Below are 144,179 nucleotides of genomic sequence, written 5' to 3' on the forward strand. Positions count from 1 at the left end.
AAGAGAGAGAGAGAGAGAGAGCGAGAGAGGCAAGAGAGAGAGAGAAAGAGAGAGGCAAGAGAGATAGAGAGAGAGAGAGAGAGAGAGAGAGAGAGAGAGGGAGAGGGAGAGAGAGGGGGGAGGGAGAGGGAGAGAGAGAGAGAGAGAGAGAGAGAGAGAGAGAGAGAGAGAGAGAGAGAGAGCGAGACAAGGCATTGCTTTACTGAGCTGGTAAATGGGGTGGATAAAACAGCCATTAAGCCAAACATTTTTGGAAAATAAACCCACTATCAACACTACTGACTTCACACTATCAACACTACTGACTTCACACTATCAACACTACTGACTTCATGACTGAGAATTTACACCATCAAATATCATGACATGTTTCAGAACTGTGAAATGAACATGGTCTTCAGTCCAGCTCTTACGTGTTCCTGTTTTGTTTGGTATGGTGGGATGGGTATTATTAATAAGAATTACAGAAGAACAGAGAGGAGAACAGAGGACAGGACAGTTCAGTGAGTCACACTTTATTTGGATAGTCCATCTGTAGATGTTCTACAGATGGTCATACTATCAACAATCTATCTGTTGATAAGCACCAGTGTGCTAAGGTTACGTTTAGGGTTAGAGTAAGGGTAAAGGTTAGGGTTAGGGTTTGGGCTAGGGTTAGGGTAAGGGTTAAGTTTATGGGTTAGGATAAGGGTTAAGGTTGGGGTTAGAGCTAGGGCTAGAGCTAGGATAAGGGTTAAGGTTGGGGTTAGAGCTAGGGCTAGACCTAGGATAAGGGTTAAGGTTGGGGTTAGAGCTAGGGCTAGACCTAGGGTAAGGGTTAAGGTTAGGGTTAGAGCTAGGGTTAGCAGAGAGTTGAAATGTTATTGATAATCAGTATAGCATCTACAGACGGACTATCCAAATAAAGGGTTACCGTTCAATGTACAGTACATCACCTTCTGTTTTTCTCTGCACCTGGTTAGAGTGAGTGAGGTTTAGAGTGATAGCAGGAAACCATGGATAAGATGAAGGATGGAGGAGAGGCTTTGATCTCTGGTGGTGGAAGGTGAGGGAGGTGAGGGTGAGGGAAGCGAGGGAGAGGAAGGGCCGGCAGGTATATGAACATGACTGGGTGTCGACAGAAGGAGATGTTTGGTAATAACGATGGAAGAAAAATGTCAGAGGTCACACACACACACACACACACACACACACACACACACACACACACACACACACACACACACACACACACACACACACACACACACACACACACACACACACACACACACACAGAGAGAGAGAGAGACCAGACGCTTGAAATGTAGTACCTGTCTGCTTAACAAGTATATGAAAAGACAGATACGTAGACAGATGTAGCATACCTCAATATACTTTAACAAATCAACTTCACAACCATGTCCCAGCTGCTCCTTGGTTCCATCAGATACTAGTGGCAAAGCACCTCGGATTTTGGAAGACAACATCTATATAAAGAAATGCATTCAGTGCTGGCTGGTGGCACTTTAAATTAGAGGAAGGGCTCATTGTAATGGCTGGAAATTAATACATTGAATTATTTAAATACATGGTTTCTATGTGTTTGATGCCGTTCCATTCATTCCATTTCGGCCATTATTATGAGCTGTCCTTCCCTCACCAGCCTCCAGTGATTGCGTCACACCTCCTCTCTTCAGGCTCAACCACAACCTAATCCCAAATGGCAAGACATCACTTGAAATGCTCCTTACACTGCTTAACTTTTTATACCAATGGATTTATGAAGAATTGTGTGAACTAGTCAGAGACACATGGCAATGTGAAATGACACTCTATTCCCTATATAGTGCACAGAGCTCTGGGCAAAAGTACTGCACTATACAGGGGATAGGGAGACATTTTAGAAAAGAAAGATTAAAGTCAACTAGGTCACAAGTAGTGTACACTACACACTCACTAGTGTACTGACCTGACCTGGCTTGGCTCCTCTTAGTGCTGCTGGGTCACAGCAGATATGTAGTACATTATGTACTGTAGTAGGACAGATAGCCTTAACATCAGATATGTAGTACATTATGTACTGTAGTAGGACAGATAGCCTTAACATCAGATATGTAGTACATTATGTACTGTAGTAGGACAGATAGCCTTAACATCAGATATGTAGTACATTATGTACTGTAGTAGGACAGATAGCCTTAACATCAGATATGTAGTACATTATGTACTGTAGTAGGACAGATAGCCTTAACATCAGATATGTAGTACATTATGTACTGTAGTAGGACAGATAGCCTTAACATCATATATGTAGTATAGTATGTACTGTAGTAGGACAGATAGCCTTAACATCAGATATGTAGTACATTATGTACTGTAGTAGGACAGATAGCCTTAACATCAGATATGTAGTACAGTATGTACTGTAGTAGGACAGATAGCCTTAACATCAGATATGTAGTACAGTATGTACTGTAGTAGGACAGATAGCCTTAACATCAGATATGTAGTACATTATGTACTGTAGTAGGACAGATAGCCTTAACATCAGATATGTAGTACATTATGTACTGTAGTAGGACAGATAGCCTTAACATCATATATGTAGTACAGTATGTACTGTAGTAGGACAGATAGCCTTAACATCAGATATGTAGTACATTATGTACTGTAGTAGGACAGATAGCCTTAACATCAGATATGTAGTACATTATGTACTGTAGTAGGACAGATAGCCTTAACATCAGATATGTAGTACATTATGTACTGTAGTAGGACAGATAGCCTTAACATCATATATGTAGTACAATATGTACTGTAGTAGGACAGATAACCTACTACATATCTGATGTTAAGGCTATGTACTGTAGTAGGACAGATAGTCTTAACATCAGATATGTAGTAGGTTAAGTACTGTAGTAGGACAGATAGCCTTAACATCAGATATGCAGTACATTATGTACTGTAGAAAGACAGATAGCCTACTACATATCTGATGTTAAGGCTATGTACTGTAGTAAGACAGATAGCCTTAACAACAGCTATGTGGGCTATGTACTGTAGCAGGACCGATAACCTAACAGCTGAGATCTGAATAAGGTGGAACAGACCCACTGGTTGCCCCAGGTGCATTTATTATTGTTTTGGTTTGGTTTTTGAAACGGGGCAGAGGAGCATCCTGCATCGTGGTAAAAAAAAAAAATCATAGAACAGCAGAATATGTACTATCACGCATGCAATGATGTGCAATGATGTCCACTATATAAAGAATAGGGTGTTATTTGTGACAAAAATCACAAGAAAAGCTGTAATGTACAGCACTGTAAGTTATGAAAATGTGATGATTCTGTTTCATGTTTTATATAACACTAGATAGCTATGTAGGACCTGTACAGTTTTGGAGTGTTCAACCAACTCTCCCATGCTATCTGCCAAACAACTCTGCCAAATTACTCCCCTCCAGAACCACTAGTCCATGTGCTGAAACTATGTCAAATAACTCCCCTCCAGAACCACTAGTCCATGTGTTGAAACTATGTCATATTGTGGCGTGCAAGTTATGCCCACAATAGTTTTTTTGTCTTTTCTTGCAGGCATTTGCTCCATCCTTGCCTATAAAGTGAAGCCAAAACACTTTATAATGTGTTATACTGTATATTTTAGAGAGACATTATGAAGAGTCTCTAGCTGAGATGAAGAACTTTAACCTGTAGTCATACCGAGGAGAAAAATAATCAAAGCTGTGTTTTCCGCTGGATTTACAGAGAAAATTGTTTTCATCATAAGCACTTTAGAAACGGTACACCTGAAGAGAATGAGGGAAGGAGGAGGGAGGGCAGACATGTAAGACATCCAATCACAAATGGACCCCTAAACCCTGTGCACTTGTGGAGATCCAAGAGGATTTTATTGGTAGAAGCAATATGGGAAACGTCCAGCTAGCCTATTAAAGGGAAGGTGGAACTACTACCATATTGCTTACGCCTGTCAAATTCTCTCAAATCTCCACAAGTGTAGGACTTTAAATCAAATCAAATGTTATTTGTCGCATGCTTTGTAGACAAGAGATGTAAACTAACAGTGAAATGCTTACTTGCGGGTCCTTTTCCAACAATGCAGTTTTAAAATAAGATACTTTTTAAAATACAAAATAGACATATTGTCACAATGAATAAAGAATCAAAATAAAGAGTAACAATAACATGGCTATACACATATAGGGAGTAGAAAATAACATGGCTATACATATATAGGGAGAAGAAAATAACATGCTATACATATATAGGGAGTAGAAAATAACATGGCTATACATATATAGGGAGTAGAAAATAACATGGCTATACATATATAGGGAGTAGAAAATAACATGGCTATACATATATAGGGAGTAGAAAATAACATGGCTATACATATATAGGGAGTAGAAAATAACATGGCTATACATATATAGGGAGTAGAAAATAACATGGCTATACATATATAGGGAGTAGAAAATAACATGGCTATACATATATAGGGAGTAGAAAATAACATGGCTATACATATATAGGGAGTAGAAAATAACATGGCTATACATATATAGGGAGTAGAAAATAACATGGCTATACATATATAGGGAGTAGAAAATAACATGGCTATACATATATAGGGAGTAGAAAATAACATGGCTATACATATATAGGGAGTAGAAAATAACATGGCTATACATATATAGGGAGTAGAAAATAACATGGCTATACATATATAGGGAGTAGAAAATAACATGGCTATACATATATAGGGAGTAGAAAATAACATGGCTATACATATATAGGGAGTAGAAAATAACATGGCTATACATATATAGGGAGTAGAAAATAACATGGCTATACATATATAGGGAGTAGAAAATAACATGGCTATACATATATAGGGAGTAGAAAATAACATGGCTATACATATATAGGGAGTAGAAAATAACATGGCTATACATATATAGGGAGTAGAAAATAACATGGCTATACATATATAGGGAGTAGAAAATAACATGGCTATACATATATAGGGAGTAGAAAATAACATGGCTATACATATATAGGGAGTAGAAAATAACATGGCTATACATATATAGGGAGTAGAAAATAACATGGCTATACATATATAGGGAGTAGAAAATAACATGGCTATACATATATAGGGAGTAGAAAATAACATGGCTATACATATATAGGGAGTAGGAAATAACATGGCTATATACAGGGAGTAGGAAATAACATGGCTATATACAGGGAGTAGAAAATAACATGGCTATATACAGGGAGTAGAAAATAACATGGCTATATACAGGGAGTAGAAAATAACATGGCTATATACAGGGAGTAGAAAATAACATGGCTATATACAGGGAGTAGAAAATAACATGGCTATATACAGGGAGTAGAAAATAACATGGCTATATACAGGGAGTAGGAAATAGCATGGCTATATACAGGGAGTAGAAAATAACATGGCTATATACAGGGAGTAGAAAATAACAAGTCTTTATACAGATATAGGGAGTAGAAAATAACATGGCTATATACAGATATAGGGAGTAGGAAATAACATGGCTATATACAGGGAGTAGAATAACATGGCTATATACAGGGAGTAGAAAATAACATGGCTATATACAGATATAGGAAGTAGAAAATAACATGGCTATATACAGATATAGGGAGTAGAAAATAACATGGATGTGTATAGGGAGTAGAAAATAACATGGCTATATACAGATATAGGGAGTAGAAAATAACATGGCTATATACAGATATAGGGAGTAGAAAATAACATGGATGTGTATAGGGAGTAGAAAATAACATGGCTATATACAGGGAGTAGAATTAACATGGCTATATACAGGGAGTAGAAAATAACATGGCTATATACAGATATAGGGAGTAGAAAATAACATGGATGTGTATAGGGAGTAGAAAATAACATGGCTATATACAGATATAGGAAGTAGAAAATAACATGGCTATATACAGATATAGGGAGTAGAAAATAACATGGCAATATACAGTTGGAAGAACGACAGGAGGATATGTGGAGAGGAGGAGAGGAGGAGTGGAGGACAGGAGGAGAGGTGGAAAGAGGTCTGGATTCTGGAGAAAAATAACTCAAATTGTCTAAATGTCCAACCTCTGATGTTGGGAGGTTTAGAAGGATTGCATGGGTCTTTTAGTGTGACATATTTACTTCTCTAATAGCAGCTTAGACAACCGTCTAACAAGTCAAGGAGGCTGAGGTATGCAAACAGCTCTCATAGCAGAAGGTAGCAGACCTAGGTTTAAATACTATTCAAAATCTCCGTAGTTACTTTTAGTGTTTTTGCACTTTTGGTACTTTTTCAACAGACAAGCTCAAACAAGCACAAATAAAGTATTTTGATATGATTTCGCACAGTATTTGAACCCATGTCTTCTACCATGCACCTGGTAGTGGACGGGAGACAAGAACTATCGTTTATCATAAGGCATTTCATCAACTTCCCCAGGACATGTGTCGTGTTGTTTCGGAAGTAAAACTAATGTCAAAAAGGCTGAAGCTGGGGTTCCTATGTTGGAATGGAAGCCACCACGACATAAAGCTCCTGTTATGCAGGTTGTCATGATCTCTGTGTGCATTTCTAGACGTAATGCAGCTTTGGCACTGCCCCCTGGACACAGCTAAGAACTCAGGGGATAGAACACTTCAGAGTGGGGTTAGGGTTAGAGCGAGAGGGGGGGGGAGAGATGGAGTGGTGGGTGGAGGAAAAGAGAGGGAGAAGAAGAGGGAGAGAGACAGAGAGGGAAACAAGGAAAGATGGCACAGCGGGTCCAAATAAAAAAAACATCCCATCAATATTCAATCAATCACCCATGCTTCCTTTCATCTCTCTTCTTCTCCTCTCTCTCCCCCTCCATGTCTCCCCCCTTCTCTCGCTCTCTCCCACTGCCCCTCCCATGCTCCTCTCGCTCTCTCCGTCTGCCCCTTCCATCTCTCCATCCTCCTCTCGCTCTCTCCGTCTGCCCCTTCCATCTCCCTCCCCCCGTCTCTCTCTCTTTACTCTGTCTCTACATCCTGCCAATGATTACAGCAGTTTCAGTTTGACCCCTGCTGAGGAGCAGCTGCATAGTTCCGTGGTCCTCAGTGGTCCTTCCCTTCTTAAGGAAAACAACTCCACCAATTTGTCATAAAACCAAACAGAAATAGCACGTAGTTCGTCTAATGCAGCTCTCCCACCGGCTCCCAACCTCCCAACCGGGCCCCGCCAGGAGGCTTTCAGACAGCCTTAAAAGCCCAGAGTGAGAGCGTCGACTTTGGGGGGGGGGGGGGGCACTCTCTGTAGACGTGATGCAATAACACCCCCCAACTGCCCCAGCCGTCCCCCGGTTGGCTTAATCTGTTCCCCCAACACTATAAATGATCACAGAAGCCCTCTGACAGCTCTGAATACCAGTGCCGGGGTTAGAGAGGTCAGATAGCAGTGCTCGGTGTAAGATATACACACGTGGGATCCATTTCCGTGTGTGTGTTTGCACAGTGTGTGTGTGTGTCTGTGTGTGTGTCCGCTGCAGGCTGAGAGCTGAGGGGGTTGAGGACAGGGGACACTTAAAGCCTAGGGACTAATCTCCACATCCCAGAGGATCAGATGGAAGCTGAATGTGCACTTGAAAGGCAAGTGATCATGCAGTGTGTGTGTGTGTGTGTGTGGTGTGTGGTGTGTGGTGTGTGTGTGTGTGTCATCACGACACTGACATGATGGGCTTAAGTTACAGTATGTGGGGACACGTACAGATGTAGGATCTTAATTTGATTACTAATTTGTTTCTGAGAATTGTCCTGCACAGCAGGAAATGCAAACTTGTAGTGATTTCAACATTTAAAATACAATTCTAAAGTTTGTAATTTCCACTTTAAAATGATTTACCCTAACGAAATATGAATCAACCCCTACCAAAAAATGTCCATTAATAATTAAAACTTCTGGTTACTGCAGGATTATTTTCCTGCTGTAGCAAACTGGCTCAAATTAAGATCCCAAATCTGTAGACACACGCAATAGGCATGTAAGGTCATGTATGTAGATAATGACCGTATTTTGATAGTGTATGATATGAGTGAGGTTGGGTGGGGGAACACAAACACAGGATTAAATGGAACATGAGTTATAGATATGTATGGGGGGAACTGACCAGTTAAATCACCAGCCTCTATCTCTGCTACTCTCTCTCTCTCAATTCAATTTCAATTTAAGGGGCTGTATTGACATGGGAAACATATGTGAAACATACATTGCCAAAGCAAGTGAAAAAGATAATAAACAAAAATGAAATAAACAATAAAAAATTAACAGTAAACATTACAAAATATTGAAGACAGTTAAAATGTTATATTATGTCAACATACAGCATTGTATTGATGTGCAAATAGTTAAAGTACAAAAGGGAAAATAAATAAACATAAATATGGGTTGTATTTACAATGGTTTTTGTTCTTCACTCGTTATCCTTTTGTTGTGGCAACAGGTCACAAATCTTGCTGCTGTGATGGCACACTGTGGTATTTCACCCAATAGATATGGGAGTTGATCAAAATGGGATTTGTTTTCTAATTCTTTGTGGGTCTGTATAATCTGAGGGAAATATGTGTCTCTAATATGGTCATACATTAGGCAGGAGGTCAGGAAGTGCAGCTCAGTTTCTACCTCATTTTGTGGGCAGTGTGCCCATAGCGTATCTTCTCTCAATAGCAAGGCTATGCTCACTGAGTCTGTACATAGTCAATTCTTTCTTTCATTTTGGGTCAGTCACAGTGGTCAGGTATTCTTCCACTGTGTACTCTGTTTAGGGCCAAATAGCATTCTAGTTTGCTCTGTTTTTTTGTTAATTCTTTCCAGTGTGTCAAGTAATTATCTTTTTTTCCCCTCATGATTTGGTTGGGTCTAATTGTGTTGCTGTCCTGAGGCTCTGTGGGGTGTGTTTGTGTTTGTGAACAGAGCCCCAGCACCAGCTTGCTTAGGGGACTCTTCTCCAGGTTCATCTCTCTGTAGGTGATGGCTTTGTTATAGAAGGTTTGGGAATCGCTTGGTTGTAGAATTGAATGGCTCTTTTAATAATTTTGATAATTAGTGGGTATCGGCCTAATTCTGCTCTGCATGCATTATTTGGTGTTTTACGTTGTACACAGAGGATATTTTTGCAGAATCTCAATTTGGTGTTTGTCCCATTTTGTGAATTCTTGGTTAGTGAGCGGACCCCAGACCTCAACGATAAAGGGCAATGGGTTCTATAACTGATTCAAGTATTTTTTGCCAGATCCTAATTGGTATGTCAAATTTTATGTTCCTTTTGATAGCATAAAAGGCCCTTCTTGCCTTGTCTCTCAGATCGTTCACAGCCTTGTGGAAGTTACCTGTGGCGCTGATGTTTAGGCCGAGGTATGTATAGTTTTTTGTGCGCTCTAGGGCAACGGTGTCTAGATGGAATTTGTTGTCCTGGCAACTGGACCTTTTTTGTAACACCATTATTTTTGTCTTAATGAGATTTATAGTCAGGGCCCAGGTCTGACAGAATCTGTGCAGAAGATCTAGGTGCTGCTGCAGGCCCTCCTTGGTTGGGGACAGAAGCACCAGATCATCAGCAAACAGTAGACATTTTACTTCAGATTCTAGTAGGGTGAGGCTGGGTGCTGCAGACTGTTCTAGTGCCATCGCCAATTCATTGATATACAGTATATGTTGAAGAGGGTGGGGCTTAAGCTGCATCCCTGTCTCACCCGACGGCTCTGTGGGAAGAAATGTGTGTGTTTTTTGCCAATTTTAACTGCACACTTGTTGTTTGTGTACACGGATTTTAGAATGTCGTATGTTTTTCCCCCAACACCACTTTCCATCAATTTGTATAGCAGACCCTCATGCCAAATTGAGTCGAAAGCTTTTTTGAAATCAACAAAGCATGAGAAGACTGCCTTATTTTTGTTTGGTTTGTTTGTCAATTATGCAGAGTGAATACGTGGTGTGTTGTACGGTAACTTGGAAAAAAGCCAATTTGACATTTGCTCAGTACATTGTTTTCAATGAGGAAATGTATGAGTCTGCTGTTAATGATAATGCAGAGGATTTTCCCAACGTTGCTGTTGACGCATATCCCACAGTAGTTATTGGGGTCAAATTTGTCTCCACTTTTGTGGATTGGGGTGATCAGTCCTTGGTTCCAAACATTGGGGAAGATGCCAGAGCTGAGGATGATGTTAAAGAGTTTAAGTATAGCCAATTTAAATTTGTGGTCTTTATATTTTATTATTTAATATAGGATACCATCAATACCACAGCCCTTTTTGGGGTTTTATTTTGTCCTGTAGTTCATTCAATGAATTGGAGAATCCAATGGGATCTCGTAGTCTTTAATAGTTGATTTTAAGATTTGTATTTGATCATGTATATGTTTTTACTGTTTGTTATTTGTTACAGGGCCAAAAAGATTGGAGAGGTGGTTTATCCATACATCTCCATTTTGGATAGATAACTCTTCATGTTGCTGTTGTTTGGTGTTTTCCAATTTTCCCAGAAGTGGTTAGATTCTATGGATTCTTCAGCTACATTGAGCTGATTTCTAACGTGCTGTTCCTTCTTTTTCCGTAGTGTATTTCTGTATTGTTTTAGTGATTCACCATAGTGAAGGCATAGGCTCAGGTTTTCTGGTTCTCTATGTTTTTGGTTGGATAGGATTCTCAATTTCTTAGGTTTTCGCATTCTTTATCAAACCATTTGTCATTGTTGTTCATTTTCTTAGGTTGTCTACTTGAAATTGTTGGATTTGATAGGGAAGCTGAGAGGTCAAATACAGTGCCTTGCAAAAGTATTCACCCCCTTGGCGTTTTTCCTATTTTGTTGCATTACAACCTGTAATTTAAATGGATTCTTATTTCAATTTCATGTAATGGACACACACAAAATAGTTCAAATTGGTGAAGTGAAATGTTTTTTGTTTTTTAAAATTAAAACGGAAAAGTGGTGCGTGCATATGTATTCACCCCCTTTGCTATGAAGCCCCCAAATAAGATCTGGTGCAACCAATTACCGTCACATAATTATTTAAATAATGTCCACATGTGTGCAATCTAAGTGTCACATGATCTGTCACATGATGTCAGTATGTATACACCTGTTCTGAAAGGCCCCAGAGTCTGCAACACCACTAAGTGGCCCTATGAAGACCAAGGAGCTCTCCAAACAGGTCAGGGACAAAGTTGTGGAGAAGTACAGATCAGAGTTGGGTTATAAAAAAATATCAGAAACTTTGAACATCCCATGGAGCACCATTAAATCCATTATTCAAAAATTTAAAGAATATGGCACCACAACTAACCTGCCAAGAGAGGGCCGCCCACCAAAACTCACGGACTAGGCAAGGAGGGCATTAATCAGAGAGGCAACAAAGAGACCAAAGATAACCCTGAAGGAGCTGCAAAACTCCACAGCGGAGATTGGAGTATCTGTCCATAGGACCACTTTAAGCCTTACACTCCACAGAACTGGGATTTACAGAAGAATGGCCAGAAAAAAAGCCATTGCTTAAAGAAAAAAATAAGCAACATGTTTGGTGTTCGCCAAAAGGCATGTGGGAGACTCCCCAAACATATGGAAGAAGGTACTCTGGTCAGATGAGACTAAAATTGATATTTTTGGCCATCAAGGAAAACGCTATGTCTGGCGCAAACCCAACACCTCTCATCACCCCGAGAACACCACATGGGAATGTTTTTCATCAGCAGGGACTGGGAAACTGGTCAGAATTGAAGGAATGATGGATGGATCTAAATACAGGGAAATTATTGAGGGAAACCTGTTTCAGTCTTCCAGAGATTTGAGACTGGGACAGAGGTTCACCTTCCAGCAAGACAATGACCCTAAGCATACTGCTAAAGCAACACTCGAGTGGTTTAAGGGGAAACATTTAAATGTCTTGGAATGGCCTAGTCAAAGCCCAGACCTCAATCCAATTGAGAATCTGTGGTATGACTTAAAGATTGCTGTACACCAGTGGAACCCATCCAACTTGAAGGAGCTGGAGCAGTTTTGCCTTGAAGAATGGGCAAAAATCCCAGTGGCAAGATGTGCCAAGAGACTTGCGGCTGTAATTGCTGCAAACGGTGGCTCTACAAAGTATTGACTTTGGGGGTGAATAGTTATGCACGCTCAAGTTCATTTTTTTTTTATTATTTCTTGTTTGTGTCACAAGAAAAATATTTGGCATCTTCAAAGTGGTAGGCATGTTGTGTAAATCAAATGATAAACCCCCCCCAAAATCTATTTTAATTCCAGGTTGTAAGGCAACAAAATAGGAAAAATGCCAAGGGGGGTGAATACTTTCGCAAGCCACTGTATACTCTTTAGGTTTTCTACTACCAAGTTTACACCTCCACTATTACGGTGAACATTTTTTCCAGGAAGTTGTCTAAAAGGGATTGCATTTGCTGTTGCCTAATAGTTTTTTTGGTAGGTTTCCACCCTACTTTCCTTCCATCTACAGCATTTCTTAATATTATTCAGTTCCTTTGGCTTTGATGCCTCATGATTGAGTATTGCTCTGTTCAAGTAGACTGTGATTTTGTTGTGATCTGATAGGGGTGTCAGTGGGCTGACTGAACGCTCTGAGAGACTCTGGGTTGAGATCAGTGATAAAGTAGTCTACAGGACTACTGCCAAGAGATGAGCTATAGGTGTACCTACCATAGGAGTCCACTTGAAGCCTACCATAGACTATGTACATACCCAGCATGCGACAGAGCTGCAGGAGTTGTGACCCGTTTTTGTTTGTTATGTCGTAGTTGTGCCTAGGTGGGCATATGGGGGAGGGAATGTTGTCACCTCCAGGTAGGTGTTTGTCCCCCTGTGTGCTGAGGGTGTCAGGTTCTTGTCCAGTTCTGGCATTTAGGTCGCCACAGACTAGTACATGTCCCTTGGCCTGGAAATTATTAATTTCCCCCTCCAGGATGGAGAAGCTGCCTTCATTAAAGTATGGGGATTCTAGTGGGGGGATATAGGTAGCACACAGGAGGACATTTTTCTCTGTTGAGATAAAAAATGTAAATGTTCCTGTTTTCATTAAGTTAATAGAGTGAGTCTGCTCTTTATCAAATTAGCATATCCCCTGACTCTCTTCCCTATTTCACACTTGGTAGTTTGGTGGATGGGACTACCAGCTCTCTGTAACCTAGAGGGCAACTAGTGGGTCCATCTCCTCTATACCACCCACCTGGTAGTGTGGTGGATGGGACTACCAGCTCTCTGTAACCTAGAGGGCAACCAGTGGGTCCATCTCCTCTATACCACCCACCTGGTAGTGTGGTGGATGGGACTACCAGCTCTCTGTAACCTAGAGGGCAACCAGTGGGTCCATCTCCACTATACCATGTTTCTTGTAGGATGACAATGTCAATATTTCTGATTTCTTTGAAATCCAGTTTCCTGCTCTTTAGGCCAAAGGCAAAAGGCAGAGGACCTGAAGCCTTGGATATTCATTCTCTCTTTCTCTCTCGCTCTCACTCTGTCACTGTTGAGTAGAAATGGATATAATGAAAACCTAAAACTATCTCGTAGCACTGAGAGAAGATACTTTGAGTTAATTGATGGAGGCAATAGCTGTACCCTGACATATTGTAATGTAGCTTAGCCATGTGGCTCTGAAATGGTCTACTAACAGAGTGATTGGAGCCAGCTGTGGTGGGCAGAGGCCTGATCAGACAGCCTGATTGATTACTATCACCTGGAGATACACACATGAAGGGAAGGAACACATGCACACGCATGCACACACAAGCAGCCACGTGCACACACACAAAGACACACACGCAAGCACACAACCACACACACACATTAACTTATGGCCTGAATAAAAGGGACATGACTTATAAGAACTTGGAGAGAGAAATAAATATTGGTGGAGAGAGAAATTAGGAAATTGAGCCAGAGGCAGCCACAAGAAAGCAAGAGTTATGGCAACTCACATTATCGTGTTGAATATCCTGTCCATATCTCACTGTTAGGGTCAACCTCTAAAACCTACAATTTTTCATGGTAGAAAGGAGTCAGTTTTCAAACACAGGAGGACGGGATTGAGAGATATGAGGAGGAAAGAGAACTAAGAGAGAGAGAGAGAGAGAGATGTGAGGAGGAGAGCGAGAGGGAGAGAGATAGAGACAGTGGAGGCTGCTGAAGGGAGGACGGCTCATAATAATGGCTGGAACGGAGCGACTGGAATGGCATCAAACACATGGAAACCTATTGTGTTGTGTTGTGGAAACCATGTGTTTGATGTATTTGATACCATTCCACCCATTCTGCTCCAGCCATTACCACGAGCCCGTCCTCCCCAATTAAGGTGCCACCAACCTCCTGTGGAGAGAGAGATAGAGGATATAAAGTTGCCACAGGGGTGGGAGAGGACAACGAAGGACATCTGGGCATCTGGTCAGACCAAGGAGATGAGTAATGTGAGAGAGCAACAGAAGAGAGAGTAAGAGTATGAGAGAGAACGAGAGAGAGAGATGGAGGGCAGAGAGAGATAAAGAGAGAGAGTGACGGAGAGTCTGTTTGTGATTAATAAAATGGCTGAAATGAAATCCACACTAACCTGTTTGATTTGGTTTCCAGGCAACTCCAGTGGCTATGCTGCAGTGGTTATGGGTCCAATCCCTGATGGCCTATTGGATGATCACATAATAATATGGAGAGGTCGGAACCTTTCCATCGGGTGTATGTTCTCTTTTAAAGCTCTTTCTCCCCACAGATAATCCAGTATGTTATGTGATCGAGGCTCTTTCTCTCCACAGATCATCCAGTATGTTATGTGATCGAGGCTCTTTCTCTCCACAGATCATCCAGTATGTTATGTGATCGAGGCTCTTTCTCTCCACAGATCATCCAGTATGTTATGTGATCAACGCTCTTTCTCTTCCTAGATAATTATATGATCGAGGCTCTTTCTCTTCCTAGATCTTACAGTATGTTATGTGATCAAGGCTCTTTCTCTCCACAGATAATCCAGTATGTTATGTGATCGAGGCTCTTTCTCTCCACAGATCATCCAGTATGTTATGTGATCGAGGCTCTTTCTCTCCACAGATAATCCAGTATGTTATGTGATCAAGGCTCTTTCTCTCCACAGATCATCCAGTATGTTATGTGATCAATGCTCTTTCTCTTCCTAGATAATTATATGATCGAGGCTCTTTCTCTTCCTAGATCTTACAGTATGTTATGTGATCAAGCCTCTTTTCTTCCTAGATAATCCAGTATGTTAGGTGATCATAGAACTTTCTCTTCCTAGATAATCCAGTATGTTATGTGATCATAGCTCTTTCTCTTCCTAGATAATCCAGTATGTTATGTGATCAAAGCTCTTTCTCTTCCTAGATAATCCAGTATATTATGTAAATCGAGGCTCTTTCTCTTCCTAGATCAGCCCGTATGTGATGTGATCGAGTTCCCACCCCATGTGTCTCATACTGGCTCCAGCTGACCCACAGGGAGAGAGAGTTAGGGGGAGAGAGAGGGTTAGGGGGAGAGAGATATGGGGGACAGAGGGTTAGGGGGATAGATATGGGGAGAGCGGGTTAGGGGGAGGGAGAGGGTTAGAGGGAGAGAAAGGTATAGGGGAGAGAGAGGTGAGAGAGGGGACCGGGGAAAAGAGCTCAGCGTGGGGAGCACGGACAGCATTAGGGAAGAGAACAAGTGAGGTATGGAGGAGAGGTGAAGGACGTGGAGGAGGTATGGAGAGAGGTGGGGGGAGGTGAAGGGGGTATGGGAGAAAGCGGGAGGAGATATGATGGACCGGGGGAAAGAGCTCAGCGAGGTATGGGGGAGATGGAGGGGAGATGTGGTGGAGGTATGGGAGGGAGAAAGAGGGGGCCGGGGGAAAGAGCTTAGAGCAGGGAGCACGGACCAGCATTAGGGGAGATGATGAGAGAGGTATGGAGGAGAGAAAGATGGAGGAGAGATGAAGGAGAGAGGGGACGGGGGAAAGAGCTCGGGAAGCACAAGGCATGTATTAAGAGCTTGATGGAGAACATGAGAAACATGTTGGTGTGAACAGTCAGATGGGGTGAGAGAGAGAGAGAATTGAGCACACATACACACTCATACATAAGCAAATTGAGTGTGGTAAGAGTGTTTGAGCAAATTGGCCTAGAGAGGGTGTACTCAGAAACATTGATTTTAAACAATACACAAACAAAAGAGAGAAAGAGATGTGTACACGCCAACTTCAGGGTCTCTGCGGACCAAACAACTGATGGAGACAGAGGGAGTCAGAGAGACAGAAAGACAAAATAGTCCGAAGCCAAAATACACTGGAGGGTAATTCCCAGCACTCTTCACACACCATACATCATTCATCAAGCTTATTTGTCGCTCCACTCCCTACGTACATTCAATTCTTACATGAAATCTCTTTATAAACACATTGTTTGATATTCAGTATATAAATGATAAATCACAGGGAACAACTCATCACTTTCCCACAGAATGTAAACAGTTGGGGAATGAACCAACAGTGAGTGACATTGTGATTATTAAATGGACAGCAGAGGTCAGTGGTCTCTGTCCGTTCTGACCGTAGGGGATAGAAAGACCAAAGGGTTTGGTCAGTATCTCTGGCCTAGTACACATTCTGGTTGTACAACTGATGTAGCCTACAGCACATTTCACATAACCGTTGTGATACAGCTGATGTTTTTGTGATACAACGAAGAGTTTGCCTGCGCAAACAGTTCTGTAATAATTTTTGTGCAGAAAAACTTAGTTGAATCACAACCGTTTTCAAATTTGTTGTACATCAGTTGTACAATCTGAGTTATATTGGCTAGGGGTATCAGTCCTCTCAGATTGAGGAGATGTGGGAACCAGAGGGGCAGAGTGACCGTGATGGTTTAGACAGTACCTTAGTGTAGGGGTGAGGGGTCACTATGATTTCATTTCTTTGAAATGCACATTGATCAATATGTCTGTTAATGTGCAAGATGTAGCAAGCCTGAAAACTGTCACCTGTAATCCCTGATGCAGTGTGACGTCTATTACTTGTTTCCCAATCCCAATTCGACCCCTAGACCCTATGAACTTGGGTCGACCCCTAGACCCTATGCCTTATCCTCCCGTTGACCTATGCCCTTTGGTCGACCCCTAGACCCTACAGTACGTCCTATCCCTTTGGTTGTCCCCTAGACCCTACAGTACGTCCTATCCCTTTGGTTGACCCCTAGACCCTACAGTACGTCCTATCCCTTTGGTTGACCCCTAGACCCTACAGTACGTCCTATCCCTTTGGTTGACCCCTAGACCCTATAGTACGTCCTATCCCTTTGGTTGACCCCTAGACCCTACAGTACGTCCTATCCCTTTGGTTGTCCCCTAGACCCTACAGTATGTCCTATCCCTTTGGTTGACCCCTAGACCCTACAGTACATCCTATCCCTTTGGTTGTCCCCTAGACCCTACAGTACGTCCTATGCCCTACAGTACGTCCTATGCCCTTTGGTTGACCCCTAGACCCTACAGTACGTCCTATCCCTTTGGTTGACCCCTAGACCCTACAGTACGTCCTATCCCTTTGGTTGACCCCTAGACCTTACAGTACGTCCTATCCCTTTGGTTGACACCTAGACCCTACAGTACGTCCTATCCCTTTGGTTGACCCCTAGACCCTACAGTACGTCCTATCCCTTTGGTTGACCCCTAGACCTTACAGTACGTCCTATCCCTTTGGTTGACCCCTAGACCCTACAGTACGTCCTATCCCTTTGGTTGACCCCTAGACCCTATAGTACGTCCTATGCCCTTTGGTTGACCCCTAGACCCTACAGTACGTCCTATCCCTTTGGTTGTCCCCTAGACCCTACAGTATGTCCTATCCCTTTGGTTGACCCCTAGACCCTACAGTACATCCTATCCCTTTGGTTGTCCCCTAGACCCTACAGTACGTCCTATGCCCTACAGTACGTCCTATGCCCTTTGGTTGACCCCTAGACCCTACAGTACGTCCTATCCCTTTGGTTGTCCCCTAGACCCTACAGTACGTCCTATCCCTTTGGTTGTCCCCTAGACCCTACAGTACATCCTATCCCTTTGGTTGTCCCCTAGACCCTACAGTACGTCCTATCCCTTTGGTTGACCCCTAGACCCTACAGTACGTCCTATCCCTTTGGTTGACCCCTAGACCCTACAGTACGTCCTATCCCTTTGGTTGTCCCCTAGACCCTACAGTACGTCCTATCCCTTTGGTTGACCCCTAGACCCTACAGTACGTCCTATCCCTTTGGTTGTCCCCTAGACCCTACAGTACGTCCTATGCCCTACAGTACGTCCTATGCCCTTTGGTTGACCCCTAGACCCTACAGTACGTCCTATCCCTTTGGTTGTCCCCTAGACCCTACAGTACGTCCTATCCCTTTGGTTGACCCCTAGACCCTACAGTACGTCCTATCCCTTTGGTTGACCCCTAGACCCTACAGTACGTCCTATCCCTTTGGTTGACCCCTAGACCCTACAGTACGTCCTATCCCTTTGGTTGACCCCTAGACCCTACAGTACGTCCTATCCCTTTGGTTGTCCCCTAGACCCTACGGTACGTCCTATCCCTTTGGTTGTCCCCTAGACCCTACGGTACGTCCTATCCCTTTGGTTGTCCCCTAGACCCTACAGTACGTCCTATCCCTTTGGTTGACCTCTAGACCCTACAGTACGTCCTATCCCTTTGGTTGACCCCTAGACCCTACAGTACGTCCTATCCCTTTGGTTGTCCCCTAGACCCTACAGTACGTCCTATCCCTTTGGTTGTCCCCTAGACCCTACAGTACGTCCTATGCATTTTTCTATTATTTATATTTTTCTTTCAGCATTGTTGGGAAGGATACGTAAGCAAACATTTCACTGTTAGTCTACACCTGTTGTTTTTACGAAGCATGTGACGAACACAATTTGATCTGAGAGGACATGACAAATCCATATTGTCATGTTGATACCTATCCTCTCAGACCTCCACAAGGGCATAGGGCGAAGGGGATAGGGGTTGATTTGAGACAGAGCAACATTTATCAATGCCTTGTCTGCTTCTTCGTGTGTGTGCGCGCGCACATGCGTGTATGTATTTTTGTGTGTGCATGCGCGTGCTTGTCTTTGTGTGTGTATCCTGAACGATTAGCGAACTAGAACATAATGTTCTGAAGGTTTACCCCATGCCTCGTCTTGACGAAGACTTCCTTTTCATACTTTTTCTGCACTTCAAAGTGTTTCAAGCCTGTTCCGTTTCCTAAGCCCAAACAGCTAACTACAGTGTAACAGTCACAGTGATTACACTATGTAATTTTCCTCGTCAAAGAGTTAATAATGGGATGCATATGTTGTTGGAGCAGTGTACTAAAGACATTTCAAGAACGGAAGAGACTAAACTGACTTTTCTGACCAGAATCCCATTGCCAGCCTGACCAGCCCAAATCTAAAAACCCAATCTTCCCTAACGTTAACCAAAACCCTTTCCATAATCTCATTTTAACCAACTAAGAAATGAAATATCGGTTTGCACATCAGCCACCACCCTTTATCTCATTAGAACATACATTATCCAAGAACATATGACATGCGTACAACATCCTGTGTGTTGATGCTGCCATCTAGTGAGACAATGTCTAACTGCAACAGGCTTCTCCTTTTCCTGTAACATGTAAAACACATACCTACAGTAATAATATACATTTCAAACTAATTCTAAATACAAGTCTATTAAAACAATGGTTAGATCCTTAAAACTATATAAAGTATAATAGAACTATCTCGAAACGGTTTATCCCTGAGAGAATGAAACTAATCCGAGTTAGAATTCACAGTTGATTGTTATCAGTTTCTTAGAGACTCAATAACAGACGAGACATCTCACTGGCACAGGTAGAATGGGCTTTTCATATGTTAATAAAGAATTAGCGTTTGCATGCGACCATAAATATAGACAGACGCATGGTTTTTGAAAGTTCAACATTTATGGAAAGCACTTTCTTGGAGCATATAGTTTATCCTCGCACACATTTTTGGCAAGTACTTGATGTATATCACTGATTCTATAAAAATAACAGTAGTATGGTTTATCCATCCACATGCATGAGGATACAGCAGTGCACATTCCAAGTTATTGTGGGTAAAATACCTTATGATAAATCTACTCATGCTGTTGATTAGTTAACAGTGTCCTGGGTCCTGATTCTCAACATGTGTCCTAGTGTGCCCTTGTACACACACCAGCTAATGCGTCCAACAATCCAATGCTTTTAAATTCATGGGTGGGCATGTGGAGAATAGAGATACAGCCGTCGAGTGAAAAATCAGAGTGGGGGTTAGGGTTGTGTTGTATCAAACACACTAACAAAAGGCTTCACAGTACAATTCAAACGTTGTCTGTCTGACTGTCTATTCTCCACAATGGAGGCTGCTGTCTGAGCAGCTCAGCAGACACGTACAGTACAGTGAACTGACTGTGGTTCATTTAATCCAGCCATCTGTAAATCACACTAAGGCTGCTGTCACAACCTGTCATCCCACACCTACAATCATTCAATCAGCCCGAGTCACTCTCCATCGCCCCCCTCTGTGTGTCTTCTGAGTCGCTCTTCTTCGCCCCCCCCCTCTGTGTGTCTTCTCGTCCGAGTCTCGTCTCTGCCCCGTTCATTTCCGCAATAATATATTCATTCATCCATCCATCTATCCTGGTCCCCTCTCACTTTCTGTCAGTCCAATTGGCCTGATCTAAACAGGCTTTTCCCTTCTCCATCCAATCCCTCCTTTCTTCTGCTGTGGCGGAGGGTGGGAAGAGGGGGATGAGGTGACCGAGGAGGTGGAGGAGTAGGGAGGGAGGGATTGTCGAGAGAGAAGCTCCTTGAAGACAGAGTTCATCTGGCGGCAGACCTCCTATGAAATGAATAGAGGCAGGAGGGGGACAATGATGAATGGAAGAGTAGAGGGAATGAGGGAAGAGGGGACAACAATGAAGGGAAGAGAAGAGGGAATGAGGGCGGGGACAATGATGAAGGGAAGAGAAGAGGGAATGAGGGCGGGGACAATGATGAAGGGAAGAGAAGACAGATGTTTTTGAGTTGACTCCCTCTAGCGTGGCAGCTTACATCTTATTAGTGTACGCTTAGTGAGTTCAATAGTGAGAACAGTAATTGCTACAGCTCCTGCTGGTAAATTAGAGAAATTATTTAAATATGAGCTTAATGAAAAACATGTCAGACCTCGTCAACCTGAACTGTTATGTCTTCACTGGACGACTGGTCCTGGGCTCTGTGAAAAACAGAGATTTCAGGTAAAACGCTTTGGTTTATTTAGATCACTACAACTTATGACAATGAATGCTAAAAAACTACTAGCATAACAAGTCAATATACCCTGTGAATAGCAGAGTAGATGTTCCTATCTAAGTTACAGTACGGGTTAAAGACTCGGTGGTACATGTTACTTCAGTAATAGGTGAAGTGTGTCATTATTACAGTGTATTACCCTAAGTAGTATTGTAGTTTACTGTAATAACTCATGGTTAAACTGTAATAACACACAACTGGTGGTCATTTCAGTCTGTAATTACAGAGGTGAAACAAATGCTTGTAACCATGCTTGTTAGAAATGGGCAGGTTTTCCACTAAATGCAACAATTTAGTGTTTCGTTTCTTCTCATCCGATTCAGTAACAACTGTCACAAGGTTGTAATCTCTCCTGGCCAGATCTAATCTGGGTGTCCGAGATTAGAAAGGTTGGAGGCTCAATAGGCTCTAATTACCTACCTGTGAATGCACACTCTTCAAAATGACTGTGTATGTTGCCTATTATGACAACCTGAACCTCCTTATCATCCAAGTGGGAGGATAAACCCACCAGACCACCAGAGTGCAATGAAATTACTTGGTGTTAAAACGAATGAAGTGTATAGTGAGGGTTACTCAAATGAAGTGTATAGTGAGGGTTACTCAAATGAAGTGTATAGTGAGGGTTACTCAAATGAAGTATATAGTGAGGGGTACTCAAATGAAGTATATAGTGAGGGGTACTCAAATGAAGTATATAGTGAGGGGTACTTACTTGTAATGAATGTGTACCTACATACGTTACCATATACTTACTTCTACTCATTACCAAATGACAACAAACAAAAGATGGGCTTCTACTTTAGTTCACTTTATGCTTTACATTTCTTACAAAATAAGGACTTTTATTGTTGGATTAATAATTTGATTAATTACAGTAAAGATACGGGCCTACTCAATAAATGAAATCTAATTTTATTGGTCACGTACACATATTTTGCAGATGTTATTTCGGGTGTAGTGAAATGCTCCTAGCTCCAACAGTGCAGTAACACATAACAATACATGCAAATCCAAAAATGTTAAAGATAAGAAGAAATATTACAAAGAGTAATGTCAGGAGTATAAATATACATGTACTGTATATGATGGTGTGCATAGACATTATGGACAGTGTATGAATATAAAAAAGGTGTGTACAGCAGTAGTTAAGATAAAATAACAATTTTAATAGTGGTGACTTATCTGAATGGTAAGTAGCCTAGCTACAGTAGCTAGCTAATTCAGAGAGAACAGGATTGTCTTTTTCTCCTTTTTAACATTACAAGTAACAATGGAAATCGACAACGTGTATGTCTTGATTCTTTCTTGTGAGTATTTTCCCATCCTGGAGTCTGCGATCTTGTGGGAATCTGTGGTAGAGAAGTAACTCTAGATTGGTTATATCACATTATCAGGTGAACAAAGATTTTCGATGTCCATTGCTGAGCGTTGCAGGAATGCCCCATACAAACCGTCACAATAGATTTTTCAACTAACCTGTATTTGGAGATACTTTCTTCGTTGTCGATTTGGTGAAAAGAGTGTCTTAGAAATGTATTATTCCAGTTACAGGTGGTTCTACAAAAAACAGCGAAAACTCAGAAACATTAAATCCATGTTTTGTGCCATTCCAGGAGGTTCCTCGCCATCTTAGCTGCCGCACATCTAGGATTTCCCTGCATCTTTGTAGGAACTAGTCGTTTCTATGCGACGCGGCCACGTGTAGAAGTCACACGGTGCAACCAAAACAAAGATCTACACACATGCAAGAGTCATATCTCACTCGATACAAAACATGGATTTATCTTTCTGAATTTATATTTTTTGTAGAACCACCTGCAACTGGAAACAGATATTTATTTCTAAGAAAACTTAGTTCACAAAATCAAGAATGAAGACAGTATCACCAAGAACAGGTTAGTTGAAGAAAAATAATCAATGGTGGTGGTTTGTATGGGGCTTCCCTGTAACGCCCAGTAATGGACACCAATATATTTGGGTTACAGAGCATTCGGGAAGTATTTAGACATCTTGACATTGTCCAACATTTGTTACAATACAGCCTTATTCTAAAATTGATTAAATCGTTTTTTCCCCCCTCATCAATCTACAAACAATACCCCATAATGACAAAGCAAACATGTAAACTTTTGCAGCGATTTCAGCCTCGAGTCTTCTTGGGTAGGACGCTACAAGCTTGGCACACCTGTATTTGGGGAGTTTCTCCCATTATTCTCTGCAGATCCTCTCAAGGTCTTTTCAGGTTGGATGGGGAGCATCGCTACACAGCTATTTTCATGTGTCTCCAGAGATGTTCAACGGGGTTCGAGTCCTGGCTCTGGCTGGGCCACTGAAGGACATTCAGAAACTTGTCCCGAAGCCACTCCTGCATTGTCCTGGCTGGTTGCTTAGGGTTGTTGTCCTGTTGGAAGGTGAACCTTTGCCCCAGTCTGAGGTCCTGAGTGCTTGGAGCAGGTTTTTCTCTGCCGCTGAAAAACATCCCCACAGCATGACGCTGCCACCACCATGCTTCACCGTAGGGATGGTGCCAGGTTTCCTCCAGACGTGACACTTGGCATTCAAGCCAAAGAGTTCAACCCTGGTTTCATCAGACCAGAGAATCTTGTATTGTAAGGTCAGAGTCCTTTAGGTGCCTTTTGGCAAACTCCAAGCGGGCTGTCATGTGCCTTTTACTGAGGAGTGGCTTCCGTCTGGCCACTCTACCATAAAGGCCTGATTGGTGGAGTGCTGCAGAGATGGTTGTCCTTCTGGAAGGTTCTCCACTCTCCACAGAGGAACTCTGGAGCTCTGTCAGAGTGACCATCGGGTTCTTGGTCACCTCCCTGACCAAGCCCCTTCTCCCCTGATTGCTCAGTTTGGCAGGGCGGCCAGCTCCAGGAAGAGTCTTGGTGGTTCCAAAATTATTCAATTTAAGAATGATGGAGGCCACTGTGTTCCTGAGGACCTTCAATGCTGCAGAAATGCTTGGGTACCCTTCCCCAGATCTGTGCCTCGACACAATCCTGTCTCGGAGCTCTACGGACAATTCCTTCAACCTCATAGCTTGGTTTTAGCTCTGACATGCACTGTCAACTGTGGGACCTGATATAGACAGGTGTGTGCTTTTCCAAATCATGTCCAATCAATTGAATTTACCACAGGTGAACTCCAATCAAGTTGTAGAAACATCAAGGATGGATCAATGGAAACAGGATGCACCTGAGCTCAATTTTGAGTCTCATAAAAAAGGCTCTGAATACTTATGTAAATAACGTATCCATTTTTATTTTTTAATAAATTAACAAACATTTCTAAAAACCTGTTTTTGCTTTGTCATTATGGGGTAGTGTGTGTAGATTGATGGGGGAAAATAATTATTTAATCAATTTTAAAATAAGGCTGCAAAGTAACAACATTTTGAAAAAGTCAAGGGGTCTGAATACTTTCCAAATGCACTGTATAGCACATTAGCTGGCCTACAATCTGTAGCTAGTAGAGAGGAAGAATGTATGACAATTTAGCAAAGACACTGTACAATTAGCCTGCTAGCTAGCTAGCTATCATCACAGACCTTCCTCCAATATCTCTGCTGTCATCAGCACCATGTTTCTATCAATTAGGATTTAGGCCTATAGGTAGGCATGGCTACCTAGTTGTGTTATCCAGCTAGTATTATACTAATAATGGTGCTTGCTAACACTAATAAGCTAGCTAGTGTTTACATTGAAAAGCAGCTACTAATAGGTGTGTTGACACAAGTAACTAATGTTAATATGCTGGGTGTGTCTCACGTAATACCCTTTCTTTGGGTAACGTACGGATACCCTGAGAACAAGGTTCAGGGAAGATAAGACCATTGAGCTCAGCAAACTAGCTAGCTAGATAAAGTTATCTGTCAAGGCATGGAAAGTCTATTCTGTATGTTAACTAGCAAGCCAGCATATTTATTTTACCTTCATTTAACTAGGCAAGTCAGTTAAGAACAAATTCTTATTTTCAATGACGGCCTAGGAACAGTGGGTTAACTGCCTTGGTCAGGGGCAGAACGACAGATTTTTACCTTGTGAGCTCGGGGATTCGATCTTGCAACCTTTCGGTTACTAGTCCAACGCTCTAAAGCCACTAGGCTACCTGCCGCCCGAGTTGGTAGGCCTACCAAAAATGGCTGCTAATGTTTGCCAGCTAGCTAGCCAACAATAGGCTAGCTAGCTAACTACCTATGCTAAACTGTCCAGCACACAATTTCTGTATCCAAAAAGCAAAACCAATTGCATTGAAAACCTACCTTATCTCTCCTCTGTGGACATTTTTGTCTCCTCCACAACACTTTGTTTCTTTTGCGGCAATCATCTTATGTCTGGATTTTGCACATAACCTTCTACTTGATCCGGGTTCTTTGCGCACTGTCAGTATGAGTTTGAGGTCGTTATTTCGAGCACGTTGTGCATATCTTGATGTGACGCCTTAATTCCTAGAATAAATAAAGTGCTCCAATGCATCCCATCCAAAAGTGAGAATATTCTTCAACCATAAAAAACCCTTGCTAGGTTACATGATGAGATAAGAGGTTGACCATTTTAAGTGAATTTATAAACCATTACTCAACCAAGAACGCTCACAATTTGGCAAGCACTGAATGACCATCTCACAATTTTTGCCTTAACTATTTATTAATGTGTTAAAGATGTTTGATTGACGCTTAATAAATGAATTCACCCATTGTCAAGCCCTGTCGTCCTTAGCTACTGTTGCTATCCAGGTCAAATGCACAGATAAACGTTTTAACAATTTAAACCAATTTTGGATATAAACCCCTTGTTTTTGCCATAACGCTGATAAGCTTCCATGCATTTCAAACAAAAGCTGGACCTGGGCATCAGACTCCAGAGCCCTTTACAGCAAAGTGGTTTGTTTTCAATTGGCTACCACTTATAACATGGTTAACACAGGCTGAAAAATGGTGCGTTGGGATGCTATCGGAAACTTTAACATTTGTAACAAGCATGGTAACAAGAATTCGTTGTTACAATTACCACCAGTTGCATGTTGTTAGTACAGGGTACTATGAATTATTACGATAAATTACAATACTTGTTACAGTGTAATTACTTATTTAATAAGGACCATTTAAAATGAAGTGTTACCGAAGTATCTTTGATGGTACTTACTCTTTGCTTATGTATCCAGGGGAGAGGGGCCATCCCTGTGGGGTTATGGGGAACTGTGAGGTAATCTTTCCTCCAGGTGTCCCAGTGCCCCCTACTGGGGACTGTCTTGAACTGCAGCTGCTGTTGGCTCGAGATCGCTCCCCCTTTGACTCAGACTCTGGATCAAGAGTTATTACATTTATTTGACTGGGACAATGCACATCAATCAACATTTCTGTAAATGTGTCAGATTTAGCCAGCTGGATAGTTTCCATCCATAGTTGAGAAATGTTTCTAATAAAGCATAGATGGGACAAACAATATCTCAGAGTCAAATTATTGATTCTCAAAACACACAACCATGAAGATAGCAGCTGGCCCCCTTTTACCTTCTTTACTGTGGTGTTCTGAATCCCCTTCTCCCTCCTCACTGCAAAATAAACACAGACCATCACCATCATGTGTGTGTGTCTAGGTCGCTGTCCATTTGTCCGTGTGTTGTCTCTCACCAGTCGTCTTGCTGCAGCGTCATGCATTTCTCATACACTGGTCCCTGTAGCTCGGCCAGGCTGGGGAAGATGCTCTCGTGCTGCAAGATGATGCTCTTCACCAGGGAGTTGATCTGAGGCTGCAAGGTAACGACATCATCATCCTGCGCCCCTCGTAGCAGACTGGGGCCGAAGCACACAGCCAGGTTATAGGGCTGCATCATGTTCTCATCGCTGTACTGAGACACACTGGGGGGGGGGGGAAGAATAAAAACAAACTAATCAGAGCTGAAATTTGACAGTTTAAGTTCATACTGAAGAACTCAGACACGGCCTGGTCAAAAGTAGTGCACTATATCGGGAACAGGGTGCTATTTGGGACGCAACCTAACTTTGTTTTAGGAAAAAAAACATCTGGTTCTCTCTGAGGTTCCTTGACTTCCTCTTCTCTGAACAGACAGCTTTCTGGTAAGTTTATAGTTACTTCCCCTTGACAATGACATGGACAAAGCACTAGACTTGGACATACCGTACAGTAGCCTGGTTCCTCTCTAGGTTTCTTCCTAGGTTTTGGCCTTTCTAGGGAGTTTTTCCTAGCCACCGTGCTTCTACACCTGCATTGCTTGCTGTTTGGGGTTTTAGGCTGGGTTTCTGTACAGCACTTTGAGATATCAGCTGATGTAAGAAGGGCTATATAAATACATTTGATTTGATATGATATTTGTGCCCGAAACCAACGTGTTTGAGCAGGCATACTCACTGATGGAGGAATGCAAAGAGGTATCTCATGACGGTGCTGACAGGTGGTGGATAGGAGGAGATGACTGATTTGAGTTTAGCTGCTCTCTCCGTCTCGTTGTCAATCTCTGGAAGGTTACAACAAAGAAAGAGATGAACAGGAAAAGCATATGAAAACCTACACAATAAACACATACACATGCACAGACTTACGTGCGTACTCCAGGAGCTGAGTGGTGCTGTCCTGAGGAAAGAGAGGGTTCTCCAGGGTTCTAAAGTAGAGTTTCAGTACTCCTGCTACCGAGTCCAAGTCACACCTGTTGTCTGCCACAGGGTCCTCTCCTACAGGGAACGCCCAGGGCACACTGCCCACCATTATTAATGATCAACACTACAGCACAGGACTATGGCTTCACTAGAGAGATACCAGACCAGGGTTCAAATAGTACTTGATTTGTTTTCTTTCAAATACTTTGTGTGTTCAATTGAGCCTGCCTGGGTTTGCATTTTTGGGACTATAACATTGGTTCCATTGTGCCAGGCCAGCTAAATAAAAAGAACGTTTATTCATCCCATACACAGGATACAGCAGGTATAAATGGTGCAGAGAAACACTTACTTGCAAGTTCTCCTCAACAGTTCAGTATTAATATCAATAATAATCAAACGTCAAATCAAAAATATAAGTGAGTTAAAAAAATATATGCATAGTAATAACTGGTTGTGATAGAATATGTACACAATATGATATAATAAAGTATTTGAAAGAGAAGAGCGACTTGTTGAACCCAGGTCTGCACTAGATGAAGCTAGAGCAGCAGACAGGAGACAGGAAACAGCAGACAGGAGACAGGAAACAGCAGACAGGAGACAGCAGGCAGGGACAGCAGGCAGGAGACAGGGACAGCAGAAGCAGACAGGAGAAGCAGACAGGAGATAAAAACAGCAGGCAGGGACAGCAGGCAGGAGACAGGGACAACAGGCAGGAGACAGGGACAGCAGAAGCAGACAGGAGAAGCAGACAGGAGATAAAAACAGCAGGCAGGGACAGCAGGCAGGAGACAGGGACAGCAGAAGCAGACAGGAGAAGCAGACAGGAGATAAAAACAGCAGGCAGGGACAGCAGGCAGGAGACAGGGACAGCAGAAGCAGACAGGAGAAGCAGACAGGAGATAAAAACAGCAGGCAGGGACAGCAGGCAGGAGACAGGGACAGCAGAAGCAGACAGGAGAAGCAGACAGGAGATAAAAACAGCAGGCAGGGACAGCAGGCAGGAGACAGGGACAGCAGAAGCAGACAGGAGAAGCAGACAGGAGATAAAAACAGGAAACAGGGACAGCAGACAAGGAGAGCAGACAGGGACAGCAGACAGGAGACAGGGACAACAGGCAGGAGACAGGGACAGCACACCGGGACAGCAGACAAGAGACAGGGACAGCAGAAGCAGACAGGAGAAGCAGACAGGGACAGCGGGCAGGAGACAGGGACAGCGGGCAGGAGACAGGGACAGCGGGCAGGAGACAGGGACAGCGGGCAGGAGACAGGGACAGCGGGCAAGGGACAGCGGGCAAGGGACAGCGGGCAGGAGACAGGGACAGCGGGCAGGAGACAGGGACAGCGGGCAGGAGACAGGGACAGCGGGCAGGAGCAGGGACAACAGGCAGGAGACAGGGACAACAGGCAGGAGACAGGGACAACAGGCAGGAGACAGGGACAACAGGCAGGAGACAGGGACAACAGGCAGGAGACAGGGACAACAGGCAGGCAGGAGACAGGGACAACAGACCAGGACAGCAGTCTGGACAGCACACCGGGACAGCAGACCGGAGACAGGGACAGTAGACCGGGACAGCAGACAGGGGACAGCAGACAGGGGATAAAAAGAGGAGACAGGGAGAGCAGACAGGGACAGCAGACAGGAGATACTGACAGGAGACAGCAGACAGCAGACAGGAAACAGGGAGAGCAGACAGGAGACAGCAGACAGGGCCTGCAGACAGGAGACAGGAGACAGCAGACAGGAAACAGGGAGAGCAGACAGGAGACAGCAGACAGGAAACAGGGAGAGCAGACAGGAGACAGCAGACAGGAAACAGGGACAGCAGACAGGAGATACTGACAGGAGACAGCAGACAGGGGACAGCAGACAGGAGACAGCAGACAGGGGACAGCAGACAGGAGATAAAGAGGAGACAGGGACAGCAGACAGGGGACAGCAGACAGGAGACAGGGGACAGCAGACAGGAGATAAAGAGGAGACAGGGGACAGCAGACAGGAGATAAAGAGGAGACAGGGACAGCAGACAGGGGACAGCAGACAGGGGACAGCAGACAGGGGACAGCAGAGGGGATGGGGACAGCAGACCGGGACAGAAGACAAGAGACACGGGACAGCAGACAGGCGATAAAAAGAGGAGACAGGGACAGCAGATGGGGACAGCGGACAGGAGATACTGACAGGAAACAGCAGACTGGGACAGCAGACTGGGACAGCAGACTGGGACAGCAGACTGGGACAGCAGACAGGGCCTGCAGACAGGGCCTGCAGACAGGGCCTGCAGACAGGAGACAGGAGACAGCAGACAGGCCTACCTCGCTCAAAGGCATCTCTCAGACTGTTGACCTTCCCCTGAGACCCTGGTACTCTGAAGATACCCTCATGGTGGAGACCTACAGTATGGGATGGATTGACAGACAGACAGACATGAAGACATTGACAAATACACAGTAAATGTGTTGTTTGTACAGTACAGTGAAACAGCAGAGCATCTTGTTCCAGATGCATGTTCTGGCAGGAACATGTTCCACACAATATCAGGATGGATATGTACCAAGGTAAGATAAGGTATGTTCTGCTGGGCTGTTTCAATGGCTCACCGTTAAGGTTGATGAAGCGAATGCAGCTTTCCACCACTACAGGTATCTCCTGTCCTGATGCCTGTATGAAGGAGAGCATGTCTCCTGTGAAGAGTTTGTGGGTGTACTGGACGCTGGGTTGACTCCTCACACGCAGTAACTTCCTGGACGGGGTGGAGACAGCTCTAGTCAGTTGAGTATAGCAGAGTGCACTAAACTGTTATGTCACTCTTATGAGGCAGTTATAAAGGCCTTACAGAGGAATGGAACTCTACCTGGTCTGATGACCATTGGTTGGTTCAGCTAGGAAGGGAAGAAAAAGCAATGATTAAGATAATAACAGCTAGATTTTACATTTTAAATAACAACAATGACAGTTGGGATGTAATCGAGCCTGCCTCTGTGTGAACGAGTGGAATCATGAACAGTGGTTTGTTCGTTATGTTCCCCTGCCTCCCCTCTCAAACGGCCATCTCCACCCTCTCGGTGCACAGGGCCTGAGACGTGACACGGACTAGCCCAGCTCCGAGTCGGCTCCGGACTCAACTAGTCTACTAGAAACGCTGCTGACAGTGTGTTTGCAAAAGGCAATTTTAAAACATCCCACGACGCCTGCCGCGTCTACAGACATCACCCAAACAAACAAACAAACGACTCGGAGAATGACTGCACAGCTACCCCCTTCCAGACCTTACTAAAACTCCACGCCTGGGTACTGCCCTGATGGGGCTAGAAGTCATGTTGAACAGTTGTGTTTATTACAGAAGTAGTTAGTGCTGTACCTTTCTCAACCGCCACTTTAAGCAGATCATGTTTCGCCTGTAGTTTAGATACCAGAGAGCTTTTACAGAGATACTCCTTCACATTCTGAGGGAAGATATAAAACACAACTCTTCATGATGATGAAAATGTTCATCATCATCATCTACTTGCATTTCATTCTCATCATTAATATAGCCATCATCACCACAACCACCACTATTACAGTGAACTACTGTTGGCCTGCGTAGATCAGTGTAATAATGACTCACAGCACAGTAGAGTGCCTCAGTCTCCTGCAGGTTGGCTCTCCGTCTGGCCAGACTGGGTCTGCTACTGCTGCTGGCCAGGCTCTCACTGCTTCCCCCCTGACCTTGGCTCTGAGATGGGATCTGGAGATGGACCTGGGAGCCCTGGGTCTGGTTGCTGGAGGGTGGAGGATCCAGGTCATCATCACTGATAGCTTCTAGCAGGGCCGAGCGGGCCGCCTGGAGCTTCTTACCTGCCTGGGTGGATGGAGTGTCAACATAATCTAATTAATTTTGTTCCAATATAAAATGACTGTTGATGAAAAAAGGCTTTATAAATGTGATTGATTGATTGGACTGTACCTCCTCTGTTTCCTGAGTGAACCCGGTGAGCTTTGACTGCAGCTGTTGGAACCTGGTCTCCATCTCACACCTAATCTCCTGTTCTGCACTCACCTCACACACCTAACAGGGACAGGCACAGGGACAGACAGAGGGACAGAGACAGACAGACAGAGGGACAGAGACAGGCACAGACACAGACAGAGGGACAGGCACAGGGACAGAGACAGACAGGCACAGGGACAGAGACAGACAGAGGGACAGGCACAGGGACAGAGACAGGGACAGGCACAGAAACAGGGACAGACAGACAGAGGGACAGGCACAGGGACAGAGAGAGGGACAGAGAGAGGCACAGAGACAGACAGAGGGACAGGCACAGACAGAGGGACAGGCACAGACAGAGGGACAGACAGAGGGACAGGCACAGACAGAGGGACAGGGACAGGCGAGAATCAGGTGATTTCAGACAGGTGGGAGCAAAGACACATGACATCCAGATACACAACCCACACATTCTTAAACATAGTTACAGAAAATAAAAGCACACGCACACAGACACTCCCCACCCCACCCACTCTACCTGGTCACCCTCGTGTGGCTGGTAGTGGAAGCGGAGGGGTAGACAGAAGGTGTTGGTGTGAGTCTGTAGCAGGTTGTCTCTGTCCTGAATCTGGTCCAGTCCAGACACAGCAGTGTGGAGCTGCTGCAGCCCTCCACTCAGGTTCTGCTGGGCCCGGAAGTGGCTGGACAGGTAGGAGCGTAGCACACGGGATAGAGAAAGGTGGTAGCCAATGTCTGAACACTGAGGGAGAGATGGGACTGTTGCAGGTGTTGTACTGTATTGGTTCGGTTCCAACCATGTTATGTGTACACTGTAAAGGGGTTGCCGGCGACAGGTAGCCTGGCGGTTAAGAGCGTTGGGCCAGTAACAGTAAAGGTTGCTGGTTTGAATCCTCGAGCAGTCTAGGTGAAACATTTGTCAATGTGCCCTTGAGCAAGGCACTTAACCCTTATTGCTCCTGTAAGTTGCTCTGGATCAGAGCATCTGCTAAATGACTATGTCAAATGTAATGTTGCCATGAATTTGACAATAATTTACAGGCAGCTCAGTGGCAAGTAAAAGGCTGTATTTCATATTACGGTAGACCTACTGTAATATACAGTATCAAAGCAAGTACTGGCTAATAATCACACAGTACAATGCTGTAAAATGTACTGTATTATACTGTAAAAAAAAGGAAATGCTTCCATAACCGGAATGAAGAGAGTGAAAAACAGCTTCTATCTCAAGGCCATCAGAATGTTAAACAGCCATCACTAGCACAGAGGCTGCTGCCTCTAGGCATAGACTAGAAATCACTGGCCACTTTAATAATGGAACACTAGTCACTTTAATAATGTTTACATATCTGGCATTAGTCATCTTATATGTATATTCTGTATTCTATACTATTCTACTGTATCTTAGTCCGTTCCGCTCTGACATCGATCGTCCGTATATGTATATAGTCTTAATTAATACCTACTTAGATTTGTGTGTATTGGGTATATGTTGTGTAATTGTTAGATATTACTTGTTAGATTTACTGCACTGTCGGAGCTAGAAGCACAAGCATTTTTCTACACCTGCAATAACATCTGCTAATCACGCGTATGTGACCAATAAAATTTGATTAGATTTGGATGAAGGAGGGAGGGGTGTGTATTTCACAGTATTTTACTGTAATTACAAGGGATTGGTGCAAGCAGGTTGGCTGCTAGGTGACATGTTAACACATTACAGCATATTAATGAATATTTGGTGTTTTATATCACTTTAACTTCTAGAGGGCTTAACAAAGGCTTCAGCACAGGCAGCGACAACAGGGCAAAACAGACCAAAAGAACATGGTAAAATGATCAACCATTAGGTTTAAGACTTGTTGCCATTCCAATCTGCCCCCTATACATTTTAAATTGATGGGGCTCTATAACCACTTAGGACTTAAATTGGTACAGCATTCTGACTCAGGGAGTAAGAATTGGCACTACAAAGATACAGTAAGTACGGTACTGTATTCTATAAGGTGGAATTACAGTACCATTCTAAATACAGCAATTCTTTCCCCGACCACAACCTTTTCCCACAATGCACCAAAATGTACAGTATGCTGCAGTAAAATGTTACTGTATTTTACTGTTGATAATACTCCAAATTACTGTATAATTTACAGTTTTCCGTTACAGTGTATAGTTGTGAGTTCCCTGTAATTAAATGTTTGGCTTTAGTTTTAAGTGTCTTCCTTATTCTACCAATGTTAAGTTCAGTTACACCGGTTATGACAATAGACAATTTACACAGGGTAGTACTCTTGTCAGGGACGTGACCAAGAATCCAATGGTCACTCTAACAGAGCTCCAAAGTTCCTCTGTGAGATGGGAGAACCTTCCAGAAGGACAACCATCTCTGCAGCACTCCACCAATCAGGCCTTTATGGTAGAGTGGCCAGACGGAAGCCACTCCTCAGTAAAAGGCACATGACAGCCCGCTTGGAGTTTGCCAAAAGACACCTAAAGACTCTTGACCATGAGAAACAAGATTCTCTGGTCTGATGAAACCAAGTTTGAACTCTTTGACCTGAATGCCAAGCGTCACATCTTGAAGAAACCTGGCACCATCCCTACGGTGAAGCATGGTGGTGGCCGCATCTTGCAGTTGGGATGTTTTTCAGCGGCAGGGACTAGGAGACTAGTCAGGATCGATGTAAAGATGAACGGAGCAAAGTACAGAGAGTTCCTTGATCCCTGCTCCAGAGAGCTCAGAACCTCAGACTGGGGCGAAGGTTCACCTTCCAACAGGACAACGACCATAAGCACAGAGCAAAGACAATGCAGGATTGGCTTCAGGACAAGTCTCTAAATGTACTTGAGAACTTTCTCTGAATAAAGAACCAACCTTTTGCAGATATCTGGGACTTTGCCTAATTCTTATTAACCCTAGCTTTACAACCTAGGGGGAATTGGTCAAAGCTATAGGGATTGTTAACATCATTGGGATTGAAAATTCTCGTGACAGTGGCCCAGCCAGAGCCCGGACTTGAACCCGATCGAACATCTCTGGAGAGACATGAAAATATCTGTGCAGCAACGCTCCCCATCCAACCTGACAGAGCTTGAGAGGATCTGCAGAGAAGAATGGGAGGAACTCCCCAAATACAGGTGTGCCAAGCTTGTAGTGTCATACCCAAGAAGACTCAAGGCTGTAATCACTGCCAAAGGCGCTTCAACAAAGTACTGAGTAAAGGGTCTGAATACTTATGTAAATGTGATATTTCAGTTTTTTAATACATTTTTGTAAAATGTCTAAAAACATGCGTTTGCTTTGTCATCATGTGGTATTGTGTGTAGATTGATGAGGAAAAAACCCAATTGAATCAATTTTAGAATAAGGCTGTAACGTAACAAAATGTGGAAAAAGGTCAAGGGGTCTGAATACTTTCCAAATTTACTGTGTATATAAAGTGTAATAATGGGATGCAAACTCTAAATGTAATACATTTCAGCTCTATATCTGACATGGTACAGGTGTGTTAATTTTTTAAAGCCATAACCATGTGTGTGAGGTGTATACTTTTGTTTAAGAAACACTCTGTGACCATGATTTAGCCCACTGCAGTAAAAGGTTATTAAAACAATAGACAATGGTGACTGTCAGTGGCTGTGAAGCAGCACTTACGTCCATGAGTGAGGAGAGGTCTTGGAGATAGTACTTGTTCATGGAAGCGTTGGCTGCAGCCAGATTGAGAAGGTAGTCATTACGAGCCTTAGTGCACTTCAGCTGGATCTCCTGCACTTTACACTGTCTCTGTAAACACATGGGAATGAGGTAGGACACATACAGTAAACACATGTACACATAAACACACACATCTCCATACTTGAACTCATTTAGACTAGAAAAAGGGATGCGAGGAGTGTTTTTCAGAGAAGAAGAGTTTACTTTCTCAATCTTTTTAGAAGCTCCTTGCTTCTGTTTCTCTGCTTCCTTCAGCTTTCCCTCTGCAGACTCATACTCTGAGTGGTACTGGTAGTAGGTCCGCCACGCCTTTAGACAAACAAACACACACACACACACACACAGAGAGAACATCCATCAACACGCCACATCACGCAAATACCAAGACGACTATTTTACATCCCACCATATCCTTTTTTTTTTTTAATATGCCATATTTCGTTTTCTAGAATGGTGTCTGTTTCCTGAACTTGTCAAACATTTTGGACTTACTGTCTGTAGCTCTGTGTTGACCTTCAACAGCCCATCCTGTAACTGGCTACAGACATCTTTAGTCTGGAAATACAGAAACCAACCAATAAGTTAGATAGATATAATAGAGACAGAGAACAGCGACAACAGATATAGAATAGAAACAGGGACAGAATAGAGACAGAATAGCAACAAGAGACATATAGAATAGAGACTGAGATAGAATAGAGACAATAGATATAGAATAGAGACAATAGATATAGAATAGAGACAAGAGACAAAAATATAATAGAGAGAGAGAGAATAGCGACCGAATCAAGACAGATATTGAAAAGAGAGATAGAAAAGAGGCAATATATACAGAATAGAGAAAATAGAGACAGAGTTGAGACAATAGATATAGAATAGAGACAGAAATAGAATAGAGACAGGGATAGAATAGATACAGAATAGAGACATATACAGAACAGAGACAGATACGGAATAGAGACAGCTATAGAATAGAGACAATAGAGTGATATAATAGACAGAATAAAGACAGAGACAGAATAGAGACAAAGAATAGAAACAAAGAATAGCGACAACAGATATAGAATAGAAACAGGGACAGAATAGAGACAGAATAGCAACAAGAGACATATAGAATAGAGACTGAGATAGAATAGAGAGAATAGAGACAATAGATATAGAATAGAGACAATAGATATAGAATAGAGACAATAGAGACAAAGATATAATAGAGACAGAACAGCGACAACAGATATAGAATAGAAACAGGGACAGAATAGAGACAGAAGAGCAACAAGAGACATATAGAATAGAGAGTGAGATAGAATAGAGACAATAGATATAGAATAGAGACAATAGATATAGAATAGAGACAAGAGACAAAAATATAATAGAGAGAGAGAGAATAGCGACCGAATCAAGACAGATATTGAAAAGAGAGATAGAAAAGAGGCAATATATACAGAATAGAGAAAATAGAGACAGAGTTGAGACAATAGATATAGAATAAAGACAGAAATAGAATAGAGACCATAGAGACAGGGATAGAATAGATACAGAATAGAGACATATACAGAACAGAGACAGATACGGAATAGAGAGCTATAGAATAGAGACAATAGAGTGATATAGACAGAATAAAGACAGAGACAGAATAGAGACAAAGAATAGAAACAAAGAATAGAGACAGAGATAGAATAAAGACCGAGATAGAATAGAGACAATAGCGACATAGAATGGAGACAGACAGAAATAGAATAGAGACAGAATTGAGACAATACATATAGAATAGAGACAATAGATATAGAATAGAGACAAGAGACAAAAATATAATAGAGAGAGAGAGAATAGCGACCGAATCAAGACAGATATTGAAAAGAGAGATAGAAAAGAGGCAATATATACAGAATAGAGAAAATAGAGACAGAGTTGAGACAATAGATATAGAATAAAGACAGAAATAGAATAGAGACCATAGAGACAGGGATAGAATAGATACAGAATAGAGACATATACAGAACAGAGACAGATACGGAATAGAGAGCTATAGAATAGAGACAATAGAGTGATATAGACAGAATAAAGACAGAGACAGAATAGAGACAAAGAATAGAAACAAAGAATAGAGACAGAGATAGAATAAAGACCGAGATAGAATAGAGACAATAGCGACATAGAATGGAGACAGACAGAAATAGAATAGAGACAGAATTGAGACAATACATATAGAATAGAGACAGAAAAGAGAGAAATATAATAGACAGAGAATAGAGACATGAATAGAATAAAGACAATATATAATAGAGACAGATATAGAATAGAGACAGATACGGAATAGAGACAATACAGACAGAATTGAGACAATACAGACAGAATTGAGACAATACAGACAGAATTGAGACAATACAGACAGAATTGAGACAATACAGACAGAATTGAGACAATAGATATAGAATAGACAGAATAGAGACAGAGATATAATAGAGACAGAAATATAATAGAGACAGATGAGACATATATATAAAAGTGACAATAGAGATATAGAAATAGAGATATAGAATAGAGACAACAGAGACAGATATAGAATAGAGACATATAGAATAGAGACAGATATAGAATAGAGACAATAGAGACAGACATAGATAGAATAGAGAGATATATATAATAGAGACAGAATTGAGAAAGAGAGAACAGAGATCAAATAGAGACAAAATAGAGGCAATAGATACAGAATAGAGACAGATGTAGAATATAGACAGCGATAGCGACAGAAAAGACAATAGAGATAGAGAGAAATATAGCGACAGAAAGAATAGAGACAAAGAATAGAGACAATAAAGACAGACAGAATAGAGAGATAGAAGAGACAGAGACAGATAGAATAGAGACCGAGAGAATAGAGACATATAATAGAGATAGAGAAATAGAATAGAGACAGATATAGAATATAGACAATAGATATAATAGAGACAGAATAAAGACAAGAGCTATAGAATAGAGACAGATATAGAATATAGACAATAGAGACATATAATAGAGACAATACAGACAGAATTGAGACAATAGATATAGAATAGACAGAATAGAGACAGATATAATAGAGAGAAATATAATAGAGACAGATAGAGACAACTATATAATAGAGACAGAGAGTAGAGACATATATATAAAAGCGACAATAGAGATATAGAAATAGAGATATAGAATAAAGACAACAGAGACAGATATAGAACAGAGACAATAGAGACAGACAGAGAGAATAGAGATATATATATAGAGACAGACAGAGAGAATAGAGATATATATATAATAGAGACAGAATTGAGAAAGAGAGAACAGAGATCAAATAGAGACAAAATAGAGGCAATAGATAGAGAAAGAATAGAGAGATGTAGAATATAGACAGCGATAGCGACAGAAGAGACAATAGAGATAGAGAAATATAATAGAGACAGTAAAGACAGAAAGAATAGAGACAAAGAATAGAGACAATAAAGAGAGGCAGAATAGAGAGAGATAGAAGAGACAGAGAGATAGAATAGAGAATAGAGACCGAGAGAATAGAGACATATAATAGAGATAGAGAAATAGAATAGAGACAGATATAGAATATAGACAGAGACATAGATATAATAGAGACAGAATAAAGACAGAATTGAGACAATAGATATAGAGACAGAGAATAGATATAATAGAGACAGAATAAAGACAAAATTGAGACAATAGATATAGAATAGAGACAGAGAATAGAGACATATAGAATAGAGACAGACAGAGATAGAATAGAGAAAGAGAGAACAGATATCAAATAGAGACAGAATAGAGGCAATATATATATAGAATAGAGACAATAGAAACAGACATAGAATAGAGAATATAGACAGAGAGAATAGAGACAATAAAGACAGACAGAGATAGAATAGAGAGAAAAATAATAGAGGCAACAGAGAGACAGAATAGAGACAAAATAGAGACAGGCAGAGAGAATAGAGACAGAGATATAATAGAGATAAGAGAAACAGAGAGAAGAGACAGACAGAATAGAGATAGAATAGAGACAACAGAGAGAGATAGAATAGAGAAGAGACAGAGATAGAATAGAGGCATAGAAGAATAGAGACATAGAAGAGACAGCAATAGAAGAGAGAGAAAAAATAGAGAAAGAATAGAGGCATAGATAGAAGAGACATACAGTTGAAGTTGGAAGTTTACATACACTTAGGTTGGAGTCATTAAAACTCGTTTTTAAAACTCTCCACAAATCTCTTGTTAACAAACTACAGTTTTGGCATGTCAGTTAGGACATCTACTTTGTGCATGACACAAGTAATTTTTCCAACAATTGTTTACAGACAGATGATTTCACTTATAATTCACTGTATCACAATTCCAGTGGGTCAGAAGTTTACACTAAGTTGACTGTGCCTTTAAACAGCTTGGAAAATTCCAGAAAATTATGTCATGGCATTAGAAGCTTCTGATAGGCTAATTGACATCATTTGAGTCAATTGGAGGTGTACCTGTGGATGTATTTCAAGGCCTACCTTCAAACTCAGTGCCTCTTTGCATGACATCATGGGAAAATCAAAAGAAATCAGCCAAGACCGCAGAAAAACAATTGTAGACCTCCACAAGTCTGGTTCATCCTTGGGAGCAATTTCCAAACGCCTGAAGGTACCACGTTCATATGTACAAACAATAGTACGGAAGTATAAACACCATGGGATCACGCAACCATCATACCGCTCAGGAAGGAGATGCATTCTGTCTCCTAGAGATGAACGTACTTTGGTGCGAAAAGTGCAAATCAATCCCAGAACAACAGCAAAGGACCTTATGAAGATGCTGGAGGAAACAGGTACAAAAGTATCTATATCCCCAGTAAAACGAGTCCTATATCAGCATAACCTGAAAGGCCGCTCAGCAAGGAAGAAGCCACTGCTCCAAAACCGCCATAAAAAAGCCAGACTACGGTTTGCAACTGTACATGGGGACAAAGATCCTACTTTTTAGAGAAATGTCCTCTGGTCTGATGAAACAAAAATAGAACTGTTTGGCCATAACGGCCATCGTTATGTTTGGAGGAAAAAGGGGGAGGCTTGCAAGCCGAAGAACACCATCCCAACCGTGAAGCATCATGTTGTGTGGGTGCTTTGCTGCAGGAGGGACTGGTGCACTTCACAAAATAGATGACATCATGAGGAAGGGAAATTATGTGGATATATTGAAGCAACATCTCAAGACATCAGTCAGGAAGTTAAAGCTTGGTCGCAAACGGGTCTTCCAAATGGACAATGACCCCAAGCATACTTCCAAAGTTGTGACAAAATGGCTTAAGGACAACAAAGTCAAGGTATTGGAGTGTCCATCACAAAGCTCTGACCTCAATCCCATAGAAAATTTGTGTGCAGAACTGAAAAAAGTGTGTGCGAGCAAGGAGCCCAACAAACCTGACTCAGTTACACCAGCTCTGTCAGGAGGAATGGGCCAAAATTCACCCAACTTATTGTGGGAAGCTTGTGGAAGGCTACCTGAAATGTTTGACCCAAGTTAAACAATTTAAAGGCAATGCTACCAAATACTAATTGAGTGTATGTAAACTTCTGACCCACTGGGAATGTGATGAAAGAAATAAAAGCTGAAATAAATATTTCTCTCTACTATTATTCTGACATTTCACATTCTTAAAATGAAGTGGTGATCCTAACTGTCCTAAAACAGGGATTTTTTACAAGGATTAAATGTCAGGAATTGTGAAAAACTGAGTTTAAATGTATTTGGCTAAGGTGTATGTAAACTTCTGACTTCAACTGTAGATAGAAGAGAGAGATAGAATAGAGGTAGAGATAATAGAGACAGATAGGGACAGATAGAATAGAGACAGATAGAAGATACATACAGAATAGAGATAATAGAGACAGAGATATAATAGAGACAGAGACAGAATAGAAAGAGATAGGATTCCCCAGGACTCCCTGGAAAACAGTTGCAAGTGTAACTGAGTGGACTATCCTGGCTAAATGAATCAAATGAAGATAGAGCAGTACCCTCTTGGCCAGGCGCTGTGTGATCTCCAGACAGTGTGTGAGGGGCTGGGTGAGGGTGGTGCTACAGCTGTCACTCACACCACTGTGGTCTTTGCTCTCCTGTCTGGTCTGAGCCAGCAGGACCAGCCAACACTGGGCCACAGACTGACCACTACCAGGCTCCTTCCTGAAAGATAGAGGCACAGGGAAGGGACATGTTTTAACCATAGAAATTAACCACTCTAGTTACTAGAACGGAAAATAATAGAATGGGAAATGTAAAAACACTTTTTTTTAGTTCAAGAATAGGCTTAATCTGTGTCTGGGAAACCAGCCCTATGTAAATGGTAGCATGCATGAGAGTAGATTCAGAGACACAAAGCCATCTCAACTCTAGCCTGGTCCCATATACGTTTGTGCTGTCCTGCCAACTCAACAAGTAACAGAAATAGCACAAACATATCTGTGAGCAACTTACCTTTTGATTTTGGAGGTAAACCTCTCTGCCAATTTGTCCAGCGAGCGTGCGTACTCTCCTTCTATCTCACTGCGTCTACGCAGGTAGTCTGTCAGATCCTGAAGCTGCTGAGATTTCTGCTCCAGCTGCAGATCCAAAACCTTCAACTGGTCCACCAACTGACAACGCACCTCTGGGGGTGGGAGCACAGAGAGAGCGAGAGAGAGGAAAGAGGGGGGAGGAAGAGAGAGAGAAGGAAAGAGAGGGGGAGGGAGAGAAAGGAAAAGAAACATTTGTAAGGAGAGAGATGTATACAGTTGCAGCCAAATATATTGGCACCCTTGCACTTTTCGTGAATCATTCACTATTTCTTCTAAAATAAGTTAAAATAACCTTGTTATTGAATTTTCAACATTGCAGAACCAATTTTATAAGTAATTTAGAAAATAAAAGACAAATGCCATGGACAAAATTATTGCAACCCCAGAGCTAGTACTTGGTTGCATGGCCTTTGGCCAAGATAACTGCAGATAAACTCTTCTTGTAGCCATCAATGAGCTTGCTGCACCTTTCTACTGGCAATTTTGGCACCTCTTCAGCAGCAAACCACTCTAATTATTCAATGTTTGAGAGGTGTCCTCCACCAACTGCTGTTTTCAGATCTTTTTTTGTTCGACCTGACGAAGATCCGTTTGGGATGGAAACGTTGTCAATAAAGCGGTGAATTGGGCGCTTTAACAGTGCGCGCGCGGGCCTTCTTGTTTTCAGATCTTGCCATAGGTTTTGGATGTGGTTCAGATCTTGACTCTTCGCTAGCCACTCCAGCATTTCTTCTTGGATCTACACTAAGCGTAAAAAACATGAGGAACACCTTACTAATATTGAGTTGCACAAAAAATGCCTGAAGGCAAACATGGCATGGACTCTACAAGGTGTTGAAAGTGTTCCACGGGGATGCTGGCCCATGTTGATTCCAATGCTTCCCACAGTTGTGTCAAGTTGGCTGGATATCCTTTGGGTGGTGGACCATTCTTGATAAACACAAGAAACTGTTGAGCGTGAAAACCCCAGCAGTGTTGCAGTTCTTGACACACTCAAACCAGTGCGCCTGGCACCTATTACCATATCCCGTTCAAAGGCACTTCAATATTTTGTCTTGCCCATTCACTCTCTGAATGACACACATAATACAATTGGGACATGGATTGTGTAAGGTTTAAAAATCCTTCTTTAACCCATCTTCTCTCCTTCATCTGCACTGATTGAAGTGGATTTTGGTTACCATGATGACATAATTCTGTGGTTGAAATTTCACCCTCAAAACAACAATTACTTTTTTCAAATCTGATGTATTTTCCATGTAGATTCCACATTCACAATACGTTGAAACAACATTGATTCAACCAGTCTGTGCCCAGTGGGATGAGACTAATGAACATGCGTTGATCTAGAACTATGTTGTACGAACCAGCAGGTAGTGAGAAGGGGAACATGAAACATGAGCTGTGCACAGTGGCGACCCGTCATTCAGGGCTTTTGAGCCCCACATTTTTAGCAAATATATATTTTTTTTATTTAACCTTTATTTAACTAGTCAAGTCAGTTTAAGAACAAATTCTTATTTACAATGGCGGCCTACCAAAAGGCCTCCTGTGGGGACGGGGCTGGGATTACCGTAATTTCCGGACTATTAAGCGCACCTGAATATAAGCCACACCCACTGAATTAAAAAAAATCATATATTTTGAACATAAATAAGCAGCACATGTCTATAAGCCGCAGGTGCCTACCGGTACATTGAAACAAATCAACTTTACACATGCTTTAACGAAACACGGCTTGTAAACAAAAATAAATAGGCTTTAACGAAACACAGCTTGTAACAAAATTAAAAACATTTGCAGTAAGCTTTAGTTGTCTTTTTGCACTGAGTCAATTCCTCACGCTGCGGTTTCCAACGTCTTATCATCGACTCATTAAGACCAAGCTCCCGTGTAGCAACTCTATTTCCTTTTCCAACAGCCAGATCAATCGCCTTCAACTTCAAAGCTGCATCATATGCATTTCTCCATGTCTTTGCCATGATGAGGGTGACAAAATGACTACCGTAATCAGAATGATGGGAAGTTTGAGAGCGCTCGATTTAATCTAAACAGTAAACAAAAAAGTAGTTTGACCTTAACCCGTTCGGCAATTTCATTGGTCTAATGAAAGCTTCATGCTGCCAAAAAACTGAGCACGTCACAGAAATGTGTTTTTTTGGAGGGAAAAAAATTGAAAGCGGGAAAAATCCATATATTAGCCGCGTCATTGTTTAAGCCGCGAGGTTCAAAGCCTGGGAAAAAAGTTGCGGCTTATAGTCCGGAATTTACGGTAAAATTTAATTAAATAAAAATATAGGATAAACACACACATCACGACAAGAGAGACAACACTACATAAAGAGAGACCTAAGAGAACATATATATTTATAAATAAATAAAAATGGGGGGGGAGGGGCTTGCCTGTTTTGCATGTTATTTTGGCATTAATACATCTCACATTTCAGTTTGCAAACAATGTAAAAAAATTATTATATATCATTGAGTTAATAAAGCTGCATACAGTAAGGCAGCTCCAAAATGCAGGTCTTTCAGCCTAGCTCAGTGCTTTCTGTGGTGGAGCGAGCCAGAAAAAAATAGGAGCATTGCGCCATGATTGGCTTAGTGACTCATGGGGATACTACGTCATCACCAAGTTTATGTCCTTATTAAGGGTAGACGTCCAAAATTTCAGCCCTTTAGGTCCTGCCATAGAGTTATATTACAAGTACCCTTCTAATAAGGCTCAAGGTCATTGGCCACAGATGAAATGACGTCAAATCACGTTATATGTACAGTAGCTTTGATTGGACTGATCATGTCATCATCTTACTTTCAAAGTCTTAGCTAGCAGTCATCATCATGAATCAAGTCGACAATCTACTGGCAAATCCTTTTTAATCCTTGATCATATGAAGATAAATAATGAAGAGAAATTGTAGATAAAACGTATCGATACTCATCGGCCATAAAGATTACACAACAAGTTGGAAATCGCAAACTCAACAATGAGTCGTTTGGAAGGAATCAGTGGCTAACTGCAAGCATTGCAAAGCAAACACTAGCTTGCTATTCAATGGAGTGGCTGTGTGTGTTTTTTTCTTCCAGAGTTCCCACCATAAATCCAGAGAATGCCAGACTTTGAAGACAAAGTGTGATGGCAAAATTTGCCCACAATGGACCGCCACGCCACCTTCCTGTTTAAGTGAGCACATCATAATGTGAGTCAAAAAATGTCTTGTATGCTGCTGCATAAATGATGTAATATGCAAGGGAGATATGTATACTGTAGCTAAGAAAGTAATACTAAGTGTATGTTGTGTAGTAAGCTGTTAATAGCCCATGTGCCTCACCCTAATAGTTTGGTCTATTTTCACCTCACGTTACTTTTCTGACTTGGTGATGCACATTTTTATTTTTTTATTTCACCTTTATTTAACTAGGTAGGCTAGTTGAGAACAAGTTATCATTTGCAACTGTGACCTGGCCAAGATAAAGCAAAGCAGTTCAACACATACAACACAGAGTTACACACGGAATAAACAAACATACAATCAATAATACAGTAGAAAAATCTATATACAGCATGTGCAAATGAGGTAGGATAGGAGAGGTAAGGCAATAAATAGGCCATGGTGGAAAAGTAATTACAATATAGCAATTAAACACTGGAATGGTAGGATGTGCAGAAGATGAATGTGCAAGTTGAGATACTGGGGTGCAAAGGAGCAAGATAAATAAATAAATACAGTATGGAGATGAGGTAGATTGGATGGGCTATTTACAGATGAGCTATGTACAGGTGCAGTGATCTGTGAGCTGCTCTGACAGCTGGTGCTTAAAGCTAGTGAGGGAGGTAAGAGTCTCCAGCTTCAGAGATTTTTGCAGTTCATTCCAGTCATTGGCAGCAGAGAACTGGAAGGAGAGGTGGCCAAAGGAAGAATTGGCTTTGGGGGTGACCAGTGAGATATACCTGCTGGAGCGCGTGCTACGAGTGGGTGCTGCTATAGTGACCAGTGAGCTGAGATAAGGCGGGGCTTTACCTAGCAGAGACTTGTAGATGACCTGGAGCCAGTGGGTTTGGTGACGAGTATGAAGCGAGGGCCAGCCAACGAGATCATACAGGTCACAGTGGTGGGTAGTACATGGGGCTTTGGTGACAAAACGGATGGCACTGTGATAGACTGCATCCAATTTGCTGAGTAGGGTGTTGGAGGCTATTTTGTAAATGACGTCGCCGAAGTCGAGGATCGGTAGGATGGTCAGTTTTACGAGGGTATGTTTGGCAGCATGAGTGAAGGATGCTTTGTTGCGAAATAGGAAGCCGATTGTAGATTTCATTTTGGATTGGAGATGTTTAATGTGAGTCTGGAAGGAGTTTACAGTCTAACCAGACACCTAGGTATTTGTAGTTGTCCACATATTCTAAGTCAGAACCATCCAGAGTAGTGATGCTGGACGGGCGGGCAGGTGCGGGCAGCTATCACGTGAAGAGCATGCATTTAGTTTTACTTGCATTTAAGAGCAGTTGGAGGCCATGGAAGGAGAGTTGTATGGAATTGAAGCTCATCTGGAGGTTAGTTTACACAGTGTCCAACGAAGGGCCAGAGGTATACAGAATGGTGTCGTCTGCGTAGGTGGATCAAAGAATCACCAGCAGCGAGAGCGACATCATTGATGCATACAGAAAAGAGAGTAGGCCCGAGATTTGAACCCTGTGGCACCCCCACAGAGACTGCCAGAGGTCCAGACAACAGGCCCTCCGATTTGACATACTGAACTCTATCGGAGAAGTAGTTGGTGAACCTAGCAAGGCAATCATTTGAGAAACCAAGGCTGTTGAGTCTGCCAAAAAGAATGTTGTGATTGACAGAGTCGAAAGCCTTAGCCAGGTCGATGAATACGGCTGCACAGTAATGTCTCTTATCGATGGCGGTTATGATATCGTTTAGGACCTTGAGCATGGCTGAGGTGCACCCATGACCAGCTCTGAAACCAGATTGCATAGCGGAGAAGGTACGGTGAGATTCAAAATGGTCAGTAATCTGTTTGTTAACTTGGTTTTCAAAGACCTTAGAAAGGCAGGGTAGAATACATATAGGTCTGTAGCAGTTTGGGTCTAGAGTGTCTCCCCCCTTTGAAGAGGGGGATGACCCCGGCAGCTTTCCAATCTATGGGAATTTCAGACTATACAAAAGAGCGGTTGAACAGGGTAGTAATAGCGGTTGCAATAATTTCGGCAGATCATTTTAGAGAGGGTCCAGATTGTCTAGCTCAGCTGATTTGTAGGGGTCCAGATTTTGCAGCTCTTTCAGAACATCAGCTATCTGGATTTGGGTGAAGGAGAAGTGGGGGAGGTTTGGGCGAGTTGCTGTGGGGAGTACAGGGCTGTTGACCGGGGTAGGGGTAGCCAGGTGGAAAGCATGGCCAGCCATAGAAAAATGCATCTTGAAATTCTAGATTATTGTGGATTTATCGGTAGTGACAGTGTTTCCTAGCCTCGGTGCAGTGGGCAGCTGGGAGGAGGTGCTCTTATTCTCCATGGAATTTACAGTGTCCCAGAACTTTGAGTTTGTATTACAGGATGCAAATTTCTGTTTGAAAAAGCTAGCCTTAGCAATCCTAACTGCCTGTGTATATTGGTTCCTAACTTCCCTAAAATGTTGCATATCACGGGGGCTATTCGATGCTAGTGCAGAACGCCACAGGATGTTTTTGTGCTGGTCAAGGGTAGACAGGTCTGGAGTGAACCAAGAGCTATATCTATTCCTAGTTCCATTTTTTTTAATGGAGCATGCTTATTTAAGATAGTGAGGAAGGCACTTTTAAAGAATAACCAGGCATCCTCTACTGACGGGATGAGGTCAATGTCATTCCAGGATACCCCGGCCAGGTCAATTAGAAAGGCCTGTTCGCAGAAGTGTTTTAGGGAGCGTTTGACAGTGATGAGGGAGGGTCGTTTGACCGCAGACCCATTACAGATGCAGGCAATGAGGCAGTGATCGCTGAGATCTTGGTTGAAAACAGCAGAGGTGTATTTGGAGGGCGAGTTAGTTAGGATGATATCTATGAGGGTGCCCGTGTTTACGGATTTGGGGTTGTACCTGGTAGGTTCATTGATAATTTGTGTGAGATTGAGGGCATCAAGCTTAGATTGTAGGATGGCTGGGGTGTTAAGCATGTCCCAGTTTAGGTCACCTAGCAGCACAAGCTCAGAAGATAGATGGGGGGCTATCAATTCACATATGGTGTCCAGAGGGTGGTCTATAGCAAGCAGCAACAGTGAGAGACTTATTTCTGGAAAGGTGAATTTTTAGAAGTAGAAGCTCGAATTGTTTTGGTACAGACCTGGATAGTAAGACACAACTCTGCAGGCTATGTCTGCAGTAGATTGCAACACCGCCCCCTTCGGCAGTTCTATCTAGGCGGAAAATGTTGTAGTTAGGGATGGAAATTTCAGGGTTTTTGGTGGTTTTCCTAAACCAGGATTCAGACACGGCTAAGTCATCCGGGTTGGCAGAATGTGCTAAAGCAGTGAATAAAGCAAACTTAGGGAGTAGGCTTCTAATGTTAACATGCATGAAACCAAGGCTTTTACGGTTACAGAAGTCAACAAATGAGAGCACCTGGGGAGTAGGCACAGCAGGTCCTGGATTAACCTCTACATCACCAGAGGAACCAAGAAGAAGTAGAGTAAGGGTACGGCTAAAGGCTATACGAACTGGCCGTCTAGCACGTTCGGAACAGAGAGTAAAGGGAGCAGGTTTCTGGGCACGATAGCATAGTTTCAAGGCATAATGTACAGACAAAAGGTATGGTAGGAAGAGAGAACATTGGAGGTAAACCTAGGCATTGAGTAATGAAGAGAGAGATATTGTCTCTAGAGACATTTTAACCAGGTGATGTCATCGCATATGTGGGAGGTGGAACAACATGGTTGGTTAAGGCATATTGAGCAGGGCTATAGGCTCTACAGTGAAATAAGACAGTAATCACTAACCAGGACAGTAATGGACAAGACATATTGATATTAGGGAGAGGCATGCGTAGCCAAGTGATCCTATGGATCCAGTGAGTGGTTGGGCTGGCTGGGGACACAGCGATTCAGACAGTTAGCAGGCCGGGGCTAGCAAGCTAGCATAAGGGCCTTAGAGGGACGTCACGATGGGGGGGAAGTCTGTTTTTGCCTCCTCGTGAGGTGACGTCGATAGACCAGTCGTGGAATTAATAGGGTTCCAAGTAGCAGAGGGGTCCAAGTCCAATTGGCAAAATGGGTATAGTGGTCCAAGAAACTGGCCGGTGGATCAGCTAACAGTCCAATATGCTATAGCTAGCTAGCAGGCCACGGTTAGCAGAATGGGCCTTCAGGGGACGTCATGCCTGAGGGGCCTGTTGGGATCCTCGGGCAGATTATGTCGGTATTCCAGTCGTGAAGGATCGGCGGGGTTCCGTGTCCCGTACCGGCAGTAGAAGGGGTCCGGATATTGTAGCCGAGGAGTGGGCTTCAGGAGTAGCCCAGGAGCCCTAGCCGGGAGATGGGTCTAGCATGGGCTAGCCCCAGGCTAGTTGGTGCTTGCTCCGGGACGGAAACGTTAGCCAGGAGTAGTCAACCCGGGTTGCGGTTAGCTAGCTGCCATGATCCAGATGAAAGGGTTCGGAGATTGCGTTAGGAATCCGGGGATATGGAGAGAAAAATAGGTCCGGTATGCTCTGGTTTGAAACGCATTGTACAAACTGGCGAGAGCTTTCCGAGCTAAAGGTTAGTAGACTGATGCTGATAGCTGGTAGCTAGTTAGCTTCAGTTGAGGTATTCCAGTATGGAGGTAAATAGAAATACTTTACAAAAAAAACAGATCCACACCACATTGGGTGAGGCGAGTTGCAGGAGAGTATTTTGAAGTTGAGGTTTAGGAAAAATATTTTTAAAAATGCAAAGAAAAAGATAAAAGATATATACACATGGGACGAGACAAGATGTCTGACTGCTACGCCACCTTGGAATCATGTAGCTTATAACCTGTTTTTGAGAAATGTCATCATCTAATATTGTAAGAGGTTTCATTGTCCCCTTTATTTATCCTACAGTTCTGACTTGGTGTACAGGGAAAATACTGTAAGAGCAGCCAATGTTCTGCATTCTGTCACTGTACATTTCAAAACTGCTGAACACATAGTTATATTGACTACGTCCGAATTAGCTCGCTCATTAATGTCTTCATCGAAATTACGGAATGCCTCTTATCCGCTCATCGTTCCCTCAATTGTCAGTAGAAACCACATTTGTTTAAGTACAATTAATGTATTGTTTAGTGTTCTGTTGTGTAGTGGCATTGCTGGCATGCATCAACAACCCAAAAATTGGGGAGTTTGCCCCACCAAGATTTACATGCTAAAATCTTCGCTGGCTGTGCAGTAAAGTAACGTAAGAGGGTAAAAACAACAAGGACTTCCCCTACCTTTGATTTGTATGTCATAGTCCACAGCTCCAACTCTCTCTTTTCTCAGCTTCACATGTGATGTCATTCTTGCTCCGACAGGGTGAAACTCTGTTGCAAAGAAGAGATATCAATAATTCCACAAGGTTTTCTACAATAGTTTGACCTGAAACGTTACTACAGCTTATCACCTAGTTCCTGACAAAAGCCTTATTCACTGTACCCATGCTTATTGGAGTACACAGTAAAAAAAAAAAAATTAGAGATCCAGTCAAAATTACTTGTTGTATCTAGTCAAGTCAACTAAATGTGCTAAATAAATGTTATGTTTTGTATTTATTAGGTATCCCCATTAGCTGCTGCCAAGGCAGCAGATACTCTTGTTGGGGTCCAAACACACCAAAGGACCCACATTACATATAAAACAACAGATAAAGCAGTGAACTATGTTTGTACTGAATGAGCTAAAGATAAAACAGTACATCATACACCACCAAATATCCACAACACAAAATGTTCAATCCCGCCATACAACAATATCCCAATGTGTGCGTATGCATGTGTCTGTACCTTTGTCTGTGTCTCTTCACAGTCCCCGTTGTTCCATAAGGTGCATTTTTACCTGCTTTTTACTGCTTGCATCAGTTACCTGATGTGGAATAGAGTTCCATGTAGTCATGGGTCTATGTAGTACTGTGCGTCTCCCATAGTCTGTTCTGGACTTGGGGACTGTGAAGAGACCTCTGGTGGCATGTCATGTGGGGTATGCATGGGTGTCCGAGCTGTGCGCTAGTATTTTAAACGGACAGCTCGGTACATTCAGCTTGTCAACACCTCTTACAAAAACAAGTAATGATGAAGTCAATCTCTCTTCCACTTTGAGCCATGAGAGATTGACATGCATGTCATTAATCTTAGCTCTCCGTGTACTTTTAAGGGCCAGCCGTGCTGCCCTGTTCTGAACCAACTGCAATTTTCCCAGGTCCCTCTTTGTGGCACCTGACCAGACTACTGAACAGTAGTCTAGGTCCGACAAAACCAGGGCTTGTAGGACCTGCCTTGTTAATAGTGTTGTTAAGAATGCAGAGCAGTGCTTTATTATGGACAGACTTCTCCCCATCTTAGCAACTGTTGTATCAAAATGTTTTGACCATGACAGTTTACAATACAGGGTTACTCCAAGCAGTTTAGTCACCTCAACCTGCTCAATTTCCACATTATTCATTACGAGATGTAATTGAGGTTTAGTGAATGATTTGTCCCAAATAGAATGCTTTTAGTTCTGGAAATATTCAGGACTAACTTACTCCTTGCTACCTATTCTGAAACGAACTGCAGCAAGTGTTGCAGTCATTTCAGTCGTTGTAGTAGCTGACATGTATAGCGTTGAGTCATCCACATACATAGACACACTGGCCTTACTCAAAGCCAGTGGCATGTCGTTAGTAAAGATGGAAAATAGCAATGGGCCTAAACAGCTACCCTGGGGAATTCCTGATTCTACCTGGATTATGTTTGAGGCTTCCATTAAAGAACACCCTCTGTGTTCTGTTAGACAAGTAACTCTTTATCCACATTATAGCAGGGGGTGTAAAGCCATAACACATACGTTTTTCCAGCAGCAGACTATGATCGATAATGTCAAAAGCTGCATTGAAGCCTAACAAGACAGGCCCCACAATCATTTTAGCATCAATTTCTCCCAGCCAATCATCAGTCATTTGTGTAAGTGCTGTGCTTGTTGAGTGTCCTTCCCTATATGCGTGAGTTGACTTCAACTCACTCAAAAATTCAAAAGATATTAATTCAAATTGAGTTAGCAAAAACAATGTGCTTACTCAACTTAGAAATTCACAACCATGAAGTCAAATCAATTGAACCAACATAACAGTTGTGTTGACAAAAATATAAAGTTAAGATAACTACAACGTATCAAATTCTCTTAAGTTATGAAATTAAATCAACTAAGAACGACATGTTTACTCAAGTCAAATCAACTGAAGCAACATAACAGTAGTGTTAACTGAAAATATCAAAATGACTTCATCTTATTTTTTGGGGGGTGGAGCTCATTAGAATAATACTCAGTATTTGCAACAGTTCATTTTGACATTTACATTTTGGTCAGACACTTTTATCCAGAGCGACTTTAGCTAGTGCATTTAAAGAAGGACGATAAATAACTACATGTAAAAAGTAACAAATAAAAAGCTAATGTAACCATGACTGAGAATGTCATTGTAGCTAAAGTGGTCTGTTAATGGGTTGAAATTACAGAGTGTGCTGCCGGTTTTGAAACTGGCAAAAAAGCTCACACAAGAGCAAGAGACAGATGGGAGGATAATGTTCCCCACTTAAATTTCTATTATATAATTTCAAAAGCTTTGTCAGTTCTGAAATGTGTTCTTTTCAAAGTAGTTGTTTCAACTGTATAACTTTGTTCAATTGAAACAACAAATAGTTTAGTTTTTCTGACTAGCAAATATGTGTCCTCTCCACTTAAAAACGTGTCAAAACAACTTGAGTAGCTTTGTTAGCATAACTAAAACAATCAGTTTAAGCACATTGATTTCAATTTTAACAAAGAAAATTTGAGGAAAAGGCTAGCTGAATTCTATCAGCATATTGACTGTAGCACTCGCGCTGGAAAAACTCTCGACCATTGCAACTCAAATTTCCGGGATGAATGTAAGGCCCTCTCCCGCCCTCCTTTCGGCAAATCTGACCATGACTCAATTTTGCTCCTCCCTTCCTATAGGCATAAACTCAAACAGGAAGTACCCGTGCTGAGGAATATTCAACGCTGGTCTGACCAATTGGAATCCACGCTTCAACATTGTTTTGATCACGCGGACTGGGATGTGTTCCGGGAAGCTTCAGAGAATAATATTGATGTGTACACCGAGACGGTTACTGAGTTCATCAAGAAGTCTATAGGAGATGCTGTACCCACTGTGACTATTAAAACCTACCCTAACCAGAAACCGTGGATAGATGGCAGCATTCGCATTAAACTGAAAGCGCGGACCACCACATTTAACCATGGCAAGGTGACTGGGAATATGGCAGAATACAACCAGAGTTGTCATTCTCTCCGTAAGACAAACAGGTGAAACATCAGTATAGAGACAAAGTGGAGTCAAGACGGACAGCTGATCGTCCTCATAGTGGCAGACCACGTGTAACAACACCTGCACAGGATCGGAACATCCGAACATCACACCTGCGGGACAGGTACAGAATGGCAACAACAACTGCCCGAGTTAGACCAGGAACGCACAATTCCTGCTCAGTTCTCAGACTGTTAGCAATAGGCTGAGAGAGGCTGGACTGAGGGCTTGTAGGCCTGTTGTAAGGCAGGTCCTCACCAGACATCACCGGCAACAACGTTGCCTATGGGCACAAACCCACCGTCACTGGACCAGACAGGACTGGCAAAAAGTGCTCTTCACTGACGAGTCGCAGTTTTGTCTCACCAGGGGTGATGGTCAGATTTGCGTTTATCATCGAAGGAATGAGCATTACACCGAGGCCTGTACTCTGGAGCGGGATTGATTTGGAGTGTCCGTCATGGTCTGGAGCGGTGTGTCACAGCATCATCGGACAGAGCTTGTTGTCATTGCAGGCAATCTCAACACTGTGCGTTACAGGGAAGACATCCTCCTCCCTCATGTGGTACCCTTCCTGCAGGCTCATCCTGACATGACCCTCCAGCATGACAATGCCACTAGCCATACTGCTCATTCTGTGTGTGATTTCCTGCAAGACAGGAATGTCAGTGTTCTGCCATGGCCAGCGAAGAGCCCGGATCTCAATCTCATTGAGCACGTCTGGGACCTGTTGGATCGGAGGGTGAGGGCTAGGGCCATTCCCCCCAGAAATATCCGGGAACTTGCAGGTGCCATGGTGGAAGAGTGCGGTAACATCTCACAGCAACAACTGGCAAATCTGGTGCAGTCCATGAGGAGGAGATGCACTGCAGTCCTTAATGCAGCTGGTGGCCACACCAGATACTGTTACTTTTGATTTTGACCCCCCTTTGTTCAGGGACACAGTTTTCCATTTCTGTTAGTCACATGTCTGTGGAATTTGTTCAGTTTATGTCTCAGTTGTTGAATCTTGTTATGTTCATACAAATATTTACACATGTTAAGTTTGCTGAAAATAAACGCAGTTGACAGTAAAAGGACGTTTCTTTTTTTGCTGAGTGTATGTGGCAGGGTCTACAGACAATCACGAACTACAAAAGGAAAACCAGCCATGATACCTTTCTCCCAGACAAGCTAAACATGTTCTTTGCCCACTTTGATGATAACACAGTGCCACCGACGCGGCCAACTACCAAGGACTGTGGGCTCTCCTTCTCCGTGGCCAACGTGAGTAAGACATTTAAATGTGTTAACACTCGCTAGGCTGCCAGCCCAGACAGCATCCCTAGCCGCGTCCTTAGAGCATGCGCAGACCAGCTTTCTGATGTGTTAATGGACATATTCAATTTCTCCCTATCCCAGTCTGCTGTCCCCACATGCTTCAAGATGGCCACCATTGTCCCTGTTCCCAAGAATGCAAAGGTAACTGAACTAAATGACAATCGCCCCGTAGCACTCACTTATGTCATCATGAAGTACTTTTGAGAGACTAGTCAAGGATCATATCACCTCCACCCTACCCGTCACCCAAGACCTACTCCAATTTGCTTACTGCTCCAATAGGTCCACAGACGATGCAATCGCACCCACACTGCATACTGCCCTATCCCATCTGGACAAAACGAATACCTATGTAAGAATGCTTGCTGTTCATTGACTATAGGTCAGCATTCAACACCATAGTACCCTCCAAGCTCATCATTAAGCTCGAGGACCTGGGTCTAAATCTTGCCCTGTGCATTTGGGTCCTGGACTTCCTGACGGGCCGCCCCCAGGTGGTGAAGGTAGGAATCAACACCTCCCCTTCGCTGATCCTCAACACTGGGGCCTCAGAAGGTTGCGTGCTCAGTCCCCTCCTGTCTCCCTGTTCACCCATGACTGCGTGGCCATGCACGCCTCCAACTCAATCATCAAGTTTGCAGACGACACAACAGTAGTAGGCTTGATTACCAACAACGATGAGTAAGCCTCCAGGGGGGAGGTGAGGGCTCTGGGAGTGTGGTGTCAGGAAAATAACCTCTCACTCAATGTCAACAAAACAAAGGAGATGATCGTGGACTTCAGGAAACAGCAAGGGGAGCACCCCCCCATCCACATCGACAGGACAGTAGTGGAGAAGGTGGAAAGTTTTAAGTTCCTTGGCGTACACATCACAGACAAACTGAAATGGTCCACCCACACAGACAGCGTGGTGAAGAAGGCGCAACAGCACCTCTTCAACCTCAGGAGGCTGAAGAAAATTGGATTGTCACCAAAAACCCTCAAACTTTTACAGATGCACAATCGAGAGCATCCTGTCGAGCTGTATCACCGCCTGGTACGGCAACTGCACCGCCCACAACCGCAGGGCTCTCCAGAGGGTGGTGCGGTCTACACAACACTGGGGGGCAAACTACCTGCCTTCCAGGACACCTACAGCACCACCCTTAAACAGCCATCACTAGCACAGAGAGGCTGCTGCCTACATAGACAGACTTGAAATAATTGGCCACTTTAATAAATGGAACACTAGTGACTTGAATAATGTCACTTTAATAATGTTTACACATTTTGCATTACTCATCTCATATGTATATACTGTATTCTATACTATCTACTGTATCTCAGGCTATGCTGCTCTGACATTGCTCATCCATATATTCTTAATTCCATTCCTTTACTTAGATTTGTGTGTATTAGGTATTTGTGAAATTGTTAGATATTACTTGTTAGATATTGCTGCACTGTCGGGAACTAGAGGCACAAACATTTCGCTACACCCGCAATAATATCTGCTAAACACGTGTATGCGACAAATACAATTTGATTTGAGTTCCATGTACGTTACTAGGTTGAAGTAATTTGAGATGAAATTAACCACACGAAATCCGGATTGGATTTGACATAAAAATGTTAAGGAATCTTGGTAATAGACTTTTGTAATATGAATCAAACAAACTTGTTTTACAGTGTAACGTTATAGTCTAAATCAGGGGTCTCCAACAGGTTGATAGCGAGCTCGCAGCCCACCTAGGAGTAGCTCGACAAACGATTCTGAAAGTACAATTTTCACTTGTTCGATCGCAAACTGTCATAAACACATCTCACAACTATGAGATACCGTAAACTCCCAGCTACTATCTAATCAACACAACAACATTGACATTATCCCACAATATCTGCCAATTAATTTCCAGCAATATTATACCCGTCTGTCTTTGTGATGCGCGCGTTTGTTTATCACTCCGTGTGTAGCCAGTTGATGTGATAACCAACTTGTGGGTTGACAGAAGTACTTTCCGCAAAACCTTCTCAATTAAATGTTAACTGTAAAGTAGTCTTACCTGGCAGAAGTATATCATGAGTAAGTATATAATTTGTATCTATTATTTGCACACTTTTCCATGAAATGAGCAGCAGCAGTACAGAACCATCGCTAGACCAGCACATTAGATGGTACATTCCTCACTCACTAGATGCACAATTAAAGGGCCAGATGCACAATTAAAGGGGAATACACAAAGAAAATCACAATTTTTCCAGACCTGAAAAAACATGTATTTTGATGTGATTTAAGCGTTGACATCGACTCAGAACATCCAATTTCATTGTTTTTCCATTAACAATTTTAATTTTAAGAGTGAAAAATAAGTGCAAACATAATTTGGGAAAATATCAACAACAAAAAATTGGGGAAAAATCACAGATGTTATAGGGCCCCTCTTAGTTTATGAAACATTATTTTACCAGGTATATTCACAGAACACATAGTGCACTACTTTCTCTTGTACACTAAGGACCCGGGAAAGAGTTGCAGGGTAGAGGAGAAGAGAATAATGTGCTATTTGAAAACTAGAAGAAAAATAGTAGCTTGCGACATGTTAAAAAAAATTTTAAATAGCTAGAAAACGTTGGAGACCGCTGGTCTAAGTGAATCCTTACTCACTCTACCCATGCTTATTGGAGTATAGTCTAAGTGTGTGAAGTTAATGACCCTACATCGAGGTCCAAGTTCAATTGATTTCTAACATTTGAAAACCAATTTGTCATGTACTGTATGCTACACTTGCTGGTCCCTTCAATGACTTTGTCAACAATGCTCTATGAGACTCACTACTTCCCTCTCTCTGTGACACTCTCCCTGCATTCACTACTGAACTCCTATCCATAGTATCAGTTAGAGTCTGTGATCCACACCTGCTGTCTCTAACTCTGAATGATCGGCTATGAAAAGCCAACTGACATTTACTCCTGAGGTGCTGACCTGTTGCACCCTCTTCAACCACTGTGATTATTATTATCTGACCCTGCTGGTCTTCTATGAACGTTTGAACATCTTGGCCATGTTCTGTTATAATCTCCACCCGGCACAGCCAGAAGAGGACTGGCCACCCCTCAGAGCCTAGTTCCTGTCTAGGTTTCTTCCTAGGTTCTGGCCTTTCTAGGGAGTTTTTCCTAGCCACCGTGCTTCTACATCTGCATTGCTTGCTGTTTGAGGCTTTAGGCTGGGTTTTCTGTACAGCACTTTGTGACATCGGCTGATGTGAAAATGGCTTTATAAATAAATTTTATTGATAGACTGAAAACAGTATTGTCTGTAACACATTTCCTAGTTCAACCCAGCCTGCCTCTGAGAAAGCCAGCTGGTATGTAACGCACCACTCTGCTCGTGCTGCTGCACACCTGTAGCATGCAGAAATAGCAGCAGCAACATTTCAGCCGCCTTATAAATAGTACTGTACCACCGCCACAAGGCACACAGCACTGTCACAGAGCGAATGTTTGTGTTACACGCTCACTAATAGAGTAACTTTGCGTGACAATATGTAACTTATGTATGTGTTGGGAGAGAATCAACAGTACTGTCAGCTCACACAATCCTTCAATTGTAGTTTACATGTTTTGTAGATTATATTGATTAATAGAAACTAAACTCAACTTAAATCAGAAGTTTGAATATATTGGTTATGACTGAGCAAGCCAGTAAATATTTATTTTGTTTCAATAGCCTAGGCCTGGTTTAGTTGAGCACAATATGGTGATGGGACATCATGTCTCTTTCTTCCTCTCTCTAGGTTGGATCTGGAGTGGTTAACATGCCAAATAAATGAGAGAAAATATGTCTTTATGGATTTGCTGCATTGCTGTTGACTGGTTACCAATGTAAATAGAGCACTAAAAATAAACGTTTTGTCAGACCTGTGGTATACAGTCTGATATACCACGGCTGTCAGCCAATCAGCATTCAGGGCTTGAACTAGCCAGTTTATAATGTTCCTAGATACTGACTGCTAAAGGCCTGAGGGGTTGATAACCCCCTTGACCATTTAAATGCAGTTTAACTCCTTTATGCTTGCGCAGTTAGAATTGCTGTCTTTCCTCCTTCTCTGTTGGTATTTAACAATACAATATGACAAAGCTTTATTCATACCCTTATTTATTAACTGAGAGCTCAAGCAGTCACTATAGGATTAGTGCATGAGATGTTGGTTCTGAACTGCATTTGAATTGCCTTTCATGAAATTAGTAGTTCATATTATTGGAGTCTCTCTCTTTCTATGCTGTCACTAATCCTCCCACAGAGACCTCTAGTGATCTTTAAAAAGAGGAAGACAGGTGTGGTGCTTCCTGTGTCGGAGGCGAGGGCACACACTAGTGGTGCGCAGGTCAGCTGTTTGTTCAACCGTACCCGCCTGCAATTGCTAGTAACCTATCAGAAACCACCTGACTATACACTGGGTATACCAAACCTTAGTAACCCCTTCCTAATATTGAAGGTCTACAGTAGCCTCAACAGCACTCTGTAGGGTAGCACCATGATGTAGCTGGAGGACAGCTAGCTTCTGTCTTCCTCTGGGTACATTGACTTCAATACAAAACCTAGGAGGCTCATGGTTCTCACCTCCTTCCATAGACTTACACAGTAGTTATGACAACTTCAGGAGGATGTCCTCCAACCTATCAGAGCTCTTGCAGCATGAACTGATATGTTGTCCTCCCAGTCAAAGGATCAGAGAATGACTCTAGTCCTGAAAGCATAAGCTACAGCTAGCTAACACCGCAGTGCATAACATGTGGTGAGTAGTTGACTCAGAGAGATAGAAAGACAATAGTTGAACAGTTTTGATCAAATATATTTATTCAAAAATAAAAAAGCAACATTTTGTTTCATTTTCACTTAGTAGCTAGCAAATGCAGCTAGCTAGCAAGTTTAGCCTACTCAAACACCCTGCTCAATTATTTTATTTTACCTTTATTTAACTAGGCAAGTCAATTATGAACAAATTCTTATTTTCTATGACAGCCTAGGAACAGTGGGTTAACTGCCTTGACCAGGGGCTGAACGACAGATTTTTTACCTTGTCAGCTCAGGGATTCAATCTTGCAACCTTTCGGTTACTAGTCCAACGCTCTAAAGCCACTTGGCTACCTGCCGCCCCGCCTCAAACAGAGGGATGCTATGTTAGCTAGCTGCAATTGCTAGTAACCCATCCGCAACCCCCTTCTATACACCTTGAGTATACCAAAACGTAGTAACCCTGGCTGTTCAAATAATGACCATATCATAGCTGACACTGTCTTAACTTTAGATACTTTTTATTCATTATTAAAGGAAAATAAACTCACAACAATATCATTATGTACATGTTAATGGTGAGCTCATTACAGATAATAGCTTACGGTTGTGAGTGTGACAAAATAAAAGCAGCACATTATACCAGAGAATTTTAGAACTTTCATTGCAAGCTGTCAGGTAACCATGACAACGGACGCAGCGACAGGGTCAAAGTTGAACTTTTTTCATCCGTCTGAGAGAAGGAAACAGACGGTTGAAGCGAAGGTCTACATTCCACCGAATATAAATTAAATGTCGTTTTGACCAGCTACACTTGTCGCATTCTAATTGTCTACAGACATGTCGATAGACAAAGTATAAACCAGCCTAAGGTATTGTTTTATCTGTATTTAACCCGCCCGCCCTTCATCCACACAATATTTAATGATCCTAACCCCGCCTGCCCCGCGGTTCGGCGGGTTATGATGAGTCAACTCGCGCATCACAAACACACACACACACTCATGCATTCACGCACACACACACCCGAACACTTAAGCACGCACACACATACACACGCACTGAAGAGCAAAGCAGGACTCACTAACCATGAGTCACGAACTCACTTTCCTTCCTTCGCCCCTCTCTTTCTCCATCGCTCGCTCACTCTTCACTTCCAACTAACTTCCCCTTTTCTTTTCAAAAACCAAACTTCACTCATCAAAACTCAATTTCACACAGCTGTTTTAAACTGTTCCCAATTTCAGTTCCTTTTATTTATTTTTCAAAAGATAAACGTTCCCTGTGATTTCGTCTATCCATCTATAGATAGGTTTACGTATAGGTATATCTGTATATCTGCTTATAGTTTACGTTTAGATCCATTGCATTTCCCTTTGAAATGTGTAACAAATCTCATGTAACTTTATAATATGCGTTGTAGAACGTAGCTGTTGTACAGCATCTTGTTTTTACACGATTCGTCATCCTTTCCATCTCCCCTTCTCCATTCCTTCACTGCGTGATCATCATTGAATCATGCAACAGGAATTGGAGTTTCTTGCCATCATCATCAGGATACAGGGCACTACCAGTATATCTCAACTGATATCCACTGGTCAGTTTGAACTAGTGTAAGGTACTGTACATGTCTTTCCTATACAGCTGTACTAATGTGGTGTATTTCGGTTTATCGTCCAGCCACAACCACATACTTCACAGTGGGGTGAGTCTGAGATAGACATTAAAATATACTGTAGTTATAGCTGTCAAACAGCAGATAAACTACATTCACAGCAAGTAGAGAAAGCAGGATCTCTGTCTAACATCCAGATAATTACAGTACTCCTACACATGTACAGCAACACACAGCAGACATTGTCTATTTCAAACAAGACATAACATGCCACACAACATTCTTAAATATTGTGAAATTAATGTCCTAGTTATTCTGTTATGAAAATCAGATTCATACCTGACTGAGATTGTTTTTAATCGTCTTCTTTCCACACTGAGTAACGTTTATCTCCCAAAGATGACTTATTCCTTCCTCCTTTTTACATTAAACACATAAACCTGTGTGAATGTCACGACCCTCCTCTCTCCGTTCTGTCGCTCCCTGACACACTTTCTAAAACACCCAGTGCCGGGTTGTGCAAGAGTGGTGGAGAGTCATTCTTCTAATTCAAGACACACCCCCCCTCCTCATCCACCCTCCTCCTCATCGCTCTCTCCCCTATGACTTCATGTGTGTAGTAACACTAAAGCTGAGTAAGGGCTGTCTGCATCTGTAATACACTTATTGAGTAACGAATAGATATTATGGGAGCATTGCACTTGTGTAACACACCCAAAAGTGGTGGTCATTAATCAGAACAAGTCATGACATTAATCAGAACAAGTCATTCTGTAGAAGCTATGAGAATAGAAAGGGTCAGTACTTTTGTGAAGCATCACAGCAAAGTTGAAAAATATATGGCAAATAGAAATCCAAAATGGATGGGGTTAAGCGATAGATGGGAGTGGTTGAATGGAGCTGAAGGGTGGGACTAATAACAAGATAACCAATGTAAAACATGTGGGGTCTGTAAAATGTATATAGATTCAGAAAAGTTGTGAAATTGCACAGTTACAAAAATAAATCAAACTGGATGGACATCAGAAATTGAGGAAGGACTAAAAACAAACAAAATATTACAATTGTAAAATAGATTGTGTCTGTAAAATGTGTATAATATGTATAAACTGAAGGTAGAAGCCTAAGTGTTATTGTTTATTGGTTTACTCCAATTGGGGGAAGGGTGGTATGGTTTGCGGGGAATAATAAAGGTATATTCTTAAAAAAGTATGTATATCTATGTAGGTATGTGTATGTATGTACAGTTGAAGTCGGAAGTTTACATACACTTAGGTTGGAGTCATTAAAACTTGTTTTTCAACCACTCCACAAATTTCTTGTTAACAAACTATAGTTTTGGCAAGTCAGTTCGGACATCTACTTTGTGCATGACATGTAATTTTTCCAACAATTGTTTACAGACAGATTATTTCACTTAAAATTCACTGTATCACAATTTCAGTGGGTCAGAAGTTTACATATATCCATTATGTGGATATATTGAAGCAACATCTCAAGACATCAGTCAGGAAGTTAAAGCTTGGTTGCAAATGGGTCTTCCAAATGATCAATGACCCCAAGCATACTTACAAAGTTGTGGCAAAATGGCTTAAGGACAACAAGGTCAAGGTATTGGAGTGTCCATCACAAAGCCCTGACCTCAATCCTATTGAAAATCTGTGGGAAGAACTGAAAAGCGTGTGCGAGCAAGGAGGCCTACAAACCTGACTCAGTTATACCAGCTCTGTCTGGAGGAATGGGGCAAAAATCACCCAACTTATTGTGGGAAGCTTGTGGAAGGCTACCTGAAACATTTGACCCAAGTTAAACAATTTAAAGGCAATCGTGTCAAATACCAATTGAGTGTATGTAAACTTCTGACCCACTGGGAATGTGATTAAATAAATAAAACCTGAAATAAATAATTCTCTCTACTATTATTCTAACATTTCACATTCTTAAAATAAAGTGGTGATCCTAACTGACCTAAGACAGGTATTTTTACAATAATTAAATGTCAGGAATTGTGAAAAACTGAGTTTAAATGTATTTGGCTCAGTGTATGTAAACTTCTGACTTCATCTGTATGTGTCTATGTATGAATATTTATGTATGCATATGTATGGGTATGTACGTGTATGTATATGGATATATATATATATTTACCAAAAAAAGATATGGGGGATTAGTAATGATGCAGACAATTACATTGATGGAAGCAACAATCTTTCTGCAATATTAAGCTGATCCACCCCCCCAAAAAATACATGTAAAATGTTTTTAAAAAATGGAACAAGTCATGACATTAATCAGAACAAGTCATGACAAAATAGTTAGATCATCTCACTGACAGAGCAAGTTCTCCACATATAACATAATATAATCCTGTTACTATGCAGGACTAGAGAGCAGTAGCTTGTTTGCTCTTGTAGCTAATGTTGTTTACCAGAAACATTGGTGTAGAATACTGTGAGTGAAGTGATAGTGTTGTCATGCCCTTGCAAGGTGTGATGAAGCTGGAGAAGTTGTGAAAACAGCACTGCTTCTGGCTAACAGAGATTTCCACTTTCTAAAAATATATTTCCATTCCTCTTTGCAATACCAGCAAACTCTCAAAAACTCTTGTCTCACTTCTAACTTCCCCTGTGTTTCCTTCCTCTTCATCTGAAGGACCTTAAATAACTGACTCTAAACATAAGTTAAGTGGCTTAACTGATCTATATCATAAAAGACTGAGTGATTTACTCAACTGGTGTTGAAAGCATGCATGTGAGCCCTATTGACACTGTAAATAAAATGCAAACTAATTTCATGAAGTTACTTGATAATTAAAGGCTTGCCTTGTATTCTGGAAAGTCCTTAGCTTTTGACTTTTTAATTGATGGTTTAGATAAATGTCAGAGTTTGTTTCTTCAACATTCTGGAGAAGTGCTTTCTTTTGTGTTTAATTCTGACACCGTAAGCTCTGCAAAATGAAACCACTTTATACTTAATGTGCTAACAATCAGTAAATGCATTTTACTGATCATTTATATATACTTCAATCATTTAAGAGAAAATAAAATGTTCAGTTTTAAATCTGGACGTCCTGCTAAAGACAGCATTATATGTACTTCAACACCTCTTAAAATGTGTGTGAGAAAGATAGCGCCACAAGGCAGGCTACATACACATGTGTGAAGGTGATAGATACAATAGGAACAAACCCAGAGCATCTCTGTCTGTCTGGTCAGTTCTACTGAAGAAAGAAACAGACCTGCATGCTTAAGTTTGTTCTGTGCAACACATGCTTCTCAGTCAAGTAAAATATGGACTTTGTCAGCTCTATTCATTACATTTCTACCAGCAGCAATCAAAATGTAAGACTCGTTTATAAGTGCTGGTTGCAAAAACGCAAAAGTGACCTATTGGTCACTGAGAATTTCTCAAAATATTTTGTTACATTTTACTGGCCATCTAGTACACAAAGAAATACACTACAAAATGTATTACTTAAAACTTTTATTTTGAAGAATACTTAACAGACCTGATTTAGACACATCCAAAAACACTGGTTATGTTTTCAAAATGTGTAGATTATGGGTGGGGTGGCCGACGGTGAAGTGCTAGTGACAACATCAAATATAATAAAAAAAACTTGTGGAACCAGTCGTGAATTTTAGCTCAAAATCCACTTTCATTCCAGTTCCAAAAACATTCCTTTCAACCAGTTCTCAATTCGCTTTGTTTGTCACTAATGACAACAGAGAAAGTTATGGGAAAAAAAACTATTACTGTACGGTGTATGCTCTAAAGGTAAAATATATTACTGTACGGTGTAAAGTAAAATATATTACTGTGCAGTGTACACTGTAAAGATAAAATATATTACTGTAGGGTGTACACTGTAAAGGTAAAATATATTACTGTAGGGTGAACACAGTAATAGTAAAATATACTACTGTATGGTGTAAAGGTAAAATATGTTACTGTACGGTGTATGTTGTAAAGGTAAAATATACAAAGTAACTGAGGTGAATAGTTGAAGACAAACACTGGGTGAAGACTGAAGCCAAATCTGTTTTTTCCTATTTGGAAAGAGATAAAAAGTGTAGTAAGTAACTTTCATGGTGAAATTTAAAAATGGCTACTAAAGATGTCAGAGTCATTGTGAATCGGAGGATGAATCTTTGACGTCTGTGCTCTCTGTTGCTTCGCTAACTTCACTGAGCTCTTTGCTCTCTCCGCCACTGTCCCTCTCTCCCTCTTTCTCCTGGTCACCGAGTGTGGTCGTAGCCGTAAGGGTCTCCTGACCCAGTGCCTTCACTCCTGGCTTCCTCAACTGTGGGACCTATAGACAGAAACAGACACACTTGGTCAGAATGCAGCTTTGACCAGGTTCTGGATATCCACATATGTTCCCGCCGATGATAAAAAGAGACACTAATCTATGCTCCCATGTAGAGTATTGGTAAACAAAGACTGCAGTGTGTGGAGGTGTCTCTCTTAATGGTTTGGTGAAAGGTTGACCTTACCCTCACGGCAGAGAGGAGCCACTGTATACAAAACACTATCAAGCCATGCTGCTGGAAAGAAGGATAGGAGTTAAAACTCACCTCATCAGCCATATGAGCTAAGTCTCTCTTCATGGCATAGGCATCCTCCCCATCTGCATAGTACTTGGGCTCTATTTCACTAATCCTATGGAGATTAATGAAAATGATTAGTATGTGAGTGGGGAATAGGATAAACACATTACACATGGACATTGATCGTGATTGTAGCACTGCAAACAATCCTTGGTTAAAGAAGGGAAAAATAAATTAAATAAACAACGCCTGGATACATTTGAATTCTGCAGCAGAGACCATCATTTGGATGTATCAGTAGGGAATATGACTCCACAGTTCCCGAGACAACCTCACTTTGACTAGGAGGCTGACATGCAACGTCTACCTTCACAAAAGCACTTGCTTTAGGAGGGTTTGTTTAAACAAGTTAGGAGGAGCTCCATGTTACTTACTGGAATTTCAGTGTGTTGGAGTACAGGTGCAAGGCCGCTCGGTTACTGCAGTAGGAGAACATGAAATGGATGCAATTCAAGTGCTTTGTGAACCAAAAAACTACAGATAGAGATCAACAGGATAAAACCAGACAAGTCACATTAAGAATGGTCTGAAAAACAATGTCTCACTGTATTCAAATGATCTTTCGTCTATACTTCTCTAGACAACAGGAGAGTGATATGTATTTAGCATTCCATTACAACTACTAATCTGGAAATTCTTATCAAAGAGCAATATACAAATGACTAGAAATGGAACCATCTTATTGAAGTCCAACACAGACATCCAGCACACTGCACTACCTTTTCCGGACATGAAGTGAGACATATTTGGCGTTGAAGTTTTCAATCATAGCTCGGCTGGCTTGGTCCATCAGCTTCTGAGCCAGACCCAGACGTCTGTGAGAGCGCTTGACAGCCTGAGAGACAGACAGACACAATCCATACATTTGTTAACAATCCTTCCTGTCACTCAACAACCGCAACTAAACAACCTGACAAGTGCTGCAGATGAGAGGTCCCCTCCTCCTTCTCCAAGCTCCTCCATAGCCTACTGCCTATCCCATGTTGAAGCTATAAAGTACTACAATGAACAGTACAGAACCAAGACTCACCAGGGATGTGATGTGACCATGGGGGACATCATCTGGATCCTCCTCCCTATATGCCACACAAAGAGTGAGAGCTTGATAGACACTGACAAACAATGGCATGAGATAAGCTCTGTAGTTCAGGTATACTCACATTTTGGCCAAAACATATCCCACTATTTTGCCATTCTCATCCTCAGCGATGTAGGAGAGCTGAAAGATGAACAAAGAGGTGATGTTAGATGCACAGGCATCTATTAACAACTAGCTAGACCTAAATCAAATGTTTCTCATTCCTCTTGATGAGTTAGATTACTTTTTGCCTGATTGAATGCAAGAACAATGACTTGACTCAAGTGATATGAATGAAGTGGTGATGGAGATGTCTGATGATGAAGAGGATGCCATATTAACCTGTGGCCAGGACAGTCCATGGTAGAAGTAGTATTTCATCTGGTAGTTCTCTGGGAGACACAGCAGGTTGCAGTGCTGCATGTTCATAAGGTCCTCCGGCTGAGAAAACAGAACAAGACATGTCAATGGTTTGGACACTGATTGAAACAATGGCACTAATACACGTGAGAAAAGGTACAACCAGAGAGATGTCATGTCTGGACACTGATTCAATCCAAATGTCACTAACTTCACTAGCTAGCTAACGTAACTACACTTGAAGTTGAACTGGCTACTCTTGTTCACTGTGTATCCAGCTAGCTACCATAGTAGCAATCAATTTACGTAGTAGCTAAATAAGCTAGCAGCAGTTTGACTTGACAAGCAAACGTGGAGCTATCACAAAGCCTTGCATTGTTATTATTAGGGATGGGTGGCTAGGTAGCTAGCTAACGTTTGTTAGCAAGCTAATACAGTATTGCATGGTCGACTCGGCGGCTCACTTACCCTCGCGTTGCGAATATTCATGTTTTCTTCGACCGACACAATGTATAAATGAAATGTATAAATTATGGAACCAAAGTGTGTTATGAACTCCTAACGTTGTCTATATATTATGTTTCAGATATGTTAGCTAGCTAAATTGAAGGGGAAGCATGCGATAAACCGGAAGGGGTTCAGAGGTGAGTCCCGCCTCTAGTTGCGTGGGATTGGACTGGCTACAGCAGAAATAATGAAATAGAACCTCCAACACCCAATGTGGACAGGAAAGCATTTTGATGGACATATTTTACATTTTAGTAATTTAGCAGACGTTCTTATCCAGAGCGACTAACAGTAGTATCAGTGAAGGCACACTTGATTAGTTTGCCTGGTGCGCCGGGAAAGCAGTGAAAACTGTGTTACCTGGCACACGCGGGATGAGCTACCATATATCAAGTGCATCTATAGTCCACACAGTATTACGTTGATCTTTTTTTAATAGTAATTTAAGTCAACATGATTAGGCAACTTCTCAGTTCAATTCAAGTTCAGACAGTTTAGTCTATAAAGACTAGAGTTGGCAACAACAAAAAAATGAACCAGGCTTTTGAAATGTAGGATATTTCATACAGAGCAGTTCAAGAGTCAAAGGAATCCAATATTTTGGCATGACATGCTTTTATGCTAATTACCTGCAACGCGGGTAGTAGCAGCCAACCAGAGAGCAGCATGCAAATGTTAAAGACAGGTGCGAGAGGGATATAAGGAAAACAAAATATTTTTAGAGATGAAGCCTACCTGTCACTGACATGCGCGTTAATCTAAAGACAGGGACTTTACAGATACAAAAAAAAGTTTCTCATTAATCTTATCAGACCTTTATTGTATTTGAACAACACTTTGAGATATTGTTTTCAGAGTGGAGCTTGTATCTGGAAAGTTGACCATTTTAATATGCGGCAATATTGAATTATTGGAATCATTTCTAGAATAAATTGTTCTTCGGTTGCCTACATTCTTCTGTGATAGTGAGATAGAGAACTGCAATCCTGTCTATCTATACTATAGACGTTTGTAGAGATACATATAGTATGGATGTAGATCTAGTACAGTTGGAGTCCAGTCTATGGGTTGGTAAGAAACGTTACCGGGCAGCCCTTACCGACTGGCACCTCAACTGGACTGAGCTCGATAAGAAGAACCGTGATAAGACCGGTGAGTCCCTTTTATAATTTTATCCATTACTTTCGTCGTGCATGGCATCTGTTGACCCCCTCTCTTTCTAATTGTAGATATTTCATTATATACATTACTTTTAAATACACTTTCATGTAGGCTCAGATAGGATTTACATAGGATTGTATCTTAGGTTGCCTAGTAATAATTGCATAACAATCTCATTCACTCTTAGAATAAAGTAAATAAAAAGAAGACTTGACTAGCCTCATATGGTAATCATTCAATCACACTGGCGTTACACAGCATGCATGTTGTTTTGAGTAGAGTGAATGTGTGCTATGTACCACTAATAGAAAGTCACCAAACCTGTCTTGGAGACAGCATGTAAGTGGAAACTGATGTAAATAGGCTACATGCTAGTGGTAAAATGTGAAGACTTATTTTAACAATTATTAAATGAAATTCTATCCATTCTGTAAAGTTAGTAGGCTAGTAAGTAGTGTGTGTTTCAGAGAAATTGGTATAAAAATACAAATTATTATAGGTACACTGTATTTCACTCATGAAGAATGTCCCTTTTCCTGTAAAGGTGAATAACAAGTTATACAGCACTAACATGAAACACTAGAAAACACACACACACACACACACACACACACACACACACACACACACACACACACACACACACACACACTATCCGATGTGCCCTTTAATTAATAGCCACATGAGCTCAATATAAGCAAATTATTTACCAGTTTGTGTGTGTGTGTGTGTGTGTGTGTGTGTGTGTGTGTGTGTGTGTGTGTGTGTGTGTGTGTAGCCTCGTTAACACCTTGCTATAACATGTGAATTTGGTGAGCTGATCAATATGACCCAATCACTATCTGACCAAGGTTTGTCGCATCTACACATTGTATTAAAATGTGTCTCTTACGTGTCGACTGTGTCCGCATTGTGACCATATTAGATGGTTCCTCCCTGTATGCAATCTGTTGACTGATATCCAGACACAATGTGTGCCTGACTACCTCTGGAGGTGGTAAGGAAGATCTGATCACAATCAGATCGCAATGTGTCTTTTAATCATCTACATCTGTCTAAAAATGTGAGCACAATCAGAATGTGGACAAGATCAGGACAAAGGACGCATGTTATCACCATGTATAAGCAGGGCTTATGTAATACAAGTTTCAATGTCATACTGTGCCTGTGGGATCCTAGTTTCAGTACCAGTGTCGGAGGTTGTTGCTGTGGAGGAGGGGCATGTGGAGGTTCTGCCCCAGAGGTCAGTTATTGAAGACACAGACAGAGACTTCACAGGTGAGTTATCTTACTGCCCCAAGGTCAGGCACACAGTCTCTGGTAACAGACGCAGCGAGAGATTTAGTTCTGGGAGCCGAGATTAGACACAACACAAAATCAAACAAAAGCAATTTCCTGGTGTCCTCCTCCCTCCCTCCCTGTGTCCTGTTCTGCAGTGTTCTATGTGAAGCGTAGCAGCAGCGGTAGTTCCTATGGGTTGCTATGGCGCCTGGGCAGGACCCAGTTCAGCTGTCCCAGCAGGGACCTCAGAGACCAGTGGATGACCCAGCTGAGGATTGCCCTCAAAACACACAGTAAGGAAAAACTTCACTTGTCCTGAGATAAGATGTCAATTCCATTTAAATGTATTAATCCCCTTAGGGTCAAAAGGCAATGCAAGAACACATCCTCCAGTATTGTTTTTAGAAGAATTTTTTTAAATCACAAAAGTATTGAAATTCTAACACACCCCACCCCATCTGTTGATTTCCATGGATCCACTCTGTCTCCACTCTTCTTTTGATATGCTATTTTGATCGGTCTATCCTCCTCTCCTCTCTCAGGCCCCTCTCGTCCTCACAGGTTGTTGGTGTTCATCAACCCGTTCGGAGGAAAGAAACAAGGGAGGCAGATCTATCACTCTCTAGTGGCCCCACTGTTTGAGCTGGCAGGGGTCAGCTCTCATGTTGTAGGTGAGACCCGTGTGAAACAATAGTGATGTAGAAAATCCTGTGACGTATAGAACTGGTAGTTAAGTTTGTTTTGGTGTTTGTCAGTAGCAGGCTAATTAACAAGGGCATTGTGTGGTGATATTGGCGTGACACATGATTATGCTCATGATTACATGTTCTGTTGCTATATAATAAGATGTTCTGTTGCTATATAATAAGATGTTCTATTGCTATATAATAAGATGTTCTATTGCTATATAATAAGATGGTCTGTTGCTATATAATAAGATGTTCTGTTGCTATATAATAAGATGTTCTATTGCTATATAATAAGATGTTCTATTGCTATATAATAAGATGGTCTGTTGCTATATAATAAGATGTTCTATTGCTATATAATAAGATGGTCTGTTGCTGTGTTATAACATGGTATATTGCTGTATAATAACATGGTATATTGCTGTATTTCTAATAGTAAAACAAATTCTGCTTTGTTTTTGTCATTCAGTGACAGAGCGGGCCAACCAGGCGAGAGACCACATACTGAAGAAAGACCTAACTGGTTTCGATGGGTACGTCAGACATTTCAATGTTGTTATGTTAACAGCAACGCTATGGCAGCCAATTACGAAATGCTACCCTATTCACCCCTTTTGATGAGGCCTCTGGTCAAAAGTAGTAAGGCCCATAGGACTCTGTTCAAAAGAAGTGCACTATATAGGGAGTATTGAGTAGTGCACTCCATTTCAGGTTTAGCCTGGGATTGGGTTTCACCACATCACTGTTTGTTTATGTTTGTCCCTACCTCAGTGTGGTATGTGTGGGCGGGGATGGAATGTTCAGTGAGCTGCTGCACGGTGTGATTGGCCGAACACAGCAGGAGGCGGGGCTATCAGAGCATGACCCCTCCCTACAGTCATGTGACCTCCACATTGGCATCATTCCTGCAGGTGAGAGACATCATCGATAAAGAATTAAATGCATTTGGTTGATCTCAGAAGTCCTTCCGCAAAGAAAGTGAATGTTCCATGATGTTCTCTTCGTGCCCTTCTGAAATTTTGAGAAGGAGGGAGGACACAAGGAATCGAGAAAAGACGTAAAGATTCAACCTGACTATATAGTTGCATCTGATATGAGACTGTGTGTTCTCTCAGGCTCCACAGACTGCGTGTGTTTTGCCACTGTGGGAGTCAACGACCCAGTGACCTCTGCTCTGCACATTATCATTGGTGAGATATGATCATAAATTAAAAACACAGTTAATAACAAATAATACATTTTAGATTACATTGTACTTGACTTTGTTATCTGGTGTAGCTTAAAATCATGTTCAGCCAATATCTTTAGCCACTGAGGAAGCAGGTAGCCTAGCGGTTAAGCATTGAGCCAGTAACCGGGAGGTTGCAGGTTCGAATCCCTGAGCAGACTAGTTGAAAAATCTATCGATGTGCCCATAAGCAAGGCACTTAACCTTAATTGCTCCTGTTACTCGCTCTGCATAAGAGCGTCTGCTAAAATGTGAAAAGCATCACTTTACAGGAGCCATAAGCAGCAACTTTAGTCATAAGCAGCATCATTATTTCACAAGGGCAGAATTGTGAAGTTAATGTCAATGATCTAAATCATTATCTAAATCATGATCTACCTTGTCCTCCACATTCCAACAACCCATTGCAGGAGACTCTCAGCCTCTGGACGTGTGTTCTGTCCACCACCGCTCGTCTCTGGTGCGTTACTCTGTGTCTCTGGTAGGATACGGGTTCTATGGAGACGTGCTGGCTGAAAGTGAGAGACACCGCTGGATGGGGCCTTTCAGATATGACTATTCAGGTATGCAACGAAAAATTCAAGCAATAATAGACGAGAAGGTGTGCATTATTGTGATTATTGGCATAATGTGATGCAGTCACTATGTATGAGGCGATGCTGAGTACCATCAGCTTCACATGGTCTAATATTGCAGACATACAGTACCAGTCAAAAGTTTGGACACACCTACTCATTCAAGGGTTTTTCTTATTTTTTTTATTACTATATTGTAGAATAATAGAGAAGACATCAAAACTATGAAATAACACATATGGAATCATGTAGTAACCAAAAATGTGTTAAACAAATCAAAATATATTTTAGATTTGAGATTCTTCAAAGTAGCCACCCTTTGCCTTGATGACAATTTTGCACAGTCTTGGCATTCTCTCAACCAGCTTCCCCTGGAATGCTTTGCCAACAGTCTTGAAGGAGTTACCACATATGCTGAGCACTTGTTGGCTGCTTTTCCTTCTGCTGTCCAACTCATCCCAAACCATCTTAAATCAGGTTGAGGTCTGGAGATTGTGGAGGCCAGGTCATCTGATGCAGCACTCCATCATTCTCCTTCTTGGTCAAATAGCCCTTACCTCCAGGCTGTGTGTGTTGGGTCATTGTCCTGTTGAAAAAGAAATGACAGTCCCACTAAGCGCAAACCAGATGGGATGGTGTATAGCTGCAGAATGCTGTGGTAGCCATGCTGGTTACATGTGTCTTGAATTGTAAATAAATCACTGACAGTGTCACCAGCAAAGCACCCCCCACACCATCACACCACCTCCTCCATGCTTCACGGTGGGAACCACACATGCGGATATCATTCATTCACCTACTCTGCATCTCACAAAGACACGGCGGTTGGAACCAAAAATCTCAAATTTGGATTCATCAAATCAGAGTTTATTTATCACGTGCGCCGAATACAACAGGTGTAGACCTTATAATGAAATGCTTACTTACAGACTCTAACCAATAGTGTAAAAAAGGTATTAGGTGAACAATAGGTAAGTAAAGAAATAAAAACAGTAAAAAGACAGTAAAAAGACAGTGAAAAACAGTAGCGAGGCTATAAAAGTAGCGAGGCTACATATAGACACCGGTTAGTCAGGCTGATTGAGGTAGTATGTAGATATGGTTAAAGTGACTATGCATATATGATGGACAGAGAGTAGCATAAAAGAGGGGGTGGTGGGTGACGGGACACAATGCAGATAGCCCGGTTAGCCAATGTGCGGGAGCACTGGTTGGTCGGGCCAATTGAGGTAGTATGTACATATGTACATGAACGTATAGTTAAAGTGACTATGCATATATGATAAACAGAGAGTAGCAGCAGCGTAAAAGAGGGGTTGGGGGGGCACACAATGCAAATAGTCCGGGTAGCCATTGTATTACCTGTTCAGGAGTCTTATGGCTTGGGGGTAAAAACTGTTGAGAAGCCTTTTTGTCCTAGACTTGGCACTCCGGTACCGCTTGCCATGCGGTAGTAGAGAGAACAGTCTGACTGGGGTGGCTGAGGTCTTTGACAATTTTTAGGGCCTTCCTCTGACACCGCCTGGTGTAGAGGTCCTGGATGGCAGGCATCTTTGCCCCAGTGATGTACTGGGCCGTACGCACTACCCTCTGTAGTGCCTTGTGGTCGGAGGCCCGAGCAATTGCCCTACCAGGCAGTGATGCAACCAGTCAGGATTCTCTCGATGTTGCAGCTGTAGAACCTTTTGAGGATCTCAAGACCCATGCCAAATCTTTTTAGTTTCCTGAGGGGAAATAGGCTTTGTCGTGCCCTCTTCACGACTGTCTTGGTGTGTTTGGACCATTCTAGTTTGTTGTTGATGTGGACACCAAGGAACTTGAAGCTCTCAACCTGCTCCACTACAACCCCGTTGATGAGAATGGGGGCGTGCTCAGTCCTCCTTTTCCTGTAGTCCACAATCATCTTCTTAGTCTTGGTTACGTTGAGGGATAGGTTGTTATTCTGGCACCACCCGGCCAGGTCTCTGACCTCCTCCCTATAGGCTGTCTCGTCGTTGTCGGTGATCAAGCCTACCACTGTTCTGTCGTCTGCAAACTTAATGATGGTGTTGGAGTTGTGCCTGGCCATGCAGTCGTGGGTGAACAGGGAGTACAGGAGGGGACTGAGCACGCACCCCTGGGGGGCTCCAGTGTTGAGGATCAGCGTGGCAGATGTGTTGCTACCTACCCTCACCGCCTGGGGGCGGCCTGTCAGGAAGTCCAGGATCCAGTTGCAGAGGGAGGTGTTTAGTCCCAGGATCCTTAGCTTAGTGATGAGCTTTGAGGGTACTATGGTGTTGAACGCTGAGCTGTTGTCAATGAATAGCATTCTCACATAAGTGTTCCTTTTGTCCAGGTGGGAAAGGGCAGTGTGGAGTGCAATAGAGATTGCATCATCTGTGGATCTGTTTGGGTGGTGTGCAAATTGGAGTGGGTCTAGGGTTTCTGGGATAATAGTGTTGATGTGAGCCATTACCAGCCTTTCAAAGCACTTCATGGCTACGGACATGAGTGCTACAGGTCTGTAGTCATTTAGGCAGTTTGCCTTTGTGTTCTTGGGCACAGGGACTATGGTGGTCTGCTTGAAACATGTTGGTATTACAGACTCAATCAGGGACATGTTGAAAATGTCAGTGAAGACTCCTGCTAGTTGGTCAGCACACGCCCGGAGCACACGTCCTGGTAATCCGTCTGGCCCCGCAGCCTTGTGTATGTTGACCTGTTTAAAGGTCTTACATCGGCTACGGGGAGCGTGATCACACAGTCGTCCGGAACAGCTGATGCTCTCATGCATGCCTCAGTGTTGCTTGCCTCGAAGCGAGCATAGAAGTGATTTTGCTCCTCTGGTAGGCTTGAGTCACTGGGCAGCTCACGGCTGTGCTTCCCTTTGTAGTCTGTAATGGTTTGCAAGCCGGTGTAGTATGATTCAATCTTAGCCCTGTATTGACGTTTTGCCTGTTTGATGGTTCGTCGCAGGGCATAGCAGGATTTCTTGTAAGCTTCCGTGTTAGAGTCCCGCACCTTGAAAGCGGCAGCTCTACCCTTTAGCTCAATGCGAATGTTGCCTGTAATCCATGGCTTCTGGTTGGGGTATGTACGTACAGTCACTGTGGGGACGACGTCCTCGATGCACTTATTGATAAAGCCAGTGACTGATGTGGTGTACTCCTCAATGCCATCGGAAGAATCCCGGAACATGTTCCAGTCTGTGATAGCAAAACAGTCCTGTAGTTTAGCATCTGCTTCATCTGACCACTTTTCTATAGACCTGGTGCTTCGTGCTTTAATTTATGCTTGTAAGCAGGATTCAGGAGGATAGAGTTGTGGTCGGATTTTTCCAAATGGAGGGCGAGGAAGAGCTCTGTACACGTCTCTGTGTGCGGAGTACAGGTGATGTAGAATTTTTTTCCCCTCTGGTTGCACATTTAACATGTTGATAGAAATTTGGTAGAACTGATTTAAGTTTCCATGCATGATAGTCTCCGGCCACTAGGAGCGCCGCCTCTGGGTGAGTGGTTTCCTGTTTGATTATTTCCTGATACAGCTGACTTAGTGCGGTCTTAGTGCCAGCATCAGTCTGTGGTGGTAAATAAACAGCCATGAAAAGTACAGCTGAAAACTCTCTAGGCAAGTAGTGTGGCCTGCAATTTATCACAATATACTCAACCTCAGGCTTCCTTAGATTTCGTGCGCCAGCTGTTGTTAACAAATATGCACAGACCGCCCCTCCCCCCTCGTCTTACCGGAGTGTGCTGTTCTATCTATCCGGTGCAGCGCATGTCCCGCTAGCTGAATATCCATGTCGTCATTCAGCCACGATTCCGTGAAACATAGGATATTACAGTTTTTGATGTCCTGTTAGTATGATATTCGTGATCGTACCTCGTCTAATTTATTGTCCAATGATTGCACGTTGGCGAGTAATATTGACGGTAACGGCAGCTTTCCCACTCGCCTTCTGCGGGTCCTCACGAGGCATCCCGATCTGTGTCCTCTGTACCTGCGTTTCTTTCTCTTGCAAATAACGGGGATGTTGGCCCTGTCGGGTGTTTGTAGAATGTCCTGTACTTCCTGCTTGTTGAAGAAAAAATCTTAATCTAATCCAAGGTGAGTGATCGCTGTCCTGATATCCAGAAGCTCTTTTTTGCCGTAAAGATACGGTGGCAGAAACTTTATGTACAAAATAAGTTACAAATAACATGAAAAAAACACATAATAGCACAATTGGTTGGGCGCCCGTAAAACTGCTGCCATTTCTTCCGGCGCCATTTTTATATATCAGACCAAAGGACAGATTTCCACCGGTCTAATGTCCATTGTTCGTGTTTCTTGGCCCAAGCAAGTCTCGTCTTCTTATTGGTGTCCTTTAGTAGTGGTTTCTTTGCAGCAATTCAACCACAATGGTTTTTGCAACTGCACTTGAAGAAACTTTCAAAGTTCTTGAAATTTTCCGGATTAAGACATGAAGGTCAGTCAAAGTAATGATGGACTGTCGTTTCTCTTTGCTTATAGTTTTCAACCAAGATCTCAGCGATCACTGCCTCATTGCCTGCATCCGTAATGGGTCAGCGGTCAAACGACCTCCACTCATCACTGTCAAACGCTCCCTGAAACATTTCAGCGAGCAAGCCTTTCTAATCGACCTGGCCTGGCTATCCTGGAAGGATATTGACCTCATCCCGTCAGTAGAGGATGCCTGGTTATTTTTTTTTTAAATGCCTTCCTCACCATCTTAAATAAGCATGCCCCATTCAAGAAATTTAGAACCAGGAACAGATATAGCCCTTGGTTCTCTCCAGACCTGACTGCCCTCAACCAACACAAAAACATCTTGTGGCGTTCTGCATTAGCATCGGACAGCCCCCGTGATATGCAACTTTTCATGGAAGTTAGAAACCAATATACACAGGCAGTTAGAAAAGCCAAGGCTAGCTTTTTCAAGCAGAAATTTGCTTCCTGCAACACAAACTCAAAAAAGTTCTGGGACACTGTAAAGTCCATGGAGAATAAGAACACCTCCTCCCAGCTGCCCACTGCACTGAGGATAGGAGAAACTGTCACCTCCGATAAATTCAGTACAATTGAGAATTTCAATAAGCATTTTCTATGGCTGGCCATGCTTTCCACCTGGCTATCCCTACCGCGGTCTACAGCACTGCACCCCCCACAGCTACTCGCCCAAGCCGTCCCCATTTCTCCTTCTCCCAAATCCAGTCAGCTGATGTTTTGAAAGAGCTGAAAAATCTGGACCCCTACAAATCAGCCGGGCTAGACAATCTGGACCCTTTCTTTCTAAAATGATCTGCCGAAATTGTTACAACCCCTATTACTAGCCTGTTCAACTTCTCTTTCGTGCCGTCTGAGATTCCAAAAGATTGAAAAGCAGCTGCTGTCATCCCCCTCTTCAAAGGAGGGGACTCTCTTGACCCAAACTGCTACAGACCTATATCTATCCTACCCTGCCTTTCTAAGGTCTTCGAAAGCCAAGTCAACAAACAAATTACCGACCATTTCGAATCCCACCGCATCTTCTCCGCTATGCAATCTGGTTTCAGAGCTGGTCATGGGTGCACCTCAGCCACGCTCAAGGTCCTAAACGATATCGTAACCGCCATCGATAAGAAACAATACTGTGCTGCCGTATTCATTGACCTGGCCAAGGCTTTCGACTATGTCAATCACCACATCCTCATCGGCAGACTCAATAGCCTTGGTTTCTCAAATGATTGCCTCGCCTAGTTCACCAACTACTTCTCTGATAGAGTTCAATGTGTCAAATCGGATGGCCTGTTGTCCGGGCCTCTGGTAGTCTCTATGGGGGTGCCACAGGGTTCAATTCTTGGGCAAACTCTTTTCTCTGTATACATCAATGATGTCGCTCTTGCTGCTGGTTAGTCTCTGATCCACCTCTATGCAGACGACACCATTCTGTATACTTCTGGCCCTCCTTTGGACACTGTGTTAACAACCCTCCAGACGAGCTTCAATGCCATACAACTCTCCTTCCGTGGTCTCCAACTGCTCTTAAATACAAGTAAAACTAAATGCATGCTCTTCAACCGATCGCTGCCCGCACCTGCCCGCCCGTCCAGCATCACTACTCTGGACGGTTCTTACTTAGAATATGTGGACAACTACAAATACCTAGGTGTCTGGTTAGACTGTATGCTCTCCTTCCAGACTCACATCAAACATCTCCAATCCAAAGTTAAATCTAGAATTGGCTTCCTATTTCGCAACAAAGCATCCTTCACTCATGCTGCCAAACATACCCTCGTAAAACTGACCATCCTACCAATCCTCGACTTCGGCGATGTCATTTACAAAATAGCCTCCAATACCCTACTCAATAAACTGGATGCAGTCTATCACAGTGCCATCCGTTTTGTCACCAAAGCCCCATATACTACCCACCACTGCGACCTGTACGCTCTCGTTGGCTGGCCTTCGCTTCATACTTGTCGCCAAACCCACTGGCTCCAGGTCATCTACAAGACCCTGCTAGGTAAAGTCCCCCCTTATCTCAGCTCACTGGTCACCATAGCAGCACCCACCTGTAGCACGCGCTCCAGTAGGTATATCTCTCTGGTCACCCCCAAAGCCAATTCCTCCTTTGGCCATCTCTCCTTCCAGTTCTCTGCTGCCAATGACTGGAATGAACTACAAAAATCTCTGAAACTGGAAACACATATCTCCCTCACTAGCTTTAAGCACCAGCTGTCAGAGCAGCTCAGAGATCACTGCACCTGTACATAGCCCATCTATAATTTAGCCCAAACAACTACCTCTTCCCCTACTGTATTTATTTATTTATTTATTTAGCTCCTTTGCACCCCATTATTTCTATTTCTACTTTGCACTTTCTTCCACTACAAATATACCATTCCAGTGTTTTACTTGCTATATTGTATTTACTTTGCCACCATGGCCTTTTTTGCCTTTACCTCCCTTATCTCACCTCATTTGATCACATTGTATATAGACTTATTTTTCTACCGTATTATTGACTGTATGTTTGTTTTACTCCATGTGTAACTCTGTGTTGTTGTATGTGTCGAACTGCTTTGCTTTATCCTGCCCAGGTCGCAATTGTAAATGAGAACTTGTTCTCAACTTGCCTACCTGGTTAAATAAAGGTGAAATAAATAAATAAATAAATAAATACATTTGAGCTGTTCTTGCCATAATATGGATTTGGTCTTTTACCAAATAGGGCTATCTTCTGTATACCACCCCTACCTTGTCACAACACAACTGATTGGCTCAAACGCATTAAGAAGGAAAGAAATTCCACAAATGAACTTTTAACAAGGCACACCTGTTAATTGAAATTCATTGCAGGTGGTTTATGAAGCTGGTTTAATTTATTATAATTATTTAAATTTAAATAGGCAAGTCAGTTAAGAACAAATTTGTATTTACAATGACGGCCTACGCCGGCCAAACCCGGACGATGCTGGGCCAATTTTGCGCCGCCCTATGGGACTCCCAATCACGGCGAGATGTGATACAGCCTGGTTGAGAGAATGCCAAGAGTTTACAAAGCTGAGCATCTCAAATATATATATATATTTTATTTGTTAAACACTTTTTTGGTTACTACATGATTCCATATGTGTTATTTCATAGTTTTGATGTCTTCACTAGTAAAAATAAAGAAAAACCCTGGAATGAGTTGGTGTCCAAACTTTTGACTAGTACTGTATGTCATAGACGGGGCCTCTCAGATATGACTACTCAGGTATACTGTATATGAAATGCCTCATGGCCTAAAGCAGAGGCTATTGCATTATTACTCCAATATTTCTTAAACACCATCTGCTAGACCAAGGTGAAGGTCAGAGGATAACGCTAGAATTAGAAATGACAATACAGCTAATTTAATTTAGAAATGAGAATACAACTTATTTAATAGGATGGCCACAATGTATGATATCTATATATCTATATATTTATATTTACAATGCATTCAGAAAGTTCAGACCTTCCCTTTTCAACATTTTGTTACATTACAGCCTTATTCTAAAATTGATTAAATTATATATTTTTCCTCATCAATCTACACACAATACTCCTAATGACAAAGTGAAAACAGGTTTTTAGAAATTTAGAAAAATCAGAAATACCTTATTTACAAAAGTATTCTGACCCTTTGCTATGAGACTCGAAATTCAGCTCAGGTGCATCCTGTTTCCATTGAGATGTTTCTACCACTTGATTGGAGTCCACCTGTGGTAAATTCAATTGATTGGACATGATTTGGAAAGGCACACACCAGTGCATGTCAGAGCAAAAACCAAGCCATGTGGTTGAAGGAATTGTCCGCAGAGCTCCAAGACAGGATTGTCTTGGAGATGGGAGAACTTTCCAGAAGAACAACCATCTCTGCAGCACTCCACCAATCAGGCCTTTATGGTAGAGTGGCCAAACGGAAGCCACTCCTCAGTAAAAGGCACATGACAGCCCGCTTGGAGTTTGCCAAAAGGCACCTAAAGGACGCGCAGACCATGAGAAACAAGTTTCTCTGTTCTGATGAAACCAAGATATAACTCTTTAGCCTGAATGCCAAGCATCACTTCTGGAGGAAACCTGGTACCACCCCTACGGTGAAGCATGATGGTGGCAGCATCATGCTGTGGGGATGTTTTTCAGCGGCAGGGACTGGGAGACTAGTCAGGATCAAGGGAAATATGAACGGAACAAAGTACGGAGAGATCCTTGATGAAAACCTGCTCCAAAGCGCTCAGGACCTCAGACTGGGGAGAAGGTTCTCCTTCCAACAGGACAGCAACCCTAAGCACACAGCCAAGACAACGCAGGAATGGCTTTGTGACAAGTCTCTGAATGTCCTTGAGTGGCCCAGACAGAGCCTGGAATTGAACTTGACCGAACATCTCTGGAGAGACCTGAAAATAGCTGTGCAGCGACGCTCCCCATCCAACCTGACAGAGTTTGAGAGGATCTGCAGAGAAAAATGGGAGAAACTCCCCAAACACAGGTGTGCCAAGATTGCAGCGTCATACCCAAGAAGACTTGTAATCATTGCCAAAGGTGCTTCAACAAAGTACTGAGTAAAGGGTCTGAATACTTATGTAAATGTGATATTGAAGTTTTTCTTTTTACTTTGTCATTATGAGGGATTATGTGTAGATCGATGAGGGAAAAAAACGATTTAATCCATTTTAGAATAAGGCTGTAATGTAACAAAATGTGGAAAAAGTCAGCGGTTCTGAATATTTTCCAAATGCACTGTATATATACAGTACCAGTCAAAAGTTTGGACAAACCTACTCACTCCAGGGTTTTAAAAAATATATATTTTCTACATTGTAGAAGAATAGTGAAGACATCAAAGCTATGAAATAACACATGGAGTCATGTAGTAGCTTCTTGAGGTAGTCACCAGGAATGCATTTCAATTAACAGGTGTGCCTTGTTAAAAGTTAATTTGTGGAATTTATTTTCTTCTTAATGCGTTTGAGCCAATCAGTTGTGTTGTGACAAGGTAGGGGTGGTATACAGAAGATAGCCCTATTTGGTAAAAGACCAAATCCTAATTATGGCAAAAACAGCTCAAATAAGCAAAGAGAAACAAGCCCATCATTACTTCAAGACATGAAGGTCAGTCAATCCTGAAAATTTCAAGAACTTTGAATGTTTCTTCAAGTGCAGTCGCAAAAACCATCAAGCTCTATGATGAAACTGGCTCTCATGAGGACCGCCAGAGAAAAGGAAGACCCAGAGTTACCTCTGCTGCAGAGGATAAGTTCATTAGTTACCAGCCTCAGAAATTGCAGCCCAAATAAATGCTTCACAGAGTTCAAGTAACAGACACATCTCAACATGAACTGTTCAGAGGAGACTGTGTGAATCAGTCCTTCATGGTCGAATTGCTACAAAGAAACCACTACTAAAGGACACCAATAAGAAGACTTGCTTGGGCCAAGAAACACAAGCAATGGACATTAGACCGGTGGAAATCTGTCCTTTGGTCTGATGAGTCCAAATTTGAGATTTTTGGTTCCAATCGCCTTGTCTTTGTGAGACGCAGAGTAGGTGAATGGATGGTTCCCACCGTGAAGCATGGAGGAGGTAGTGTGATGGTGTGGGGGTGCTTTGCTGGTGACACTGTTGGTGATTTATTTTGAATTCAAGGCTCAATTAACCAACATGGCAACCACAGCATTCTGCAACAATTCACCATCCCATCTGGTTTGCACTTAGTGGGACTATCATTTGTTTTTCAACAGCTTAATGACCCAACACACCTCCAGGCTGTGTAAGCGCTATTTGACCAAGAAGGAGAGTCATGGAGTGCTGCATCAGATGACCCGGCCTCAACCCAATTGAGATGGTTTGGGATGAGTTGGACCGTAGATTGAAGGAAAAGCAGCCAACAAGTGGTCAGCATATGTGGGAACTCTTTCAAGACTGTTGGAAAAGCATTCCAGGTGAAGCTGGTTGAGAGAATACCAAAAGTGTGATAAGCCATCATCAAGGCATAGGTTGGCTACTTTGAAGAATCTAAAATCTATTTTGAATTCTTTAACACTTTTTTGGTTACTACATGATTCCATGTGTTATTTCATAGTTTTGATGTCTTCACTATTATTCTACAATGTAGAAAATCCTCATCTTTACTTGTTACAGAGAGGAACTAATATATACGTACTAGCACATGCTCCTCTAAAAAATAGTAAAAATAAAGAAAACCCTTGAATGAGTAGGTGTATCCAAACTTTTGACTGGTACTGTATATATCTACATGTATATCTACAGATCTGTGAAAAAGTATTTGCCCCCTCTCAGTCATCCAGGTTCTGACTGAGGCTGAAAAGCATCCCCATCACACTACCACCACCACAATGCTTGACCGTTGGTATAAGGTTCTTACTGTGGAATGCATTGTTTGGTTTTCGCCAGGCATAATGGGATCCATGCTGTCCAAAAAGTTATACTTTTGACTCATCTGTCCATAGAACATTCTTCCAGGAGTCTTGATGATCACCCAGGTGCTTTTTGGCAAACTTGAGTCAACTTTTTGGACGAGATTGTTTTTTGCCAGACATAATGGAAACCAACACTGCATTCCACTGTAAGAACCTCATACCAATGGTCAGCATGGCAGTATGATGGTGTGGGGAGGCTTTGCTGCCTCAGTCAGGACCTGGATGACTTGCCTTAACAGAAAGGGGGGGGCACCGTTGTGTGTCACTCACTACATATCACCATATCACAAGCTCTAAGAAGTAAATCATGTCTATAATGACAACATGCATCATGACAGAACATTCAAATATAGTGTTGCATACCAGTTAGAGAGTGAGAGGTAGTGAGGATGGAGTTTCTCTGTGTTTACAGTATGAGTCAAAGCCATACAGATGTAGGATCTTAATTTGTACACCCTGTTGCAGGAGAACTTTAAACTTGTAGCTTCTGAAGTTTGTAATTTCCACTTTGACATTTCATGATTTGATTTTCCATTCTGAAAAATGTAATCAACCCCTACAAAAATGTCAATGAATTATAATAATAATATAATAAATTCACATTTCCTGTTGCTGCAGGATTATTTTGGCTCAAAGTAGGATCATACATCTGTAGGATGGTTGCTAACCCTCTCCCGCCCTCTCTTCCCCCAGGTGCTATGGTGTACCTGAGTAACAGGAGCTATGCAGGCCTAGTTCAGTACCTACCAGCAGACCCCCAGCTCTCCAACCCCAGGGACAACACACGCTGCCTCTCTGGGTAGCAACTAACTATATTTCTCAGAGAATTAAAAACACTCACTCACTGCCTGGTACACAGACCCAAAACAAGGCTTACCCAGGGAAGAAAAGGAGGATGGTCCTCCTCTTTCATTGTTACAGAGAGATACTAATACATACGTACTTGCACATGCTCCTCTAAATTTTGTGATTGACAGTGTGTGTTCTTAACCACATAATGATAAGTTTAGCATTAACAACTCACTGAAGCTAACAGAGGGACTTCTGATACCACTACCTGTCTCAAATGTAAGGTCCTGATAGGAACAGTTGCCCTAGATATCATCACCTCAACCGTTCCACGGGGAGAAAGTGTTCTGGCTACTTGACGTCATCAGAAGGCTATAGTGACATGACCTCAATTCCCCCTGGGGAAGAACCTCAGTCACTTCCTCCTGCAACAGAGACCCAGGTGTCGGGTGTACTCCTGTACCTTAAGGAGGGCGGATTCCATGCCAACCTAGGGCAACCTGATCTGGACGAAAGGAGAGACAGCACCTCCTGGTCTGTGAAAGCAGACTGTAGCCTACCTGGGTGAAAGAAAGGAAAGGAACTGGTAGAATCTACATATAAAAGGACGCTGGTATCTTTGAAAGACTGTACCGGTCTTTAGTCAGTGATAGATAGCCAGCCCAAGGGTCTGTGAGGGAGGGTAAGATGACGATACACATATGAATGGAATGCATGGCTATCAGGAACAGGTGCTGTTGTTACATCACTAGAATGCATCAGTATGTTATACCCATGTCACGTGTAAAAAAAGAGCAATCGTTGGTAATGTGTGTGTGTGCGGTGTTCCAGGTGCAGTGTGTGTTCTAAGAGCACAGAGAGACTGTTCCCCCACTCTCCAGATGCTAGTTCCAACTACATCTCCCACTTCAGTCAGTTCAGCAGCGACTCAGAGGGTAAGTCTATAAAAACACGCAGTCTAGGCAAAAGTCTACACAGACTCTACAGTCTACACACATCCTATGTAACGCAATTCCAACCACGCTTGGGTGATGAGTAACTTTGCCTGATACTGGAAGACTTATGTTAGCTCCTAGAGTTAATGCCTGGGCTTTAGCTCAGTGGGCTAACTATTGTGGCATGCAGGAGAGCAGGGCTCAAACCCTGGTCGGTCACAGAACTTCCTCTGCTCTCTCTGCCTCGTGCTGCAGGTGATTGGGTGAGTGTAGAGGGCCGGTTCAAGGCTGTGTCCCTCACCTGTATGTCCAGCTCCTGTCCTCGCAGTCCCCTGGGGCTGTCCCCCTCAGCACACCTGGCTGATGGGACAGGTGACCTCATCATTGTACGGGACACACACCCCCTAGGGTTCCTCACCTTCCTACACAGACACACCAGCACACAGGACCAGGTAACTCTAACCCAGTGCCAGGTAACTCTAACCCGGTGCCAGGTAACTCTAACCCGGTGCCAGGTAACTCTAACCTGGTGCCAGGTCATTTTAATCCTAACCAACCTGAACCTAGGACTATGTAGGTACAACCTCCACAGGTACTGTAGCCTGGATAATAGGCCAAATTCTGAAGCCATATTGCTTGTTAGATCGCTATCGTACCATGTGGACTGGCATGCCACGTTCCAAGTATAACAGTATGGAAATATCTGTGGTCTGAGAAAGACATAGGAACAATTGCTGATGGAGTAACATCTAGCTGCAGCACTAAAAGGCCTAAAATAAACATCTTGTGATGAAAGGAAGAAGTTGCTGCTGTATTTGATTGACAGTTTTTCGATCTTCCCTTCTAAGTTTGACCTGCCCTTCGTGGATGTCCACCGCGTGAAGGCAGTACGTTTCTCTCTCCCGCCCGGAGAAAAGGAGGATGAGGATGAAGAGGAGACAGTAAATGGTGGAGGGATGGGGGAAGAGGGAGAGAGAACAAGCCGGAGCGGTTCCCAACATCACCTGGTAGAAAGAGGAGAGGAGCGAGGGATGGCGAACGACAGGAGGAAGAAAGACTTGTTGTGTGGCCTGTGCTGCAGTAAGCCTCCTTCAGTGTCTGTGTGGAACTGTGACGGAGAAATACTTCCTCACACTGAGATCCTCTGCAGGTAAGAGACATCTTATCACATGATGGAAATCAATACTTACCTGATAGAGTTTCAGTGTACATTTAGTGCTCTGCTTCAGGCCCAACCTGAAGCCTCTAGTAATCTTTTCATACAACTGAGCTGAGCCAAGCTGTACTGCTTTAGCCTGGTTACACATTCACCATCATTGCTGAAATCGTGCTGGAAAGGAGAAATAAAATATTTCAGCCAGCACAGGAGTTAGACTTAGCATGATAGTATGACATGTCAATGCTGCGCTTTCCTACCCTGTCCTCATTTGCCTTGTTGTCCTGTCCCTCCCTCCCTCCCTCCCTCTATTCCTCCCTCCCTCCCTCCCTCCCTCCCAGGGTTCATGGTCAGCTGGTGCGTTTGTATGCCCGGGGCATGGAGGACGGATCAGCCACGCCCACCAGGAAGTGAACCGTGTTAGGGTCCGTTCACACTACTGACTGAGGGAGGCCGTGGTAGGGTCCGTTCACACTACTGACTGAGGGAGGCCGTGTTGGGGTCCGTTCACACTACTGACTGAGGGAGGCCGTGGTAGGGTCCGTTCACACTACTGACTGAGGGAGGCCGTGTTGGGGTCCGTTCACACTACTGACTGAGGGAGGCCGTGGTAGGGTCCGTTCACACTACTGACTGAGGGAGGCCGTGTTAGGGTCCGTTCACACTACTGACTGAGGGAGGCCGTGGTGGGGTCCGTTCACACTACTGACTGAGGGAGGCCGTGTTGGGGTCCGTTCACACTACTGACTGAGGGAGGCCGTGGTAGGGTCCGTTCACACTACTGACTGAGGGAGGCCGTGTTGGGGTCCGTTCATACTACTGACTGAGGGAGGCCGTGGTAGGGTCCGTTCACACTACTGACTGAGGGAGGCCGTGGTAGGGTCCGTTCACACTACTGACTGAGGGAGGCCGTGGTAGGGTCCGTTCACACTACTGACTGAGGGAGGCCGTGTTGGGGTCCGTTCACACTACTGACTGAGGGAGGCCGTGGTAGGGTCCGTTCACACTACTGACTGAGGGAGGCCGTGGTAGGGTCCATTCACACTACTGACTGAGGGAGGCCGTGTTAGGGTCCGTTCACACTACTGACTGAGGGAGGCCGTGGTAGGGTCCGTTCACACTACTGACTGAGGGAGGCCGTGGTAGGGTCCGTTCACACTACTTCCAGAGAAAAATAATGGCAGAAAATAAAACATAATAATTCTGCCAGCTAGGACCAATGAAATGGCTTTCTCTCTGGTGTAGTTTTTTATAGAGTGAATGGAGCCTTACTGTGACACTCAGATGTATCACAACTGAAGAAGGCTGTATTACTGTATGAACCCCATGTAGGCTCAATGACAGCGTATCAGTTAGTGGGATGTCTGACCTGGGATGTCTGACCTGTGACTATCAACAGAATAACCAGCAGAGCCTTACATTTGACATACCTGATGAAATGGCTACTGTAACTAGTAGGGGCAACATACAAGTTAGTGGGACAATGGTCATGAATGATGTCTAACTTTGGAAGTAGGTGTGACTGAACATAACACAATACCCAAAAGAGCCTTCCATTTCACTTCATCTGCGTTCTCTCTTAACCAAATCATTCCTGAATATTTTGACAAGTCTTTAGATGGAAGTTTGAGGTAATTCAAGGAATGTACACTGTGTTCAAAACATTAAGAACACCTGCACTTTTCATGACAGGTGAATCCAGGTGAAAGCTATGATCCCTTATTGATGTCACTTGTTAAATCCACTTCAATCAGTGTAGATGAAGGGGAGGAGACCGTTTTAAAGAAGGACTTTTAAGCCTCGAGACAATTGAGACATGGATTGTGTGTGTGCCATCCAGAGGGTTACCGGGCAAGACAAAATATGTAAGTGCCTTTGAACGGGGTATGGCAGTAGGTCCCAGACGCACCGGTTTGTGTCAAGAACAGCAACGCTGCTGGGTTTTTCACGTAGTTTCCCGAGTGTATAAAGAATGGTCCACCACCCAAAGGACATCCAGCCAACTTGACACAACTGTGGGAAGCATCGGAGTCAACATGAGGCTGTTCTGAGGGAAACGGGGGGGGGGGTGCGCAACTCAATATTAGGAAGATGTTCTTAATGGGTTTTTTACACCCAATATATCATATTTTCTACAAACAATGATACAGCTTGATATGACTTGATGCCAGTAGCTTATGGTATTTTCGCCTGTAAATGTGTATGTTTATTTCAGCTACTGATTTGCATTTATGAAAATGTTGCACATAATAAACAGACACCTTATTAATAAGCAGAATTTTTACCTTACACATCATTTATTGTTTATGACAGAACTGACGTTTACTCCCAGAGAGCAAGATAAACTTATCTTGTGAGTATAGAAGAGTAGGACAAACCTGTTGTTCTTGAACATTGAGACCATTCTCAAACTCTTCTCAAAACCACAGTGACAGAGTTGATCCAAGCATACATTGCAAATTTTATGAATCAGCCATTGTCATTGGGCACATTTGTTTTGCATCGCCCATTGTACATTTTAGACGATTCCATTTGTCCTGGTGACATTTTCACCCACCCGGGGAACCAGGCAATGTAAAACGAGTGCACCCAATGTATACAGTGACACATTTTTGGTCTTTCATTCATTCTGCTTCCTCCGGCCCTCCCAGCAGTAACGGTCTGTGGGCTATGGAGTGACAGCAGGCTCAGAACTGGGACATATACCTGGAGGGAGAGAAACAGGAAACATCAGTCAACAGCCAGTCTAGCGGAGCAACTTAAATTAGGCCCAGACTAGGCCAGGACTGAGTGATACACAGGAATGTGCTGATGTAGATGGAAATATAATTAGTCAGGTTGAGAAAGTTTATCATGTTTTGGAGGTTTTTAGTTTTTAGATCCCAATAGGATCATTTCTTTTGTAAGTCAGTGATTTTCACGAGCTTAGATTTAAGAACATAGTAAAGAGCTTCTTACCTTACCTCCTCCCTTCAGTGTGCTCAATGCTTTCTAGACGACAGTCTCACAGGAATTTACATCGTCAATCAAACAATCAAAGAGTGAAGTCAATAAATGATCATGATTTATTTTGTCACAATCAATCTGGATAGTCATGCTGTAATCAAACATGAATCAAGTTCAGAAGAGTTGTTCATAATACTGATTTGTCGCCTGGTGGTTCAGATCGGTTTGTGTTTTAACCAAGTCCACTGTGTTCGTTGTCATGCCAAACACGTGCCCAAATGACACGTTGGCTACGGCACATACAGTACAGTATGATACCATGCCAACTCAAATAGGAGAGACGAGGGAACATCAGGATTGTGAGAAATGCAGAATATAAAGTTTTCTTTCATGCAGTATGAGTTAAATAAGCATCTCGAAGGAGTCGAGAGTAGCAAACACAAGGGAACTTTCACACAGTATAATTGGTGTGTGTTTCTTGTGTCATGCACTGTGGGGGTTGACCCACTTGTATGTTCCCTCGTAGCGGAATCCCACCCTCCTCACGAGCTCATCCGCTTCATTTGGTCCACGACTGAGGAACAGGGACAGATAGAGGGTGGAGGAGGAACAACAGGGGTGGAGGAGGAACAGGGACAGATAGAGGGTGGAGGAGGAACAACAGGGGTGGAGGAGGAACAGGGACAGATAGAGGGTGGAGGAGGAACAACAGGGACAGATAGAGGGTGGATGAACAGATAGAGGGTGGAGGAGGAACAGGGACAGAGAGGGTGGAGGAGGAACAGGGGAAGATAGAGGGTGGAGGAGGAACAGGGACAGAGAGGGTGGAGGAACATGATCAGGTACAGATAGAGGGTGGAGGAACAACAGGGACCGATAGAGTGACAGATAGAGGGTAGAGGAACAGGGACAGATAGAGGGACAGAGAGGGTGGAGGAGGAACAGGAATAGGTACAGATAGAGGGTGGAGGAACAGGAACAGATAGAGGGTGGAGGAACAACAGGAACAGATAGAGGGTGGAGGAACAGGAACAGATAGAGGGTGGAGGAACAACAGGAACAGATAGAGGGTGGAGGAACAGGAACAGATAGAGGGTGGAGGAACAACAGGAACAGATAGAGGGTGGAGGAACAGGAACAGATAGAGGGAGGAGGAACAGGAACAGATAGAGGGTGGAGGAACAACAGGAACAGATAGAGGGTGGAGGAACAGGAACAGATAGAGGGTGGAGGAACAACAGGAACAGATAGAGGGTGGAGGAACAACAGGGACCGATAGAGGGTGGAGGAACAGGAACAGATAGAGGGTGGAGGAACAGGAACAGATAGAGGGTGGAGGAACAACAGGAACAGATAGAGGGTGGAGGAACAACAGGAACAGATAGAGGGTGGAGGAACAACAGGAACAGATAGAGGGTGGAGGAACAACAGGGACCGATAGAGGGTGGAGGAACAGGAACAGATAGAGGGAGGAGGAACAGGAACAGATAGAGGGTGGAGGAACAACAGGAACAGATAGAGGGTGGAGGAACAACAGGAACAGATAGAGGGTGGAGGAACAGGGACAGATAGAGGGTGGAGGAACAACAGGAACAGATAGAGGGTGGAGGAACAGGAACAGATAGAGGGTGGAGGAACAGGAACAGATAGAGGGTGGAGGAACAACAGGAACAGATAGAGGGTGGAGGAACAGGGACAGATAGAGGGTGGAGGAACAACAGGAACAGATAGAGGGTGGAGGAACAGGAACAGATAGAGGGTGGAGGAACAGGAACAGATAGAGGGTGGAGGAACAACAGGAACAGATAGAGGGTGGAGGAACAACAGGGACAGATAGAGGGTGGAGGAACAACAGGAACAGATAGAGGGTGGAGGAACAGGAACAGATAGAGGGTGGAGGAACAACAGGAACAGATAGAGGGTGGAGGAACAACAGGAACAGATAGAGGGTGGAGGAACAACAGGAACAGATAGAGGGTGGAGGAACAACAGGAACAGATAGAGGGTGGAGGAACAGGAACAGATAGAGGGTGGAGGAACAACAGGGACAGATAGAGGGTGGAGGAACAGGGACAGATAGAGGGTGGAGGAACAACAGGGACCGATAGAGGGTGGAGGAACAACAGGAACAGATAGAGGGTGGAGGAACAACAGGAACAGATAGAGGGTGGAGGAACAGGAACAGATAGAGGGTGGAGGAACAGGGACAGATAGAGGGTGGAGGAACAGGGACAGATAGAGGGTGGAGGAACAACAGGAACAGATAGAGGGTGGAGGAACAGGAACAGATAGAGGGTGGAGGAACAGGGACAGATAGAGGGTGGAGGAACAGGAACAGATAGAGGGTGGAGGAACAACAGGGACAGATAGAGGGTGGAGGAACAACAGGAACAGATAGAGGGTGGAGGAACAACAGGGACAGATAGAGGGTGGAGGAACAACAGGAACAGATAGAGGGTGGAGGAACAGGAACAGATAGAGGGAGGAGGAACAGGAACAGATAGAGGGAGGAACAACAGGGACCGATAGAGGGTGGAGGAACAACAGGAACAGATAGAGGGTGGAGGAACAACAGGAACAGATAGAGGGTGGAGGAACAACAGGAACAGATAGAGGGTGGAGGAACAACAGGGACAGATAGAGGGTGGAGGAACAGGAACAGATAGAGGGTGGAGGAACAGGAACAGATAGAGGGAGGAGGAACAGGAACAGATAGAGGGTGGAGGAACAGGAACAGATAGAGGGTGGAGGAACAGGAACAGATAGAGGGTGGAGGAACAACAGGGACAGATAGAGGGTGGAGGAACAGGAACAGATAGAGGGTGGAGGAACAACAGGAACAGATAGAGGGTGGAGGAACAGGAACAGATAGAGGGTGGAGGAACAGGGACAGATAGAGGGAGGAGGAACAACAGGAACAGATAGAGGGTGGAGGAACAACAGGAACAGATAGAGGGTGGAGGAACAGGAACAGATAGAGGGAGGAGGAACAACAGGAACAGATAGAGGGTGGAGGAACAGGAACAGATAGAGGGTGGAGGAACAGGAACAGATAGAGGGTGGAGGAACAGGAACAGATAGAGGGAGGAACAACAGGAACAGATAGAGGGTGGAGGAACAGGAACAGATAGAGGGTGGAGGAACAACAGGAACAGATAGAGGGTGGAGGAACAACAGGGACAGATAGAGGGAGGAGGAACAGGAACAGATAGAGGGAGGAGGAACAGGGACAGATAGAGGGTGGAGGAACAACAGGAACAGATAGAGGGTGGAGGAACAGGGACAGATAGAGGGTGGAGGAACAGGGACAGATAGAGTGTGGAGGAACAGGAACAGATAGAGGGAGGAGGAACAGGGACAGATAGAGGGTGGAGGAACAACAGGAACAGATAGAGGGTGGAGGAACAACAGGAACAGATAGAGGGTGGAGGAACAGGAACAGATAGAGGGTGGAGGAACAACAGGAACAGATAGAGGGTGGAGGAACAGGGACAGATAGAGGGTGGAGGAACAACAGGAACAGATAGAGGGTGGAGGAACAACAGGAACAGATAGAGGGTGGAGGAACAACAGGAACAGATAGAGGGTGGAGGAACAACAGGGGTGGAGGAACAGGAACAGATAGAGGGTGGAGGAACAACAGGAACAGATAGAGGGTGGAGGAACAACAGGAACAGATAGAGGGTGGAGGAACAGGGACAGATAGAGGGTGGAGGAACAGGAACAGATAGAGGGTGGAGGAACAGGGACAGATAGAGGGTGGAGGAACAACAGGAACAGATAGAGGGTGGAGGAACAGGAACAGATAGAGGGTGGAGGAACAACAGGAACAGATAGAGGGTGGAGGAACAACAGGAACAGATAGAGGGTGGAGGAACAGGGACAGATAGAGGGTGGAGGAACAGGGACAGATAGAGGGTGGAGGAACAGGGACAGATAGAGGGTGGAGGAACAACAGGAACAGATAGAGGGTGGAGGAACAACAGGGACAGATAGAGGGTGGAGGAACAGGAACAGATAGAGGGTGGAGGAACAACAGGAACAGATAGAGGGTGGAGGAACAACAGGGACCGATAGAGGGTGGAGGAACAGGAACAGATAGAGGGTGGAGGAACAGGAACAGATAGAGGGAGGAGGAACAGGAACAGATAGAGGGTGGAGGAACAACAGGAACAGATAGAGGGTGGAGGAACAGGAACAGATAGAGGGTGGAGGAACAACAGGAACAGATAGAGGGTGGAGGAACAGGGACAGATAGAGGGTGGAGGAACAACAGGAACAGATAGAGGGTGGAGGAACAACAGGAACAGATAGAGGGTGGAGGAACAGGGACCGATAGAGGGTGGAGGAACAACAGGAACAGATAGAGGGTGGAGGAACAACAGGAACAGATAGAGGGTGGAGGAACAGGAACAGATAGAGGGTGGAGGAACAACAGGAACAGATAGAGGGTGGAGGAACAGGGACAGATAGAGGGTGGAGGAACAGGGACAGATAGAGGGTGGAGGAACAACAGGAACAGATAGAGGGTGGAGGAACAACAGGAACAGATAGAGGGTGGAGGAACAACAGGAACAGATAGAGGGTGGAGGAACAGGAACAGATAGAGGGTGGAGGAACAACAGGAACAGATAGAGGGTGGAGGAACAGGAACAGATAGAGGGTGGAGGAACAGGGACAGATAGAGGGTGGAGGAACAGGGACAGATAGAGGGTGGAGGAACAACAGGAACAGATAGAGGGTGGAGGAACAACAGGGACAGATAGAGGGTGGAGGAACAGGAACAGATAGAGGGTGGAGGAACAACAGGGACCGATAGAGGGTGGAGGAACAGGAACAGATAGAGGGTGGAGGAACAGGGACAGATAGAGGGTGGAGGAACAGGAACAGATAGAGGGAGGAGGAACAACAGGAACAGATAGAGGGTGGAGGAACAGGAACAGATAGAGGGTGGAGGAACAGGGACAGATAGAGGGTGGAGGAACAACAGGAACAGATAGAGGGTGGAGGAACAACAGGGACAGATAGAGGGTGGAGGAACAGGAACAGATAGAGGGTGGAGGAACAACAGGGACAGATAGAGGGTGGAGGAACAACAGGAACAGATAGAGGGTGGAGGAACAACAGGAACAGATAGAGGGTGGAGGAACAACAGGAACAGATAGAGGGTGGAGGAACAACAGGGACAGATAGAGGGTGGAGGAACAACAGGAACAGATAGAGGGTGGAGGAACAACAGGAACAGATAGAGGGTGGAGGAACAACAGGAACAGATAGAGGGTGGAGGAACAACAGGGACAGATAGAGGGTGGAGGAACAGGGACAGATAGAGGGTGGAGGAACAGGAACAGATAGAGGGAGGAGGAACAACAGGAACAGATAGAGGGTGGAGGAACAACAGGGACAGATAGAGGGTGGAGGAACAGGAACAGATAGAGGGAGGAGGAACAACAGGAACAGATAGAGGGTGGAGGAACAACAGGGACCGATAGAGGGTGGAGGAACAGGAACAGATAGAGGGTGGAGGAACAGGAACAGATAGAGGGTGGAGGAACAACAGGAACAGATAGAGGGTGGAGGAACAGGGACAGATAGAGGGTGGAGGAACAGGGACAGATAGAGGGTGGAGGAACAACAGGAACAGATAGAGGGTGGAGGAACAACAGGAACAGATAGAGGGTGGAGGAACAGGAACAGATAGAGGGTGGAGGAACAACAGGAACAGATAGAGGGTGGAGGAACAACAGGAACAGATAGAGGGTGGAGGAACAACAGGGACAGATAGAGGGTGGAGGAACAGGAACAGATAGAGGGTGGAGGAACAACAGGAACAGATAGAGGGTGGAGGAACAGGGACAGATAGAGGGTGGAGGAACAGGGACAGATAGAGGGTGGAGGAACAGGGACAGATAGAGGGTGGAGGAACAACAGGAACAGATAGAGGGTGGAGGAACAACAGGGACCGATAGAGGGTGGAGGAACAACAGGAACAGATAGAGGGTGGAGGAACAACAGGGGTGGAGGAGGAACAGGGACAGATAGAGGGTGGAGGAACAACAGGAACAAATAGAGGGTGGAGGAACAACAGGGACCGATAGAGGGTGGAGGAACAGGAACAGATAGAGGGTGGAGGAACAACAGGAACAGATATAGGGTGGAGGAACAACAGGGACCGATAGAGGGTGGAGGAACAGGAACAGATAGAGGGTGGAGGAACAGGAACAGATAGAGGGTGGAGGAACAACAGGAACAGATAGAGGGTGGAGGAACAGGAACAGATAGAGGGTGGAGGAACAACAGGGGTGGAGGAGGAACAGGGACAGATAGAGGGTGGAGGAGGAACAACAGGGGTGGAGGAGGAACAGGGACAGATAGAGGGTGGATGAACAGATAGAGGGTGGAGGAGGAACAGGGACAGAGAGGGTGGAGGAAACAGGGAAGATAGAGGGTGGAGGAAACAGGGACAGATAGAGGGTGGAGGAACATGACAGGTACAGATAGAGGGTGGAGGAACAACAGGGACCGATACAGATAGAGGGTAGAGGAACAGGGACAGATAGAACAGATAGAGGGTAGAGGAACAGGGACAGATAGAGGGTGGAGGAACAGGGACAGATAGAGGGTGGAGGAACAGGGACAGATAGAGGGTGGAGGAACAGGGACAGATAGAGTGACAGAGAGGGTGGAGGAGGAACAGGAATAGGTACAGATAGAGGGTGGAGGAACAACAGGAACAGATAGAGGGTGGAGGAACAACAGGGACAGATAGAGGGTGGAGGAACAGGAACAGATAGAGGGTGGAGGAACAGGAACAGATAGAGGGTGGAGGAACAACAGGAACAGATAGAGGGTGGAGGAACAGGGACAGATAGAGGGTGGAGGAACAACAGGAACAGATAGAGGGTGGAGGAACAACAGGAACAGATAGAGGGTGGAGGAACAGGAACAGATAGAGGGTGGAGGAACAGGGACAGATAGAGGGTGGAGGAACAACAGGAACAGATAGAGGGTGGAGGAACAACAGGAACAGATAGAGGGTGGAGGAACAACAGGAACAGATAGAGGGTGGAGGAACAACAGGGACAGATAGAGGGAGGAGGAACAGGGACAGATAGAGGGTGGAGGAACAGGAACAGATAGAGGGTGGAGGAACAGGAACAGATAGAGGGTGGAGGAACAACAGGAACAGATAGAGGGAGGAGGAACAACAGGAACAGATAGAGGGTGGAGGAACAACAGGAACAGATAGAGGGTGGAGGAACAGGAACAGATAGAGGGTGGAGGAACAACAGGAACAGATAGAGGGTGGAGGAACAGGAACAGATAGAGGGTGGAGGAACAGGAACAGATAGAGGGTGGAGGAACAACAGGGACAGATAGAGGGTGGAGGAACAGGAACAGATAGAGGGAGGAGGAACAGGAACAGATAGAGGGTGGAGGAACAACAGGAACAGATAGAGGGTGGAGGAACAACAGGGACAGATAGAGGGTGGAGGAACAACAGGAACAGATAGAGGGTGGAGGAACAACAGGAACAGATAGAGGGTGGAGGAACAACAGGGACCGATAGAGGGTGGAGGAACAGGAACAGATAGAGGGTGGAGGAACAGGAACAGATAGAGGGTGGAGGAACAACAGGAACAGATAGAGGGTGCAGGAACAACAGGAACAGATAGAGGGTGGAGGAACAGGGACAGATAGAGGGTGGAGGAACAACAGGAACAGATAGAGGGTGGAGGAACAGGGACAGATAGAGGGTGGAGGAACAGGGACAGATAGAGGGTGGAGGAACAGGAACAGATAGAGGGTGGAGGAACAACAGGAACAGATAGAGGGTGGAGGAACAACAGGGACCGATAGAGGGTGGAGGAACAGGAACAGATAGAGGGTGGAGGAACAGGAACAGATAGAGGGAGGAGGAACAGGAACAGATAGAGGGTGGAGGAACAACAGGAACAGATAGAGGGTGGAGGAACAACAGGGACCGATAGAGGGTGGAGGAACAGGAACAGATAGAGGGTGGAGGAACAACAGGAACAGATAGAGGGAGGAGGAACAACAGGAACAGATAGAGGGTGGAGGAACAACAGGAACAGATAGAGGGTGGAGGAACAACAGGAACAGATAGAGGGTGGAGGAACAACAGGAACAGATAGAGGGTGGAGGAACAGGGACAGATAGAGGGAGGAGGAACAGGAACAGATAGAGGGTGGAGGAACAGGGACAGATAGAGGGTGGAGGAACAGGAACAGATAGAGGGTGGAGGAACAACAGGGACCGATAGAGGGTGGAGGAACAACAGGAACAGATAGAGGGTGGAGGAACAGGGACAGATAGAGGGAGGAGGAACAGGAACAGATAGAGGGTGGAGGAACAGGGACAGATAGAGGGTGGAGGAACAGGAACAGATAGAGGGTGGAGGAACAACAGGAACAGATAGAGGGTGGAGGAACAACAGGAACAGATAGAGGGTGGAGGAACAACAGGGACCGATAGAGGGTGGAGGAACAGGAACAGATAGAGGGTGGAGGAACAGGAACAGATAGAGGGTGGAGGAACAACAGGAACAGATAGAGGGTGGAGGAACAACAGGAACAGATAGAGGGTGGAGGAACAACAGGAACAGATAGAGGGTGGAGGAACAACAGGGGTGGAGGAGGAACAGGGACAGATAGAGGGTGGAGGAACAACAGGAACAAATAGAGGGTGGAGGAACAACAGGGACCGATAGAGGGTGGAGGAACAGGAACAGATAGAGGGTGGAGGAACAGGAACAGATAGAGGGTGGAGGAACAACGGTAAGGAACAGATAGAGGGTGGAGGAACAGGAACAGATAGAGGGTGGAGGAACAACAGGAACAGATAGAGGGTGGAGGAACAGGGACAGATAGAGGGTGGAGGAACAGGGACAGATAGAGGGTGGAGGAACAGGAACAGATAGAGGGTGGAGGAACAACAGGAACAGATAGAGGGTGGAGGAACAACAGGAACAGATAGAGGGTGGAGGAACAACAGGGACAGATAGAGGGTGGAGGAACAACAGGGGTGGAGGAGGAACAGGGACAGATAGAGGGTGGAGGAGGAACAACAGGGGTGGAGGAGGAACAGGGACAGATAGAGGGTGGATGAACAGATAGAGGGTGGAGGAGGAACAGGGACAGAGAGGGTGGAGGAGGAACAGGGGAAGATAGAGGGTGGAGGAGGAACAGGGACAGATAGAGGGTGGAGGAACATGACAGGTACAGATAGAGGGTGGAGGAACAACAGGGACCGATAATACAGATAGAGGGTAGAGGAACAGGGACAGATAGAGTACAGATAGAGGGTAGAGGAACAGGGACAGATAGAGGGTGGAGGAACAGGGACAGATAGAGGGTGGAGGAACAGGGACAGATAGAGGGTGGAGGAACAGGGACAGATAGAGTGACAGAGAGGGTGGAGGAGGAACAGGAATAGGTACAGATAGAGGGTGGAGGAACAACAGGAACAGATAGAGGGTGGAGGAACAACAGGGACAGATAGAGGGTGGAGGAACAGGAACAGATAGAGGGTGGAGGAACAGGAACAGATAGAGGGTGGAGGAACAACAGGAACAGATAGAGGGTGGAGGAACAACAGGAACAGATAGAGGGTGGAGGAACAGGAACAGATAGAGGGTGGAGGAACAGGGACCGATAGAGGGTGGAGGAACAGGAACAGATAGAGGGTGGAGGAACAACAGGAACAGATAGAGGGTGGAAGAACAACAGGGACAGATAGAGGGTGGAGGAACAGGAACAGATAGAGGGTGGAGGAACAGGAACAGATAGAGGGTGGAGGAACAGGAACAGATAGAGGGTGGAGGAACAACAGGAACAGATAGAGGGTGGAGGAACAACAGGGACAGATAGAGGGTGGAGGAACAACAGGAACAGATAGAGGGTGGAGGAACAACAGGAACAGATAGAGGGTGGAGGAACAGGGACAGATAGAGGGTGGAGGAACAACAGGAACAGATAGAGGGTGGAGGAACAGGGACAGATAGAGGGTGGAGGAACAACAGGAACAGATAGAGGGTGGAGGAACAACAGGGACAGATAGAGGGTGGAGGAACAACAGGAACAGATAGAGGGTGGAGGAACAACAGGAACAGATAGAGGGTGGAGGAACAGGGACAGATAGAGGGTGGAGGAACAGGAACAGATAGAGGGTGGAGGAACAGGAACAGATAGAGGGAGGAGGAACAGGAACAGATAGAGGGTGGAGGAACAACAGGAACAGATAGAGGGTGGAGGAACAACAGGAACAGATAGAGGGTGGAGGAACAACAGGAACAGATAGAGGGTGGAGGAACAACAGGAACAGATAGAGGGTGGAGGAACAACAGGGACCGATAGAGGGTGGAGGAACAACAGGAACAGATAGAGGGTGGAGGAACAGGGACAGATAGAGGGTGGAGGAACAGGAACAGATAGAGGGTGGAGGAACAACAGGAACAGATAGAGGGTGGAGGAACAGGGACAGATAGAGGGTGGAGGAACAGGAACAGATAGAGGGTGGAGGAACAACAGGAACAGATAGAGGGTGGAGGAACAACAGGGACCGATAGAGGGTGGAGGAACAGGAACAGATAGAGGGTGGAGGAACAGGAACAGATAGAGGGTGGAGGAACAACAGGAACAGATAGAGGGTGGAGGAACAGGAACAGATAGAGGGTGGAGGAACAACAGGAACAGATAGAGGGTGGAGGAACAACAGGAACAGATAGAGGGTGGAGGAACAACAGGGACAGATAGAGGGTGGAGGAACAACAGGGGTGGAGGAGGAACAGGGACAGATAGAGGGTGGAGGAGGAACAACAGGGGTGGAGGAGGAACAGGGACAGAGAGGGTGGAGGAGGAACAGGGGAAGATAGAGGGTGGAGGAGGAACAGGGACAGATAGAGGGTGGAGGAACATGATCAGGTACAGATAGAGGGTGGAGGAACAACAGGGACCGATAGAGTGACAGATAGAGGGTAGAGGAACAGGGACAGATAGAGTGACAGATAGAGGGTAGAGGAACAGGGACAGATAGAGGGTGGAGGAACAGGGACAGATAGAGGGTGGAGGAACAGGGACAGATAGAGGGTGGAGGAACAGGGACAGATAGAGTGACAGAGAGGGTGGAGGAGGAACAGGAATAGGTACAGATAGAGGGTGGAGGAACAGGAACAGATAGAGGGTGGAGGAACAGGGACAGATAGAGGGTGGAGGAACAACAGGAACAGATAGAGGGTGGAGGAACAACAGGAACAGATAGAGGGTGGAGGAACAACAGGAACAGATAGAGGGTGGAGGAACAACAGGGACAGATAGAGGGTGGAGGAACAACAGGAACAGATAGAGGGTGGAGGAACAACAGGGGTGGAGGAACAACAGGAACAGATAGAGGGTGGAGGAACAACAGGGACAGATAGAGGGTGGAGGAACAACAGGAACAGATAGAGGGTGGAGGAACAACAGGAACAGATAGAGGGAGGAGGAACAGGAACAGATAGAGGGAGGAGGAACAACAGGAACAGATAGAGGGTGGAGGAACAACAGGAACAGATAGAGGGTGGAGGAACAACAGGAACAGATAGAGGGTGGAGGAACAACAGGAACAGATAGAGGGTGGAGGAACAACAGGGACCGATAGAGGGTGGAGGAACAGGAACAGATAGAGGGTGGAGGAACAGGAACAGATAGAGGGTGGAGGAACAACAGGAACAGATAGAGGGTGGAGGAACAGGGACAGATAGAGGGTGGAGGAACAGGGACAGATAGAGGGTGGAGGAACAGGGACAGATAGAGGGTGGAGGAACAACAGGAACAGATAGAGGGTGGAGGAACAACAGGAACAGATAGAGGGTGGAGGAACAACAGGAACAGATAGAGGGTGGAGGAACAACAGGAACAGATAGAGGGTGGAGGAACAGGAACAGATAGAGGGTGGAGGAACAGGAACAGATAGAGGGTGGAGGAACAACAGGAACAGATAGAGGGTGGAGGAACAACAGGAACAGATAGAGGGTGGAGGAACAACAGGGACCGATAGAGGGTGGAGGAACAACAGGAACAGATAGAGGGTGGAGGAACAGGAACAGATAGAGGGTGGAGGAACAGGGACAGATAGAGGGTGGAGGAACAACAGGAACAGATAGAGGGTGGAGGAACAGGGACAGATAGAGGGTGGAGGAACAACAGGGACCGATAGAGGGTGGAGGAACAGGGACAGATAGAGGGTGGAGGAACAGGGACAGATAGAGGGTGGAGGAACAGGAACAGATAGAGGGTGGAGGAACAACAGGAACAGATAGAGGGTGGAGGAACAACAGGAACAGATAGAGGGTGGAGGAACAGGAACAGATAGAGGGTGGAGGAACAACAGGAACAGATAGAGGGTGGAGGAACAGGAACAGATAGAGGGTGGAGGAACAACAGGAACAGATAGAGGGTGGAGGAACAGGAACAGATAGAGGGTGGAGGAACAACAGGAACAGATAGAGGGTGGAGGAACAACAGGAACAGATAGAGGGTGGAGGAACAGGGACAGATAGAGGGTGGAGGAACAGGAACAGATAGAGGGTGGAGGAACAACAGGAACAGATAGAGGGTGGAGGAACAGGGACAGATAGAGGGTGGAGGAACAGGAACAGATAGAGGGTGGAGGAACAACAGGAACAGATAGAGGGTGGAGGAACAACAGGAACAGATAGAGGGTGGAGGAACAACAGGAACAGATAGAGGGTGGAGGAACAACAGGGGTGGAGGAGGAACAGGAACAGATAGAGGGTGGAGGAACAACAGGAACAGATAGAGGGTGGAGGAACAACAGGAACAGATAGAGGGTGGAGGAACAACAGGGACAGATAGAGGGTGGAGGAACAGGGACAGATAGAGGGTGGAGGAACAACAGGAACAGATAGAGGGTGGAGGAACAACAGGAACAGATAGAGGGTGGAGGAACAACAGGAACAGATAGAGGGTGGAGGAACAACAGGGGTGGAGGAGGAACAGGAACAGATAGAGGGTGGAGGAACAGGAACAGATAGAGGGTGGAGGAACAACAGGAACAGATAGAGGGTGGAGGAACAACAGGAACAGATAGAGGGTGGAGGAACAGGAACAGATAGAGGGTGGAGGAACAGGAACAGATAGAGGGTGGAGGAACAACAGGAACAGATAGAGGGAGGAGGAACAACAGGGACCGATAGAGGGTGGAGGAACAGGGACAGATAGAGGGTGGAGGAACAGGGACAGATAGAGGGTGGAGGAACAACAGGAACAGATAGAGGGTGGAGGAACAACAGGGACCGATAGAGGGTGGAGGAACAGGGACAGATAGAGGGTGGAGGAACAGGGACAGATAGAGGGTGGAGGAACAACAGGGACAGATAGAGGGTGGAGGAACAGGAACAGATAGAGGGTGGAGGAACAACAGGAACAGATAGAGGGTGGAGGAACAGGAACAGATAGAGGGTGGAGGAACAGGAACAGATAGAGGGTGGAGGAACAACAGGAACAGATAGAGGGTGGAGGAACAACAGGGACAGATAGAGGGTGGAGGAACAGGAACAGATAGAGGGTGGAGGAACAACAGGAACAGATAGAGGGTGGAGGAACAACAGGAACAGATAGAGGGTGGAGGAACAGGAACAGATAGAGGGTGGAGGAACAGGAACAGATAGAGGGTGGAGGAACAGGAACAGATAGAGGGAGGAGGAACAGGAACAGATAGAGGGTGGAGGAACAGGAACAGATAGAGGGTGGAGGAACAACAGGAACAGATAGAGGGTGGAGGAACAGGGACAGATAGAGGGTGGAGGAACAAGGACAGATAGAGGGTGGAGGAACAGGGATAGATAGAGGGTGGAGGAACAGGGACAGATAGAGGGTGGAGGAACAAGGACAGATAGAGGGTGGAGGAACAGGAACAGATAGAGGGTGGAGGAACAGGGACAGATAGAGGGTGGAGGAACAGGAACAGATAGAGGGTGGAGGAACAGGGACAGATAGAGGGTGGAGGAACAGGAACAGATAGAGGGTGGAGGAACAGGGACAGATAGAGGGTGGAGGAACAGGGACAGATAGAGGGTGGAGGAACAGGAACAGATAGAGGGTGGAGGAACAACAGGAACAGATAGAGGGTGGAGGAACAGGAACAGATAGAGGGTGGAGGAACAACAGGAACAGATAGAGGGTGGAGGAACAGGAACAGATAGAGGGAGGAGGAACAGGAACAGATAGAGGGTGGAGGAACAGGGACAGATAGAGGGTGGAGGAACAACAGGAACAGATAGAGGGTGGAGGAACAACAGGAACAGATAGAGGGTGGAGGAACAACAGGGACCGATAGAGGGTGGAGGAACAGGAACAGATAGAGGGTGGAGGAACAGGAACAGATAGAGGGTGGAGGAACAACAGGAACAGATAGAGGGTGGAGGAACAGGGACAGATAGAGGGTGGAGGAACAAGGACAGATAGAGGGTGGAGGAACAGGAACAGATAGAGGGTGGAGGAACAACAGGAACAGATAGAGGGAGGAGGAACAGGAACAGATAGAGGGTGGAGGAACAGGAACAGATAGAGGGTGGAGGAACAACAGGAACAGATAGAGGGTGGAGGAACAGGGACAGATAGAGGGTGGAGGAACAAGGACAGATAGAGGGTGGAGGAACAGGGACAGATAGAGGGTGGAGGAACAGGGACAGATAGAGGGTGGAGGAACAAGGACAGATAGAGGGTGGAGGAACAGGAACAGATAGAGGGTGGAGGAACAGGGACAGATAGAGGGTGGAGGAACAGGGACAGATAGAGGGTGGAGGAACAGGAACAGATAGAGGGTGGAGGAACAACAGGAACAGATAGAGGGTGGAGGAACAACAGGGACCGATAGAGGGTGGAGGAACAGGAACAGATAGAGGGTGGAGGAACAGGAACAGATAGAGGGTGGAGGAACAACAGGAACAGATAGAGGGTGGAGGAACAGGGACAGATAGAGGGTGGAGGAACAAGGACAGATAGAGGGTGGAGGAACAGGGACAGATAGAGGGTGGAGGAACAGGGACAGATAGAGGGTGGAGGAACAAGGACAGATAGAGGGTGGAGGAACAGGAACAGATAGAGGGTGGAGGAACAGGGACAGATAGAGGGTGGAGGAACAGGAACAGATAGAGGGTGGAGGAACAGGGACAGATAGAGGGTGGAGGAACAGGAACAGATAGAGGGTGGAGGAACAGGGACAGATAGAGGGTGGAGGAACAGGAACAGATAGAGGGTGGAGGAACAGGGACAGATAGAGGGTGGAGGAACAGGGACAGATAGAGGGTGGAGGAACAGGGACAGATAGAGGGTGGAGGAACAAGGACAGATAGAGGGTGGAGGAACAGGGACAGATAGAGGGTGGAGGAACAAGGACAGATAGAGGGTGGAGGAACAGGGACAGATAGAGGGTGGAGGAACAGGGACAGATAGAGGGTGGAGGAACAGGGACAGATAGAGGGTGGAGGAGGAACAGATAGAGGGTGGAGGAACAGGGACAGATAGAGGGTGGAGGAACAGGGACAGATAGAGGGTGGAGGAACAGGGACAGAGAGGGTGGAGGAGAGTTCGATGGACATGTGATGAAGGTAAGGTAGGATTTAGTAGTATTACTTACCTTCCATAGGTGTAAGAGATAGGAGGTGTTTTCTCTCCCTCTATGTGATGGAGGAGGGGAGTGAAGATCCTCCAGGCTTCTCGCAGCTCATCACTGGGAGAGGAAAAAGACCAGGAAACAGGAGCAATGTTATGATTTATAACACAGCGTTGGTGAATATTTGTTTCTGATTGGCTAGAAGGACGTTCTAGAATGGACATTAAAATGTGTGCTTTAGTATTGTTTTCTTTGGAAACGGTGGTATAAACGCCTCCGTTGTGTACATTTACCTTCGATAAATGAACTGGGCGTTTATCCCTTATATATTTTGTCACAAATCAGGTCTAATAGAAATGTTCCTTCCATACATGAGAGATGATCAGTGTAGAATACATAGGGTTTCTCAGCCCATAGATACGGGTCAGAGACAGTGTGGTGACTGAGACAGGGTCAGAGACAGTGTGGTGACTGAGACAGGGTCAGAGATAATGTGGTGAATGAGACAGGGTGTGAGATAGTGTGGTGACTGAGACAGTGTGGTGATTGAGACAGGGTCAGAGACAGTGTGGTGACTGAGACAGGGTCAGAGACAGTGTGGTGACTGAGACAGGGTCAGAGACAGTGTGGTGACTGAGACAGGGTCAGAGACAGTGTGGTGACTGAGACAGTGTGGTGACTGAGACAGGGTCAGAGATAGTGTGGTGACTGAGACAGGGTCAGAGACAGTGGCAGACATGTCAGTGAGCACATCGCCACCCCTCAGAGCCTCGTTCCTCTCTAGGGTTCTTCCTAGGTTCCTGCCTTTCTAGGGAGTTTTTTCCTAGCCAACATGCTTCTACATCTGCACTGCTTGGGGTTTTAGGCTGGGTTCCTGCAAAGGAACTTTGTGACAACTGCTGATATGAAAATTACATTTGAAATGTTCAATTAAGCGGGTGAGATAGTGGCAGTCAGAGACAGACCTGCGGACAAAGTGCATCGGATTCCCACAGAACACATCCAGAATAAGACGCTCATATGCATCAGGGAGCTTCACGTCCTGTAGAGAGAACACGAGACGAGTTGTCATCTATTCCACACACACACACGTTCAGAAGTTTGGGGTCACTTAGAAATGTCCTTGTTTTTGAAAGAAAAGCTACATTTTTTTGTCCATTAAAATAACATCAAATTGATCAGAAATACAGTGTAGACATTGTTAATGTTGTAAATGACTATTGTAGCTGGAAACTGCTGATTGTTTATGAACTATCTACATAGGCGTACATTATCAGCAACCATCACTCCTGTGTTCCAATGGCACGTTGTGTTTGCTAATCGAAGACCTTTCTTCTGAAACTCGTCAGTCTTTTCTTATTCTGAGAAATGAAGGCTATTCCATGCGAGAAATTGCCAAGAAACTGAAGATCTAGTACAACACTGTGTGTTACTCCCTTCACAGAACAGTGCAAACTGGCTCTAACCAGAATAGAAAGAGGAGTGGGAGGCCCCGGTGCACAACTGAGCAAGAGGACAAGTACATTAGAGTGTCTAGTTTGAGAAACAGACGCTTCACAAGTCCTCAACTGGCAGCTTCATTAAATAGTACCCGCAAAACACCAGTCTCAACGTCAACAGTGAAGAAGCGACTCCGGGATGCTGGCCTTCAAGACAGAGTTCCTCTGCCCAGTGTCTGTGTTCTTTTGCCCATCTTAATCTTTTATTTTTATTGGCCAGTCTGAGATATGGCTTTTTCTTTGCAACTCTGCCTAGAAGGCCAGCATCCCGGAGTCGCCTCTTCACTGTTGACGTTGAGACTGGTGTTTTGTGGGTGCTATTTAATGAAGCTGCCAGTTGAGGACTTGTGAGGCATCTGGTTCTCACAAGAAAGTCGAAGAGAAAGTCTGTTTCTCACAGGAAAGTTCTTTGTTTCTGGCCATTTTGAGCCTGTAATCGAACCCACAAATGCTGTTGCTCCAGATACTCAACTAGTCTAATGAAGGCCAGTTTAGTTGCTTCTTTAATCAGAACAACAGTTTTCAGCTGTGCTAACATAATTGCAAAATGGTTTTCTAATGATCAATTAGCCTTTTAAAATGATAAACTTGGATTAGCTAACACAACGTGCCATTGCAACACAGGAGTGATGGTTGCTGATAATGGGCCTCTGTACGCCTATGTAGATATTCCAGAAAAAAATCTGCCGTTTCCAGCTACAATAGTCATTTACAACATTAACAATGTCTACACTGTATTTCTGATTATTTTGATGTTATTTTAATGGACAAAAAAAAAGCGCTTTTCTTTCGAAAACAAGGGCATTTCTAAGTGACCCCAAACTTTGGAACGGTAGTGCAAACACACACACACACACACACACACACACACACACACACCTTGTATCTGCTCCTGTAGGTAAGGTCCAGTTCAGTCTCCTCAGGGCTGAAGTAAGCTCCAGGCTTCTTGGTCATCATCTTGAGGTAGATGGCCTCATCAGGCTGTACCCTCACCACCAGCTCATTCCTCTGGCACTGCTCATTAAAGATGTCCCCTGGAACATCCGTGAACTGGAGACGCACTTCCGCCTTACGCTCGTTGAGTGCCTTACCGCAACGCAGGACGAACGGAACACCTAGGGGATGAGGGATGGATGAGGGGAGAGCGGGATGGGTGGGTGGATGGGAGAGCGACAAAGAATAGAGAGAGGGTAGATGAGAAGGGAGGAGAGAGAGAGAGTGTGTATGAGAGTAATGATCGACGTTCCTGTGCAGGTGGAGTCAAACAAGAGTTGGGAAGTCTAGTACCAGAATAACTAGGTAAGAGAGGGAGAGTTCAGGATTGTGAGGAATGCAGAGTATCAGGCTGACAATATGAGCGGATGAGTCTGGAAGATATGTAGAAACATGTCTAGATAAGGGACATAGGAGGAAAAGAGTTTGCCAGAATCCAAGATGTCCGTCGGTCCTCACCATCCCATCTCTCATTCTGTACGTAGAGCACAGAGGTGGCGAAGGTAGGCGTCCGGGAGCCGTTGGGCACGGTGGGGTCGTCTAGGTAACCCAGTCTGGCATGGCTCTCCCCCTCAGGGTCCCCTATGTACTGACCCAGCACCACATCAGACCGAGGCACTGGGGCGATGCACTTCAACACCTTCACCTAGGGTTCACACACACACGTTTAGAAGACAGAGGGAACGGTCATATAGTTTTATGTCACCTGTGTAAAAAGTGTGCCCAGAGTTTGTCCTGGTCAGCATGTCCATGGGAAAACTCCTGACCCTAAGTGGAACACTGATCAAAGTGGAACACTGGTTGGTGATGCTACCTTCTCATCTCTGACGTCATCAGGGCTGGTGGAGGCAGGCTTCTCCATGGCAACCAGAGAGAGCATCTGGAGGAGGTGGTTCTGCATGACATCACTAAAGCAGGAAATATCACAAACCCATGGAACTGAACAACTCAATTATTTGTCACATGCTTTGCAAATAACAGGTGTAGACTTAGAATACAATTTTTACTTACGAGCCCTTCCCACAATGCAACAAGAAAGACAAATAATAGAAAAGGCTATATTCCACTACATTGCCATAGAATAAGAGAACCACATGAAAATCAGAAAAAACAGTTGATCAAAGTTTTCCAGTGATTTATACTTTGGCATGGCCTGACAGGCTGTTGCAAATGCCGCTCCTCCTCACCGGATAATGCCAAAGTCATCAAAGTATCCTCCGCGTCCCTGTGTACCGAATGGTTCTTTAAAGGTTAGAACCACACAGGCCACGCTGTTCCTGTTCCAGATAGGACCAAAGATACGGTTCCCAAACCTGATGAACAGACAGCGGACAGGATCAAAACACAATGGTAAACGGTTTCTGTGTTGGTAAGAACATAGCACGTCAAGGTTCTTTCAGTTCCCACAGGGATCACACACACATACCTAACCTGTATGAACACACTTCATGTAAAATCACTTTGGACAAAAGCATCTGCTTCATTGTGATGAATATTGTACAGTACTTCATGAACAAGGAGGATTTCAAATCTGTAAATGTACTGTCTCCTGGGATCAGGACTCAAGCTGTACCTGAGGACGATGAGGTTCTAACACCATCTCTGTACCTGAGGACGATGAGGTTCTAACACCATCTCTGTACCTCAGGACGATGAGGTTCTAACACCATCTCTGTACCTGAGGACGATGAGGTTCTAATACCATCTCTGTACCTGAGGACCATGAGGTTCTAACACCATCTCTGTACCTGAGGACCATGAGGTTCTAACACCATCTCTGTACCTGAGGACCATGAGGTTCTAACACCATCTCTGTACCTGAGGACCATGAGGTTCTAACACCATCTCTGTACCTGAGGACCATGAGGTTCTAACACCATCTCTGTACCTGAGGACCATGAGGTTCTAACACCATCTCTGTACCTGAGGACCATGAGGTTCTGCACCATCTCCTTGCCCAGGTAGTGGTCTATGCGGTAGATCTGGTCTTCTCTGAACAGGGAGGAGAAGTGGGACGACAGCTCCTGAGAACTCTGCAAGTCACGACCAAATGGCTTCTCCACTATCACCCTGCTCCAACCTCTAACACACAGAGACAGAGACCACTTTACAGTGTGGTACAGGGATGTGTGAGTGTGTTTGTGCATGTGTGTTTATGGGTTTTCTATCCTTGTGGGGACCAGAAATTCAGACTAGTGGGAACATTACGCCGTTCCCCACAAGGAAGAAGGCTATTTTAGATAGGGGTGCAACTTTCACTGGGGACTGGGGGGAATTCTGAAATTGTATTCCCCCCAGTTTTATTATTCAAATGTGATACAAAAAGAAGAAAAATTGTGCTTCAGGACAATGCGGACGCCACAGAGCGGTTGGGTAGGCTGTTGTGAGTGAACAGTCGGCTGGATTTAGGACCGCGCAGATGCCACAGATGGGGCTGACAGGCTGTGTGAAGGCAAAGGTTCTGGAAGGCTGGCTGGAACAGCACGAGAGAGTTGAGCATAGTTCAGTGTGTACATGTTGTGCTCTTTCACTGAGTTGTAAAAGAAAGCAGAACAGAAACGGGTTACTCTTTAGTAGACTGATGTAGTTGGCAAGGTAACTGCTGTTTAACTTAACGGGGGGGGTAGTATTTATTCGCAGTGCTGAGCTAGTATTGTAACTGACATGTTAACTTTAGCTAATGTTTTATCCCCTCTCGACTGAGGTGAATGAATAAGCTACGCTAGTGAGCAGCTACCACAGTCAGTTCAGCTCTAGTCTCTAGTTATCTGTCAGATAGTGATATGAGGTGGCTATTAGTACTGTCTGAAAGTAATTGTTTGTATGGACACCTTTTGTAGCCTTTGTTTTGTCCCATTTCAACAGAAGTAAATGAACTTGGGTAGCTTTTGCCAGTTGATGTACAGTTGGCAAGACAGCTGGCCAAAAGTTGGCCAACAATAGCTATTCTTTTTGCCTCAATCACACTAGACCTGAATCAAACGATGAAACCATCGGCCAAACAATTGAAGATTGTACTGAAAAAACATCACAATATCAATGTGAGTTTTTATTAGCCAGTATGGCAATGTAACGTTATTGATTTGTCAGTTTCCCTAGCTAATTCCCAACTTTTCACACTGACACAGTAATAAACAGCTCTAACATTACAGGCTTCACTGTCATGGTGCACAGTAGAGGTCTGCACAGGACCGATTTTTTCATCCCACTCCTGCCTGCACCTGCAGCTTTTCATACCCCACCTGCTGGCTTTCTGTCTGACTCCCACAAGAACTGGTCCCAAACCCAACCACAGTTCCGCAATGTTTTTTTTAGGCATATGTGACGCAGCTCACTTGCCAGCCATGGTCCCAGAAATGTTGAGCACTATAGGCAATATCAAATGTGCAAAAATAACTTTAGAAATAGGTTAAATTACCAGAGATTCTGACATGGCCCTTATATTAGACTATCTGTATTACTGGGCTATATCAGCCAATATGCTAGATGTAGATTGAAGAGAGCAGAGTTGGAGAGACTTGTACTTTTTCTTGCGCCATTTTTATAGCCTATGTTTGGGAGTGGAAGGATTTTCATTCAGTGAAATATGGGTGATCAATATTTAGGCCTTTGTAGGCAATGTAGTAAACTATAGCCTAATCATAGGCCTATTTAGGAAGTATATTTCCTTGGAAAGAACTGCTCTGTGGTTCTCCACCCATGCATAGGCTGTAGCCTAATCTACTCTTTAATTGAGACCACACATGCACCTAATCGCACAGGTATGGTTACTGAATTTGAAGCAGCAAGAATGATGACAGTGACACTTAACGTTTTGCATTTTCAGTCTTATTAAACACTTAAACATATTTAATAATGATCTCTTACCTAGCTTGATGACTGTGGGTATTTTTGCTTACTTTTTGTTCTAAATAGAGATGGCATATTGGATTTCGTAAATATTCTGGAAATTCGCATTCGATGGCTAAACCAGACCCCTCGCCAGGTTATGTCCCCCCCACTTCTAAAACCAAAGTGGCACCCCTGATTTTAGGCTTAGGGGTTAGGTTTAGAATTACAGTTAGGTGTTAGGAGTTAGGGTTATGGGATTGGGGTTTGGTTAAGGGTTAGGGAAAATAGTAAAATGATAGAAAAACAAATGTATGTGTGTTCATGCATGCATATGCTTGAGCGATCTGCCAAGTGTGTTTGAGACACTGACTTGCGGCACATGCAGTGGGCTCTGATGTTCTTGCTAACATGATGGTAGACGCTGGGGGGCAGTGCCAGGTAGAAGATACAGTTAGCATGGTCAGCCCCCCTGCTGGTGGTCAGGGAGCTCAGGTGGGCATTCAGCTCAGAGAAGGAGTCCTCCTCATCATACCTGCCACTCAGGTAAGAGTTCCTACTGAAGAACGCAGCGAGGCGCTCACTCTCACCATCACCAACCTGAGAAAACACATGTACACACATGAATGATTGCAACAGAATACCTATCCATAGTCTTTTCATTGTAATTAGTATGAACATGTACATCTAGGTCAACCACATTGCGCGGGACAGTCGTGCATTTTGCCCGTGTCACCCTTCCCACAAAGAAACAATCATGTCCTGCATTTTATCAACAAATTCAAGCACCACTAATTTAGGAAAAAAAGGTTGATTTCAGTCAGACATTCCAACCTGTCTCTTGCAGCAAAACAGCACCTCTCTGTCTCAGGTGTAGACCATGTATCTGATGCAGTCTGGACAGTGAAACAGCACCTCTCTGTCTCAGTAGGTGTAGACCATGTATCTGATGCAGTCTGGACAGTGAAACAGCACCTCTCTGTCTCAGTAGGTGTAGACCATGTATCTGATGCTGTCTGGACAGTGAAACAGCACCTCTCTGTCTCAGTAGGTGTAGACCATGTATCTGATGCAGTCTGGACAGTGAAACAGCACCTCTCTGTCTCAGTAGGTGTAGACCATGTCTCTGATGCTGTCTGGACAGTGAAACAGCACCTCTCTGTCTCAGTAGGTGTAGACCATGTCTCTGATGCTGTCTGGACAGTGAAACAGCACCTCTCTGTCTCAGTAGGTGTAGACCATGTCTCTGATGCTGTCTGGACAGTGAAACAGCACCTCTCTGTCTCAGTAGGTGTAGACCATGTCTCTGATGCTGTCTGGACAGTGAAACAGCACCTCTCTGTCTCAGTAGGTGTAGACCATGTCTCTGATGCTGTCTGGACAGTGAAACAGCACCTCTCTGTCTCAGTAGGTGTAGACCATGTATCTGATGCTGTCTGGACAGTGAAACAGCGCCCCCTCTGTCTCAGTAGGTGTAGACCATGTATCTGATGCAGTCTGGACAGTGAAACAGCGCCCCCTCTGTCTCAGTAGGTGTAGACCATGTATCTGATGCTGTCTGGACAGTGAAACAGCACCTCTCTGTCTCAGTAGGTGTAGACCATGTCTCTGATGCTGTCTGGACAGTGAAACAGCACCTCTCTGTCTCAGTAGGTGTAGACCATGTATCTGATGCTGTCTGGACAGTGAAACAGCACCTCTCTGTCTCAGTAGGTGTAGACCATGTATCTGATGCAGTCTGGACAGTGAAACAGCACCTCTCTGTCTCAGTAGGTGTAGACCATGTATCTGATGCAGTCTGGACAGTGAAACAGCACCCCCTCTGTCTCAGTAGGTGTAGACCATGTATCTGATGCAGTCTGGACAGTGAAACAGCACCTCTCTGTCTCAGTAGGTGTAGACCATGTATCTGATGCAGTCTGGACAGTGAAACAGCACCTCTCTGTCTCAGGTGTAGACCATGTATCTGATGCAGTCTGGACAGTGAAACAGCACCTCTCTGTCTCAGTAGGCGTAGACCATGTATCTGATGCAGTCTGGACAGTGAAACACCACCTCTCTGTCTCAGTATGTGTAGACCATGTATCTGATGCAGTCTGGACAGTGAAACAGCACCTCTCTGTATCAGTATGTGTAGACCATGAATCTGATGCAGTCTGGACAGTGAAACAGCGCCCCTCTGTCTCAGTAGGTGTAGACCATGTCTCTGATGCTGTCTGGACCAAAATACTATGTAATGTCATACTATTTCTGTCCAGACAGCATCAGAAACATGGGTTACATACAGAGGGGCGCTGTTTCGCTCTCTCGGACGCTTACTCCAGTGATATAGTTTCAGCAGAGAGAAAGAGGCGAAGCGAGAGGGCTCACTCTCGCCAAAATCTGCCCAGAATAAGCCCAATACGATTCTATGGGAATAAAATGCAGACCTAAGCTTGTTGCCTTTCTTCCTGCCTTTGGGACAAAGACTCCCATTGTTAGGGTGGAGTCATGAGCGTCTCGTCATTATATACAGATCTCTGGTTTCCTCACAAATTAGGAAGGAAAGTTGTGGGGTGCACAGTTCACTGTTAGGATGCTCTATTGCCCTTAAGTAAATTGATGTTTTGCCAGAATTATATAATTACTCCTGTCTAAATCAAATAATTCAAAATACTTCCCCAGGGAGCATTACATAGCCACAGAGGACCATTAGCTTATTTTTATTTTTTAAATAGCTATGGATTGTTTTCAATCAGAAGTGTGTAGGCCTAAGCCTATTTGGGTAGTGCACCTGGTAATAGGTCTAGCTGTTGGAGTTGCACCCATCAGTGAAAAGCATCTAAATGTGTTAAGATGGTGTCTTGAGTATTATTTTTTTTATTTAACTAGGCAAGTCAGTTAAGAACAAACTCTTATTTACAATGATGACCTACCCGTCATTGTGTGTGGAAAAGATATGGTGCATCTCTTTCCAGAATGCATGTATACACTACATGACCAAAAGTATGTGGACACCTGCTCGTCGAACATGTCATTCCAAAATCATGGGCATTAATATGGAGCTGGTTCCCCCTTTGCTGCTACAACAGCCTACACTCTTCTGGGAAGGATTTCCACTAGATGTTGGAACATTGCTGCAGTGACTTGCTTCCATTCAGCGAGGTTGGGCACTGATATTGGGCGATTAGGCCTGGCTCGCAGTCGGTGTTCCAATTCATCCCAAAGGTTTTCGATGGGGTTGAGGTCAAGGCTCTGTGTAGGCCAGTCAAGTCCACCAATCTCAACAAACCATTTCTGTATGGACCTCGCTTTGTACACAGGGTGCATTGTCATGCTGAAACAGGAAAATACCTTCCCCAAACTGTTGCCACAAAGTTGGAAGCACAGTATTGTCTAGAATGTCACTGTATGCTGTAGCATTAAGATTTCCCTTCACTGGAGCTAAGGGGCCTAGCCCGAACCATGAAATACAGCCCCAGGGCATTATTCCTCCTACACCAAACTTTACAGTTGACACAATGCATTCGGGCAAGTAGCGTTCTCCTGGAATCCGCCAAACCCAGATTAGTCTGTCATACTGCCAGATGATGAAGCGTGATTCATCACTCCAGAGAACACGTTTCCACTGCTCCAGAGTCCAATGGCAGCAAGCTTTACACACTCCAGCCGACGCTTGACATTGCGCATGATGATCTTAGGCTTGTGTGCGGCTGCTTGGAAACCCATTTCATGAAGCTCCCACAAACAGTTATCGTGCTGATGTTGCTTCCAGAGGCAGTTTGGAACTCGGTAGTGAGTGTTGCAACCAAGGAAAATTATTTTTACGCTCTACAACACTTGGCAGTCCATGTTTGTCATCTTGTGTGGCCTACCACTTCGCAGCTGAGCCGCTGTTGCTCCTAGATGTTTCCACTTCACAATAACAGCACATACAGTTGCTCGAGGTAGCTCTAGCAAGTCTGAAATTTGATGAACTGACTTGTTGGAAAGGTGCCCTGTTGAAAGTCACTGAACTCTTCAGTAGGGCCATTCTACTGCCAATGTTTGTCAACGGAGATTGCATGGCTGTGTGCTCGATTTTAAATGTGGTCACCCTATGTACATCCCCCAATAACCTCACTGACAAACCATGGTCACATTAGAGGGAATGCAGTCAAGGCAGTTTCACATCGACTTTCAATGGTGAAGCTACCAAAAGCTAAACGACTTTGATCAAAAAAAGTTAGCAGAACCGAGTTGCCTGCACTCAGCCTACACTAAGACTCCTTACCTTCATATGTGGCAGACATGCTGTCCTGATGTCCTCCATGGTCAGCTTGGAGCGAGCAAAGCCCACAAAGTGGGTCTCTTCTGGGAGAAGCTCATCTCTGAACAGCCACCTTTAAGAGGACTGAACAATGAGATGCAGTATAAAAAAGGGACAGAGACAAAGACAGGACACTCAGTCAGCTCCCTGGAGACATGATGACCTAGAACACTGGTCAAGGAGCAGACCCCCCCCAAACTCCTAGCATAATTAGTAGAAACTTGAGATGACAAACCTGAACCATGAACAGCGTTTACGGACAGTCATTCTGATGATTCAGGGACTGTGGAGATAGACAGGCACATAATCCGGCAACATAAAACAGGAAACTCACTCACCATAGAGTAGGATAGATCTTCTTATTGGCAAGATCTCCCTGAATGGATAGATTAAAAAGTTAAATAAAGTATTTGAGAGACTAAAATGTGCCTAGAACCTTATGGCTGATTACTCTTGTTTTTATTCATTTCCTGTTTCTATGAACACATAGTACAGTACAGGGCAGTTCAACGTCCAACCTACACAGTACCAATCTACTGTCCCCAAGTCCAGAACAGACTATGCGAGGCGCACAGTATTACATAGAGCCATGACTACATGGAACTCTATTCCACATCAAGTAACTGATGCAAGCAGTAGAATCAGATTTAAAAAACAGATAAAAAAAACAAAAAAACACACCTTATGGATCAGCAGGGACTGTTAAGCAACACAAACATAGGCACAGACACATGCATACACACACACACACACACACACACACACGATAACATATGCACTATGCACACACACACATGGATTTTGTGTTGTAGATATGTGGTAGTGGAGTAGGGGCCTGAGGGCACACAGTGTGTTGTGAAATCTGATATGAATGTTTTAGAATGTTTTTAAAAAGTGTATAACTGCCATAATTTTGCCGGACCCCAGGAAGAGTAGCTGCTGCCTTGGCAGGAAGTAATGGGGATCCATAATAAACCCCAGGAAGAGTAGCTGCTGCCTTGGCAGGAAGTAATGGGGATCCATAATAAACCCCAGGAAGAGTAGCTGCTGCCTTGGCAGGAAGTAATGGGGATCCATAATAAACCCCAGGAAGAGTAGCTGCTGCCTTGGCAGCAAAACGTTTAACTGAGTCAACGTGGGGCATGGTGTGAGTAGCATACATATTTAAACACAATATTGAATCACAGGAAGACAAACACTGCAGCACAGCCATTCTGAAAAGTCACTTTTTAAAACACTCAAATGTTGCGAAGGGGGATAGTGATTTGTGATAAACAGATAGCTAACTCACGGAAGTGGACAAACATTTTAAGTCCTAAACTCATCTCTCTTTCAGCGCTAGATAAAGAAAAGCCAGATGCAGCACATTTCAGTCAGCGTGTGACCCCTCTCCTCTCTTCCCCACAATCTCTCTCTCACACACACACCACGCACCTCTCGTCAGTCAGTCAGTCACACACACACACCACGCATCTCTCGTCAGTCAGTCAGTCAGTCAGTCAGTCAGTTAGTCAGTCAGTCAGTCACACACACACACACCACACACCTCTCGTCAGTCAGTCAGTCAGTCAGTCACACACACACCACGCACCTCTCGTCAGTCAGTCAGTCAGTCACACACACACCACGCACCTCTCGTCAGTCAGTCAGTCAGTCACACTACACTTACTTAGTTGACCCCATGTTTGGACTTCAAACCAGATGGAACTCTAGATATAGAGAGTCGTATCCTAGCTGGGTAATTAGAACAAGCAAGACTCCACGTTTCCATAACAACTCACACATCAGCCTAATCAGTAGCGTAACTACTGAGTCGTAAGGTCATGTGGTTGATCTTAAAGCACATCTCAAAAGGAACCCACTCTTATCCCACAGTGGAAGCTGTGCAACAAGTCAGTAACTTCCTTTTAAATACTGTGGAACTATGGCTATTGGCTGTGTTCCAACATTCACACTAGAACACTTCCAGCACTGAAGCAGTTTACTGGTAGCATACAGTCTGACACGTGCTATTCTAGTATGAACATTGGACAGTACACTATGTAACATGTCTCTGCCCTTGTAGAACAGAACATACCACAGGGAAAAGGTTCACTGTTTCCATAAAATAAACACATGCATAGAGGGACAACTACTACTTAGCCTGAGTGCCAGTCTGTTTGTGCTATCATACCAACTCCTTGTCACTCAATGTCATGCCAAACATGAAAGGAAGAGCACAAACAGGGTAACTACTAGAGTACTCACTGAGGCTCCCAGTATGATGAAGATGTGTAAGTCAGATGAATGGGACAGCTCTCTTCTCAGCTGACCCAATACCTCAGAGTGGGTGAGACACCCAGGAACACCACTCATCTTCTCCATCTGGTGTGTTGTCTCTGTACTGTATGTCAAGCCTGGTTCCCTCTCTGCTGCTGAAAGACAGCAAGAGACATACAACAATAGCAACAGGAAGATGTTGGAGTCAGTCTTTGTGTGTGATCTTACTCTCTGTGTCGTGTTGTCTCATTCACTCTCAAAGGGTCCAGGTCCAGCTCTCTCCTGGCTCAGTCAGTAACAGAACAGTGGAGTGTGTGTGTGTGTGTGTGAGAGGTAGGTTCAAATTGTAACTGTCATCGTTGTATAGCAGAAACATTCACCAAGGCATTGCTGCCACCTATTGTTGCAAAGGAAGAATGTCTCAATGTGATATGGATAGGGGTATGGTGATTAGGCATCAGGATATATGATAAACAGAGTATGATGATTATATACGAGTGTGAACAAATAAAGTGAGTGTGAGTGTGTAGAGAGCCCTGTGAGTGTGTAGAGAACCCTGTGAGTGTGTAGAGAGCCCTGTGAGTGTGTAGAGAGCCCTGTGAGTGTGTAGAGCGCCCTGTGAGTGTGTAGAGCGCCCTGTGAGTGTGTAGAGCGCCCTGTGAGTGTGTAGAGCGCCCTGTGAGTGTGTAGAGCGCCCTGTGAGTGTGTAGAGCGCCCTGTGAGTGTGTAGAGAGCCCTGTGAGTGTGTAGAGCGCCCTGTGAGTGTGTAGAGAGCCCTGTGAGTGTGTAGAGCCCTGTGAGTGTGTAGAGCCCTGTGAGTGTGTAGAGCCCTGTGAGTGTGTAGAGCCCTGGGAGTGTGTAGAGCCCTGGGAGTGTGTAGAGCCCTGGGAGTGTGTAGAGCCCTGGGAGTGTGTAGAGCCCTGTGAGTGTGTAGAGCCCTGTGAGTGTGTAGAGCCCTGTGAGTGTGTAGAGCCCTGTGAGTGTGCATAGTCAGTGCAAAAATAAAAGGGTAGATGCAAGGCATGTGACATGGACAAGGCATGTGACATGGGCAAGGCATGTGACATGGGCAAGGCATGTGACATGGGCAAGACATGAAAGACAACAACCAAATGTGGGGACATTAGCTGCCTCTCCACATTCCAACAGACCAGGGCCTGATTTCCTGATAGCGATCTCATTTAGGCTTACGAGTGTTTTTACGATGCAGCTTTCTTACAAAAGGCCCGAAGATGTAACACGCGTTTCCCAAAACACCACAGAGAGAGAACGTTTGCTAAGTGCATCGTTGTCAAGGCAGATGTCAATACCGATAGGATCCAAAGGCAGCACTGCTCTCAGATCAGCTTTCTCCATTCAAATCTGACCTTACCATTAGAATTATGCCACAATACTGACAATGGATCAGCTCCTAGAAAGATATCACCCATGGCTGCAAATAGAGGCATTTTATTCTAATGCTCACCCTATAATACTGCACTAAATCAAGATTTGGCGAAACATTGCGCACGTTAGGCTACACATGAAATACTGAGTATATCCAACATTGATACCTGCTCTTTCCATGACAGACTGACCAGGTGAAAGCTATGATCCCTTAATGATGGCACTTGTTCAACCCTCTTCAAATCAGAGTAGAGATGAAGGGGAGAAGACAGATTAAAGAAGGATGTTTAAGTATTGAGACATGGATTGTGTATGTGTGCTATTCTAAGGGTAAATGGGCAAGACAAAAGATTTAAGTGCCTTTGAACGGGTATGGTAGTAGGTGCCAGGCGCACCGGTTTGTGTCAAGAACTGCAAAGCTGCTGTGTTTTTCAGGTTCAACAGTTTCCCATATCAGGAATGATTCACCACCCAAAGGACATCCAGCCAACTCAACAACTGTGGGAAGCATGGGAGTCAACATGGGCCAGCATCCCTGTGGAACGCTTTCGACACCTCGTAGAGTCCATGCCCCGATGAATTCAGGTGGTTCAGAGGTCAAACGGGAGCCAACTCAATTAGGTGTTCTTAATATTTTGTAAACTGTGTATATTGAGGCAAAACATTTGGTTGTAGACAAATTGCAAAATAAAACAATTAAATGAACATGAAAATTGACTTCAAAGTTAAGAATTGAATGGTGAAAGCTGCCCCGAGAGCAGCACTCCCTTTCGATCCTATCAGTATCGACACCAGCGGCAACAACGCACTTAGTGACCGTTCTCTCTGCGTGGTATTTTGGGAAACGCATGTCACATCTGTGGCTGTTGTAGGAAAGATGCATCGTTAAAAACACTCGTAAGCCTAATATCCATCGCTATCGGTAAACCAGGCTCTGGTTTGTCAACCCTCAGCCACAGCCTTTCACCTCGTTTGCGAAGCCTGAAGCCAATGCTAGACAACCCTCAACTTTCATTTCCAAACAGAAATACATTACATGTCTTTCTTAAGATTAGTCCGTCTAACACACGTTCATAGTAGTCATAAACTTAGAACTTGTCTAAGTTATAATTCACTTAAGGAACGACCTTAAGAGTCCGAAACCACTCCTTGCATAAACAATATTGCGCAAAGCAAATTGTGCGTGAAAGATATATTTATCATTAACTAGCCTATTCAACAGCTCACCCGGAACAAGGTTTATTATTGTAGGAATTCATACGTCCCAAATACCACACTATTACCTACATAGTGCACAACTTTTGACCAGATCCCTACGGGCCCTCCCTCGTCAAAAGTAGCGCACTATAGGGAACAGTATACCATCTGGGACAACAAGAAAAGTCTGTTATCAGCTTGTGGGTTCTCCAGCGTGATAAAGTTGGTCTGGTATCAAAAAGTATGAAAGTCACATAGGAACAGACACACAAGAGCATGACATTCAGCATCCCTTAGTTACCTTGCCAGACAATTTGCATAACAGCATTGTATTTTGAACACACAGTACTTTCAGTTCGTGCCATATGTAAAGTAGTACATAACCAGGAACAAAAAAAACAACGAGCTAGAGACAGTCTGGTAGAAACCAAGTATCACATTGGTAGACGCTGCTGGAAAGACATGTTATCAAATGCTGGCTGTAATACACAATCTTCTTGGTTTTTATTCATTTAATGTGGCCAAAAGATGGGTAAAGTTGATATCACAAGTCTTATTGAATGCATGTTAATAAATCAAGAATGAAACTAAATTAAAATCCCCCAAAAGTACTCATTCAATTTCCATTCCAATCCTTCATATGTTTCTAGGAATATTTGTCATGATTTTGAATATCCCCCTTTACCTCTGGTATATCCTGTGAGGAACATAAGGTATGTCAGTTTACTATGACAAATAAGATAAACATTTTTTTACACCTCTCCCTTTGGCAGATATTTGCATTGTCACAGCAACAACATTCACAATGTCTACATTAATTTCCTGACACACATATTGTAAATTAGACAAACAAAACAATGATTTAAAATCTGGAGTATAAAGAAAAGGAACTTTGTGTTAAGATCCTAGTGGTCAGTTCAGGGTCATGTTTAGTAGGGGTATACTGTAGCGAAAGGTTTTGCAACAAAAATGTAAATCTGTGTTCTCATTGGACAAGTTCAGGTAGGAGTGGAGATCACAGTTTCACTCTGCTTCGAAATATGTTCCCCTACTGAACACAACCCAGGTTGCAGTGTTCAGTTCCCCCCCACCACGAGAAGGAACCAGACCACCTTCAACCTTCATTCCTGAGTCTCCATCATAAATATAGTTAAAACAGAGGTTAAATCCTGAGCTCATTCACATAGGTATGCAGTACTCCATGTTCTACCAGTTCATTTCTCTCAAGTCAGCAATCTGTGTTCTGAGCGGCATATGGTCCTGTCCTTTTGTCCTCAGCTGGCACTGGCCCTTCCTTCTTGACCCTGAGTCTATGGGTGGATGGGCTCGTAGAGGGGTCAAGGTCCAGTACAAGCGTTAGTTTTGGTTAAGGTCAGGGGTTAAAGTTCAGTGAGGTCAACTGAATGTCCAGTGCTGGTTGAGATCAGCTGTGTTGCAGTAGTACATCACTATCTGGCTCCCTATCAGGAGTAAGCATTTTCCACTGGCTGGGTTCTGGAGGAGATTCTCCTGGAGAGGGCAGAGGGTTAACACTACAGAGTCAGACCATGGTACTGCAGCTATGGACAGATACAGAACCGGTCAAAAGTTTGGACACACCTACTCATTCTAGGGTTCTTCTTTACTTTGACTATTTTCTACATTGTAGAATAATAGTGAAGACATCAAAACTATTAAATAACATATGGAATCATGTAGTAACCAAAAAAAGTGCTAAACAAATAAAAATATATTTTAGATTCTTCAAAGTAGCCACCCTTTGCCGTGATGACAGCTTTGCACACTCTTGGCATTCTCTCAACCAGCTTCTTGAGGTTGTCACCTGGAATGCATTTCAATTAACAGGAGATCCTTCTTAATACGTTTGAGCCAATCAGTTGTGTTGTGACAAGGTAGGGGTGGCATACAGAAGATAGCCCTATTTGGTAAAAGACCAAGTCCATATTATGGCAAGAACAGTTCAAATAAGCAAAGAGAAACGACAGTCCATCATTACTTTAAGACATGAAGGTCAGTGAATACGGAACATTTCAAGAACTTTGAAAGTTTCTTCAAGTGCAGTCACAAAAACCAACAAGCGCTATGATGAAACTGCCACAGGAAAGGAAGACCCAGAGTTACCTCTGTGCAGAGGATACATTCATTAGAGTTACCAGCCTCAGAAATTGCAGCCAAAATAAATGCTTCACAGAGTTCAAGTAACAGACACATCTCAACAGCAACTGCTCAGAGGAAACTGTGTCAATCAGGCCTTCATGGTCGAATTGCTGCAAAGAAGGCACAACTAAAAGGACACCAATAACAAGAAGAGACTTGCTTGGGCCAAGAAACATGTGCAATGGACATTAGACCAAATTTGAGATTTTTGGTTCCAACCGCCATGTCTTTGCGAGACGCAGAGTAGGTGAACAGATGATCTCCACATGTGTGGTTCCCACCGTGAAGCATGGAGGTGGTGTGATGGTGAGGGGGTGCTTTGCTGGTGACATTGTCGGTTATTTATTTAGAATTCAAGGTAAACTTAACCTTTATGGCTACCACAGCATTCTGCAGCGATACGCCATCCCATCTGGTTTGCGCTTAGTGGGATTATCATTTGTTTTTCAACAAGACAATGACCCAACACACCTCCAGGTAGTGTAAGAGCTATTTGACCAAGGAGAGTGATGGAGTGCTGCTCCAGATGACACTAACAGCTAACAGACGGTAGGCAATTAAGGTCACAGTTATGAAAACTTAGGACACTAAAGAGGCCTTTCTACTGACTCTGAAAAACACCAAAAGAACAATGCCCATGGTCCCTGCTCATCTGCGTGAACGTGCCTTAGGCATGCTGCAAGGAGGCATGAGGACTGCATATGTGGCCAAGGCAATAAATTGCAATGTCTGTACTGTGAGACGCCTAAGACAGCGCTACAGGGAGACAGGGCGGACAGCTGATCGTCCTCGCAGTAGCAGACCAAGTGTAACAACACCTGCACAGGATCAGTACATCCGAACATCACACCTGCGGGACAGGTACAGCATGGCAACAACAACTGCCCGAGTTACACCAGGAACGCACACTCCCTCCATCAGTGCTCAGACTGTCCGCAATAGGCTGAGAGAGGCTGGACTGAGGGCTTGTAAGCCTGTTGTAAGGCAGGTCCTCACCAGACATCACCGGCAACAACGTCGCCTATGGGCACAAACCCACCATCGCTGGACCAGACAGGACTGGCAAAAAGTGCTCTTCACTGACGAGCCGTGGTTTTGTCTCACCAGGGGTGATGGTCGGATTCGCGTTTATCGTCGAAGGAATGAGCATTACAGCGTGGCCTGTACTCTGGAGCGGGAATCGATTTGGAGGTGGAGAGTCCGTCATGGTCTGGGGCAGTGAGTCACAGCATCATCGGACTGAGCTTGTTGTCATTGAAGGCAATCTCAACGTTGTGCGTTACATGGAAGACATCCTCCTCCCTCATGTGGTACCCTTCCTGCAGGCTCATCCTGACATGACCATCCAGCATGACAATGCCACCAGCCATACTGCTCGTTCTGTGCGTGATTTCCTGCAAGACAGGAATGTCAGTGTTCTGCCATGGCCAGCGAAGAGCCCGGATCTCAATCTCATTGTGCACGTCTGGGACCCGTTGGATCGGAGGGTGAGGACTAGGGCCATTCTCCCCAGAAATGTCCGGGAACTTGCAGGTGCCTTGGTGGAAGAGTGGGGTAACATCTCACAGCAACAACTGGCAAATCTGGTGCAGTCCTTGAGGAGGAGATGTACTGCAGTACTTAATGCAGCTGGTGGCCACACAGATACTGACTGACCTTTGTTCAGGGGGGGTTCAGTTTATGTCTCAGTTGTTGAATCTTGTTATGTTCATACAAATATTTACACATGTTAAGTTTGCTGAGAATAAATGCAGTTGACAGTGAGAGGATGTTTCTTTTTTTGCTGAGTTTACATGATTCCATTTGTTATTTCATAGTTCTGATGTCTTCACTATTATTCTATTATCTAAACTTTTCACTGGTACTGTACTGAAAATCTATGTTAATACCTGAAAATGGTTGTCTAGCGAAGATCAACAACCGATTTGACAGAGCGTGAAGAATTTTGAAAAGAATAATGGGCAAATGTTGCACAATCCAGGTGTGGAAAGCTCTTAGAGACTTACTTAGAAAGACTCACAGCTGTAATCACTGCCAAAGGTGCTTCTACAAAGTATAGACTCGGGTGTGAGTGCTTACGTAAATTAGATTTCTACATTTCCTTTTCAATACATTTGCTAACATTTCTAAAAACATGTTTTACTTTGTCATTATGGAGAAATGTGTGTGGATGGGTGAGAATTCAAGCTGTAACAACAAAATGTGGAATAAGTCAAGCGGTATGAATACTTGTGTATACACATTACTTTAGTGCCTGGATGCAAATAAGATGCATGTTTTGGAATATTTTCATTCTGTACGGGCTTCCTTTTCAAGGTTAATATTGTTAAGTAACTACAATGTTATGTTCCATCCTCAGTTCTCCTACAACAGCCATTAAACTCTAACTGTTTTAAAGTCACCAATGGCGTCATGGTGAAATCCCTGAGTGGTTTCCTTCCTCTCTGGCAACTGAGTTAGGAAGGACGCCTGTATCTTTGTAGTGACTGGGTGTATTGATACACCATCCAAAGTGTCATTAATAACTTCACCATGCTCAAAGGGATATTCAATGTCTGTTAAAAAAAAAAAATTATAATAATCTTGGAAAAACCTCTCTGTGTAACGTTTGTCGTAAGTGGTAGGTGAAGTGGACCAAGGCGCAGCATGGGAAGTGTTCATGATTTCTTTATTCATAAACACACTCAAACAAAATAACAAAAGCGAAAACGCACAGTTCCGTCAGGTACCGACACTAAACAGAAAACAACCTCCCACCAACCCAGGAAGAAAACAGGCTGCCTAAGAATGATTCCCATTCAGAGACAACGATGGACAGTTGCCTCTGATTGGGAACCACACTCGGCCCAAAAACAAAGAAATAGAAAACATAGATTTTCCCACCCGAGTCACACCCTGACCTAACCAAACATAGAGAATAATACGGATCTGTACTGTCAGGGCGTGACACTCTGGTCTTTGTGGTTGAATAATGTTATGGGGTATTCTGTGTAGGCCAGTGACAAAATCTCAAATGTAAAATTCAGGCTGTAACAACAAAATGCAGAAAAAGCCATGGGGTGTGAATACTTTCTGAAGGCACTGTATATACATTTGCACACTATGAGATTGATATAATACTGTGAATTTCTGAAAATTATGATAACGCCCTTTTAGTATAAAACTGTAACACTTTGAAGGCACTGTGTATGAGTGTGCGTGTATGCATGCTTGTCCAAGTCATTTCCCTTACCTCTGTAAAGACCCACTCCTGTTGTGGGGCCACGCTGGTCCCTTGGCCCTTCAGTGTACAGAGCTCTATCTTAACCTGTTCTGGCTGGGGGTTGGCCTGCAGACACAGCTGCTTCCCTATGTTGTGACGCAGCTCCTTATGGGACGTATACTCAAAGTACTGGGGTGACAGAGAAGAGATACAAAGGCTGAGGAACTTTCCTTACAAAACTGGGTCCCTTTTAAAACCTTCTGAAGGCTTACAGAGAATGTATAAAGTCTTTATGATAAGGGTACATTAAGCCTTGAATACATTAAGCCTACTTGTTCCAAAAGAGACATCATCCAATTCAATGAGAGTCAATACTGAGTCAACCACACAACCACAGTGACAGGACAGTACCTGATTGCCCCCCATGTTGTGGCAGGTGTACATGATCAGTGGCTTTCCTCCTTGGTTGTTTTCTCCTACATCCAGACAGCTCTGAGTGCCAGAGTTCTTAATCTGCACACACACGATATCAACACAGCGAATAAAACATGCACTGCTGTCCCTAAGGCACAACGGAAAACGACTACAGTGAGTGAGTGTGTTTGTGTACACCTGCAGGGATTTGGGAACGAGACTTACCGCTCCAAACTTAGTCGGGGTGAGGTCTGGTACGAACATCTCGGGGTAGATATTATTCAAATACCAGGTGAAATTCTTACAATGTAGGCTCTCCCTCAGATTCACACGCTCGGAGATGTCACCAAACCCTTTCTGCAAAACACAGATTCACACGCTCTGAGATGTCACCAAACCCTTTCTGCAAAACACAGATTCACACGCTCTGAGATGTCACCAAACCCTTTCTGCAAAACACAGATTCACACGCTCTGAGATGTCACCAAACCCTTTCTGCAAAACACAGATTCACACGCTCTGAGATGTCACCAAACCCTTTCTGCAAAACACAGATTCACACGCTCTGAGATGTCACCAAACCCTTTCTGCAAAACACAGATTCACACGCTCTGAGATGTCACCAAACCCTTTCTGCAAAACACAGATTCACACGCTCTGAGATGTCACCAAACCCTTTCTGCAACACACAGATTCACATGCTCTGAGATGTCACCAAACCCTTTCTGCAAAACACAGATTCACACGCTCTGAGATGTCACCAAACCCTTTCTGCAAAACACAGATTCACACGCTCTGAGATGTCACCAAACCCTTTCTGCAAAACACAGATTCACACGCTCTGAGATGTCACCAAATCCTTTCTGCAAAACACAGATTCACACGCTCTGAGATGTCACCAAACCCTTTCTGCAAAACACAGATTCACACGCTCTGAGATGTCACCAAACCCTTTCTGCAAAACACAGATTCACACGCTCTGAGATGTCACCAAACCCTTTCTGCAAAACACAGATTCACACGCTCTGAGATGTCACCAAACCCTTTCTGCAAAACACAGATTCACACGCTCTGAGATGTCACCAAACCCTTTCTGTAACAAACAGAGGAGTGGAAATGAGTGAGAGGAACTTCAATCCTGTGCACTGATAGTTAACTTTAACCCCATGTATCATATATAGCCACTCATAAGAACTTGTATTTCAGCCTGCTCCAGATGCATATTAATATCTTATAAACCGATCGCGGTATGTGCAGACACGCATTATGCGCAGTAGTGCGTTGGCTTACAGTTAGCCTTGATTAAGATGTTCCTTTTGTGTCGAGCGAATGTGAGATTACCAAATCTGGCAAAACAAGATTATCTAATAGTATTATGAAACTTGGGAGTAAATGAAAACATGCCATGGGCTTAACTATATCTAGCAGTAGGACACTTGGAGTTGACTGAGCACATACCTCTTTGGCCATCTTGGCAGCGTTACTGTTGCGCCGGTAGTAGATGTGTTTGTAGTCGTCCATCCAGACCTCGGCTAATCGTACCTGGTTCCGTGTGATGACCTCAGTGCCTTTAGGGAAGGTGTGGGGGGACTTGGAACGGAACACGTGACCAACCACAGAACACGGAATGATCTCCAGCTGGCCCCCACACTGCCACACCTGGGGGAGATGATGTCAGAAAGTTGATCACAGTTAGCTGAATAACTTAGTGACCTGCCTTGTCACTGGAGGTACAATGACCAAGGACACACCGATTATTTGCAAATTGTATTGATGACATTCTGTGAACACTGATCCTATAGCAGCTGACTAAGTCACTGGCTGCGTTTCAAACTCATAAAAGACACACCCTCGTCTACTTACCCTCGCCTTACGCCCTTGGGGGAATCCCCACAGCCATTTTTGTCATCGGTCCAAATGATTAGCCAAGCAAGGGAAGTTAGCAAAGTCATCCCCTCAGCCCTTGTTTTTAATGGAGTTTGCGAGTGTACAATTATGTTCACTTCAGGGCCTGAAAAGCCCCATAATTCAATTCGCGATGATTGTACATCCGCTAAGAAAAGTCAGCCAAAACTTAAAACTTCAACATCAATATGGAGTTAACATACAAGTGTAAGTAAAAATGAATGTAAATAAATTAGAAGTTGTGCTACTAATGCAGAAACACGTCTCGTAAAAGTAATATTTTTGTTTGGTTAGCTTTTGGAAATTGTAGAAATAAAACATTTTTCTTCTTCAGAAGTAGCTAGGCAGGCTAACGTTAGTTAGCTAATAAATTTGCTAGCTATCATAGAGTAGGCATATACACTGCTCAAAAAAATAAAGGGAACACTTAAACAACACATCCTAGATCTGAATGAAAGAAATAATCTTATTAAATACTTTTTTCTTTACATAGTTGAATGTGCTGACAACAAAATCACACAAAAATAATCAATGGAAATCCAATTTATCAACCCATGGAGGTCTGGATTTGGAGTCACACTCAAAATTAAAGTGGAAAACCACACTACAGGCTGATCCAACTTTGATGTAATGTCCTTAAAACAAGTCAAAATGAGGCTCAGTAGTGTGTGTGGCCTCCACGTGCCTGTATGACCTCCCTACAATGCCTGGGCATGCTCCTGATGAGGTGGCGGATGGTCTCCTGAGGGATCTCCTCCCAGACCTGGACTAAAGCATCCGCCAACTCCTGGACAGTCTGTGGTGCAACGTGGCTTTGGTGGATGGAGCGAGACATGATGTCCCAGATGTGCTCAATTGGATTCAGGTCTGGGGAACGGGCGGGCCAGTCCATAGCATCAATGCCTTCCTCTTGCAGGAACTGCTGACACACTCCAGCCACATGAGGTCTAGCATTGTCTTGCATTAGGAGGAACCCAGGGCCAACCGCACCAGCATATGGTCTCACAAGGGGTCTGAGGATCTCATCTCAGTACCTAATGGCAGTCAGGCTACCTCTGGCGAGCACATGGAGGGCTGTGCGGCCCCCCCAAAGAAATGCCACCCCACACCATGACTGACCCACCGCCAAACCGGTCATGCTGGAGGATGTTGCAGGCAGCAGAACATTCTCCACGGCGTCTCCAGACTCTGTCACGTCTGTCACGTGCTCAGTGTGAACCTGCTTTCATCTGTGAAGAGCACAGTGCGCCAGTGGCGAATTTGCCAATCTTGGTGTTCTCTGGCAAATGCCAAACGTCCTGCACGGTGTTGGGCTGTAAGCACAACCCCCACCTGTGGACGTCGGGCCCTCATACCACCCTCATGGAGTCTGTTTCTGACCGTTTGAGCAGACACATGCACATTTGTGGCCTGCTGGAGGTCATTTTGCAGGGCTCTGGCAGTGCTCCTCCTGCTCCTCCTTGCAAAGGCGGAGGTAGCGGTCCTGCTGCTGGGTTGTTGCCCTCCTACGGCCTCCTCCACGTCTCCTGATGTACTGGCCTGTCTCCTGGTAGCGCCTCCATGCTCTGGACACTACGCTGACAGACACAGCAAACCTTCTTGCCACAGCTCGCATTGATGTGCCATCCTGGATGAGCTGCACTACCTGAGCCACTTGTGTGGGTTGTAGACTCCGTCTCATGCTACCACTAGAGTGAAAGCACCTCCAGCATTCAAAAGTGACCAAAACATCAGCCAGGAAGCATAGGAACTGAGAAGTGGTCTGTGGTCTCCACCTTCACAACCACTCCTTTATTGGGGGTGTCTTGCTTATTGCCTATAATTTCCACCTGTTGTCTATTCCATTTGCACAACAGCATGTGAAATTTATTGTCAATCAGTGTTGCTTCCTAAGTGGACAGTTTGATTTCACAGAAGTGTGATTGACTTGGAGTTACATTGTGTTGTTCAAGTGTTCCCTTTATTTTTTGAGCAGTATATTAATAATTATATAGGTAATATAAGTAGACATGCAATCATAATTGACTGTAGCGCATATAAAGCACCCACAAGCCACCGGTAGCTGAAAACAATCGTCGCAGGACGAACGAGTGACAAATTTCTGGGCAAGGGCGGTCCATTTAAAAATCATTCCTTCCTCCCTCGCCATCTAAGTGTATACTCGTCAGACGTCATGATACATCATCAGAAGTGTCCACTTAATTTGAGGGCCGAGAGGAGAGGGTATGTCTGTTAAGTGTTTGGAATGCAGCCACTGTCTTTCTGTTTTGACTTCCCAGAAGCCTCTGGGGCTGGTGTTTCCAGAACATTTTGTGCTATATGTCTGATTAGGATATTAAGGGTCTGTCTCCAAGAGGCCAGTTAGACATTTCCTTTGCTTCTGTGCTGGGTGGTGTCTCCCGGTTGCAACTTGTAATAAACCAGATTGATTAACTACCTATGACTGCTGTCCTTTTTCCTTCACCTGGAAATTCCCATTGCAGATACACATGCTCACACCATACACCATTTACACATTACAGTACATGTCATTTCAATCACTACAACATGTGCAATTAAGATGGGAGATTATTTAAGACCAGAGCCATATACAACGTTGAGGTCACATGACACCATTCAACCAATTAAATGTAGGTAATAATCAACAGAAACAGAATGTCGTTGAGAAAGCATTATGACTAAACTCTCTATATATAGCACAGTGTTTTAGACTTGCTGAAGTTCTTGATAAATTCCACTTCATTAACGCTGTTAGAGGAAAGGGCAGAGGGGAAACTAACCCTAAAGGACATCTCCACATTCTCACCACCCCAGATCTCCATCTTATCGTCGTACGTCCCAATGTGTTCAAAATACTTCTTGGAGATGGAGAAGAGACCACCGGCAAACGTTGGAGTTCTGAAGGAACAGACCCGTAGAGGTGACAAATGGTGTCAAGGCAATGCAAAAGCATGAGATAATATTGTATACACCGAGTGTACAAAACATTAAGAACGCCTTCCTAATATTGAGTTGCACCCCCCCTCTTTTGCCCTCAGAACAGCCTCAATTCATTGGGCGCATGGACTCTACAAGGTATCGAAAGCATTCCACAGGGATGCTGGCCCATGTTGACTCCAATTCCCACAGTTGTGTCAAGTTGGCTGGATGTCTTTTGGGTGCTGGACCATTCTTGTACACACGGGGAAACTGTGGAGCGTGAAAAACTCAGCAGCATTGCAGTTCTTGACACACACCGGTGTGCCTGGCACCAACTACAATACCCCGTTCAAAAGGAACTTAAATATTTTGTCTTGCCCATTCACCCTCTGAATGGGACAAATACACAATCCATGTCTCAATTGTCTCTAGGCTTAAAAATATTGATTTAACCCATCTTCTCCCTTTCACCTACACCGATTGAAGTGGATTTAACAAGTGACCATAGCTTTCACCTGGATTCACCTGGTCATTCTATGTCACGGAAAGAGCTGGTGTTCATAATGTTTTGTACACATGGCTGTTTTAGACGAAATATTTGATATATTCCACTTTATTAACGCTGTTTGAAAGCATGAGATAATATTGTGTAATATGTTACTGTAATATTGAAGTTACTATACATGCTGAATTGTGAGCTTTTCATTAACATCACTATGCAGGGGGTTAAATAAAGGGTAAATGAAATAAATTATGTAAATTATGTTTGGTGGGTCCCTAGCCCTTACTTGACGGGGTAGGTCTCGTCTTTGCGTCTGTTCCTCTCCTGCTCGGGGATGCCCTCCCAGCCGAAGGTGAGGCTCCAGTCAAAGTTTCCTCTGTTCTGGGCCTTAGCGGTGGCTACAGGCTTGTTGAAGGCAAAGTTATTCAGGTTGATGGTGGTGATCTCTGGGCTGACCACGGCCGTGGGCTCCTCTACGATACGAGCAAGCAGGGGCTCCAGCCAGCCATGGAAACACTCACCTGGGAGGGGAGAGGAGGGGAGTGTTCAGTAACTGGATTCTTTATTTATTTATTTTTTTACAACGAACAAAGCACAAAAAGGAGGTTCAGCTGACAAACGCTGTGGAACATTGCAGATAGAGATGTTATGAATGAAGCTGACTCCCTTTCCAATTCTACATGACAGAACATCATATACACTCTCGACACAATACTTTTCTATTTGAATGTTGTGTAACGTTGCATGTTGCACATGTCTAGTCGAATGCAGAACTCGTCATTGAGACAACGCTGAAACATCAATCCATTGGGCGAGTCAGTGCTACATTTTCATTTGCGCCGAAATCAAAATTAAATGACATTTATCGTGCAAACTCAGCAGGCCTTGGTGTGAAACAGGCTTTTGAAATCCTTTTTAATTAAGTCATACAAAAGTGTTACATTGCGTGAAGTTTAAAATACATCAGGTCATTACTAAATGTGTATTGTGATATATTAAAATGTTTTAACACAACAACAAAAAACATTTCATTTATAAAATATTTAAAATCAGTAGTCTTCCTCAAATGAAGGGGATGATTTGCAAGAGGGAGGGAATTTGATTTCATTGGTCCTCAACTCATGGCTCAGTAATTTCATTCAGGGAAGTTTAGCCGTGAGTTAGCCTGCCCCGGAGCAGGTTAGTTCTGAAGGATTCGTTGCCATAGAAATTTACCTGGCTAAAAGCTGAGCCACTTTCGTATGACCAGTTATCCCGAGATGACCAATGTTTTACATTTATACATGTTAGTCATTTAGCAGATGCTCTTATCCAGAGCAATTAGGATTAAGTGCCTTGCTCAAGGGCACAGACAGATTTTTCACCTTGTCGGCTCGATGATTCAAACTAGCCACCTTTCGGTTACTGGTCCAACGTTCTAACCGCTGGCTAACCGCTAGGCTAACCGCTAGGCTAAGTTACCTTGCTAACTCCTCAAACCTGCTCCGTAGGATACCCCTCTGGCCTCAGACCCCTTTACAGGATGACCCTGATAATTCACAGTATTTGTGTATGTATTTGTATAAGTTTCATAAACTCAGTGGCCACTTTATTATGTACACGTTTACAAAAATGTTTCGCTCCTACAGACAGTGAGTCACATGGCCACGACTTGTTATATAAAGCAGCCAGACAGGCGTCAGGCCATTCAGTTACTATTCGATTGAACGTTAGAATGGGCATAACAAGTGACCTAAGCAACTTTGAGCGTGGTACTGTATGATCGTCAGTGCCAGGCTCGCAGGTTTCAGTATCTCAGAAACAGCCGGCCTCCTGGTCTTTTCACGCAGAACAAAACAATACCTACTCTATCCTCCAATGTGTCCCTTGTCTATTGCTCTTCAATCACGGGCTGTGTCTCCGAGAATGGTGCGACAAACAAAACATCCAGTCAGCGGCAGTCCTGTGGGCGAAAACAGCTCGTTGATGAGAGGTAGAAGGAGAAAAGCAAGAATCGGGCAAGCTAACAAGCGGGCCACAAACAGTGGTGTGCAGAACGGCATCCCGGAATGCACAACGTCTTGTTCCTTGTCATGGAAGGGCTATTGCAGCAGACGACCACACTGGGTTCCACTCCTATCAAAAACAAGAAGCAGTGGCTCCAGCGGGCACGCAGTCACTGGACAACTGAGGAGTGGAAAAACTTTGCCCTGTTCAAAGAATCCTGGTTCCTGTTGAGTCATGCTGATGGCAGAGTCAGGATTTGGTGCAATCAGCATGAGTTCATGGCACCATCCTGCCTGGTGTCAACAGTACAGGCTGGTGGCAGAGTCAGGATTTGGTGTAATCAGCATGAGTTCATGGCGCCTGGTGTCGACAGTACAGGCTGGTGGCAGAGTCAGGATTTGGTGTAATCAGCATGAGTTCATGGCCCCATCCTGCTGCCTGGTGTCAACAGTACAGGCTGGTGGCAGAGTCAGGATTTTGAGTAATCAGCATGAGTTCATTCCCCCATCCTGCCTGGTGTCGACAGTACAGGCTGGTGGCAGAGTCAGGATTTGGTGTAATCAGCATGAGTTCATGGCCCCATCCTGCCTGGTGTCAACAGTACAGGCTGGTGGCAGAGTCAGGATTTGGGGTAATCAGCATGAGTTCATGGCCCCATCCTGCCTGGTGTCAACAGTACAGGCTGGTGGCAGAGTCAGGATTTGGTGTAATCAGCATGAGTTCATGGCCCCATCCTGCCTGGTGTCAACAGTACAGGCTGATGGCAGAGTCAGGATTTGGTGTAATCAGCATGAGTTCATGGCCCCATCCTGCCTGGTGTCAACAGTACAGGCTGGTGGCAGAGTCAGGATTTGGTGTAATCAGCATGAGTTCATGGCCCCATCCTGCCTGGTGTCAACAGTACAGGCTGGAGGCGGTGGTGTAATGGTGTGGGGAATGTTTTCCTGGCACATGTTAGATCCCTTGATACCAATTGAGCAACATTTAATGCCCCGAAGTATTCAGGCTAGGGGGTCTGACCTGGTACTACCTAATAAACTGGCCAAAGTATGTATGTATGTATGTATGTATGTATGTATGTATGTATGTATGTATGTATGTATGTATGTATGCATGTATGTATGTATATATGCAATGCCTTTATCACCTTGAATCTGGATTTATAGCCCTTCATCACTCCACTTTACATCTCTCTAAGCATACATGAGTGGAATGGTGTCGTACATCTAGGTTCTAGCAGGTAACCTGAAGAACAGGTTTCAACTGTTGACTACTAAGAGAACCCCAATCTACAACGGACATTTAACTGAGACAAACCGACTAGTCCTGACTTAAGGCCACTAACCACAACTGTTTTTATCAGTGTTCTTTCCTGATAGTTTCTGGTTGAAAATACACATCTACACAGGAGCTTTTAAACCAGAAGGTTTGTGTGGGCGGGAGTTTCAACTTTCCATAGTGACATCACTTTGCAGTAAATTGGTTAATAGACCAATAACAAAAAGAGTTCCAAACCTCTCTGCCAATAACAGCTAGTTTTCCCCCCTTCCACTCAGACCACTTTTTTGCTAAAAAGCTATGTTTGCCTATTTTAATGGAAATCTTTTACAGTAAGGTAATTCATTGTTACCCAAATTATTTGATATAAAAACTGCTGCATTGGGTCTTTTTCCCCAATATTGGTACTTGGGACTCCAACATTTCTGGTTTTGCCCTAGTACTAACACACTTCATTACACGAATCAAGTCATCAGGCATCAATTTGATGATCTCCATCAGGTGTATTAGGTGTGAGGGCAACAACTATAATGTGCATCTCTTTGAGTCCCCAGGACCAGGACTGGGAAGCACTGCTTTAAAGAACTCAATATAAATATCACAGGCAGACAGCGGGGAAACTTCTTGGTATAAACATTAACACATTAGAAAATCTACCACATACCTTTAACACTTTACAATAATATACATAACATGATTTATAAAGGGGTTAAAAGTAGTTTATAAACTCAGTTATTAGATTATAGGTAGTTCATCTGTACTAAACATTTAAACAGATACATAGATGTAGCACAATGGTTGTAAATGGATTGACCTCATGGGAACCATTTTACCCCCTCCACCTACCCTTCCATTTTACCCCCTCCACCTACCCTTCCATTTTACCCCCTCCACCTACCCTTCCATTTTACCCCCTCCACCTAGGTAGGATGAGGATGTCGTGGCTCGATTTGAAACCATGCCAACTCTTGCATATACAGTAGCTAGTCACAGTGTGCATCCAGGAAGGTGAGTGTCTGTCCCTGGGCCTCCCAGCATTCATTCATTCATTCATTCATTCATTCATTCATTCATTCATTCATTCATTCATTCATTCATTCATTCATTCATTCATTCATCCATCCATCACTAATCATAGTGTGCGTCCAGGAAGGTGAGTCTCTCTCAATGGGCCCCCCAGCATTCATTCATTCATATCTACTCACAGTGTGCGTCCAGGAAGGTGAGTGTCTGTCCCAGTGCCCCTCTGGCCCCCAGGAGCCTGGCTGTGATCAGGCCCTTCCTCTCCTGCTGTCTCACCACCTTTACTATATTCAGCTGTTTCACATACTCATCCAGCCGAGTCCCCAGGTGCTCTGGTAGGAAGAAGGAAACACATACCTGATATTAAAATATTTTCTTCAGGTGGTCTGGAGGTTAATGACAGGAGGTTAATGCTGCGTTCATAACAAAGTGGGAAACTCACAAAATACTACTTGTAAAATGGGAACGAGTTGTGTGTGTTCACATGCTTTGAACTCGTTGAAAACGCCTATTGGCGAAACGGCATAGAAGCTGCGTCAACCATAAAATAAAAGTACAGCTATCATGCTCGTAAACAAATTATAGTGTTCAAAAACCATATTAATAGATCCATTTTTATAATGTTTTGTTGTTGTTTATTGCCGAAAAAGCTGTTCGAGGTCATTTCCTTAGTACTGTATGTGACGTCAGAGTTCAGCATGTGGGAGAAATCTGAGCTCAGGCATGATAGACGTATTTTCCACGGGTTAGAGGGGCATTCAAGTGAATTTTTTCCGGTCGTATGCTTGTATTTACGAATTTACAAGATGTTATGAACACAGCATTAGAACAGCATCTCTAGGGAACTGACAGAGAGCAGGGGTGTGTTCATAGGACTGTAACCACATGCTGTCTAAATGGGATGGCATAGGACTGTAACCACATGCTGTCTAAATGGGATGGCATAGGACTGTAACTACATGCGACCACATCCAGTCATAGAAAAGACGGTCGTTAAAACAGGGAGATTAAACCGAACCGATTCAGACGGGAGGAGATAGAAGAGGTTCCAAGGTCCAGCAGCAGTTAAACTGTAATTAACCAACCAACTGTGTAAAAAGCACCTCCTTTTTTAGTCTGTATTACTGACGCTATGCCAATGTCACTTCCTGTTCATAAGGGAACACTCAGTTTCAGAATGACATGATCACAGTCATTCACACGTTAACAGTCTAATAATAATAGTAGGCTGTGTTTACACAGGCAGCTCAAATCTGATCTTTTTCACTTATTGGTCTTTTGACCAATCACATCAGATGTTTTCACATCAGACATTTTTCAGATCCAATTGGTCAAAAGACCAATAAGTGAAAAAGATCAGATTTGAGCTGCCTGTGTAAATGAAGTCACACATGCTTTGCTCTGAAACGGAGTAGTGATCCGTAGACAAGAAACCGAAGAACGCGCTCAGAAACAAGGAATTAATTTAATTATCTATGGCAAAATGCTTGGCTAAGATGTGTCCTAATGAATGACCCAGGCCCCGCAGTATGTTTTACTCTATGAGCCGGTGGTGTCAAGCAAGGCCTTGTGGCGTCAAGCTCTAAACCAAGGCCTAGCGACGTCAAGCTCTAAACCAAGGCCTAGCGACATCAAGCTCTAAACCAAGGCCTTGTGGCGTCAAGCTCTAAACCAAGGCCTAGCAACGTCAAGCTCTAAACCAAGGCCTAGCAACGTCAAGCTCTAAACCAAGGCCTAGCGACGTCAAGCTCTAAACCAAGGCCTAGCAACGTCAAGCTCTAAACCAAGGCCTAGCAACGTCAAGCTCTAAACCAAGGCCTAGCGACGTCAAGCTCTAAACCAAGGCCTAGCAACGTCAAGCTCTAAACCAAGGCCTAGCAACGTCAAGCTCTAAACCAAGGCCTAGCAACGTCAAGCTCTAAACCAAGGCCCCGTGTGGCTCAGTTGGTAGAGCATGGTGTTTGCAACGCCAGGGTTGTGGGTTTGATTCCCACGGGGGACAGTACGGAAAAAAATGTATGAAATGTATGCATTCACTACTGTAAGTCGTTCTGGATAAGAGCATCTGCTAAATGACTAAAATGTAAATGTAAAGAAATGCCTAGTGGCGTCAAGCTCTAAACCAAGGCCTAGTGGCGTCAAGCTCTAAACCAAGGCCTATCTATCTCCTACTCTAAGTCCACCCATGGTGTAAGGCTCCAGTACTTGATCCATCATGCCCACCTGTGGTGCTGGCGTTGTCCACTAATCAATGATATGAATTATCACTGCCCTAAGTTTTTCCCCATGTCATTAACAGGACTGTAGCTAGGCTACAGTAAAGCCCTGAAAGATTCCAACCTGCGGTGCTGGCGTCGTCCACCATGATGATCTCAGTGAGCAGGGCAGCAGGGGAGGTGTGGAGGACGCTGTAGACGGTACGCAGCAGGGTGGACCAGGCCTCATTGTGGAACACTATGATTACACTGGTGGTGGGGAGAGGAGGACAGCGACGGAACTTATGCTCCACACACCTGGGAAGAAAAGAAAGGGCAAGACTGTGTCAAATCAAACCAAATTGTATTTGTCACATGCATCGTAAACAACAGACTTAGACTAACAGTGAAGTACTTAGTTATTGGCCCTTCCCAACAATGTAGAGAGAACATGTTTTAAATAATATAAAAAATAATAACAAAGGAATAAATCCACAATGAGTAACGATACCTTGACTATATATACAGAGTACCAGTACCGAGTTGATGTGCAGTGGTACGAGGTAGATATATAGATTTAGGTAAAGTGGCTAGGCAACAGGATAGATAACAGTAGCAGCAGCGTATGGGATGAGTCAAAAGAGTTATTGTTAAAAATGGGTCATTGTAGATAGCATGGGTAGCTATTGATGAACTATTTAACTAGGTACCTTGCAGTCTTATGGCTTGGGGGTAGAAGCTGTTTAGGGTCCTGTTGGTTTCAGACTTGTCACAACACAACTGATTGGCTCAAATGCATTAAGAAGGAAAGAAATTCCACAAATTAACTTTAAAAAAAGGCACACCTGTTAATTGAAATGCATTCCAGGTGACCACCTCATGAAGCTGGTTGAGAGAATGCCAAGAGTGTGCAAAGCTGTCATCAAGGCAAAGGGTGACCATTTGAAGAATCTCAAATATAAAATATATTTTGATTTGTTTAATACTTTCATAGTTTTTATGTCTTCACTATTATTCTACAATGTAGAAAATAGTACAAATAAAGACAAACCCTTGAATGAGAATGTGTCCTAAAACTTTTGACCGGTAGTGTAAACCAAAGTGACTGAAATATAACATAAAAGCTTTTAAGAAAAAACTGTCTAAAAGCATTGGATTGGTGTATGCATAGGCTAGTTTTCACCAGATTTCTTACACAAGCCATTTCCTTTCAAATCAGTGAAGGGAAGTGAACAAGTGCACACTTTGGGAGGAAGGAGAGATAATTGGGACATAGTCTTACTCTGGTGGCCGGCTGTCGTCTCCTAGGCTACGGCTGAGGGAGATCCTATCGGAGGAGAACTGGTTGAAACAGTTAACAGTCATCCCGTCTTCCTTCTCTTTCTCCTCCTCTGGTGTCATCTTGTCTTTCTCATAGCCTATCCCATCTGCCCCGGGCCCCTGGGGGTCCTGTTGGGGCCTCTCCAGGACTGGCATCAACTCTGCTTGGGTGTAGTGACCTGGAGGACAGTTGCGGTCTGAGGTGGCCTGCTGCTCCTCCACCGATGGAGAATGGGGAGCTCCAATCTGGAAGCCCAGGTTATTATTAGTTTCTTCATTTTATTTCAATTATTATATAATGCAAAAAAAATAAAACAAAAGCCCACCCACTGTACTACTCTAGTCCCCCCCACCAAAAGGACCCATAAAGGTACCTGGAAGCCCAGGTTGTTGACTGCTCCTCGGACCATCACCAGCACTCTCTCCTTACGTTCCACCAGGTCTTGGAACCAGGGGTCCTGGACAGAGTTGGAGCTGAAGCCCACGTCTTTCTGGAGGACAACAAGGACAACCATAAACAGAGTCCCCCCAGCCAGGGCCAGCTTCAGGAGGGACATGCGCCGACGCAGGAACAGACGCATGGTGGTGGGTCAATGCAAAATGGCCGCTGCTGGAAAGAGGGGGGGAGAAAATAGATAGTTAATTTAAAACTGGAGATATTATATACACTGCTCAAAAAAATAAAGGGAACACTTAAACAACACATCCTAGATCTGAATGAAAGAAATAATCTTATTAAATACTTTTTTCTTTACATAGTTGAATGTGCTGACAACAAAAATCACGCAAAAATAATCAATGGAAATCCAATTTATCAACCCATGGAGGTCTGGATTTGGAGTCACACTCAAAATTAAAGTGGAAAACCACACTACAGGCTGATCCAACTTTGATGTAATGTCCTTAAAACAAGTCAAAATGAGGCTCAGTAGTGTGTGTGGCCTCCACGTGCCTGTATGACCTCCCTACAACGCCTGGGCATGCTCCTGATGAGGTGGCGGATGGTCTCCTGAGGGATCTCCTCCCAGACCTGGACGAAAGCATCCGCCAACTCCTGGACAGTCTGTGGTGCAACATGGCGTTGGTGGATGGAGCGAGACATGATGTCCCAGATGTGCTCAATTGGATTCAGGTCTGGGGAACGGGCGGGCCAGTCCATAGCATCAATGCCTTCCTCTTGCAGGAACTGCTGACACACTCCAGCCACATGAGGTCTAGCATTGTCTTGCATTAGGAGGAACCCAGGGCCAACCGCACCAGCATATGGTCTCACAAGGGGTCTGAGGATCTCATCTCGGTACCTAATGGCAGTCAGGCTACCTCTGGCGAGCACATGGAGGGCTGTGCGGCCCCCCAAAGAAATGCCACCCCACACCATGACTGACCCACCGTCAAACCGGTCATGCTGGAGGATGTTGCAGGCAGCAGAACGTTCTCCACGGCGTCTCCAGACTCTGTCACGTCTGTCACATGTGCTCAGTGTGAACCTGCTTCATCTGTGAAGAGCACAGGGTGCCAGTGGCGAATTTGCCAATCTTGGTGTTGTCTGGCAAATGCCAAACGTCCTGCACGGTGTTGGGCTGTAAGCACAACCCCCACCTGTGGACGTCGGGCCCTCATACCACCCTCATGGAGTCTGTTGCTGACCGTTTGAGCAGACACATGCACATTTGTGGCCTGCTGGAGGTCATTTTGCAGGGCTCTGGCAGTGCTCCTCCTGCTCCTCCTTGCACAAAGGCGGAGGTAGCGGTCCTGCTGCTGGGTTGTTGCCCTCCTACGGCCTCCTCCACGTCTCCTGATGTACTGGCCTATCTCCTGGTAGCGACTCCATGCTCTGGACACTACGCTGACAGACACAGCAAACCTTCTTGCCACAGCTCGCATTGATGTGCCATCCTGGATGAGCTGCACTACCTGAGCCACTTGTGTGGGTTGTAGACTCCGTCTCATGCTACCACTAGAGTGAAAGCACCGCCAGCATTCAAAAGTGACCAAAACATCAGCCAGGAAGCATAGGAACTGAGAAGTGGTCTGTGGTCTCCACCTGCAGAACCACTCCTTTATTGGTGGTGTCTTGCTTATTGCCTATAATTTCCACCTGTTGTCTATTCCATTTGCACAACAGTATGTGAAATGTATTGTCAATCAGTGTTGCTTTCTAAGTGGACAGTTTGATTTCACAGAAGTGTGATTGACTTGGAGTTACATTGTGTTGTTTAAGTGTTCCCTTTATTTTTTTGAGCAGTATAGTAATGGCAACAAAGAGCTATTTAAGAATATCTACAATTTTCTTAAATAGACTCAAACAGAAAATACTTTCCTTACCTGACACCAAGGTGAATATATTGCAGTTTTCAAATGTAGATCTACCCAAACACAGATGTGTATAATAACTGCCTGCCAAATGTCAAAAGATGTTGTCCAGTCATGTCTTCTTAACCAGCCTGTACTACGAGTGTACCTAGCAACTCTTATAGCACTCATCCACTGTCATAGCTACTCTCTTTCCCTCACTTTCCTGGGTGGAGGAGGAGTCCCAGAGGAATAGCCACACACACACACACACACACACACACACACACACACACACACACACACACACACACACACACACACACACACACACACACACACGGCGTGAGTAGAGAGAACAAGAGAGTGAAAGAACAGAACAGAACACACCTCTCAGTAAACAACCTGAAATATTGCACCTGTACCCACCTGCTCCAGCCAATAACACCCCTGGACCTATTAACACCTGCTCCAGCCAATAACACCCCTGGACCTATTAACACCTGCTCCAGCCAATAACACCCCTGGACCTATTAACACCTGCTCCAGCCAATAACACCCCTGGACCTATTAACACCTGCTCCAGCCAATAACACCCCTGGACCTATTAACACCTGCTCCAGCCAATAACACCCCTGGACCTATTAACACCTGCTCCAGCCAATAACACCCCTGGACCTATTAACACCTGCTCCAGCCAATAACACCCCTGGACCTATTAACACCTGCTCCAGCCAATAACACCCCTGGACCTATTAACACCTGCTCCAGCCAATAACACCCCTGGACCTATTAACACCTGCTCCAGCCAATAACACCCCTGGACCTATTAACACCTGCTCCAGCCAATAACACCCCTGGACCTATTAACACCTGCTCCAGCCAATAACACCCCTGGACCTATTAACACCTGCTCCAGCCAATAACACCCCTGGACCTATTAACACCTGCTCCAGCCAATAACACCCCTGGACCTATTAACACCTGCTCCAGCCAATAACACCCCTGGACCTATTAACACCTGCTCCAGCCAATAACACCCCTGGACCTATTAACACCTGCTCCAGCCAATAACACCCCTGGACCTATTAACACCTGCTCCAGCCAATAACACCCCTGGACCTATTAACACCTGCTCCAGCCAATAACACCCCTGGACCTATTAACACCTGCTCCAGCCAATAACACCCCTGGACCTATTAACACCTGCTCCAGCCAATAACACCCCTGGACCTATTAACACCTGCTCCAGCCAATAACACCCCTGGACCTATTAACACCTGCTCCAGCCAATAACACCCCTGGACCTATTAACACCTGCTCCAGCCAATAACACCCCTGGACCTATTAACACCTGCTCCAGCCAATAACACCCCTGGACCTATTAACACCTGCTCCAGCCAATAACACCCCTGGACCTATTAACACCTGCTCCAGCCAATAACACCCCTGGACCTATTAACACCTGCTCCAGCCAATAACACCCCTGGACCTATTAACACCTGCTCCAGCCAATAACACCCCTGGACCTATTAACACCTGCTCCAGCCAATAACACCCCTGGACCTATTAACACCTGCTCCAGCCAATAACACCCCTGGACCTATTAACACCTGCTCCAGCCAATAACACCCCTGGACCTATTAACACCTGCTCCAGCCAATAACACCCCTGGACCTATTAACACCTGCTCCAGCCAATAACACCCCTGGACCTATTAACACCTGCTCCAGCCAATAACACCCCTGGACCTATTAACACCTGCTCCAGCCAATAACACCCCTGGACCTATTAACACCTGCTCCAGCCAATAACACCCCTGGACCTATTAACACCTGCTCCAGCCAATAACACCCCTGGACCTATTAACACCTGCTCCAGCCAATAACACCCCTGGACCTATTAACACCTGCTCCAGCCAATAACACCCCTGGACCTATTAACACCTGCTCCAGCCAATAACACCCCTGGACCTATTAACACCTGCTCCAGCCAATAACACCCCTGGACCTATTAACACCTGCTCCAGCCAATAACACCCCTGGACCTATTAACACCTGCTCCAGCCAATAACACCCCTGGACCTATTAACACCTGCTCCAGCCAATAACACCCCTGGACCTATTAACACCT

General features: G+C 44.3%; 5 protein-coding genes across 17 annotated transcripts in view; 1 reads left to right on the forward strand and 4 right to left on the reverse strand.

The window, feature by feature from the left end:
• Nucleotides 1-19,997: 19,997 nt before the first annotated feature.
• On the reverse strand, nucleotides 19,998-62,044 carry LOC106572702 (rho GTPase-activating protein 4). Of its 4 annotated transcripts, none has more exons than XM_014147099.2 (21): nucleotides 61,864-62,044; nucleotides 50,727-50,816; nucleotides 42,212-42,383; nucleotides 41,755-41,920; nucleotides 36,221-36,283; nucleotides 35,933-36,037; nucleotides 35,669-35,797; nucleotides 32,534-32,755; nucleotides 31,972-32,073; nucleotides 31,633-31,866; nucleotides 31,384-31,468; nucleotides 30,877-30,904; nucleotides 30,623-30,765; nucleotides 30,338-30,415; nucleotides 27,959-28,087; nucleotides 27,768-27,873; nucleotides 27,029-27,256; nucleotides 26,909-26,949; nucleotides 26,541-26,697; nucleotides 21,265-21,313; nucleotides 19,998-20,938 (listed from the first exon to the last, which is right to left on the reverse strand). In XM_014147099.2, the coding sequence occupies exons 2-21, from the start codon at nucleotides 50,791-50,793 to the stop codon at nucleotides 20,777-20,779; spliced, it is 2,466 nt and encodes an 821-aa protein (XP_014002574.1). In that variant the 5' UTR covers nucleotides 50,794-50,816; nucleotides 61,864-62,044; the 3' UTR covers nucleotides 19,998-20,776. The 4 variants fall into 4 exon arrangements, with proteins under 4 accessions (XP_014002574.1, XP_014002572.1, XP_014002575.1 ...); XM_014147097.2 differs by lacking the exon at nucleotides 61,864-62,044 and adding an exon at nucleotides 57,178-57,324; XM_014147100.2 differs by lacking the exon at nucleotides 61,864-62,044 and adding an exon at nucleotides 57,042-57,110.
• A 2,948-nt stretch (nucleotides 62,045-64,992) lies between these two features.
• On the reverse strand, nucleotides 64,993-68,259 carry LOC106572706 (N-alpha-acetyltransferase 10). Its single transcript, XM_014147111.2, has 8 exons — nucleotides 68,041-68,259; nucleotides 67,555-67,653; nucleotides 67,295-67,353; nucleotides 67,165-67,210; nucleotides 66,854-66,969; nucleotides 66,509-66,553; nucleotides 66,102-66,186; nucleotides 64,993-65,836 (listed from the first exon to the last, which is right to left on the reverse strand). The coding sequence occupies exons 1-8, from the start codon at nucleotides 68,059-68,061 to the stop codon at nucleotides 65,651-65,653; spliced, it is 657 nt and encodes a 218-aa protein (XP_014002586.1). The 5' UTR covers nucleotides 68,062-68,259; the 3' UTR covers nucleotides 64,993-65,650.
• A 366-nt stretch (nucleotides 68,260-68,625) lies between these two features.
• LOC106572704 (ceramide kinase) lies at nucleotides 68,626-89,099 on the forward strand. Of its 3 annotated transcripts, XM_014147105.2 has the most exons (14): nucleotides 68,626-69,231; nucleotides 70,420-70,518; nucleotides 70,677-70,814; nucleotides 71,064-71,192; nucleotides 71,680-71,743; nucleotides 71,982-72,121; nucleotides 72,326-72,400; nucleotides 72,849-73,001; nucleotides 84,635-84,740; nucleotides 85,562-85,665; nucleotides 85,888-86,117; nucleotides 86,514-86,815; nucleotides 87,163-87,279; nucleotides 87,356-89,099. In XM_014147105.2, exons 1-13 carry the CDS (start codon nucleotides 69,108-69,110, stop codon nucleotides 87,233-87,235), a joined length of 1,737 nt encoding a protein of 578 aa, XP_014002580.1. In that variant the 5' UTR covers nucleotides 68,626-69,107; the 3' UTR covers nucleotides 87,236-87,279; nucleotides 87,356-89,099. The 3 variants fall into 3 exon arrangements, with proteins under 3 accessions (XP_014002580.1, XP_014002579.1, XP_014002582.1); XM_014147104.2 differs by having other exon boundaries at nucleotides 68,631-69,231; nucleotides 87,163-89,099; XM_014147107.2 differs by having other exon boundaries at nucleotides 68,772-69,231; nucleotides 85,921-86,117; nucleotides 87,163-89,099.
• Nucleotides 89,100-118,660, reverse strand: LOC106572705 (glucose-6-phosphate 1-dehydrogenase). Of its 4 annotated transcripts, XM_014147110.2 has the most exons (14): nucleotides 118,499-118,640; nucleotides 118,259-118,425; nucleotides 116,350-116,387; nucleotides 115,976-116,084; nucleotides 112,097-112,323; nucleotides 109,819-109,977; nucleotides 109,083-109,208; nucleotides 108,710-108,803; nucleotides 108,355-108,541; nucleotides 107,782-108,017; nucleotides 106,369-106,445; nucleotides 105,428-105,520; nucleotides 90,276-90,341; nucleotides 89,100-89,527 (listed from the first exon to the last, which is right to left on the reverse strand). In XM_014147110.2, exons 1-14 carry the CDS (start codon nucleotides 118,518-118,520, stop codon nucleotides 89,509-89,511), a joined length of 1,620 nt encoding a protein of 539 aa, XP_014002585.1. In that variant the 5' UTR covers nucleotides 118,521-118,640; the 3' UTR covers nucleotides 89,100-89,508. The 4 variants fall into 4 exon arrangements, with proteins under 4 accessions (XP_014002585.1, XP_045552319.1, XP_014002584.1 ...); XM_045696363.1 differs by having other exon boundaries at nucleotides 115,976-116,095; nucleotides 116,247-116,387; nucleotides 118,259-118,660; XM_014147109.2 differs by having other exon boundaries at nucleotides 89,100-90,341; nucleotides 118,259-118,422; nucleotides 118,499-118,658.
• Nucleotides 118,661-121,146: 2,486 nt separating this feature from the next.
• The window catches only part of LOC106572703 (polypeptide N-acetylgalactosaminyltransferase 6), a 34,805-nt gene continuing 11,772 nt past the window's right edge, over nucleotides 121,147-144,179 (reverse strand). The window contains exons 1-12 of one of the 5 annotated variants that reach the window (XM_014147102.2): nucleotides 142,080-142,284; nucleotides 140,129-140,364; nucleotides 139,717-140,000; nucleotides 138,580-138,752; nucleotides 136,422-136,571; nucleotides 132,239-132,473; nucleotides 131,312-131,429; nucleotides 128,085-128,285; nucleotides 126,852-126,983; nucleotides 126,624-126,725; nucleotides 126,243-126,401; nucleotides 121,147-122,362 (exon numbers count right to left, since the gene is read on the reverse strand). In XM_014147102.2, the coding sequence (XP_014002577.1) occupies nucleotides 122,249-122,362; nucleotides 126,243-126,401; nucleotides 126,624-126,725; nucleotides 126,852-126,983; nucleotides 128,085-128,285; nucleotides 131,312-131,429; nucleotides 132,239-132,473; nucleotides 136,422-136,571; nucleotides 138,580-138,752; nucleotides 139,717-140,000; nucleotides 140,129-140,335 (1,875 nt within the window). In that variant the 5' untranslated portion in view covers nucleotides 140,336-140,364; nucleotides 142,080-142,284 and the 3' untranslated portion in view covers nucleotides 121,147-122,248. Of the gene's footprint in view, nucleotides 122,363-126,242; nucleotides 126,402-126,623; nucleotides 126,726-126,851; nucleotides 126,984-128,084; nucleotides 128,286-131,311; nucleotides 131,430-132,238; nucleotides 132,474-136,421; nucleotides 136,572-138,579; nucleotides 138,753-139,716; nucleotides 140,001-140,128; nucleotides 140,365-142,079; nucleotides 142,285-144,179 lie in introns of those variants that run through there. The other 4 variants (XM_045696364.1, XM_014147101.2, XM_014147103.2 and 1 more) reach the window with 4 other exon arrangements.

The sequence above is a fragment of the Salmo salar genome, chromosome ssa15, assembly GCF_905237065.1.
Source record: "Salmo salar chromosome ssa15, Ssal_v3.1, whole genome shotgun sequence".
Classification (NCBI taxonomy): Eukaryota; Metazoa; Chordata; class Actinopteri; order Salmoniformes; family Salmonidae; genus Salmo; species Salmo salar.

Coding starts and splice junctions, on each gene's coding strand:
- LOC106572702 (XM_014147097.2), bottom strand. CDS start 57,295: ATGTACCATCTAATGTGCTGGTCTAGCGATGGTTCTGTACTGCTGCTG. Junction 30,905..31,383: donor TAAAGTGGCGGTTGAGAAAG/GTACAGCACTAA, acceptor TTCCCTTCCTAG/CTGAACCAACCAATGGTCAT. Junction 28,088..30,337: donor GAGAGATGCCTTTGAGCGAG/GTAGGCCTGTCT, acceptor CGTTCCCTGTAG/GAGAGGACCCTGTGGCAGAC.
- LOC106572706 (XM_014147111.2), bottom strand. CDS start 68,061: ATGAATATTCGCAACGCGAGG. Junction 67,654..68,040: donor TGAATATTCGCAACGCGAGG/GTAAGTGAGCCG, acceptor CTGTTTTCTCAG/CCGGAGGACCTTATGAACAT. Junction 67,354..67,554: donor ATGGACTGTCCTGGCCACAG/GTTAATATGGCA, acceptor TTCATCTTTCAG/CTCTCCTACATCGCTGAGGA.
- LOC106572704 (XM_014147105.2), top strand. CDS start 69,108: ATGGATGTAGATCTAGTACAGTTGGAGTCCAGTCTATGGGTTGGTAAG. Junction 72,401..72,848: donor TGCTCTGCACATTATCATTG/GTGAGATATGAT, acceptor AACCCATTGCAG/GAGACTCTCAGCCTCTGGAC. Junction 85,666..85,887: donor GTTCAGCAGCGACTCAGAGG/GTAAGTCTATAA, acceptor GGTCGGTCACAG/AACTTCCTCTGCTCTCTCTG.
- LOC106572705 (XM_014147108.2), bottom strand. CDS start 118,520: ATGAGACAACACGACACAGAGA. Junction 106,446..107,781: donor CCTACAGGAGCAGATACAAG/GTGTGTGTGTGT, acceptor TTCTCTCTACAG/GACGTGAAGCTCCCTGATGC. Junction 90,342..105,427: donor ATCTCTTACACCTATGGAAG/GTAAGTAATACT, acceptor CCTGTTCCTCAG/TCGTGGACCAAATGAAGCGG.